This window comes from Marmota monax, unplaced genomic scaffold, assembly GCF_021218885.2.
Source record: "Marmota monax isolate L192 unplaced genomic scaffold, Marmota_monax_Labrador192_F-V1.1 WCK01_AAM20220418_F8-fsc00086, whole genome shotgun sequence".
Taxonomy (NCBI): Eukaryota; Metazoa; Chordata; class Mammalia; order Rodentia; family Sciuridae; genus Marmota; species Marmota monax.
The window spans coordinates 755,090-899,268 of record NW_026693086.1 but is presented as its reverse complement, the minus strand read 5'-3'; the positions used below and the strand labels follow the sequence as shown (position 1 = coordinate 899,268).

Sequence of the window (144,179 nt, the reverse complement as noted above, 5' to 3'; positions counted from 1 at the left end):
CTGGTTAGTATGAAGAGAGGTTACCCCTAGCATTTGCCTGTTTGCATAAGCCTGTGTGCCTTTCCCCTCTGCTTCAGCTGAAGAAGCAGGAGGCCCACACCAGTTGCAGCCACCTGATCTCAGACTTCCCAGCCTGCAGAAGCATGAGCCCAAATTAACTTCTATTCTTTATATATTACCCAGTCTCAGGTATTCTGTTATAGAAACAGAAAATAGACTAAGATGCTTCCTTTGCCTAATTTTGAGTTAAGCTTTATTTTAGGGATATGTGTACAGTATATATAGGATTTGATACTATCGGCAGTTTCAGGCATCCTCTGGGGGTATTGGAATGTATCCCTTGAGGGTAAAGGGGTGGGGGGGGCGGACTACTGTATACTACCTGCCTTGTTGAGCTCAGGCAAAGCAATGAGACTTGCTTTGGACAATGTGAAGAAGGATCACTTCTAAGCAGAGCCACTTAAAGTTAGTACTGAGTTTACTATCCCTCAACAGTATTCCAGTGTGATTAACCTGGATCCTCACATAAAGGTAACATGGAGCAGAGCCCCAATCAATCTGGGCTGAAAATGTGGAACAAGCAAGAAATAACCTTTGCTGTCTGTGTTCAGCCGCTGAGATGTGGGTGTTGTTACTTCAGCAGAACCTAACCCATTCTGACTGATACCAAGTCATTTTTCTAAAGCCAATCCACCTGGTTGCCTGTTCATATAAATATAAATTATGTGTCTCAGTTTCCCTAAGGGAACTTTTTAACTGATTTTTTTTTTACTTATCTGAAATACTTATGCCATTTTATTCTTGTGGATGTCCTTTTTTTCCTTTTCTGTCTGCTGAAGAACCTGTTTTGAAATTGTCTATTTCTTCCAATAAATATTTTTAGACCTGTAGCAGCGTTTTGAATAGGATTTACCAAATTCATCCATTTTCATTATTTTTTGTCTCCTTCTTGATTTGGGGGGCTTCTGTTCTGCACTGTGCATGCTCAAGTACCCTTCACGGGCTAAATCAAATTAATATGTTGTCAGTGTTCCCTCCTGTTGAAGAAGACATTGGCGCTTTGACAGCCGGGATGAAGGCAGGAGATAGATGGGTTTAGAATCGTATTGAATTTCACTCTATTTTATTTTCAAGATATTTAATTCATAAAGTAATTCTGGGATGATGAGACACAATGGTACGGATAATATGACTACCAAATATATTTATTACTAAATTACAGAACTGTGGAGAGAAGGTCTCTAGCAAGCTGGCAATGAGCCATCCAAGTGTTTGAACATTTATTCAGTCAATACATATTTATGCCTCAAATATAACAGGGGTACAACAAGGAATGACAGCTGTCCTTGTCGAGGGTCTATATCAGCAAACGGGAGGCAGTGGGGTAGTGAGCAGAGGCAGGCTTTGGGTCAGGAGGATGACTGAGTGATTGGCTTCATCCTCCTTCCCCGGGCCTCAGTTTTCCCATCTGTAAGACGAGGATGATCGTCATTCCCATGGTTGCTTGACAAGTGAGTGGATTCATTAATTAGGAGATCTTTATTCATTTATTAAGACACCTTCCACGGCAGAGAGGAAGTCTAGAGTGTCAGCAGGAAGATGGCCAGGAATCTGGAGGCAGAGAGAGGCGGAGGCTGAGGCTCTCAGCTGCCAGGAACCTCTTGGGAGGAGGAGGGGAGGGGGGGGGGCTTCTGGGGCAGCTTGAAACAGTTGGGAAAAAAAGTAGCAAAGTGAGGACAGTTCTAGACTGATCGCTTCCCTCCATCCTGTTCCTAGGGACAACAGCTGGTATAGACCAATGGGATGACATTGAGCAGAAACATCCTCGACGGCCCATTTCAAAGGTTGGAGGTGGAGGGAGATTGAGAACATGGAAGCCACCCATTGGTTTCTCTGGCTTTACAGCTCAGTCATTTTGGAACTTGGTTCCTCTGCGCCTGCGCGCATCCGTGCGTCTTCCTTCATGCTGTTCCATCCTCCAGGAATACATCTCTTGACTCTTCTTCTCCTGGTTAATTTCTTCAGATCTTAACACAGGTGACTCCTCCTCCAGGAAGCCCTCTTCCCTCCCCTCGGTTTTCTTGTGCTCCAATTGTCTTTTTAAATTACTGTGCCCCCTGCTAAACGGTAGGCATCACTTGCCCCCAGCCTCCAGCCCAGTTCCGTGCTCCTGGCACCCGGCAAAAAAACCCACAGATGCTCATGGAAATGAATGGATTCGGTGGCCCCAAGAAACAATGACCAACTCTTCCTGTAGGTGGCGCTGGTTGATTAGGCAGATCAGGGTGGGAAGGACCCTGTAGGCTTAAGGGGATTTCAATGTCGTGGCTGGAGGTGGCCTCCTCTCTACCCAAACGCGGGGGCTGTGGAGTCTTCCTGGGATTCCATGAAGGTCGCTGGCTTTGGAGTTGGACTGAGCTGAAATCCAGGCTTTGCTTCTTACCCGCTGTGAAACCTAGGGGGGGCGGGCTCACTTTACAAAATCCTCTGACCTTGGGTTTACCCTTCTGAGAAATGGGCGTGAGAATAAGAGAACCTGCCTCCTTCTAAAGGGCAGGGCACAGAGCAGTTCAGAGACGATCGGGAAGACGGGAAGGGTTGGTCTTGATTGCATCTTCCCGCCCCAAGCCTCCCGGGACTGCACCGAGAGCCGGCAGCAGAGGTTTCCGGGGTCTGGAGCCCGACTGGGGGCTGGGAAGCCGGTCCCGGGCTGTGGGCGCGAGGCTTCCGCTGCCTCCCTCCTCCCCCGCTGCACGCAGCGCTGCGGCTCACAAAGTGGCCCTTTAAACGGTTTTTATAGCGGTATAAAAGCGCCAGCGGGCGGCCGGGCTCCTCCGCGGTGACCTCCGAGCTGGTGGTAAATTGCATCTCTTGGCAGAGGCGGCTGAGGGAAGCGCCAGGATCAATAACTGAGCCCTTGCCCCGCCGCCGAGGGCAGCGCCCGAGCGCTGGGCGGCGCAGCTGGGGACTGATGGCTGGCTCCGCCTGGCTGTGCGCCCTGCAGGGCAGACAGGGGGCCGGGCCAAGGAACCACACGGGGGCTTGCAGGACTGAAGCTTGGCTAGGATGGGGTGTCCCTGTCCCCGAAAGGTTCCCTGGGCCTTAGAAACTCTTGTGGTTGGTGGAAGTGTTTGGGGGTTGGGATTGGCATAAATGGAACCCGGATCTTGGAACTGGCGGAATTGGGGGCTATAACCCCAGCCAGAAACAGCCCTCAATACCCACTTTCTGCCCAGGAGCCAGGGAGGAACTGATGTCACCTTAGGGGGTCTTCACCATAAAATAGTGGTTACCAGCAATGAGCCCTGAACTCTACAAACAAAACTCTTACTAAGTGAGACTTGAGGGAAATTTGCTTTTGGGGCCTCAGTTTCTTCATCTGTGAAGTGGAATTATAAATCAGCTTCCTCAAGTTGCTGCTGTTAACAGGATTTGCACAATATGGTTCATTGCCTCTTGTGCAGCCAGGCAGACATGACTAATGGATGGCAGCAGTCAATCCTGTGAAGTCTGGAGAGACTCAGCAGGGTACTCCCAACTGGCCAATCAAGAGTTGGTGCTCAGGATGAAACCCAAAGGCCATGACTGGCCTTGGGCCTTGCCAGATTCAGGGCTCCAAGCTACATGGCAATTATACCTTATTTAGCCTCATTAAGGCGGAACCTGCTATTATTGCACATAAGAATGCTCCGGTTTTCATTGCACTAGAGAAATGTGTGTGAGCCACTATATTTATAAATAAATGTACAGCCAATGCATTTATAAATAAATGTGTGTAGCCTCTCTGCCTTTTTTTTTCTTAAGAGGAAGATAATGTATCTGGGGGCATTTCATCTGCAGAATCTAATGAACTCAACATCATCCGATATTTACATAAATCTTTCCCAGCTCAAGAGACTACCTGGTTAGAAATCTAAGCTGAGTTGGCAACTAGAGAATGTGAACGCTCCTCTTTCTAGAAAGTTCCAAGGCCAGGTAATAAGAAACTGGTTCTTGGCATTTGATGGGAATTAAGTGTTTTATGAAAGTTTTTTTTTTTTGTTTTTTTTAGAGCAAAGACTGAAGAGAGGGATTATAATCATAAAGATGTGTGAGTGAAACAGATGGGCGGTTGATTTGTGTAGGGGTCAGCAGGGGTCTTTTGTGATCAGTGAATTTCTCTAGATTAGAATTAGAATTTCTCTAGATTTGCCTCTCCACCCCAACATCCTGTGATTTAGTATGACCTGCTGTCTCTACCTCTAAAATATACTCTGTGCCATAGTTTGAATGTTTGCCTCCCAGAATTCACGTGCTGGGAACTTAATCCTCAAACCATGTTGATGGCGTTTGGAAATGGTGCCTTTGGAAGGCAATTAGGATTAGATGGAGTCATGAGAGTAGGTCTACCTACCTGCAACCCCCAGGATGGCATTAGTGGCTTCATAAAAGGAAACAGGGAGACCCAAGTTGGCATGCTTGTTCTCTCTGGCCACGTGATGCCCTCCACCTTGTGATGATGTAGCAGGAAGGTCCTCACAGAGGTTGGTGCCATGATCTTGGGCTTCCCAGCCTCCAGAACTGTAAGCTAAGTGTGTTCATCAGCTTTTCATCACTGTGACCAAAACACCAGACTAGAACAACTTAGAGGAGTAAAGCTCACTTGGGGCCCACTGTTTCAGAGGTTCAGACAAAGGTTGACTGACTACATTACTCTAGGTCTGAGGTGAGGCAAACCATCATGGCGGAAGGGCATGGCGGAGGAAGCTTTCAGCTCAGGGCAGCCAGGAAGCAGAGAGAGCAAGCAAGGAGCCAGGGACAAGATATAGTCCTCAAGGGTACGCCCCCACCCCTCTGTGGCCTACTTTACTACCTCCAGCTAACTCACTTGCCTACAGTTAGCATCCAGCAGTCCCTTCAAATTATTGATCCATCAAATGAATTAAACCACTGATGAGGATACAGCTCTTATAATCTAATCATCACCTAAAAGTCCTACCTCTGAACCTGTACTGGGGACCACACCTTTACAACATGAGCTTTGGGGGAGACGTTAAAGGTCCAAGTCATAACACCAAGCAAACCTTCATTTTTTTTTCTAAATAACTTGCTGCTCTGCTTGGAACTCTGTTCTCTCCATCATCTCCATCTTCTCACCTCCACTTAGTCACCTCATCCAGAGATTCAAGATGGCGGGTTGGAGGAAGGCTGCATATCCAGTGGCTCTGTGGCATGGAGTTCAAGCCGTGGGAGTGACACTTCACAGTGAGGGCATTGATGGATCTTGGAAAATGACCATGGGATTTTTAAATACTTAATAAAATGATCATTTTTTTATATAAAAAAGGTCACCTCATCAGAGAGAGCTTCTCTGATGTGTGAAACAGGGACTCTGGCCATTCTCCATCCACCTATTCTGCTTTATTTTGTATTTTATTTACTTATTTTGGTGGTGCTGGGGATTGAACCCAGGGCCTTGTGCATGTGAGGCGAGCACTCTACCAACCAAGGTACATTCCCAGCCCCTCCGCTTTATTTATTTTTTTTTCTGCCATAAATTGATTTGCTTATTTACCATCTATGTTATATCTCCCCCCACAAATGTTTTTTTTTTTCCCCACAAGATGCTGTAACCATCTTCTTCAGTGTTGTGTCCCTTGAGCCAAGAACAGCACCTGTCATGGTCCAAGTACTCAAGAACTATCAGTTAAGTGAGTGAAGAAAAAGAATCACCATTTGGAGCTCCCCTGGGCTCTAGCACAGAGCCAGACACAAGCCAGGCAACCACTTATTTTCGGAGTGACTGAAGGGTTGGCAATGGCTTTGCGTCATCACCTCAGGGCCTGACTGTGTTTTGGGATTGGCCATGTGGTGGTTTTATTCTTCAGAGGGTCCTGGAAATCCAGAAAACATGAGAAACAAACCTCAAGACAAGGTCAACCCCGAGCGATGGTGCCTGGCATCCGCCTCTCCCCTGGACCACCTCAGAGCCTGGCACGAACAAGCTGATCCAGCAAGGAGCCCGTGGGCAGGTGAATATCTCCAAGGCTTGGCTGAAGCGATCATCAATGCTCCAAAAGTCTGGGCTTCGGTGTGTCCCTGAAAGGACACCCTGTGGGGGTGGGTGGAACGTGTAGTCATCATTTATTAAATGTTACTTGCTTCCTGGATACTATGGTGCGATGCTGATTTGTATTTCCTTCCTTTTCCTTCCATGCAGGTGGGTGGCTGGCTTGGTGTTTGACTGCCCTGGGGGAGGGATGTGTCAGGCCAAAGGCAGAAGCATCCTCTCTAAGATTTCGGTCATCATGGCCAATAACTCAAACGTGTGGAGGATCAGTTTGTGAAATTCAGCAGAATGACTTGGAAGATTCAGAGGAGAGAGACAGAGATAGGCTTCCCTCAGACCAAGAAAAAGAGAGACCCCTAACCCCCACAGGACCAGGTAGGGTAGAGGAGAGAGCCAGTAGGTTCCTAGAGCAGGGGGGAGGCAGAAAGACCCCAGGGGACAAATGGGTACATGGTGTCTCCATGGCCATGAGACCACAGAGACCCAGGTCCCCTCTCTCACCAGTGAGTCCTGTGACCCACACCAGGCGGAGCAGTAGGAAGGACCTGGGGCCAAAAGTACCACACAGAGATGGAAGAGCAAACTCTCAGGGGCAATTGGTGGCAAAGACCCTGCGCTCTGTGACCGGGCCCTGCAGAGGAGCCCGTATCCTTGGCAGGACAGCCTGGTCGAGCTGAGGGACACCCTGAGAAACCCAGGCGGGAGTTCCCGCTGGCTCTGTGAGGCTCCAGATGGGAAATTCAGCTGCTTCTTTAAAACAAGATGCAACCATTCTTGCATCCTGGCTTTTGGGAGAGAGATTCCCATCCACTCTATTTGTATTATTGGAGGACTGAGAAGTGAGCAAGAGAGGAAGTGGCGTGTGGATGGATTTCCGGTTGGCCAAGGACTGGCTGAGCCTGTTTCCTGGCACCTTGGTTTCCAGGGTGTCCTTGAGGAGATTCAGGGGAATGGCTTCCTCTGGGCTTCTGTGTTCACGGTTAGGGAAGCAGTCCGTGCCTGATGGTGCCATACACCGTCACACCTTCTTTAGTGTAAATAATACCTAATAAAGCGAGGTGTGCGCCTGCTGCTGCAGAGAACATCAGCTGTTAAACGTTTTCCTTTCCACTCCATTGACTCTCCCTATTTATAGCGACTCCAGCAGAGTGTTCCTGTCAGATTCCTTTCCTGCCAACTGCTGCCCTCCTCATCTTAATTCTGGAGGGTACATGCCCAGGACCACCTGGTCCCTATGGTGCTGGCCTCTGCTGGGGCAGGAGTGAGTAGAGAAAATGCAGAGGGCGCAGGGACCTTCTCCCTCTTGCTATCTAGGCTTGGCCCAGATGTGTCTTTGCAAATGGCGGCAGTAACAATTCTCTGACCTGGGTTTACCTGGTAGAGGTAAGGGGCATCTACCGAGAGGAGAGGATTAAAGAATCTGGATCAAGAGGAGGCTTTTCTTTTGGGGGGTGGTACTAGGGATTGAATTTAGGGCACTTGACCACTAAGCCACATCCTCAGCCCTGTTTTGTATTTTATTTAGAGACAGGGTCTCACTGAGTTGCTTAGGGCCTCGCCCTTGCTGAGGCTGGCTTTGAACCCTTGATCCTCCTGCCTCAGCCTCCCAAGCTGCTGGGATTTCAGGCATGTGCCACAGTAAGAGGAGACTTTTTGTCTTCAAAAGAGGACAACAGCTGCGGAAAGAGCCAGAAAGGTGAAGACTCCATTTAGGATGGGGATATTTTCCTCTTATTAACACTGTTATGCTTGGTAGTTAATCTTCCTGTGTGCTGATCACTGTACTGAGAACTCAAATAAATGCCTTATCACTTAACCTCATCCCAACCCGATGGGGAGAGTGGACAGTATTAATCAGAGGGGAGTTGCTCATAGGAGTAGGACCATCTTGTAGCTGGCGAGTAGAAATAAATGAATTATGCGAGCAATCGTTCGGGCAGAACCGTGGCATGTTATTTATTCCTCGATCCCAAGAGCGGATTCTAATCCAATAGGAGTCATGTCTAAGTAGAGCCTGAATCTGCACAGGCACCACTTCTGGTTTCCCTGGTAATGGGACCCTCACTTTAGGACAAGAACATTATAATTGGAAAATGCAAATGAAATCAACAGTAATAGAGAGGAGCATGGTGTGGTCTAGTTAGTGCTACCTTGGGGGACAGGAGACAGTGGGTGGGGACAGAAGGGAGGCCTCTTCTGTTGTATATGAAAGTTACCTTGAGAGGGGACGGGGCCTCTACCTGCAGCCTCTCCCAGGGGGTTTGGGGAAAGTGGGATGGATAGGAAATCATGGTTTGCCCGTCCCCTGCCACCCCTGGCACAGCCCCGCACAGAGACATTTTCCTGGGGAAAATAATGAAAGACCACCTTCATGGTCATCTGTGGCTTTGTACTTGGCTTTGGACACTGGGGTCGTGGCTGCCCTGAGATCTGAGATGGACAGCATCACCACACCGTAACGTTGACCATCTGCAACTTAGATCTTACCAACACCAGAGTGGGGCATGCCCCAAAGGACTATGGGAGTAGTTCTTACTTTTTGGGGGGGAGGGTACTAGGATTTAGCCCCCCGGGGTGCTTTACCACGGAGTCACATGCCCAGCTCTTTTTATTTTTAAATTTTGAAACAGGTTCTAAGTTGCTTAGGGCCTCACTAAGTTGCTGAGGTTGGCCTCAAACTTGTGATCCTCCTGTCTGAGCCTCCCGAGCTTCTGGGATCACAGGCATACGCCGCCACGCTTGGCCGGTTCTTGTTATCGACATCACTTTATAGAAAAGGAAACGGAGGTCCAGAAAGGCTAAGCACTCCGTGTGGGGCTCAAGACCAAATATTTGGCTGCGGTCTAAGCATGCCATTCTCTGTGGCTTCTTAGTCATCTTTACAAAACTAAGGAGGCTCAGAGGTCCGTCAAGGATGGCCCACCTTGGCAGACTGGCTTGGCCAACCCAGGAAATCGTGGCACTAATCAATGTTTATTTTAATACGCACTGAAGTTTTAGGACTGTCCATTATGACAGCACTCTGGTGGCAAGAGCTGAGCAGTCCAAAAGGCTATGGGGACTCCATCCCGGAAAGATGCACAATAGAGTCTCAGACAGCAGGAAAGCAAAGTAGATTTGGTGGATCACAAGGACTCTCAAATCTGAAACCCTCTGAGGATTGTGCATGGATAGAAGAAAGTAGATATTTTCTAATTCCGTCCTCCTCGGAGACAGTGTCCTTGGAGAAAGATAAAGGAAACCAATATTCCATGCCAAGTAGTTGAGATTCATTTTTCTGTTTTTCTCTTTTGAGCCAAGGGAGGGGAAGGCACATGCCCAAGGTCACATAGCTGAGCAGTAGCAGAATAGGGATCCTCATCCAGATCTGATGGACTCCAAGGACCAGCTTCTTCTAAACCGGCTCTGTGCCTTCCAACCTGTTACAGGGCAGGCATTTATATGCTGGACACGGTGCTGGGCTCAAGATTTCCTAGCTGAGTGGTGGAAGATAGTCTGTGTCCCCAAAGAATTGAAAGTCCGTGTGAAATAAGGTGCTTTGGGTGTCAGGAGACAAGTCCTCTTGGAGTGCGGTCCCTGCCCAGTGGAAAAGTTCTAGATGAGAAGGTTCTAGATCCAGGTCATGATTAATGGACAGCGATTTTCACATCCAATGCTTTTGACTCCCCTCATCTTGAAATAGGCTTGGGATCTGGGCCCCAAGTATGGGTTTTAGGCAAGAATGAATTCTAGGCTGGATCCCCTCTGAGTTCTCAGACAGGAGCTTGATTGTGTTCTAGGATGGTGTCCAGAGAAGGCGCTAGGGTTCTAGTTGGGTTATTCTTATTGCCCAGGGAAATGTTGGGTCCTCACCTAGATTTAGACTTGGCTAAGCTCAGGACTAAATATTTCACTCCCTCAGTGATTAGCTTTGGGTGCTGGGGTCTCGGCAGAGCTGGGACATGAGATGGATAAGGCAGGTAGACTCAAGGACACCATCCGTTGTGACGTCCTGGCCGGCTTCTCTTTGGTTGCTCTTTTGTTCAAACTGCATGTGACATTTATGTGGGAAGTCTTTCTCAGCCTCATTGGAAGAAGGCCATCGTTTCTCCTTCACCGAGGAGTGAAAATAGAAAAATTGTGTTTTGCATGGTTTCCTTAATCTATTTACCACTTCCCCCCAAAATGACACCACTTCCCTGGTTGGTATTAATCTTATGTCAAAGGACAGATGCTGACTGCAGAATGCCAAGGAAGTCCTTTCTAAAGGCTCAAGGCCACTGGGTTGAAAGATCCAGGGACTTCCAACGATCACCTTCTGAATGAACTGGGGGCCACCAGGCCATGAGCTACTGGGTTCAGTACGTGCAAAGTGAGCTGCGCAAACCTGGGGACCTGGAGGTAGTTTTGGGGGGGCTAGATTGAGGGGAGTGTGGTGAGGAGTTCCTAGTTCCCTCCCCGATTCTTGCAGAATCCAGGCCACTGACCAGCTATCTACCTTTGCCCACGGGAAAAAAATCCACAGAACCAGAAACAGGTTGATAGGAGTAAATTTGGAGATTCTGGGCCAGAGCAGACAGCAGGGACAGAGGGAGGCCACAGCTGGAAGCCACGTGGAGAGAAGATCCCGGAGCGAGGAGATGGGAAATTTAGTAATAGCATTAAAAAATCAAACAGCAGGCCTCAGTGGTTGTCACTTTCTGTCCGCTGAGATTCACAACACTTGACATCCAATTATAATTGTGGGTTCCTATAAAACAGCCCATTAACTGCGACTATAAATTATTATTGCTTATGTGGAGTAGGCTGCTGGCTTAGTACCTGATAGCGAGGATTACAGAAATTATTAACAAGCAACAGTGTCTCTCGGAGTCCTCCTGCTCTGGGGAGGATGTATAGACACCCCCCCCCCTCACCAGGAATGAAGACAGCTGTGTTGGGGGTCCTCACTGCCTGTTCTGCCCAGGATTACGGCTGCCTTTGTGTCTGATGGGGGAGGGAGGGCTTCTTTCTCAACCGCTCCTCAAATTTCCCACCTCGTCACCTTCCAGAGACAGAAAGGTCTATGCGTCCAGGCATCTGCGAGCACACTTAGGCACACGCTTTTGCACGTATGCAGTCAGGTGGTATTAATTGCTCACATCTGCTGAGTGCTTTCCACGTACCTGGCAAAAGCTGAGGGATTTCCCAGTATTTTTTTTTTCATCCTCCTTATGGTTGGGATCTGGATTGTTCGCCCCGAAAAGATCCCGGGTGGGAAGAGCATGGTCCCTAGGGCAGTCAGGTTCACAGGGGGGGGGGCTTTGAGGCAATGATTGGGTTAGAAGAGTTTGGACCCCATCCATTTGGTGGCTTAATAATTTGAAAGGACTAGTGGCTGCAATTGTAGGCAGGTCGGTGTGGCTAGCGGAAGGAGGTCACTGGGCATCTGGCTCTCCTTTCTCTCTGTTTTCTGGTAGCTCTGAGCTGAGATGTATTCCTCTGCAGGACCTTCTTCCATGAGGTTCTGTCTTGGAGCTGGCTGACCAGGGATGGCATCCTCTGAAACTATGAGCCAGAATAGATCTTTCTTCCTCTTAGTTGTTCCAGACACATCTCGGTACAAACAGACATTCAGGAATTTTTACTCCACTTTCTAAACACCCAATCCCTCCAATGCCACATTCCGTCCCCTCCCCTCTGGGGACAAGAGTGTACCAGGGATTGAATCCCGGGGCATTTAACCACTGAGCCACATCCCCAGCCCCCCCACCCCACCCCACACACACCTTTTTTAAATTTAGAGACAAGGTCTTGCTAAGCTGCTTAGAGTCTTGCTAAATTGCTGAGGAGGCTGTCTTTGAACTCATGATCCTCCTGCTTCGGCCTCCTGAGCTGCTGAGATTATAAGTGAGCACCATCATGATGGCCCAATGCCACATTCTTAGCTGTTCCTAGATTCTCATGTGGACAACCCAATGTGTACACACACACACACACACACACACGCTCACACAAGCACGCACATTGTGCAGCTCCTGGTACCTGTCCCACCTATGAAGGAAAAACCAACATTCATGTTGATATATACCGTTTCTTGAATTCCTTCAAATAAATCCTTTCATCCCTTACCAACCTTCTGAATCAGCAACTTCTGCTCTCTCCATTCCTCCTCTGTAAGCCGCACTGCTTCCTGGGAGGGGAGGGCCATCCAGGGAGCCTTGGGCAACCAGGGCTGGTCTTGCCAAGGACTCCATGTGCCTTGGGAAAGTAGGGAGGGAGCCCTGGGCCCTGTCCGCTTCACGTCTTCCCAGAATGTTCCAGAGCCTCTGGTGAGTTTATTCTGGGGTTATTGCAGGGATTTGCCTCTTATCATTCCAGTGCAATTTGGAGAGGGAATCCAGAGGTGAACACCCAGGCTAGATTCACCCCCAGAAAACAAAAGTGGTCTGTCACTTTTTAAGATTTAGTAAATTTTTTTTTTATAGCAAAAAGAGTACGTAAGCGTTATTGACCGTTTTGCTGAACACCTGGTATCTACCATCACATTTAATACTCCCTGGAATTCTGTGGGGGAGGAACTATCATTACCAACCCTTTTTACAGATGAGGAGACTGAGGCACAGGGGCGTTTTCTTGAACAAACTCGTACAGCTAAAAAAACGACGGCACACATTTGAACCTGGTTTACAGAAACCCAAAGCCTGTCCTCCTAACCCCACCCATGCCTTCTTGTGGCTGAGAACAGGATTTCTTAATTGTTCTCTTTTTATAAATGCAATGTCTACTCAAGTCTCAAAAAAAAAGTACAGACTAGGAATAATTACAAAAAGTTTTTCATTTGTCTTGGCTTATGTTTCGGAAGAATCTTTGAGTGCACTCTTTTTTTAAAGTCTGGAATCTTCTCTCAGTTTTATTTTTTTTTCTCCTATAATTTTTCTTTCCTTGGGTATTTTTACAGAGGGGGATTTTCTTATCCATTCTTGTGTGTGTGTGTGCGTGCGTGTGTGGGGTGTGTGTGTGTGTGTGTGTGTGTGTGTGAGAGAGAGAGAGAGAGAGAGAGAGAGAGAGAGAGAGAGAGAGAGAGAGAGAGATGCACTTTGTGTTACTAGGGATGGAACCTGGAAGGCTGGCCTTGAACCTGGGATCCTCCTGCCTCAGCCTTCAGAGCGGCTGGGAATCCGGGCCTGCACCACCATGCCTGGCTGGGTTTTTAAAAATGGGTTTTGCTGGAGAGCATATGGGGCCCTTGTTCCATCTTTTTTAATTTCAGACTGAGAGGAGACGGGAAAGCTTGTATTTTTGTAGTTTTCTTTTTCTGGACTAGGGTTTTGGTTGCTGTGATGAGTAGGAAGTGAATTTCCGGGGAGTCAGCATTGCCCAGGAGAAGCTTGCTGATGGGCAAAGCAATTTCCTCCCTGAGTTTATTCTGGCAGCGGAAGTTAGAAGGGCCCTGGCCTCTCCTCTAAGCTCCCTCATTAGGAGCTCCCTGCGGAAATGCCTCTGCTGGGCTTGGCTTGCTGTCCAGGGGTACCATGAGGGTCCACACCTTTGAGGGCCCACAGCTTTGAGGGATGCCTCCCATGTCACCGGTGTCCTGTGTCCTGCCCTGTGCCCACCGCTCCAAGGAGAATCCCACCCTGGCTTGTGGCTGGCTGGCTTCTCTGTCTCTCCGTCCTCTCCCATTTTTAACTCCACTTCTGTGACCATTACAGTTGGAATTTATGAAGAAAGAATTAACATCGTGAGCTTAAATGATTATAATAAAAATGCAAATTTGAAATGTCCCCTTTAATAAGGGAAAAAAAAAGGACTAAGGGGACAAATACTCCAAGGTACCTCTGGGCAGTGGAATGATGAGTGATTTTTATTCTTTGCAGTTTTTCATATCTCAGTTGGGGTCTCTATTACTTTTACCTCGTCGTTTATCTTTCCATTTCAAAATGTCAAACATGTAGAAAATACTAGAACCGACATCTGTGAACTCACCGTGAAAGTGTAGCACATGTTAACATCCGCCCTTGTTCGTTTCAGATTTTCTGCTTTTGGACATCTATGACTTCTCATCATCAATGACTTCAATACTGGATGCAAGGTAACTTGGGGACTCTCCAAAATCCTTCAGGAAACGGTTTATTTATTAATAGCATAAGAGGCGGCGAAAACTGTAAATGGGAGACTTGGTACCTGGGTCTCAGGGGGACGGAATCTGGTTTTGCAGTGGTGCTACTGTGGCCTCAGACCTTTCATAGAACTTGAGGGAGAAGTTGGGGTGCACATACAGGTTTAATGGCTAGGAAGCGTTCCCCCCCCCCAATCCTGTATCTATGGGATCTGCAGACTAGTGTCACCTGGCAGCTATTTGGAAATGCATTGGGGCCTCTTCCACCCTAATGTGCGCACGAATCACCTGAGGATTTGGTGAAAATGCAGATTCTGATGCCCACCTGGGATTGTGCATCTCCAGAAGCTCCCAGGGGATACAGATGCTGCTGGTCTACAGACCACACGTTGGGTAGTAAGGCTTTAGAGAAGTTTCCATGACTCTGAACAGAAGAAGAAAGCTACCCTGGTTGTATTCAGTTGGCCTTTAGCCTCATTGGTCAGAGCCACTGTGGTACTGAATTTATAAATTTTTTTTTTGAATATCACCCTTGTTCCTGGAGAAAATGTTCAGCCACTAGAATGCTTTAGGATTTTCCTCCCAGATTTGAGTGCCCCAATTATTGCAAATTATTGTTATTAACTCCTTGAATGGAGTACATTGGGGGTGAACTCAAAGTGTAATATATTCTAGCTAGAAAAAAAAAGGGTAAATTTCTGTAATTTCCCTATTCATTATGAAGTACAGAGTACTTCAAAGTGAGAAGAGTTGTCTTATTGTTGGTAGGTGAGAGGGTTTTAGTTACAGCACTGAAATTTTTTTTAAAAATATATGAATATTTTTTGGGATTTGAAAGAATCTCATAAGGTAAAATAAATAAAAAAATTTTCCATCTGAATTCTGAACCAATTGAGAAAAAAAAAATGTCAAAACCAGAAGGTAGATTGGGAGATGACAACCATTTCCTTATTATGATAAAGGCTAGATTGGGATCTGATTCTGTGAATTGAGGGGCCCCATAAGTCCCCTCCCCACCTCAACCCCCGCTGGGACAGTCCTCCTGAGGAAGAGGCCAAGTCTGAGGAACAGGCACACCACCCGGATAGTACCTGACCCTGGCCTGGAAAGGAAAAGGACGGTAAAGAGACAAAATCTAAACAGTGGTTGATAAATCGGCTCAATCCCATCAGGAAATTGGACCAAGGACTGAACTGGCTGTTTCATCAAGCTTTCCCGCCTGTCACTGTGACCAAAAGATTTGACAAGAACAAGTAGAGGAGGAAAAGTTGATTGGGGACTCAAGATTTCAGAGGTCTCAGTCCACGGTTGGCCAAGTCCATGGTCTGGGCACAGGTGAGGCAGAACGTGGTGGAAGAGGGGACAGAGGAAAGCAGTTCAGGACAGGGCAGCCAAGAGGCAGAGAGAGAGCTCCACTCACCAGGGACAAAATATACACCCCAAAGGCTCACCCGCCCCCCAGTGACCCACCTCCTCTGGTCACACCCTACCTACCTACCGTTACCACCCAGTTAATCCATATAAGTGGATTAATCCATATAAGTGGATTAAGCCATTGATTAGGTTGCATCTCTCATAACCCAGTCACTTCACCTCTGGATTTTCTTGTATTTTCTCACACATGTATTTTGTATTTTGAGGGCCGCCACCTATCCAAACCATAACACCCACCAACCAGCTAAATTCTGCACAGAGAGGAAGGGTAGACCAGAATCTAAGAGTGTTTTGTGAAAAAATCCTTCTCCTGGGAACCAGATGAATGGGAGCAAGACATTCCTTTATAGCAAGGGTGGTTCTTTTGTGTTTTAATTCATTCGTGGAACTGATTTTTTCCATTTATGACAGCAAACACAGAATTTCCTTTTAAAATAACTGAAGCAAATAAAAAAGAGATGCTTTAAAGACAAAGAATAAATAATAATAATACAAATAATATGCAAATATGCCAAAATTATAAAATGATGTTCAGATGTCTAAAATTCAGGAAACACTGACCCCCATCAAGAATCCCTGAAATCTCAATGTCACATTTCAGCTTCACAAACTGAGGATCGGGACTTCTTACCTAATGTTCTTCCTGAGGGATGGAGGCTGTAGTTCAGTTATCTGACCATTGGCCATGGTTTGGTTGGGTTTCACTCAGTAGAGAGTGTTTAGAACAAATAAACTCAGACCCTTGATATATGATTGGCTTTGATTTCATACGTATAAATCATTTATAGGCCAAGTCAGACTATCTTAATAGTATTGATCCAAGACTTTTAATTCTCTTTTTTTTGGTCTCTCTTATTTTTATAAATTCACTGTGAAAATTCAAGTGGGTAGGAGAGCAAATTCCATTTTTCAACAGCATAAAAGGAGACTGCAGTTTTTAGATGAACCAGAAACATGTTCCGTCACTAGAGGAGGTCTGGGGAGTTCCTGCAGAGGGGAACCCCAACTCAGTACGAGTGGGCTTCTTGGCAAATGTCACAGAAATGAATTGAAAGACGTATAGGTTAGAGGCATAGAAAGAGCCTTATTTAAAAAAGCAGAGACACATTCAAGAGAGAGCACAGGCTGGTCTTCAGAGTGAGAAATGCTTCTGGGGTCTCAGGCTCTTCTTTTAAAGGAAACCCTGTGAGGAGCAGGCATGACATCAATCTGGTGATCCCGAAGGGTGGTCTGGCAATTCTCAGGATCCTTAGGGTGACATCCTCTCCACTATCTTATCAATAGGTAATATTGGGAGAGTACCCTATATTTTAGGTTTCTGGAAAAATATATTATAGGTTTCCTATTCTTCTTTGCTCAAACTATTCTAAAAAATATAGTTATTATTGGGCTAATAAACAGTGCACAGAGAACTTTCATAAGTGGTTGAATTTCCAGTAACTTTTAAGATCATAAGTGAAAATTTGTAGGTTTACCTGAAATTTGGAAGTAACAGGCCCCAGAGAGAGATCTGGCTTGGGGAGCCAAGGTCTGTGGAACTTTCGTCAAAGTCTTTCTGATTGAAGGTATAGTTTCCTGTCCTTCCTTTTGGGTCCTCTCTACCTATCTTTTATTTCTTCTGTCCTATCTCAGTTGTACTGACGTGACAAACAGGGACACCAATATCCTTTCATCCATCGCATGTCAAGGTTATGTTCACAGGTTCCAGGAGGTAATAACAAAATGGCGCCAGGTAGAATTAGCTACATGGGATTTATGCCAAAGGAAGGAAGGAAGGAAGGGACGGAGGGAGGAAGGAATAAAACCTGTATTTGGCAGAAAAATCTTGGCATCCAAATGAGAAACATCAAATCGTTCTACACTAAGATTTCATTCACACTGTTACCTGTGGGCCATTTTGCTGATAAGTTCCCCCCCCCCCAAAGGTTATTTGCTCTAAATTTGTACTCAAAATCAAATATGCAACTGTTAGAGGTGACAGCCTCCCCCACTAAGAAACTCTCTCAGAAAAGACAGGAGTCATCTTACATTTGAGACTTTATAAAGTCTATATTACAAGAGACACCCTTTACGTTATTTTCTTTGGAATCACGATGTTCTGTGTGTGCCGCCTGAAGTGAGCTGACTCAGTGCTAATTTGGGATGTTTATATAGGTCGCTGGATGGACTTGGAGACAGAACAGGAGAAGAAATGTAATACAGAGAAGACAGAGAAGCCTGGCGCAGATTTAGTCCTCATTCTGGGCCACGTGAACCCACGGTGCAAGCGTTGGAGGTAAACAAGCTCCTGGAAGGTCCTCGTAACAAGCCCCATGTGACATGATGACATTGCTTGGATCACGACTCCATCCATTCTCAACCAAGGACCAGAAAGTTCAACTGTCTTAATGCCCTGGGAATGGGTGCATGGAACTGGGAGGAAGTTCTGCCAGGTTACCATGCCTGGGTTTGCAAAGAGGAGCTTCCCAGACAGCCTCAGCAGAGAGCTGTTGGGCAAGGCAAAAAATGAGACCCGGATGCCAAAGATTAATGAGAATTTGCATATTATAATTTCATAAAGCGTGAGTGGGAAAGCAACATTTTAAATCCATCTGTTTATGCAGATGATCTGATTTTAAATATATCCGAGTCACTAATGTAAGACATTAGGGGTAGAAGCTGACCATGTAACCTAAATTCCTAAAAACTGAGACTAGGTGGAGTCCTGGGAGTTTTCCTACAAGATCAACACAGCCAAGTCCGGGCAATTTCGTGTGATTCACTATCGTAAACTCAAGTTGGCAAAACACATTAAAAAATAATCATTGGGACTTCAGTAGATTCCCCTTGGCCGTGGCAGGCATTTGAGTGACAAGGTCACAGTGGGACTCTGGAGCCTTCTAACCTCCGAATCTTCAAGGCCAGGGCTCTGATGTTATTTTAGGGACTCGACAGAGCATTTGTTGAATTTTTTAATTAACCGAGAACCGTCTTAAGAGGCATACTCTTGGCGGACTGTGGCTTTTCCAATAATCCTCCTTTCTGTAGAATAACCAAGCTTTTAATTGTTTTCATTACAAATTATCATTTTTGTTGACTTTTTGCCCAGTTTCTTTATTAGGTAGACTGTTTTTTTCCGAACAAAGACACAGAACGCTTGTCCTTTGTGTAGTCACCAGTGTTTGTGGTGAATCTTCTGTCTACAGCTAGTAACAGAAGAAGATGGCTGAGGTTTTTTTTTTTTTTTTGGGGGGGGGGGTCAGATGATCACTACTCTCTGATTTCCACAGGTTTTATCTTTCTATCCAACTCGACTGCCCCTAATTTGTAATCCTTGTGCAATATCATCTTGATCTTCCCCAACAGAATCACCTTCATGGAACCATTATCTTATACACTTATTAATTCAGATTTACCCTTTTTTTTTAATCTAGCAAACACTAATGGGTGGATTATCCTAGGATTTCCTATGAAAGTAATTATCAAAGATACATTATATTGACCAGCATCTCTTTTATGAAGATTTCCTGTAGGAGATTGATTCTTACTCCATTGAGCTCACATATTTAGACCAGTGGAGGTGTATTTTCCATCAATTTTCTTCTTTGTCTTGACAATTAGGAAACTCAGAGCTATGTTTGAGCTCAGTCATTGCAGAACTTTTCTATTTGATAGTGTCCTTGATGGGATTCTATTTTCTTTTTAATTACTGAACTTTTAAAAAATATTTCAACAACTAAAAAAGATAAAGGATGCAATACCTTTATTTCACTTATTTATTTTTATGTGGTGCCAAGGATCGAACCCAGGGTCTTCCATGTGTGAGGCGAGCGCTCTACCGCTGAGCCACAATCCCAGCCCCTTAATTACTGAACTTTTTTTATCTAGAATTTAGTATTGACCCCTGTGGTATCAACTTCACTCCTCCCAGTCAGTTTGGTTTTGGAGGACAGGCTTGGTTCAATTCCCACTCCATACCCCTTGATACTTGTCCTTGTAGCCGTAAATGAAATATTAGAACTGTGCCCAATTTCTTCTTCTTATCTCCACTTCTCAGATAATAACATACTGGACTTAAAAACACTATCAAAGCCACTGCATATCTGTTTCCTATTCCCAGGTCTAACAAACTTCATTGGTGGCCAATTCTTCTCAGAAGACAATTTAAAATTTAGCATTGTGGCTTAAGTCTCTGCTCTATAAACATAAGGAATTTCAAGTTAGAAGTTGCCCATTTGAGTCCGGACTGTGTAACCTCAGGCAATTCCCTTTAAAAAAAAAAAAAACATCTCTGGGCTTCAATTTCTTCCCTCTGAGAAGCAGGAATAAAATTCTTAGTTATTGCAAAGAGAAAATGATTTAAAGTATGTGAAAGGACTTTATTCCCTTAAACTAGTATAGAAGTCATGATATTATTATTCAAGGACAGGAGAAAAATTGGAGTCCTGTATAAAATGCCTTTGTGTCCTGAATTCTCTTCCTCTGTCATTGAATCTTTGTTTTTTCCATCTTACCCAGAATCTCCTTCCTGGGCCTTTGTCACAGGGTTCTGAACGGCGATAGCCTTGCCAGGAGGGCAGGGGACTTTGAAAGGGGCATAAAAGACCTTTAAAGCTACGGTAAAGAGCCTTGCACGGAACTCCATTAGGATCCGATTCTGCTGGGTTTAGTGGGCTGCAGATACAGCCAACTACAGAGCACGGAAGAGCCAAGTCGGGGGGCTGAGGTACAGCCACAGTCAGGCTACAAATGCATCTGTCCCACACTAGGTCTGGAGAGGAACAGAGCCCCTTCCTAGGAGCCCGAGGACAGGATGGCCAGATGGACAGGTGGCAAGACTGCAGGGTTGAGCATATGTCAATCAGACGGGTACTCCTCAGAGAAGCTCCAGACTGCGGTGTGCTGAGACGGGCCATGTCCATAAGGCATGTGTCAGTCAGCCATGATCCAATTAGCCGTGTGCAGTCAATCATGTTCCAGTCAAACGGGCAACAGCCAGACACGTGTCAGTCACATAGACTCATCTCCAGGCCTTCGAGGCACATGGGGATAAAATAAATGCCAGTCATACACATGCCCCCGGATGCGTTTTCCCAAACACTCTGTTGAGTGAGGAAAGATGACAAATCACACCCTCTCCCCAAGCAGGAGGAAGGACCATGTAAGAATTAAGAAGTTTCTAGAAGCTCTTCCATCCTCCCCTGCTTTTCTCTTATATCTTTCCTTCATAATCTAATCCCTTTTCCTCCTGTCTGATGATTATTACTTGTGGCTCTGTACCAGTGGGGACAGATGTCCAATGGTGAGGTCAGAGAAAGTGGAGCTACATCTTACTCAGAGATGGGGTTTCAAAGTCAACAGATCAGGGACAAAGGGACATAAGCAAAAATTGCCTTGAGAAGTCCCCTCAATCCAACATTGCTGGTTTTACCATTCATGCTGTATCAGTCCATTTGTGCTGCTATAACAAAACACCCCAGGCTGCATAGTTTATAAACAATAGAAATTTATTTCCCATAGTTCTGAAGACTGGAAAGTCCAAGATCAAGGCACCAGTAGTTTCTGTGTCTGGTGAGGCCCCAGTTGCTCTTTCCAAGATGGAGCCCTGGATGCTGTGTCTTCCGATGGCAGAAGGGAATGGGAGGGCCAAAGGTGGACAGACTCATCCCCTTCAGCTTTTTTTTTAGAAGGATACCTATCCTCCATCCATGAATGAGGAGCCCTGTGGCCTAATTCCCTCTTGCTACTGTTGTGTTGGGGGGATTAGGTTTCAACATGAATTTTGCAGAGGATAAATATTCAAACCACAATTTGAATGGACCATCTTTGCAACAGATTTCTGTTTTCCAGTTGGACACCTGAGGAACTAGGTGATTTGCACTGAGGAACTGTGGGGCATAAAAAGTAATGATTAACATTAGAGTCACAGTTAGTGTGGAGGCAGAATGCTCCTACTGTGAAGGGCATCCTCGGACTTGGAGGACGAAAGATACCAGCCTCCCTTCTCATGGATATTGTGTAGTATAGGTTCATTTTATCTGCAAATTGGAGACAAAATTACTTACGCCATTGAAGTCATCTCTCCTTTTCTCCCTCTGACAGAATGGAATTGAATTTAGGTGGACTACTAGAAGTGACTCCATCGCGTCATCAGATGAAATGTCATCTGACTTAGTGTTGAAAATGTGTCTGGTCCCGTGCTCAGGGCTCAGGTGAAATCTGGGCACAGGCATACTGGTGCGTAACAAATTCTAGGGTCTCGGATTCCTCCTCTCCAGTGTTTCCTGGACTGGGAAACAGGGAGAGGAGAGATCAGGCAGTGATGTGCCAGGGCTGGTTAGTTCTGTCTCCTTATGGTTGATTGTGCACATCTCTTCCTAGCTCTGCATTCAGTGGTGCCACGACGGTAGTTTAAAACTGGTCTTGATGGGAAAAGATGGGAAGAGATATTGGAGGTCTTAAATATGGGAAATGCTGGAGCCACTTTGAAGATTGCTTGGAAAATGCTGGTACGCGAAGAGACAGCTTTTGCAAACAGCCGGGGTTGCATTGTAACAGAGACTGTTAAGTGCCTTCTCCATATCTATTCTCGCCTTCTTTCTTAGCATCAAAATCCTGGGTTGTCAGGGAGGCAATGTATTCACTCAGCAAAGAGATGACATTTTCTGGCCTTTACAACTCTAGGTGGCCAAAAGATAAACATCAGTCACTTGGTAGATTTTGGGAGAAATCTTCTCAAAGTGGGTTGACTTAGAAGGAAAGTTTCCCTCCCTCCCTCCCTCCCTTCCTTCCTCCCTTCCTTCCTTCCTTCCTTCCTTCCTTCCTTCCTTCCTTCCTTATCTTTCTAGATGGAACATAGCTATGTTGAGTGGAGCCCCAGCCGCCATCTTGGACTATGAGGATGGAAGCCAAGTGTTATGGTTTGGATATGGGGTGTCCTCCAAAGCTCCTGTGTTAAGACAGGGATGTTCAGAGGTGAATAGATTAAGTTTTAAGAGCTGGAACCTAATCAGTCTGTTCTAGTTTAAATGAACTGTGTGATATCTGTAGGCGGGGTGGGCATGGCTGGACGAGGTGGGTCACTGGGGGTCTGTCCTGGAAGGTGCATCTTACCTTTGGCCCCTTGATCCATTTTCTCTCTCTGTTTCCTGGCTCTCTTCAATGGAGCAGCTCTCTCCACCATGGCTTTCCATCTTTCCCAGAACTGTGGACTAGACCTCTGCACCATGGGCCAAAATAAACCTCCCTTCCTCCAAGTCCCTCTTGTTAGGTATTTTGGGCACAGCAACACACACAACTGTGGGCTCAGGATTGGAGTAGAAAGACAGAAAGAGCCTTAGTCCCTAATCATACAACAGCTGCTGTTCTGGCTCTGAACATTCCAACCCCAGGCTTCTTGAATTGGAGAGGCTAATTCTTTAATTCGTTTAAGTCACTATGGTGGGGGGGGGGGGTGGAAAGCCCATTAGGAATACACTTTCTATTTAAATAGGACATTGATGTTTTCATTCCACACAAGAAAAATGGAACGAGTCTTTTATACATTTGTTTTGGGATATTTATTCGGACTTCCCACCCCCAACTGATAAGAGCCACAGGCTCTCCAGACTTATCAGAAAAAAACAGTGCCAAGTTCATTGTCAGAGCGAGGAGCCCACGGGGACACCTATTTATTGGCCTAAGTTGACTGTTCATCTCTGGTGCTGAACTCTGAAAGGCGAGGGAGGAACATGAGGTTACATTTGTCTAGCCAGGAAGACAGCAGTCCGTATTCTCCTGGGAAAGGAGTGGATCTCTATTTCTGCACCTACTTCAGGTAGACAGGTGTGAGGTCCACCTTGAATTGGGGGGGGGGGGCGGGGGAAGAGTAGCCCCTAGACTGGGGTGTGGTGCAGACAGACTTAGAGACAAATCCTGTTCCAGAATTTAGCCCAGGATCCTTAATCCTTGATCTGAAAGAGCTCCCCTGAAAAATCATGCCCCCAGGGGATTTTCCAGCTCCCAGGTAGCAACTTCTCCAAAAGATGATGATCTGGAGGATGTCACTTCCTCCAGGAAGGTCCCCACCCACTTCCTGTTATCCTCATCAGGGTATATAACAGTTATTTGTTTATGTGACTCTCATTCGTGGGAGAGCTCCATGGGTGGGGACAGGATTAACGACCACACACGCTGTGCAGCCTTGGCACCTGGCCAGTCTGCTGAAGTGTTCAGTAAGTAGAGGCCGGTTGGGTGAAATCCCATCAATTCTTCATTTCTGGGATTTCACCCAGTGGGTTCTTTACCAGGGTGAGGAACAGACCATATCACGTCCCTCTGGTTCCCGGGAGATGCACTGTCATTGCACCTGTTTTATCTAATCAGCAAGTGGGACTTTGTTCACACCCTGGGGGCAACTGATATTAGTTCTATCTGGCCAGAGACTCTGGATCCCAGAGTCTAGACTGAGCCAGCTTGGACCAAGCCACTTGATCCTGGGTTGCAAGAGCGACTTAATTCAAGGCACGTTGGAAATCTCTTATCATAAGTACACTTTATGTCCCAATTTACTAATGGCAAAAATTGGCCCAGAGAAGTTAGATAATTTGTCCATAGTCAGGACATTGCAAAGGTAGGGCTTCACGTCAGTCCTTTTGGGCTCCCCAAATGGTGCTTGCCTCTGTAGCATGTTGTCTGTAGATAGAAGCACGGTGGGGACAAAGCAGGGTCGGACACAGGGTGGACACATGCTGTGAGGAGACTCACAGCCGGCATTCCCCAAGGTGTAGAGAGAAATATACACACCCACAAAATTTGCTGTGTGGATAAGGTTCTCTGATTAGGACGGTTAGGATCCCTAATATCTGTTCTCTCCTTCTACAGGAGAATCCCCTATTTTTAGCTGAACACAGTAGCACACAAATTAAGGATTACATTTCCCAGCTTCACCCACATTTCAGTGTGATCAAGGGACTGAGTTCTCTACTCAAGGCAACGTGGGTGAAAATAGTAGCACTACCTTCATCCACCCTTAGGGGGCACTATCCACAGTGTGGGAAAGTTGTGATGTTGCACCCTCAAATGGAAGAGGCATGTTCTTCCCGTGCCCCTTTTTGCTCTTGAGATACTAACTATACGAATGGACAATAGTCAGACAACTTGACAGTGGACCTCTGACCATCTGGGCCAGAACTGTTCAGGACTTGGTCAAAGATGGCTCGTTTCCCTATATCTGTCCTTGCCTCCAACTCAGGACCAACTAGAAAAAGTCAAGTGTGTCCCCAAACTACTCACAGAAGCTGTCTCACTTCTAATGAGTCTGTCTCCAGCTCCCCACCAACAGCCCCGCTAACAAACAGCCTCACTCAGGGGTGACTTGAAGACTTTCTTTGGTTCCACTATAAACCTTTCCCCCCTCTGCTGCCTTTGAGTCTCTGCCAGATGCACGGCTCCTTGCTCTAGCAAGCTCTCAATCGATAGCCCTGTTTGCTCTCTTTTGGGTGGTCCTCATTAGTGTCTCACTCCCTTCCTGCTGAGTGGAATGCACAAAGGTGAACCATCCTGAATCACAGGCACCTGGAGGCCAGTCTCTGATGTCCTGGACCTGTCACACGTTCTGGGTTCTCAGTGACAGAGAAACACACCTCAATCTCTTAAAGCACTGCCAATTTGGGATTCTGTTTCAGCAAATACACCAGCAAACACACACACATGCACACACACACACAAAGACACACACGCACACAAGAGACTTCCTTTTTGGTCTCTGATTGAATACTCAGACTTCATCTATTTAAACCTCACTAATTTGGAATGTGTGCAAGTTTGCCCCGGGGCAGCCTGGGTAAAAGGGACCATTTGCACTGGATTAAAAATTAGAGTTTGCTGAGCAGATTCATGTACTCTGAATTTCACTCATTTAAACTAGAATTTTTTTTAAGGTACTTTAGCCTCTCTCATTTGCATACAATGATTGATATGCTAATTACAATAGATTCATACCTATTCATTAAGACTGGGAGGCTACTTAGTCTGGGCAGTCTGAGAATGTTTGTAATGCCAAGGAGTTAAGCTGCATTAGTGCACATAAAATTCAGAATCTTCATCAATTCTGACTGAACTCTTCCCAATCAGGATAAACAAGCACATTTTACTGACTCTTTATCAGGTGTTTTCTTCACACCCCTGTGTGATTCTGTCCCTCTGCATACAGCTTTGGCTACTGCTTGGCTCAGGATTCCAGGACACCAAATACTTTGGGATGAGGGATATATAAGGGCAATTTATATATAATCCATCCCTTTTCTGGTCACCAGAAGCTCGGGACCTCAGGTTCCTGCTGAAAATAGCTCTTCCTTCTGCATCATTTCTCCAATTCCCTCCAACGGCATAGGGGAAGCTCAGAGGGGCGAACCCACAGCCCTGATTTCTCTGTACCATGGACCCATCACTTGATGCCCTGGGAGATACTTAGGTCAGAAAGATGAACCAAGGTACAAATCTAATGTCTTAGACTTTTGTGTCATCTGCCCTTGTGAGTTAGATTTTGATTCCAGAGTGTCCAAGCAGAGAACCGACCCAGCCAGACTTACGTTTCAGAAAGAGAACATCCCTGCGCATCCGCATATGATCCTTCTTTGCCAGACTTTGCTAGCAAGAAATCCCCCCTGCCATTTCTGCCCCCTGGCCTCTCCCCCATGCCAGGCTGTTATGGTTTGGATGTGATGTGTCCCCCACAAAAGCTCACATGTGAGACAATGCAAGAAGGTTTAGAGGAAAAATAATTGGGTTTGGGGAGTCTTAATCAGTGAATCCATCCACTGATGGAATTCACTGAGTGGTAACTGAAGGCAGGTAGGGTGTGGCTAGAAAAGGCGGGTCATTAGGGGTGTGCCCTTGGGGTATATATTTTGCATCTGGCAAGTGGATTGGCATGTGAGCTGCTTCCCTCTGCCACACTCTTCTGCCATGATGTTTTGCCTCACTTCAAGTCCCGAGGGGGCTCAGTCTATGGACTGAGACCTCTGAAACCATGGGCCCCCAAATAAATTTTCCCTCCTCTAAAATTGTTTCAGTCACAGCAGCAAAAAGCTGCAGCCCCTCCTCAGGCCCAGCTGCACCTTGTGTTGGGAGGAGCTGAATAAATGAATGGGTGTGTCGAGAAGAACTCAGCCTCAAGGACACAAGAGAGCCATATTTATTTCACATGGACAAGCATGATTCCATCGCATGCTGAACATGAACGCTCGCGTGAGGAAAGTACCCGTAACAGAAAAATCATGTGCTTTTTTGTCCACAGGGAGCAAGGAGTCACAGAGTGGTTTTCAAAGACAGTATCCTTCCAGAACAGTTGAGACCACACAGGCTTTTGAAATCACTGGCTTATTTCATCATCAAAGGGTCTATCTCCCAGGAAGGGCCAGACGGATGCTTCTGGCTTTACCATCTCTCATTGAGCTACTAAGACGGTGTCCCATCCCACCACCAAGGGATGCTCAGGGAAATTGAGCTCAGAGGGAAGATACATGCCACTTGGAATTCACAAGCCCCACTCCCGGGTAGACAGGGACGGGGACGGACAGCTGTGTTCATAGCAACAGAACCATCACCACTTATTATATCTGTTATCCTTGGGAGAGCCACGCTTCTTGATAGCAAAAATGCTCAAGGCCTCTTTCTGATGGGCGGCAGGGAGAATGATTCTGGAACTGAATGGGCCTACCAGGAGCAGTAAGAGCCAGGGGCAGGACCCTTCTTGTTGTCCTGGTTCCAAGATGGGCTGGAGCCTGTGGGTGGGAAAGAGGAGGATGGGTCTCATGGAACTTCATGGAAGAGGCCATCGGGGAAACCCTTGCCTGTGGGTGACTTATTCCCATCGGAAGTCCTGCCCGACCGTTTCATAGAATTTGATATTATAAGGTCTATAAAATTCCCGGAGCTGGTCTATCACTTCGGGATCGATCTGTACATGAGTTCTCCCTTTGGATTTGCCCAGGCATCGAGGCAGGAGGTTCGATTCGGTTTTTTTCAAGCAAGGGAACCCTTTGGTCTTGTTGAAGTAGAAGTGTCTGTCGGTGATGAAGCGCTTGATGCCCAGGAAGTCCTGCACCCGCCCCATCTCGCCCGCGGGGTCGGTGATGAGCCGCTCTCCGCTGACGAAGTGGATCTGGGCCAGCGGGAAGTAGCGCAGCCAGCTCTCCAGGTGCAGCACGTACATGCCGATGCGGATGGCGTTCCAGGACACGTCCACCAGGCCCAGGCTGCGGTTGCGGAAGGACAGGCCCTCGAAGGTGGGGATGTCGGGCTTCTTGGACAGCGTCTGGGTGTAATCCGAGATGGCGCGCGTCACGGGGTTGCGCACCACCACGATCAGCTTGGTGTCTCTGGACATGTTGAAGATCCGCCGAGGGGCCTCTTGAGTGACAAAGTAGCTGGGCGTCTTCTCCAGCGTGATCTGGGTCTCCAGGGTCCTAGGCATCAGGCTCCTGGGGGGCGGGGAGAGAAGGGGGACACGTGGTCAGACAGGGTTCCCCTGGTGGGGTGAGTGGGGGGCGCAGGCACTGCCCCATCATCTGCCTCTGCCCAGTGGTCAGTTGAGCCCTCTCCTCTCTGTTACCTTTGAAGTTTCTCGCCTAGTGAATTCTTGATTTTTTTTAAACAAAACAAAAACGTCTTTAACTGGTTTGCTTTAAGACTGGCATTAAGCCGGGCGTCGTGTGCATGTCGGTCATCCCAGAGGCTTGGGAGGCTGAGGCAGGAGGATCGCAAGTTCAAAGCCAGCCTCAGCAATTTAGCAAGGCCCTAAGCAACTCAAGGAGACCCTGTCTCTAAATAAAATGCAAAGTAGAGCTGGGGATGTGGTTCAGGGGTTGAGTGCCCCTGAGTTCAATGTGCGCACACACACATTCACAGAGGGCTGGATATGACTTAAATATACATCAGTGTGGGTTAAACAAATTATGGAATAGCCAATTAACAGAGTCAGGCAGCTCTGTATTTTGCAGGGAGAGGCACTCAGGACTGAATATGGGGCTCTGCTCATGCTGGGTGAGTGCTTTGCCATTGAGTTACAACCCCAGCTCTGCACATGCTTATAGGGAGGATTTCCAACATACAACAGAACAGCTCTCTGTAATCTGTGGGTTCTCCATCTCTGGATTCAACCAATCGAAGATAGAAAATATTACAGGGAAACTGCATCTGTACTCAAAATGCACAGGTTTCTTATCATTATTCCTTATATAATGCATAATAATAATCATTTACATAGCATTTGCACTGTATTAGGTATCATAAGCATTCTGGAGATGCTTTAAAGTATATGAGAGGATGTGTATAGGTTATAAGCAAATTCTACACCGTTTTGTATAATGAGCTTCTATGGATTTTAGTAATCCCTGGGGGTCCTGGAACTTTTTTTCCCAAGGATTGACTTGATAGTTTCTAATGATGACAGGCAGGATACAGCATGTTTATCTCTGGAAGGATACACAAGAAACTGGTAAAGATAAGTTGCTCTAAGGGAGGGAAGTTGAGGTGGGTGTAGAACTAGGAAATCAGGGATAAATATGAATTGCTTTTGATTGTATAATCTTTTACGCTGCTTGAAATTTTTAATGCATTTATTACATATTCAAAAAATACAAAGTAAGTCACTGAATGTTGTTCTGGCAAAGATTTTTTTACAAATACATTAAGAAAATCTTTTTCTGGATTAAAAAAAAAAAAAGAAAAGCTTGGTTTGCAGGGATAGCAACTGTTACAGAAATGAGGTCTGACAATTTCCTCTTTCAGAAACATCTGAAATACATCCTTCATGTGGACTAGAAGAAGCACGGAACTCCAGGTGGGTTGGGACCTCGGTCAGAGTCAGGTAATACAACCCCTCTCTCTCCCTGTTTTAATTTCCTGGCTCTGCTTGAGATGTTAGGGGCTATAGGTAGGGGATCTGAAGTCTCCTTCCCAGGTGTGCTTTCAGACCTTGACGGAGGTGGAAGGGTCTGAGGACAGGGGGACAGGTAAGCCCCCTGCATATGCTTTTCTCTGAGACTAGCAGGAGGGGTTCAGGATGGGTACAGATAGAGGTCAGGTTTAAGATTCCGGAGAGGAAGATTGAAAGAGTTGAAATGTGACAGCTTATACCTTTATAGTGTTAACAGGAGACTCGCTGGACATTAAGGGTGGTGATGGGAATAGGTTGAGGGTTAATTATGAGAATCTGGAACATGTACTATGAAGGATGATTGGGTGGCGAGGGGCGGGGGAGTCCTATAAAGACAAATTTAAGATTATTTGGCAGTGCCGAAGATTCAGTTAAAGCTAGAATTGATAAACATACACAGGATGTGCTTGTAAGGGTCAGCAATCTTGTCCACACTGGTTGGCAACCCAGGGACAAAAAATGGGAAGGATGAGAGATTGCACTGGTGCATTGTTAAGGGACTGGGACAGCAAGTCACACAAGGAATTAATGGTGGTGATGATGCTATTGAAATGATTGTTCATTGAATCCAGGGCAGGGATGGAGGAAGGTGAAATAGAAAGGGTCATAGATGAATTTGAGGATAAGACATTTAATGAGTTTGAGACTGTGGTAAACATGGAAAGAATCAAGGTTGTGATGTGTGGTTTTGTGCAGCTGCCGTAAGAAATAACCGTAAACTGGGCAACAGAACGCAACGTAAGTTGATTCCTTAGCAATTCTGGAGGCCAGAGGTCTGCAGCCAAGTTGTTAGCAGGGGCTGGTTCTTCTAGAAGCTCTGAAGGAGAGATAGCTTTAATGCTCCTAACTTTAATGCATTTGTTAAAACTAGCTTCTGGTGGCTGCTAGTGGCAATCTTTATTGTTTCTGGCTCATGGATAAATTACTCCACACTCTGTTTTTGTCCAGGTGGCCCTCATCCCTGTGTATCTCCTCTCCTCTCCCCCACTTTCTTCTCTTATGAGGACGCTCATGGTTGGATTTGAGTCTCACCCTATTCCCTGACGATCTCATCTGCAGGTCCTTAACTTAATTACATCTGCATAGACCCTTTTCCTAAGTAAGTTCATCCTCACTGGTCTATCTCAGTGGACATATTCTTTCGGAGGGTCATCATGCAACCTATAACATAACCCTATGAAATTCCAGAGCTAACCACTCCAGAGTCATGAACATTTCAATGACAAGATCCAGGTGTAGCCATTAATAAGCATTGCTAAAGGGAAGAGAAAGTGGAGACATTTGGTGTAGAGGTGTCCAAGAACTGGGAGGCCAGGCGCAGATGATCATAGAAACTAGGAAACAGAAGACCAGGAGCCAGGGACCTCTATGCCCAAGGAGTGGAAAGATGGACGTCCTGGGTGTTGGGAAACCACAGCGTTAGGAGTGAGAGGAGGAGGATTGCGGAAGGTGTTTTTCCGTCTGCCTTCACTTTGGATCATCTGAGTTAAAAAAAAAAAAAAAAACGTACTGATGCCCAAGTATTTTGAATCAATTTGTCTAAGACAGAGCCCAGTCAATTTTATTGGGAAAAAAGACAAAACTCCTCATGCAGTTGTAATGTGCAGCCAGGATGATTAAAATCTTAGTTTGAGGGCAAAACACAACCTTGGGAAATAAGTAGCCATTGTGAACCCACCCATTAGTCCCTTGAGCCTTCAAATTCACCATGCAAGGCTGATGCAAGTGATGCTTTGCTTCTAGGCCCAAGGTCGATATAGACCCTTGTGGGCTGAAAGTTTTAATAGTGCTATTAAAGTGAAGCAGGCACATTTCTTTTTAAAATGTATTTATGAGAAAACAATCACAAATGAACTTGATTGGAATTCTTTGGATTTTTTAAGGATTCTGGCTGTATTACTTGATGGCCTTGGTACACTTTATAAATACATATGTTTATATCAATATATTTTATACATTTATTTATATATTTAAATATGTAAATATATATACATATATATATATTTACACACAGAGATAGATTAGATAGATAGCAGGCATTTAAATTCTAAGAACTTTCTAAATCCTACGGGGGAGATAGAACGGTCTCCCCAACACAAAGTTGCTGACTTCACAGGTCGTTAAACAGATTTATTTGCAATATCCTCAAATACACACACACACACACACACACAAAATCCAAGAAAAGACTCGTGGGTGCAGCACTTCCTGAGCTTATTCGACCACAGAGCTATGAATGTTTGCCAGGAGCATCAGCGAACATCTTTCTTTGTCGCCAGTTTGGAAAATTCAGATCCATTCCCATGATCTCCAGAGTAGCACGTCATTCCGTCCAAAGCCGGCCACCAAAGTGAAGTTCCATGGTTCTGATTCCTAAGGGGCACCTCAGTAGCAAAACCACATGACAAATACTAAAGTGTAAGAACAGGACTGCAAACAGATTTGTAGTGGACACGCAAGAGCCAAAGGTCTCCTGTGTGCAGCAAAGAACCATGCCATCAAGAACCCTTGAATATTCAGTTCTCCATAGGTCATCGGAATAGCACACTGAGGCCTGTTGGTGACAGTTGTGCCAGAAGACTCTGTGTGCACATCCCTGCTCCGTGCACACTGAGGTGTGTGTGTGGGGGGGTGATTAACTCTGCCTGGAGGTTCATTCTTCTTATATTGCAGATTAAATTTTACTTCCTAGTTCCTCGCACCTGGTGAGCAGCTGAACCTTTCTCTCACCCCAATCCTCTTAAGTTTCTGCCTCTTTTCTTTTCTCTGAATTACTGGAAGAATAGTTTAGCGCCCACTGTTTGGACTTACCTCCCATCTGTTGTTTTAACTTGCTCAGCCACAATTTTCCCTACATCTGGTCACAGCCCCCAGAGTTTTCTTGGAGGAACCCCCACTCCTACTTTGGACAAACTCTTGGTGGGCTGAAGAGTGGGTGCACCATGGAAGTGAGGCCAAGAAATGCCAGTTGTGTCATAGAGACTAAAAATGTGTCCTAGACTGAAAAAATGGAGCTCTTTCAGCCAGACGCGGGGCCCTGGGAGAGGTTCCCCCTCAGTGTCTGATGCTGAATCCCTACTGCTCTTTGGGTTCCTGCCCTTTCCTCCAGACTTTGTGAGATGCTACACAAGCTTCCAATGTCTTCTTATTACTTTAAGTCGGAGTTGGTTTCTGTTGCTTGTACCCTTCTCTTTTACAATCTGCCTTCTTCTCCTCTGAGGAAACTATACTCACTCCTCTCGATTATAACCTCCATGAAGACAGGGCAGGCTGTATCTTATTTGCAGCTTTATCTCTAGAGTGAACCACAACGGCTACACAAGGCGGAGTCCTCAAATCTATAGTCCTAACAATCTTCCTCCATGATTCTGGTGTTCAGAGGTCTCTGTCTCTATATATACATTTATTTATTTATTTATTTATTGGTACCGGGGTTTGAACCCAGGTGCATCTAACAACTGAGTCACATCATCCCCAGTCCTTTTTAAAAATATTTTATTTAGAGACAACGTCTTGCTGAGTTGCTCAAGGCCTCGCTGAATTGCCGAGGTTGGCTTTGAACTTGCAATCCTCCTGCCTCCGCCTCCCTAGCTGTTGGGTCTACAGGCGTGTGCTGCTGCACTTGATTTATGCCTCTTTTTCTATCAACAGATCATTACCAACTTAGATCTATTGCTCATTCATGTTTGCCTTCCTAGGACATTTGCCCAGCATTTGCCCAGGTGCTCAATGAATGGATCCAAGATCCAGTGTCAGATTAGGTACTTGCTGAGTAGTGGCCTGTGTTACTCAGATTTTCATTACTGTAACAAATACCTGAAATAATTAACTTATAAAGAAAAAAAGTTTATCTTGGCTCCCGGTTTTGCAGGTTCCAGTCCATGACTGACTGGCTCCATTGCTTCTGCGCCTGTGGCGAGGCAGGAGCACACAGAGGAGCAAAGCTTCTCACGTCATGGCTTAACAGAGAGGAAGAGGAAGGATCTGGGGTCCCAATGCCCCCTTCCAGGGCATACTCCCAGTGACCAGAAGACCTCCCACTAGGCTCCCCTCTGAAAGTTCCTACCTTCCCATAACACCATGGCCTGGGAGCCAAGCCTAAACACATGTGCCTTTAGGGGACACCCATCCAAATGACAGCATGGTTCTGAGTGCTCAGAGCTGAGTGCTGGTCTATGACACCCAGCTCTTGCTTAGCTTTCTGGCCTTGGGCAAAGGAAGGTTTGGCAGGTGGTCCTGAGGGAGTCACTTTCGTTACTTTAAAGGTTTTATCGTGGCTACAGTTTCTCTGATTCACAGAGAGGAATCCAAGCTCTGGCTTCCACAACAACCTCCAAATGAGGAGGTCGGAGCACATCTCCTTCCACTCCTGTTTCACCGTCTGCACGCTGTCCCTAGCCCGAGGCTCTGCCCTGTGGCTAGGACCACTTGAGGAGCTTTTGGAGAAATGCAAATGTCTGGGTCCCAAGCCAGACTAATTAAATCAGAAACTCTGGGCACAGGGCCCGGAACCTATGATTTGAAAGCTCCCCAGATGATTCTGGTGGGCTAAGAACCGCTGGTGTGGACCGTGTGTACCTTTAGCCACTCGTTCTTTAAGATGCTTTGCACAGTGATCATCTCAGGTGAGCCTCAGGGGAAAAAGTAATCCACAGGCTTCTCCCCTGTACCTTCCTGTTCTGTGGGTTGGGGGCGGAGTCCTTAAATCTATAGTCCTAACAATCTTCCTCCATGATTCTGATGATCAGAGGAGTTTGGGAAGTACGACCTTAATCATAATAAAAAAAATGAACTCATAAGTAATATAATCACACCCATCACTGAAATACTATATATTTGTATGTTTAGGGGCCCTGCCACCCTCCACCAGAGATTATAAATCAGGGTCCTTGTCGGTCTTGTTCACTGCTGTATTCTCAGTACCCAGAAGGGAGCTGGCACTTAGTAGGGGTTCAGAAAATATTGTTTGAAGGGAAAGAACTAAAGCCAAGGGTTTTAATCTGGAAAATGAGGCAGTCTTGTTGTGTGTATTAGCAGAGATAACTGCTCTTCCCCTGCCTCAGAACTCCATGCTTTATCTTCTAAAGGGGAAAAAAAATCAGACTTCCTGGGGTATCTACTAGAAAAAGACCCAAATACTCTCCTCATTCTGAGGCTCTCTGGAAACTCTATTTTTTTTTTAAACCAGCCAGTAGAGCAGAGACAACTCCCTCGGCCCCTGCTGTCCACACAAGGGATGTCCTGTGCGTGTGTGGAAACTGTCTGAGCAGGCCATTGTCAGAAACTTCCAGAACTGGCATGCCTCTGATGACTACTGATGGGATTCTCTGGAAGATTTCATTTCCTGCTCAACGTGTGAAAGTCCCAGCCGCCTGGGGGACTTGGGTGATTTATTAGCTCCTAACTGGGCGACCAGTCTCCTTGAAAATCATTGTGGTCTCTAGAGGGATAATTAGGAGGAGGAGAAGAAGAGGGGAAAGTCTGTATTGCGAGGAAGTGGATCTTAAATGTAAACCCGCTAGACTCCCAGGAGCCGAGCTGAGAGCCAGGCAGGCACCTGTGACCATTTATTCTTATCTAGTTAAGCATAGACCTGAGTCCCCTATCACAAAACCGCTTCCTTCCAGGTCCACAGCCCCAAATCCTTACTCTTATATAACCCAGGAGTAAAACACTAAATCCAGGTTAAACGCCACCAATCATTTGTCTTTGCTCACATGATGTTGCCCTTGATGGAGATTTCTGTGGTCCTTTTGATCCTGCCCATGGCTACCGTGGTTCAGCCTGAACTTACCCCCAAAGACTATTTTTTTTTTCATACTAAGGGACCTTTGACATGTTGTCCCATTTGCTTAAAGTCCTCCTTAATGCCCAGCAAAAGTTTTTCTCTCTGGCTCATCACATTCAACCAGGAAGCCTTCTCAGACTGTGCCCTTATAATCGCTGCCCCCCACCCCAGCCCAGGAGAGTTGGGCATCACCCCTTTGCAATTCCACGGTACCCACTGTAGATTTAACCCCTTTGGCACATTCAATGAGTCTGTCAGCCCCCTAGACTGTAAGGTCCCTGAGGGCAGGGATCACGGCTGTCACACCTCTACATCAGCAATGCCTCGTCCTGGGTTTGATATGCATTCGTGGATTCTTTCATCAGAAAAGCAAGTGTTTAGCACCTACTATATGCCAGGGATACACAGATAAGTGAAGTGCGGTCTCTTTGCTCACGGGGATAGCAGCTTTGTGGACCAACTGCAACGGGAAGAGATGAGGTCCCCTTCTTCCATGGGAGGGGCTGCACCTGCACTCAGCTCCCACAGTTACCCACTGCTTCCTCCCCCTGGCAGGAGAGTCTGTCTGAGCCTGGTTTCCTATAGGTCCCCAACGTCCCCAGGGGCTGGGCAGCTAACTCTTGTAAACCGCTGGTGCCTGAACCCAATCAATAAGCAAGTGACCATTTGCTTATCCCCTGCTGATAAGGATACTCTTATCCTTGTCCTGTAGGAAAGGGTATTGATGGAGGTTTGGGGGCAGATTTTCTTCCCCGGGCCATAAAACCACAGCTGATTGCGGCCCTTGTTGGGCTTCTCTGTGTAATTGTGAAAAGACAGGATGACCTGTCTCCCTGACTCTCCTGTTGTGACTCTTGGCTTGCAAAGGTCCCCAGTCGACACCATACCTTTGGCATCGTGGAATTTGAGGCCTGCTGTGTGACAGGTAGACACTGCGTGATACATCCGGACAGAGGACGGTGGAATATCTTAATGGACAGTTATGCACTTAGGATTTAGAATCAAAGATGCCTTTCTGCTGAAGTCCTGTCACTTGCTAGCCATAAGAAATGGGATTGGAGCAGACATCGGCCATACACATGGTCAGGTGCCATAAACCCAGGACATAAAGAAGCTAATAGCAAATAGCGTTCCTTGTGCAATGACGAGGCCATATGCTGTGCTAAGCTCTGGGTATGAATCATCTCCCTCCAACTTCACAATAACCCTACCAAGCAAGCTCTCTCACTGTTCCTGTTTTGGGGCTCAGGAAACTGGGACACAGAGAGCTACAGTAAATCACCAAAGCAGCACAGTCGGTTGCAGAAACCGGATTCAAGTGTGACTCTGGCACTTGAAGAAAACGTGAGAGTATAAAAAATTAATCTTGGCACAAGGACGGCCTTTCGAGGCATGAGACAAAAACATGAAGGAAAAAATTGAAAAGTGAGGCTACATTAAAAAAAAAAAAGTAAGTCTCTGGAATGGAAAATTACCATAAATCAAATAAAAGGAAGACAACTAATTGGAAAAATATTTGTAGCGTTTACACTAGAGATGCAGAGGGACGATTTCTTATTTTTATCTATATATGTGTATATTTATTTATATTTTTCAGACTTCTTGCAAATCAATAAATAAAAGAGAACCAGCCAGTGGAGAATAGGAACACGGGATACAAGGAAAGAATTGGTAGAACAAGCCACAAATGGAAAATAAACATATGAGAAAATTTTAACATTGTACTTCATGTCTTTTGACAATTTTCAATATGTCTGAAAATTTAAAGAAATGCAAACTAAAAGCACGATGAGAACATATCTTTCACCTCTAAGGCTGGAAAATATATTTAAAAAAAAAACTTTAACAGTTCTAATTTTAGCAAGAGTGTAAAGAACCAACACTCTCCTAATATCTGTAGGAGTGTGAGTCGATGCAGGTCTAGGAGGGTGGGGAGAGTGTCCATCAATATGCACCGTGAACACACCCCTTGGTCCAGCAAGCCCACCTCGAGAAGTTCATCTGTACCAGTGCAAAAATGTCCACATACAAGGATGTTTGGTGCAGCATCTGCTGAAGAGATGGAGGCAGCAACCAAAGATTTCTGTTCCTCCCTTCACAGTGTGGTTCCAGAGATGGCTGCCAGCCCAAGGCTAGGTTCCTCAAGTTCCCCTGCACCAGAGTGGGGGCCCTGGCTTGCTCCTCCCACCTCCTAATACTGAGGATTGAACCCAGAGGCGCTCTACCGCTGAGCTACATCCTTAGCCCTTTTTGCTTTTTATTTTGAGACAGAGTCTCATTAAGTTGCCCAGGATGGTCTTGAACTCGCGATCCTCCTGCCTCAGCCTCCTGAATCTTTGGGTTTACAGGTGTGCACCACCATGCCTGGCCTGGGACAGGATCTTGACAGGGACAGTGAGTAGAATTGCAGTGTACTAAAACCAGGCCAAGGTGGTGACCAAATAGGTGTGTCCTCTTGGTTGTGTTTTCTGATCCACTGAGTCCAGAGGACTCTATAGCCCTAGAATGGGACACATCCGAAAAGAAGCAAGGGAACGGGAGACTACAACTTAGGAAACAGACTCCCTGGACTATGTTGAGCAAGACAAAAACTGTTCCTTGAGAGTTTGTTGTTGTTGTTGTTGTTATAGCAGCTAGCATGAACCTGACTCTCAAAATATTGTTCATAATTTTAAAAAAAGATTTAAAATTACCCCATGTGGCATTAGTAAGAGTCTGGTGAGGTTATATAGTACTTTATTATGTGGCTGTTATAAAATGAGGTGGGTCTACATAAATATGGACACAGAAAGGAGTCCAGGATGCATTCTAAAGTGAATAAAGCAAGTTGTGCTTGGGTTACTATGTCCTTATTTGCATACAAAATATACACACAGATGCGGATGTGTATAGGCATAAGCCTCTCTAACAGAATACACAATAAATCCTTAACAGTGAACGACCTTGGGGGATCTGAGATGGAGTGCAGTGTAAAATGGGACTTCATCTTTAGCTTTCTGAGCTCATTGGATTCCCCCCCCCCCCACTCTTTGTGGTGAACATGCATTCTTTGTCATTCAAAACACACTAGCTAATGGAAAGCTATTTTAAAACAATTCCATTGGTACTATTTAGGAAGAAGAGGGCCTATGGCGTGGAGTGAGGAGAGGAAACGTCTTTGGCATGGCCCAGGTGTGAGTGGGCAGCAAGGACAGACAGGCTGAGGGTGCATAGCTCCTTTCTCTAGAACCTGGCTCAGAAGGGAGGCCGGTGATTGTGGGTGTGGAATGAATGTCTTTGCAGCTGCCTGTATAGCTCTGCTAAGTTTCCAGGCAACTGGACCTCAATTTCTCGGGCTCCATCTACGACTGACCATAGAGATACTAGATGCAAGTCTTTATTCCCCCCCCCCCCTTTCTTTGTCTGGCCTGAACAGCTTCTCCTATCTGCCTCCCTTCCCTGGGAGTGGATTCCTTAAGCCAAGCGCTTATCACACTTTAAAGGTGCACTTGAATCATTGGGGGCAGGAGGTCTGATCCTGTAGGTCTTAGGGAGGAGCCCGAGGTCCTGCATTCCTCCACGGTAGGGCTGACCTGCTGGTCCTTGCTGTTGGAGCAGCAAGGTACTAAGGCAGCTCTGGCGCTACAAGCACGGATTCTGTATTGGATGCATATTTATTGTATGCCTTGGAAATGGCTCATGGATGATGGGCAAGGGATTGTGGATGCTTTGAATTCATAAAACCTGGATTCCAGTTGCTTCCTTTCCACTTCCTGGCCTCGTGAGGTCCCTTCAGCTTCCTTACCTGCAACCCCTGGGGTGAGGTAATGCCGAGGTCCCTGTCTGTTGTAGGTCTAAGCTGAATAAGCAGGCGAGAGTCCCTTGTAAACCCAGGAAGCACGGTCCCCTCCACAAATGGGGCTCCCCTTTCTCTCCTTGATTTCCCGGCTTTGGCTCAAGTCTTTTCATTTTCAAGAAGCCCATGGTCCGACCTCCACCACGCCTTACTACAGACCGATGTATCTCCTGTTCTGCCAGCCAATGTCCTTGACCCAAAGCTCGGCGGCTCTGCTTCCTCCCTCACATTCATTCTCAACTGACACTCAGATTCCTGTCCTGTCCTGCTCTGAGGTGGCTCTCAATGAACACACCCCTAAATGCCAATTCCACCTTTGGTTGGTCTCATTTGGCTTTTCTGTGGCATCTGGGATGTTTGCCCACTCCATACTCCTTCTGTTTCTGGTACAGGGGTTCGAACTCAGGGGCACTCGACCACGGAGCCACATCCCCACCCCTTTTTATATTTTATTTACCGACAGGCTCTGTCTGCATTGCTGAGCGCCTCAGTAAGTTGCTGAGGCTGGCTTTGAACTAGATCCTCCTGCCTCAGCCTCCCAAGCCACTGGGATTACAGGCATGTGCCATGGAGCCCAGCCACTTTATACTTTTGAAACTTATTATTTAATTTGGCTTCAAGAACACATGCTCTTGGTCTCCATACATATTTCTTTTTTTTTTTCTTTCTCCCTCTTTTTTTAGGAGGGAGGAGGCAGGGGATTGAACCTGCACACATATTCCATATACATATTTTTCCTTGACCTACCAAACTGTCTCTCTTGTCTCCATGAACAGTTCCATCATCCAGCAGTTGCTGTAGCAACACCCACATCTGATGTGTAACCAAATCCAACTCATAACCTCTCACTCTTCTCCCTCGCTGTCTTCCGGTCGGTGTCCTTTCCAGCCAGCTCAGGATCATCCCAGTTCTTAGTACTGTCAGAGCCGCAGGGAGCAGCTCCTCACCTTTCACTAGTGGGGCTCTGCTTTCTAGCATCTATTCTGAACCAGCTTGCTCTTGCGTGACATTGGCATCCAGGAAACAAGAGGGTACCTGGGGGCAGCGATGATGCCAAGTGGTGGTTGAGGGGATCTTTATCCCCCTTATCGTCTCGGTGTCAATCTAAGTGAAACTGCACCCATAGAAACTCCAACACAAGCTTTCTATCCTTCCTCCAATGGAAGGAGTGGCTGGCCCCTCCTTCCCTTCACCCCTACAGAAATTTTGGAGCCGCTACTTCCAGAGAATGACAGATCATCCCCAAAGACCTGCAGGGGGCTTTCAGAAAGGCCAAGGACCTGTATAAGGAGCTTCCCAAGTGGTACTGGGGGCCTGGGTGCCCTTTCTCTAGCCTGGTACTCCAAGGAGAAGAGCGTTGCCAGGGAACATCTTACATTGGCAGGTTGCTCCCACTGCAGACACCCGATTGCCAACACAGAGGGTACCTTTACCCCCAGCTGGCAATCCCACCGTGTTCAGCTAGCCAACTGGCTCTCCTCCTCTGCACAACCACAATTTCAGAACTTTCTTTCTTTTTTTTCTGAAAATGGCCAAACCTTTATGGACACTCTCAGCAAGTGAGCTTGCACCATACTCCATAGAGAATTTTTTAAAAAAAAAGGAGAAAAAAAAAATAGAAAGGAGCGCCCTATCTACCCTGCTCCCAGGCTTACGAAGTTTCCCACACTGACCAGCACTCGGCTGAAGGTGGAGCTGATCCGCCTGGCAGACGTCTGGTGCCAGTCTCCCTGGTCTGAGCATCTTCATCCTCATTGCCTGGTGTCTCCTGCCTGTATTGTGCATAGAGCTCCAGGCCCCCGTCGGCACTCAGATCTGCTTGGAGGACCAGTCCGTCCCCACAAGTTCTGGGTACTTCCCAGGCACTTGCAAACCCCCCCAGCCAATGATTGGATGAATCCACGAGTTTACTTCACTTTTTTTAACACCAAGCTTTGCAACCTCACACTCCGGAATCCCCAGGGGTGTGAAGGGTTTTGCAGGGATGAGTTCCACAAGCCAGTCCCACTTCCTGCAGCGTAAGGGTGCCCCCTAGTGGGAGGTAATCCAACTACAGCTGATGAAGCGAACACCTGCGGGTCCCTCTGCAAATACTTACCTGTTGCTTGCTTGGGAGACATGACCCATGGATAAGGGTCTCTTCCATTTTGTTTCTTGAACATTGTAGGTGACTCAGAAGAGATTAAGTTCTATAGTTGCAAAGGGTCAGCAGGAGTTGTCTAACGCTTCCTGCACCATCAAGAATCAGTGTCCAGTGCTGATGGACAACGCACCAGGAATCCAGCTGTTTCAGTATCACCCGGGCCTCAGATGTGGCCTTGAAGCTGCATGTGTGCTGGTTGGGTCACCAATACTTTTTCCAGATCCAAGAGCTGTCTAAACTGTACAAATCTGGATTCTTGTCTAGGCTTTGGTGTAGAGTGGTCCCGATCTGCATTTCGGTTTTGGAAGGCATTCAGGAAAACTGCAAGATGAACTAGCAGCGCTCTTGAACCCTACAGTCCTATTTTTCTTGTTTCAAGGACTTTGCTGTCCTTTCTGCCTGGAATACTTGGCCCTGGCTCTTCCCCTGGCCCAAGCAAAGGGTCTCAGTTTGAATGTCTCCTCTTTCCAGTGACCCTCTCTAAATCCCATGGTTTGCTTTCCTCGTGGCTCTAAGCACACGCTGTAATTGTCTTGCATATCTGTTTCTCTATTGCCTCCCCCCCCCCTCCAGTGAGCCTGTCAACCTCATCAGGGAGGGACGGCGTCTGCCTTGTGGGCTGTAGAGTCTTTAAACCTTGTCACTGTGCCATCCCATCCGAAGCAGGTGAAAGGGAATGAATCATATCCACCAAATATTTTTACTTGTCAAATGAATAAGATGGGAAGGAACCAAAGCTTAAATCAAGAAGACATGGGCTCTTTGAGGAAAGGCAGCCTCCTAAGATCTCCAGAAAGGATTTCTCAAAGTGTGTCTACCTGTTATCTGTGGCTCAAAACTGACTCATGGATAAAAATGTACATTTTCACAGTTATGAGTTTATCTTAATATGTTTTAGGAGACTGGAAGTGGGACATCACCTTTTTTTTCGACAGATTTTATCACTCAGGATGAGGCTTACAGAGGTAGTGAGTGTAGAAAATGTGAGTTGATCTAAAAATAAAGATTCAATCAGTCATAGTACAGATGGCATAGAGATGTGGTAAAAGGTGGCTGTTTGATAATTAAAGTAAACAGCATGGGTACCACCACCCAAGGGAGTCTGAACCAAATTAATGTGAACAGAATGCCCATTCAATAAATACTTATTGAGTACCTACTGTTTGCAAGCTATCTTGCTAAGTCCCGAGGTCATGGCTATACACAGAATTAATGTAGTAACTGTTCTCATGGAGTTTCGGACTTGGTAGAAGAGAAAATGAGCAAATAAAAAATATCTCAACACAACTTGTAATAAAGGAAAAGAAGGAAAACAAGTATCGTGAGAGAATTAAGTGGTCAGGGAAACCCCGCAGGGGTCATTTGAGCTTATGGTCAAGTGGTGATCCCAGGCTTGGACCGGAAAATATGGCGGATGCAAGATGGCGCCACAAAAAAGTAAAGAATGAATAATGGAGAAAATAGAGGTCAGAACAAACTTGAGCCGGATCCTCAGGTGCAAAAGTCAAGGGCTACAAGAGAACCCCTGAGAGGGAAGTGGGCCTGGGAGATGAGTGGTGGTAGGCCATGTGTGGTTGGCTGCTATTATCCAAGAAGAATCCTGAAACAAAATGGATAGAACTAGAGGTAAAGATCTCATGAAAGAGACGTTTCTAGACAGAGAAGATGACTATGTGGGTAGACTCAAAGGCCTGCTGAGTCCCAGTGAAATAAAACCCACAACCATGAATCCATCCATCCATCCATCCATCATCCATCCATCATTTATCTGTACAGAAATGAATCAGAGCAAACAGTGCAAATTAGAGGTAAAATGCAGAGGTTTCGCAAGCATTATAGGTACCCAGGGCAGGTAAAGCAAGCAAAGTAGTTTTTATAAACACTTAAGCCTGATAAAGACATTTTAGCAGCATTAAATGCGAGAGAAACCGACTATTATCCAGAGTTTTGGGGGAAAATGTGACTCCTAATATTTATTAGTCACTCGGCTTGTGAAGGCAAAAGAACAGCTTTGTAAGACATTCAAGTGCTTGAAAAATATTAATCTTGCCTTCCAAAAATTCCCCTGAAAATTAAAGCAGCTGCCTGAGTAACTGCGCGAGAGGGCTCAGGATTGGGAAATCTGTGCATTAATGGACAATAATTGAGGTTCAGCAGAGCACCGAGCCCCAGTAAGTAATGCTTTTAACTTCCAGTATCAAGACCATTCCCCTAGCAAATGCCACACCCCCTCACTTATATGCAGAGCTAAGAAAGTTGATCTCATAGAAGGATAGAGTAGTTACCAGAGGCTGGGGAAAGGACGGGATGGGGAGAGGACTGTGAGTGGGCACAGGGTGGGGGATGGATCAGATATATATATATATATATATATATATATATATATATATATATATATATATATTTTTTTTTTTAAACCATAGTAGCAAGGATTTTAAATATTCCAAGCACCAAGAAATGATAAATATTGGAGGCAATGCATTTGCTAAATACTTGATCTGATCATTACACACTGTGTACATACAGGTATTGAACTGTATGTATCACACCAGGCCCCGTACATGTGTATGATTATTATATGCCAATTAAATATAATATAAAATGAACATATTCTTACCAAAAGATATAAACATTGATAATTTGGTAAATTAAACCCCTAATCCCAGGTTAAATTAACAAAGACCAAAAAAAAAAAAATGAAAGAAATGGAATAAAGGTATCCAAGACTCTTTGGTAAAAGACACTGTCTACTCGTTGATCAGAAAATGTACAATGAAGAGTTAAAACCAGGATAGATACTTTCCAAAGCACTGAAAAAATATAAAAGTGAGAAAATGCCGCTCATATAACAAAAGAAACAGTATCATGGAAAAACAAGCAGCTGGGCACGGTGAATCCGAGCGACTTGGGAGGCTGAGCAAGGAGGATGGTGAGTTCAAAGCCAGCCTCATCAATTTAGTGAGGCCCTGCCTCAAAATAAAACATAAAAAGGGCTGGAGATGTGGCTGAGTGGTTAAGCACCCTGAGTTCAATCCCTAGTGACCCCCCAAAAAGAAAAAAAATTCGAGCCACTTGATGGACGTATAACAGGCAGATAATATCATCAATGATCAGAAGTAGACCAAACACCATGATTTTTTAAAATGACAACAATAACGATTTCTCATTCTAAAATCAAACGCAGTCATATTCACAAGACTACCCCAAGACACAAGGACAGACACGTTTTATGTGAAAATGGAGAGGTTAAGAGACATCAGGAAAATGCTATTCTAAAGAAAGCTTGAGTCAGGGTATCAGTTCCAGGAAAAGTGGGATCCGAGGCAGAAGACTAAATCAGACAAAAGGAAGGGTTTAATATTGATAAAAGGCCCAGTTCATAGTTAGAAAGCGTGTCCCGTGTGGGAGCCAAGCTCTGTGTTTATCCCTACTCCCCCTCAATCCCACTACATTGGTAAGAACTGGGTAAAAAGTTATGACCTCAAAATATCAAAGAGAAATGATGGGGGGTTGGTGATAAATACATATAGACACATTTTGGAAGGAGGGAGCTGCCTTACCAAGGGTATCAGACTTAGGAGAGCACTGAAACTTGAGTGTCAATCATGGGGGGAAATAGATTCTCAACACAGACTCAAACTGGTCAGTTGGAGGATCTGGGTATAGTGACACTGGACACAGTGAATGGTGGGGTGACACTGAGCCAGGAGGCTGGCAGGCAGGGAGACAAGTGGATCTACGCCTGGATCACAAGTGGAGGGTCCCCCTTCAAGTCAAACCTGCTGAGAGCCACAGCCGAGTTGGGACGGCAGCTGGCATTTTGCCAATAGTATTGGTTGAGAGGCAAGCCATTAAGATGATGCTGGATTGATTCGGTTGTATATTAGAACTTTACTGTCCTACTAGGTCTGCTACTTTGGAAATATCGTGCTACTTTGGAGTTCTCGTGGGGATTCCCGGAGAGTTCCCATTGGTTGGGGAAGTGCGGGAGGAGGGATTTCCGGAAGAGGGATTTCCAGTTGTTGGTTCCTGGAGGAGCCGCCTGGCTTTCGGGAGAGTTCCCAGGGAGCGTGTGTGGAGTGTACTGGTGGAGTTCAGAAATAAAGTTTGTTCCTGCTTCAGTGGCTCGTGATTTGTGCCCAGCCAGACTGTGGCACAAACCTACCAATCAGGATGGCAAGACCCATCTGCCAAGGCACGATTTATTAAAAGAAAAGCTGCCAATTCCCATTGAGATCAATAGCATTGCATGGGATGCAGTTATAACTCAGAAGTAGGTCAAAAGAGAAAAGAGATCGTCTCAAGAGGTTCTGGAAAAATACTTAGTAAATGCAACATTCATTACTAATTAAGAAAAAAATAACCTGAAGAAGTCAGGCTTGGTGCATCTTCAACAGGAAATGGAACTTCCTCTCAGCGCCGCTGGATGCTAGCTTAGGAAGGATGCTGAGATAGCATCAATCGTCAAGGGCTGACTCTGTGTGTACATGATGGTGTGTCTGTGTGCTCTCTTCACATGTATTATCTCATTAAAACCTCACAGCAGCACCAGGTAGAGGTACCACTGTTAGCTTTATAGATTTATATTTGACTGAAGGGAATTAGGCCTAGAAAAGGTACCTACCCAAGGTCCTAAGGTATCGAGAAGTGAAGTCAGGATTATTTAAACCCCAGTATGATGATTCCAGTCTATTCTCCTAACCGCCAGGCTGCAAGCCTCATTAAAGTTAGGCAGGACAAGATGACTGTGAACACAATTAATATTTAATAATGCTCTCAATTAAAACTTTAATAAATGGAGAGATGGGAAATCGTAATATTAGAAGGACACCAATTCTTCTCAAATTAATCTATAAATCAAGTATAATTCCAATCCAAATCCCAAAAGGATTTTTTTTTAAAAAATTGAATTTGGCAAAATAATTATAAAGTTTCTATTAGATCCGTAAAGTCATGAATAGGGTCAAAGCATTTTATTTTTGTTATAAGGAAGGAGGGGATTGAAATATTCCATATTAATATGATGTATAGTAATGTTCATAGTGAAGCTGAAGTAATTAAACAGTGTGGTTTTGGCTCAGTAATAGGCACATAGATTTTGATAGAATATAATACAGAATCAGAAGTAAGCAGCCGTGTGAGGGAAAAAATAGGATAAAAGTGGCATTTCAAATTAGTTGGGAAATTGTGGATTATTTGCTGATCATTTCAGAAAAAGTGGAGTTAGGGTTCCTCATTCACAAATTCCTCCAATATTAAGTCAAGATGAATGAAATTGCTCAATGTCAATAAGCAAACAATGACAGGAAGAATTAGAGTATTAATAAATAGGAATATATTCTTGAGAATGGAGGAGGTCTATCACCAGGCTGCCTTAGGAAGAAAGTGAAGAAAGGGAAATCTTCAGCCGTGACTGTATAGACATTTTAAAGTTTTGGAAAACAAAATTTCACTGTAAAGTGAAAGAAAATGCAAAAGACAGACTTATTCCATATACAATAGACACATATTTAATACCTTTAATATATTATGTTTTAATAAATTCCTGAAGAAAAAAATCTCAATGGAAAATGGAGAAAAACTCATAATTCCTGAAAGAAGATATAAAATTGTCAAAATACTCCAATTCACTAGATATTAAAGAAACAGGTATTAAATCCAAATAAGGTAACAATGTTAGGATATTATTTAGTGTCACCTTTGGCACACAGAAATACACACTCAGACGATCCCAGGATTTCAAACAAGTTGAAATTTTATGGAAGACACCTTCTAGAATTTATCCCATCAACATATTAAAATAGTTCTACAAAGATGCATATTACAAGGATTTTTAAAATAATAGAAATAACCTAAGTGTACACAACACTAATATTGATTAAATGGAAGACCAACATTTATTTAAAGACATGTTATGCTTGGTATAAATAACACTTCAGCAGGTGTTTGAGACAGAGGGAAAATGCTGATATTAAATTGGCAGGTTAAAAAAATAAGTGAGTATGTATTTGTCCCCACGATAATCAGTCTCTGAGTGTGTGTGTACTTGGGTATCAAAAGGAAGGGCAAAACTCTGCCTGACAGCACCCACCTATAATCCCAGTGGCACAGGAGGCTGAGGCAGGAGGATTTCAAGTTCAAAGCCAGCCTCAGCAGTGAGGCTCTAAGTAACTTAGTGAGACCCTGTCTCAAAATAAAAAAATAAAATGGGGGCTGGGGTTGTAGCTGAGTGGCAGAGAGCTTGCCCAGCACGTGTGAGGCATTGGGTTCGATTCTCAGCGTCACATATAAATAAATAAAGTAGAGGTCCATCAACAACTAAAATAAAAAATTAAAAATAAAATAAAACCAGCTGGGATATGGCTCAGTGGTTAATTAAGCCCTCCTGGATTCAATCTCCAGTACCCATACAAAGGAAGGACACAATTTACTTCATGATATTCTGGTATCTTCTTCCTCTGCTAACATATATTTAGACATATTATTTGCTGTTCTCGACGGTCCCTGAAAGACTATAGTTTGTTTGATATGCATGCAACACTCTTGGCTGCTTTGCTCCCAAAACACTTATAAATTCTACATCAGAACACGATCATTGTCCATTTCTGCCAAACAACTTACAACAGCAACTTCAAAGAGAAATTAGGGTGAGATGCATAGAACATATCGAATGAGGAAAAGGACACAGGCGGGCAGACTCTGGGAAGGGAACTTGGAGACCAAGGGGCTGTCAGGAAACTCTTTCTCCTTAAGCGGCATAATTCCTGAAAGAAGATGCAAAATTCACAAAATATCAAAATTCATTAGCTATAAATAAACACAGGTCAAATCCTTTGCAATTTTAATTTTATAGTTAAATTTAAACTAATTAAAGTAAAATTTAATTTGAAATTGGTCCTTTGTCATTTTAATCCTTTGAAGTACAAATTGTATCCTTTTTCTATCATTTTCTTTTCTTTTTTTTTTTTTTGGTCAAATGCATTTTTTTTTTTTCAAACGATGAATGAAGAAGGAGAAAGTTTGAATCCCTGTTTGGTAGAACTGTGTAGCTTCAGGTGAGTCACTCATTCTGAGCCTCGGTTTCCCCATTAAAGGGAAGACAATCAAATTTATTCTTTGGGAGTGTGGAAAGTTCTGGAGTTGTTGCTTGGAAATTTCCCAGTATGTTTCAGTGCATAGTAGGCGCTTGTTGGCTGTAGTTATTATTATTAATCGTGTCCCTGCCTGGGACAGTCGGGAGAACTGGAGCAGAATGTAATTATCCACGTTGGCACCGAGCCAGGATACCTGAGTCTTGCAGAACATGCAGCTGAATGTTCCATCGAGATGTGTAAGAACTCAGAGCCGCAGAACATAGCCAGCGCTTTCCCCCAGGGTTCGGGAAGTAAAATGCATCTCACCATTGCACATCTGCTCATTTTTTAAAATTCCACAACTAATTAACCAGAATCCTCATCAGCCATCTCTAAGTGGATTAACTAAACATGTCAGCAAACCCTAGCCCTTTTCTGTTCAACACGGGCAAATTCTTTTACCAGTGCCTCCAGCAAGAGGCTAGATGCTGGAGGAATTAGACAGTTCAGCCCAACTTTTACTAAACCCACGGGAAGATATTTCTAGTGCACTTGGTCAGTTTGATGGCTCTTTTAAATCAGGAAGGTACAAAATATTGCCAGTTAGAGCTACGGATTCTGGAGTCTGTCTGACTTGGCTTCTAATTCTGTTTGCTCATCTCCTAAGACCCTGGGGGGGAGTTATTTAACCTCCTTAAGCCTCAGTTTTCTCATCTGTTAAATGAGACCCATTGTGGAGCCTGCCTCATAGGATTATAATGAAGCGCAAAGGTGGATGAGAATGAAATCATCAAATGTGCTTCGTACAGTGCCTGGTGCGAGTAAATTCTCAAAAGATGTCAACAACACAAAACAAAGATGTATGAGCTTTTGCATTAGCAGATCCAGAGGGAGAGAAAATGTCCTCATGAAGACCATCAGAGAAAGAAACCTGCTGCCTAAAGATGAAGGTACCTGAGATTCTTTTTTTAAGCAATCTTCTAACAACCAGGAAAAAAATAAAAAGATATCAGTCTCAAAGAACATTCCTGTTGTCCTCTGTGTTAAGCATATAAATAACTTGTTTATTAGATATCCCTTAAAGGGAAATGTAAGAGAAACTATTTAAAACTACAATTCTGCTAAGGTCAGAAACATTTCAGTGATTTCAAAGAAGAAAAACAACAATGTTCTTTTGAAAAGAATATTTCTTTAGAAAACCCCCACATTCGAGTATTATTGTGATTATCAAAAGGAATCTCTCATCACTTTTTTTTTTGTCCAAGGGTAGGTAGGCTGTTATATAAATGTAACTAATTATTATTTAATTCTCAGCTCTTTGTGAAAAGTAATTTCCTGATTAGCCAGGAGGTCAAAGGAGAGATGTCCACTTTTGTTTTTCTGATTGTACAAGGTTTGCCATGGAGGATACACAAATTCTTCCTTGTTCTAGCAAAAACCCTGACGAGCTAACATAGTCACGATTTAATTGTTATATCTGGAGGTCAATCCTGAGGACCATCATTGCTCCAAAAGTAACAATGTTGTATTGTTACATTATTTTTAGGTAAATATTTTTATCTAAAGACCATTATTTCCCAGAAATTATTAGGCAATCCCCAAACCCCAGGACTCCTCTCATCTCCTAGTTAAGGTAAAAACCTGTTGAATGTGCAAAGCACAATTCCCACCAGAAACTATGTTTGTGTAGCGAAAAACACAGATCTAAGTTGTAAGCTCCATCACTTAAAAATTGGGGGATTCTCAGCAAGTCACACAGACTCCCCCGAGTCTCAGTTTCCACACGTATGAAACAGAGAAAGTCATTTATTTCCTACAAACCTTCATGAGGAGTCAATCAAATGCATTTAAGGTGTTTGCACGGTGCCTTGCACACGAAGGAATGGAATGATGCTCTACATAGCACCCCTGCCCCCACCACCATTTATTGTCATGACAGCTAGGTTTGATTTTGATTTTTAAATTTATTACCCAAGTTTGCGAGTTGGAAGCCTTGGAAGTGTTCTCCGTGCTTACTCTTTTATTTTCAGGAAGTGTGCACATGTATTTGTTTTTGCATTTGACTTTCCACCTAGACGCATCTATGTGTGACCAGAGCACAAAACAACACGGGTTGACATTGATTTTTCACGATGCAATGGCGTCTGGATGGTTCTGTTAACTGGTTCAATTAGCGTGGATCCAGGAGCTAACTTGTTTGTGGTGTGCACTGTCCTTGGTTCTGAAAGCTGGTTTTTTTTTTTTTTAAACCTTAGTCAAGGAGCTCATAATGTAGCCCATGAAACAAACAGAAGCGCTAAAGGTGAGAATGTGTTCAAGATGCGTGGAGAGCAGGCCAGGAGGCGGGGTGAGCCTTAAGTCACCATCAAGTTGCTTAAATCCATTCCCTAATTAGTGAGCGCTCTGATGGAGGAGAAACCAAGGGGTAGGGGTTTCCAGAAGGAGCAAATGATCAGCGGTGCCTAGTGCTGCAGGCAAGTCAAAAATGTCCTTGAGAGATCATAGGAAGCCTTAGCCGGAAGTGAGTGTCAGAGTACAGATCAGTTAACCAGCCTCGAGAGAAAGCCCATTGGAGCATTTGGGTAGTGCCTTGGTGTGTCCCTTCCCTGGAAGGAGATACGGAGACAAAGATTTTAGTTGGCAGGTGATCTTAGGAAACACCAGAGAGAGGGAACAGCAAGCAAGGAAACCAATAAAAACTATGCTATGACCGGGTGCAGTGGCACAGGCCTGCAGTCCCAGAGACTCGGGAGGCTGAGACAGGAGGATCACGAGTTCAAAACCAGCCTCAGCAACTGTGAAGCCCTAAGCAACTCGGGGAGATCCTGTCTCTAAATAAAGTACAAAATAGGGCTGGGGCTTGGGCTCAGTGGTTGAGTGTCTCTAAGTTCAATCCCCAGCACCCTCTCCAATCCCCTGTCAAAAAATAAAAAATAAATAAATAAAGCTATGATATCAAGCCAGTTACCACTGTGGGCAAAGTAGAGGCCCATCCCAAGGGGCATTCTGGGAGATGAGTGGAATACAGCTGAGAGTTGTCCCCCCAAAAGATGCTGGATCATCTATCCACCAAGTCTTTGTTATTGGTCGAGGGTTGTTTCCAGGGATATGAAGTTTCCAGACATTGGTTTGCCCTTGACAGACAAGAATGCTACTTGAGCTGCAGCCTTCACTGTGAAAGGGTGAAGACCTACACAGACCTAGCAGAGCATGAACATTGTCTGCAGTAAGTGCATGTAAATGAGTAACTAGATGAGAGTGGTGCTAGACACTGGTGTTTATATTGCCCCTCAAATGCATGCGTCGAAACCTGATCCTCAAGGTGATGGGATTGGGAGGGGTGGTCTCAGAAGGGCTCTGCCCTTGTGAATGGAATTATTCTCTTTGTAAAAGAGACCTCACGGAGCTTTGCTTGTCTTTTGTACCATGTAAGGATCCAGTGTGAAAAGACGGCCACCTGTGAACCAGGAACCAAGCCCTCACCAGATACTGCAGCTGTTTGGCCTCTAGAACCGAGAGCAATAAAGGTTTATTAGCACCCAGTCTGTGGGACTGTGTTACAGTGGGAATGGTCTACAACAGTGGCGACGGGAAGATTTGCAGGAGCAAGTCACCTGTTGAAGGGCGGGCAGGGATGGCACTGGAGACCCAAGGTGGAATGAAAGGTTTGCGATAGCCCTTGGGGAATGGAAGGGAGAGGTTACCAGGTGCACACAACCAAGTCACTCAGATATGTTAGGGACTTGGATGACTTGTGACTCCTTATTCAAAAGTGGAAATCAATGCTGCACAAACACTTCCAAACTGTGAAGTCAAAACCAGCAAGGAAGAGTGGATCCAAGGTCTTCCTTCTTGGGCCCTTGAGTTTGTTCTCCATCTCTATGCCACAGAGGTCACTGTCTGGGTAGTACCTTTACACCCTCCAGGGGGCATCAGACTGTGTACTCAAAGTTACGCAAGGCATTTCCCGACCAAGGGAGAAATGGAGGCTAAACCCAGTCTCCCTGGGGCTGTCTCTCCTGCAGTTGGGCTTACTGGGAAGCACTTCTGCCTATTCTGCAGGAAGTGGTAGTGGTCTTGGGCTTCGTACAAGGAATGACTTTCACTGGGGCTTGGGACAATGCAGATCTTCAAAAGTGGGCCATCCCGGCTCCTGAACACACTGTGATCTTATTGCACCCCGTCTCCAAGTTGTACTTCCCAAGAAAGGTTTCCTGCCTATTAGCATCAGAGAGAAAGAAAGAAACAAAAAGCTCTAAATCAATTTGTTTATTGCACTAAAGCATCTGTTACTTTGCTATGTTTTTTCAGGGAAACTTGGCATCTCCTATTCATAAATGGATTGCTTTGGGTTTAATTGTGCAGCTAACTCGAGCCATAAAGTGGAATCCCTGGCTGCCCGGAGGGGATTTTGAGGGAAAAGTGAATGAGCCCTGAGGGCTACTTTGCTTAGAAGATAATGCATGTGTAAGTGATGTATATTTAACTCTCAGGCTTGGGAGGTAAGGAACTGGGAAAGAAAAGCTGATTTCTCGTGGCCGGACCCTCAGGGAGTAGCTGAGAGGGTTGGGCCAGATGGTCTACTGAAATCTCTGACTCCCAGACTTTACAACCAATGACCATAGAGGGTGGACCAGAACTTCCACACAGTGCTGTATCCAGGATCCACCATGAAGGTGTTCTTTGGGGGAAGGATCCTCACCTTCTCCCCATAGAGGGGGCCTATCTGGAAAAATCTAGGGCAAAATGGAATCTATAGGGACACACAGTGAGGCCACTCTAGGAAGGAATGAGATTTGAGGGCTAGAGCCCCAAGGTCAAGTTTTCTAGTCTTCCTGGGGTTTTCACTGATTTCAACTTCACCTCCAAAGACCGTGGACTGGATTAGAAGCTGAGCGTCCTCTTATATTGGAGGCTCAAGGAAACAAAGATAGGAAAGGGTTTTTCCTTTCCAGCCTCCTCTCATAAAGCCTTAAGCTACAGAAGCCAAAACAAAGAGGTGAGGAGGTGATAACGTGTTATCTGGGAGTGAAAAAGACCGTGCTTTAGAGCTGAAGACCTATCTGGCCCTAAGGAGTGATGGTCATAGAGAGGAACAGAATCCACCCAACAGGCAGGTTTTCATAGGGGATAAAAGCGACAGTGGGTACATTTCATCTCCATTACGAAGGTGAAACAATTAAAAGTCAGGGAAGTTATCCAAGGTCATCCAACTCAAAAGAGGCAAAGCAGAGGGTGTGAATGAACTCGGGTGCCCATGGGTTTCCATAGAACATGCTGGAACGTGATACTCCAGACGGGTTCCCAGGCCCAGGGAGAAGACGCGGGATGTGAAGCTCCTTCTATTATGAAATTCTGTGGCAACAGGCTAAGGAGACTTTACATCCCCGTGAACACTCCACATCCCCTCAGGAAACTATTGTGAGGGAAGTTTTTGATTTTCCTTCTGCCTTGTCAGAGGCTCCAATTCAAAGTCAGAGGAATCTGGGTTTGAAGATCAGCCCAGCCTCTTAACTAGTGTGTTCTTGGGCAAATTGGTAAAACTTCTCTGTTCCTCATCGGTAAAATGGGGGATAATAATAGTGACACTTCACGGGCTGTTAAACAGATAAATGAGAAGGTATAAAGCCCTTAGAATAGTCCTGACACAGAATTAGCACTCTGAGTGTTAGATGCCAGAATTAACATTTATAGGGTAGAATTTGGGTCAAGCTACGTGAGCGTCTTTCGTGACCCTATTTTTTCTTCTCTCTTGTGACTTGCCCATCATAGAGAAATGACAAAGCCCTTATCCCACCTGGAATATCCTTAGCCCTTAGCTCTTACCCTGCCCTGGAACAGGTCTGGGGTACCACATTGCAGCATATTCTATGGAAACCCATGGGAACCTGAGTTCCTTCAAACCTCTGCTTTGCCATTCTGATTTCTGAGGCAGGTCTGATGTTCCTCTACTAGACCTAAAAGAGGGTCCAGATCCCCTGTGTGGCTGGCGGGGCAGATGCCCTACTTTGTCCCAAAGGCAGATCCCAAAGGTAGGTTTCAGGGTAGCATTTGGATCTTGAGTCAAAGATACATTCTTCAATCTATCCTGCCCAGAAATAGGAGTAGAAATTACATTTTAACTTTACGTGTGAAGAGCTAAAATTAATATCTAACCTCAACAGAAGGAAGGGATATATACAGTTCAACTGACATCTAATATTTTATCCTCAAGTCAGAAAAAAAAAAGAAAAAGAAAAAACACCCCAAAACTTCACTTGGTTATTCTAGACACTCTAGTGACTGCCCAAGATAGCTCACTTTCTTTTTTTTTTTTTTGATAGTGTTAATTGTTACTCCCTGAGCTTCCCCTCTAACATACAGAGTATAGGCCCAATTTCTCCTTCATGTAATAGCTTTTCAAATATCCCTTAGACAACTTTTGTGTCCTGGCAAAATATCCCCTATGCCTTTAACTCTTGGCTCATTGAGCTCATTAGTTTTCTTGCCTTTTGGTCTCTTTAATTTGTCTGACTCTCTTACAGGGTGTCGCACCCTCAGATTGAGTTGCTGGGCTGATGTTCTGGGCAGCAGTTACTTGACGCAGCTGGGCTGGTGGGGGGGGCCCCCGCCGCAGTGAACTTCTTTGCTCTCATTTGCTTTCATCCTGTGACTCTCAGAGGCACGAATGGTCAATGTGCTCCGGAATTGGCATCTGCTGGCAGTTTAGGATATTCTGCAAGCACCGTAAAGTGACATGCATTTTCCCCAAATGGAGCATATGGATATCAGGACTATCACCGTGGTCTGGGAATCTCAGGGCAGCTAAGTTCACCTCCCTCGCTGCTCCCTAAGACTCTCCTTGGAAATCCCACATATGTGAGATATATATATATATATATATATATATATATATATATATATATATATATATATATGCAAAGTCAGAAAAAAAGATTTCCATGTGAAATTTCTCAGTTGTAAGATATTGGCAAATGTTTTTTAAACAACATCAATAGCTACCAAGGGAAAAAATATAACATGATAAGCAGCAAATAAATTGTGTGTCCTGATGCTACAGTCTACTGGCTGCATTTGTGGCTGCTGTGCCTAAGCAATCAGCACTTTTTTCCTTTCTTTCACTGATTCTTATTAAGGACTGTGAAATGCCAGGTACTTGAGAAGATGCTGGGAGAAGAGACGAACGTGAAGGACCCATAGTTCTCGCCCTTGCAGATCCTGCAAACAATTACATTAAGAACCATTGGCAGAAATTTATTAAATGTCATGAAGAATCTTCTCCAGGGGGCTGGGGATGTGGCTCAAGCGGTAGCGTGCTCGCCTGGCATGCGTGCGGCCCGGGTTCGATCCTCAGCACCACATACCAACAAAGATGTTGTGTCCGCCAAAAACTAAAAAAATAAATATTAAAATTCTCTCTCTCTCTCTCTCTCTCTCTCTCTCTCTCTCTCTCCCCCCCTCTCTCTCACTCTCTCTTTAAAAAAAAAAAAGAATCTGCTCCAGCTTCTCAAGGCCACTGGAAACTTCTGTGTCCCATTTTGCTAAGACGTTAGGATTCTGTCATGGAAGTCGCCTCTCTTTGTGTTCCTTGGCGCCTACTCCTTGTGGGCTTACTTTGACTCTTATTATTCCAACATGGTGGGACATGTATTCAGTTGCCCTTTTTAGAGAATAGAGGAGCCAGTGACTGAGGGTGGTAGGGAAACAGATAAAAGGGGGGCAGACAGTGTGGGAGGCAAGGTCTGAGAGTAGCCCTGGGGCTCGGTATGTTCATGTGGGTTCTACCATATCTTCTCCCGACAGAGCCAATGTCCTCGCCACGTAGCATGTGGTACCGTGTTCACTCCAGACTTCTTCTGCGCCAGGTTAGGAAGGGGACTAGCCTTTTGCTGAGCACCTGCTCATGTCAAGAAATGAACAGGTGCATTCACGGTGTTGTTAACCCTCCCGAGAGCCCTACAAGACACATGCAATTGTTTATATTTTTTAGATAAGAAAAGTGACTTTAGACAAAATAAGTTCTTTCCCAAGAACATATAGAACTAGTATCCAGAAGAGCTAGAGTTTGAGCTGAATTCTGCCATTTGCTTGCAAGTGAAAAAAAAACTAAGCTCAGACAACAAAGGAATTTATTACCTGATATGTTTTGGAACTCCCCTGATTTATTCAGCTTCAGGAGCAATTGGATGTAGGGGGCCAAATAGTGTCCTTAAAGCTCTCTGTCCTTATCACTTGGTTCTGATGTCCTCTATATGTTGGACTTACTTTGTAGACCACTTCTTTCATGTATTTGGCAAAGATGTCTATGGCACTTGGGTTACATAAGACAGCTTGAGGTCTCAGAGGAAGCGACTTATTTCTACCAGAGTCTGTATTTCAAATCTTAGGGAGTTCGGGATTCATTCACTTTGAGTCACATGCCATTGTCAAACAGGTCATAATGACCAAGGAGCATGGGATTCCCTTATTGGTCATCCCAGGTCCATCCCAGGTGTGTGGTCCTCAATCAGGACTACGTGGCTCTAAAGAGACTTTCCAATGGAAAATCAAATTCTGGTACCAGCCAAAGAGAATAGGTGCTTGGCAGGCAAAATCCATAGCTGTGATCTATACTTTGTGACATCAAAGTCTTTTTTTTCCCCACATCTTTACTGGAAGGAAGACAAATGAAGATATGAGATTAGCAAATGTGAGCCTTTCCTCATATCACCTGATCACTCTCTCATACCTACCATAAAGTCTTTAAATAGTCCCAGAGGCCGGACTCTCTGCATCCTGCAGCTTTGTGGATCAGCAGAGGCTTCTTATTCTTTGTCACTGTGATTCACCCAGTCCCTGGTTGGCAGTCAAGTTCTCCTTCCCAGACCAATGGCCCCGGAGCCTTGTCTGGGGTTCATGGTCATGGAAAATCCCCATGTTTTGATGGCAGAAGGTGGAATTGACTGCCGTGTCCTCTCTGGGAGCCCAGGGAGAGATTTTTAGACACAAACACATTTGGAGGAAGAATTCAGCAGTGGAGTTGCTACCTCCAGATTAATTTACACTCCGGCAACCCCAGAGAGGCTGACAGACTGATGGATGGCCAGCCTGCTGGGTGTGCAGCTGTATTAATGCTGCCATGAACTCAGCTCATTAGCTCTGCGTTCCTTTCCTTCCCTCACCACACCTAGGACACAGCTCATCTCATGTAAAATGGGGCCAGCTCGCTTGGGCCACGTGTACTCAAGGTCAGATCCCTGGGGTAGATTCCCAACTGGGCTGCCAACCCAGCAGAGAGGGCTCAGCTCCCCACCCCTCCTCACCATCTGCCTTTGCCATTCCAAGGGCATGTTGCAGGACACTGGCCAAGAACAGCGTCCACAGAGGAGCTCAATTTCCTTCCCCTGGGGAGCTCAGTAACAGTCCCAAAGATAGGACAGCTCACACAACAGCAGCAGGCCTGCCTGCGGGGCAGGAGGTGTGTGAACGCACTGGCGGTGTCCTACCAGCCACCGAAACACATGGTGGATTCCACAGGAATCCAAGGAAATAATCTTTCAAGCTGGTTCTTTGCTCAGAAAACAAAGCCTGAGTGTGGGGCTGTCTAGACAGAGATGTCGGGTTGGCAGTGACACAGCACTGATGTTGACCTTGTAGCCAGAACCTAGGCAGACCCACCTCTCATGGCCACCTGACTTTCCCCATCTTTGGCACCCTGGTGTCATCATTAAGGCCCTTAATGTCATGAGCCGTAGAGTCCGACAGAGACACTAAGGCTTGATCATTCTCCTTGATTTAACCTCTGGCTGAGCCGGCACATGAGTGATTCCCATGTCTCAATTTCCTTTTGCAAAATAATAATAATAGTAATAATAATAATAATAATAGTAATAATAATAATAATAGTAATAATGGTAGGATTTGGTGCTCAACATGGTGCTATGTCAATGGTGGCTGCTCTTGGGATTGTCCCATGCTTCTGTAGCCTTGGCCCCTAATACCCTCTCTTGAACTTGATATTGGCCCCAGACTCCACACCCACTGTAAGCCCCAGGTCAGCATCTTGCCCACTCCACTGGCCCAGTCCTCGTTCCATTCCACAGGGTACAAGGATCAGGCATGTCTTACATTCCGGACTCTGGCCAAGTCTTAGGGTTTAAACCCCGATGGGTTTCATCCGAGGACCTTGGCAGCTCAGAACCTTACAATCACTGGAACCAGGGGCCTAGGGACACGGGATCCAGAAATCTGAGCAGAACCAGGAGGTCTGTCATTGGTTCAGGTGGCTCAGCTTCCTGGGGCCTGGAGGTACACCAGGTCCCAGCACTTGTCTTGACTGTGACAGGTTCCAGCCCCAGCAGATGCTCTGCTGGTTCTCGGCAACGATGCTCACTGTAAATAATGCCTTTGCCCAGGCAGCATATGGCGCTGGCAGATTTGGGCATTCCAGAGACTCAGGCTTACAGACATATGGGCCCACTGCCTAAGCTACTCTCTGGTCAGGCCGGGCCCTGTAGGGAGGGATGGGCGGGGGAGACTTGAACGGGGATCACAACGAACCGGGCTTGAGGAGAGCTGGAACAAATTCCCCGCCAGTTCAAGAACCTGCAGATGGGAGGTAAGAGGAGGACAATCTGCCTTTTGAGTTTTCCACTCACTTGATGGAAGGAGGGAGCCACCCCCCAGCCATGGTCACAATGAGGCTCATGATTGGCTTCAGTGACTCCCCTTCCTGGATGGATCCCCTTTGGGGGTACCCTCTCACACTGACTCAAAACTTGGTTTGGCCACAGGACAATAACAAATGTGACCCACGCGGACACTTGGAAGGCTCTCGGATCCTGGGTCCCTAGGCACCTAGTTCCAATGATTGTAAGGTGCTTACCCTCCTGCTGCTGGGGTCCTGTGGCTGCCAATGAGCATCCGCAGAGGAGGGGCAGCCATGTGAAGATGGGGGTCCCTATCACCTCAGGCATTCTGCACCAGACCACTGCACATCAGCCAGCCCTAAGTAGGCTCCAGATGCAGGAACAAACCCAGCCAGGAGCAGCCCAGCTTGGTCCAGACCAGAAGAAACTGCCCAGGTGAACTTGGGCCAAGTTAACAACCTGTGGAGTCACTGGGCTCAATAAATGGCTATTGCTTCAAGCTACTAAGTTTTGGGGGTGGTTTGTTAGACCGAAAACTGTAACACGTAGTGTGTTGATAGAGACTGGACTTACAGCAGCTAGACCAGGGTATCTGTTCACAAGACTCCAGAGTGGTCATCATTAGCAACGTTTACACCGCAAAGAGAGTAACTATGTCTTCCAGGGGTAAAGAGCCATCTCCCTTTGCTGCCTCTTTCAGTCTAGTTTACCCTGCCACCCAACAGCTGGGGTTGGATATAAGTAAACGTCAAGAGAAAAGCGTTCAGGAAACTCACCATTCAAGTGAGATGAGGTGGATTGTTTAAATGCCTGCCGTCTTCCGGGCTTTGAACTGGATGTTTTAGAAATCCTTGGCTCTGTTTGCCTCCAGAATTCCTAGGAGCTAGACTCTCCGAGGCTCAGAGTGGTGTGGTTTTTCCCAAGGAGTGGTAGAGCGAAGCCTGGATTCCACTCTCTTAGCTCCAAGTTCAACTTCCTTCTTGACACCCCAGGTCCCCTATGCCAGCAAATACTGCTGCGATGGCTGCCATATGTCCCCTGCTTCTATAGCCAGGTCCTTTCCTGAATGCTACACACGAGTAAGTCAATCCACTGCTCTAACCCTGTTATCATTGCTTTACAGATGAGGAAACCGAGACGTGGAAAGGTCAAGCAATTTGTCCAGGGTCACGCATGTGGTGAGTGGTTGAGGCAGGATTTGGCACTGGGGTTTCTGTCTAGAGAGCCCACACTTGCAGCCAGAGGGCTCAGTATTGGAAGCTGAAAAATCTTGAGATGTTTCTTCTAACTGACTTGAGGCTCCAGGCAGGGAAGCAAGCCTTTGGTTCCTTAGGATGAAGTTTGGAAGAAACTTGCAATCTGGGACCCAAGTCCCATCCTCAAAGGGAAGCTCACCCCTCAGTAGAAGAAGCGAGGGTTCAATATTTACCTGGTTGTGACAGTGACTGTCTAACGGGGAAACTGCTCCTTCCCAGCTGGCTGTTAATAAGCAGGCATATGGATCTAATGTTGCCCGAGTTCCCCATTTTTCAAGATAATCCAGAAATGTAATTTTTTGAGTAGGTTTTGATTTTTGAGTTGGCACGCAACAATTTTTTGTTTTCCTCAAAATACCACATGAGCCAAACCAAACTTCTCTGGACCAACTATTACCCAAGAGCAGCCTTTGCTGAATGTGGTATGGGAGATAAAACTCAGGGTAAATGATCATAAAAATCAGAATGCGTTTAAGGGCGGGGGGAACTTATCTCCTGGAAAATAAGTCTGGAATAATCATCTTTAGGGTCGATATGAGAAGTGAAGAGTCGATTATTAAATAGTCTTCTTTTGCTTGGTTTTTTCTTGAGGGCTGCCATTTGACATCCTAATGCTCAGTTGACAAATCACAAGAATGTCCTGCTTCTGTGTAGAAAGCAGATTCACAAGCCAAGTTCTGAAATTTTCATCTCAGAGTGGCTGCCGTGCAACTGGCTCTCTGGGTATCGAGAGGAGACAGATCTCATTTCCATCAACAAGAAACAGGCTTGCCCAGAGAACAGACTCCATCTGTAATCATTACACTGTCACCCAGAGAAATGTTTGTACGCCTGGTCACTTCCCCACAGGGCAATTCTAGAACTGTTCCCCCACCTTCCAGGTGCGCCATCCCTGTCCCTGCCAAGATTGGAGTCTGAGTCACACACGCATTTCTAGCCAAGGAGGCGTGGCTTCTAACGGTAGCTATCCATGAAGGAGGCTTGCTGGCTTCCCTGAGATTTTTGCTTCCCTGGTCCCAGACCCCTGTGGCTAACAGGGCAATGGACCAGGTTCGTTCATTCATCAAATATTTATTGAGCATCTACTATGTGCTAGCCCTGTGCCAAAGCCCAGCGATGCACTGATCAAAAGAGACAAAATTTTCTGCCCTCGTGGAGATTGTGTTTTTGTGGAGAGATGGACAATAAGCAAGATGGATATGCAAAATATTTAAGAGTTAAAGCATATTAGATGCTTTTCAGGGATATTCATTAACTGTAGCTACCTTTTAAGTTCAATGTGAGGATTTAGGATTATGGTTATATAATACTTCATAGTAAATGTTCAATAAACATGAACTATTTTTTAGCCAATTTTCTCAAAGATCGAGTGACTCAAATAAAATGGATGTTCTGAGGCAATGCGTTCTACCGTGGCTAGACCACAGGTTATGTGAAAGGGTTCCTTTTGCTCCCTAGGTCTAAATTAGGAGGTCAAAGACCTTGGAGTTTTATCGGGGGGGCCTGCTCTCTAATACTGAATTATGAAACCAACTCCTGGGCTAGCGAAGTCATTCACAAAACCCTGCTCAAGATTACGGAACTAAAAAGTGGCAAGGCTGGATTTGAACTCACTGATGTCTGATGCTAAATCTGAGCCTTTAACTGCGATGCCACTGGGCCTCCCACGTGCGATTCAGGAGGACCTGCTCAAGAGGTGTCCGGCAGGCCAGGTGAAGGAGGCCCCATATCAGAGCAAAGTCTGGGCTCTGTCTCTGAGGGTTTAGATGACACAGACCTCCTCTTGATTCACTGGGCTTTGGTTGGTTCTTGCAACAACAAACATCCCATGTGCAGTTCTTGTTGCTTCATACTTTGTTAGGAAAATGCTAATTTCATTGTAAGTTCCAGTGCTGTTCAGATGTTCCCAAGCAGGTCCATCATAAATCCACAAGGGACAGCATTTCTAAGTGATTCCCCCATAGACTCACCAGTGGAGCCTCCTAAAACTGCTGCTTCATTAATGGACCATCTCCGAACTTGTTAATGTCTAATTACTGACACTAATGGGGCCATGCATTTTAAAAATGAAATTATGAGTATTATTTAATTAGGAAAAGCGCTTGATAAACCGCTGAATAAATCTGGCAAGGGACGCATAGGAGCAGGATTTAAGCAGGCATCCTCAGCTGAGAGAGACCTCAGAGTGCTGCAGAAGCCAAGTGGATTCCCCCAAAGAATCCCATCAATGCCTGGAACAGTCAGATGGAGCGATTGTGAAAGGGCTCCTTTGGCTCCCTAGGTCTTGAGATGAGCCACAGTCAGGCAGGACCCAGGCACAGAAATGGAGCTAAAATTGAATCACCACCGACTTTTAAAATCTCTCCTGACTTTGCGATGTCTGGCTGATATTCACGAATATAACACATCACAAAAGTAAAACAAAACAAAACAAAAAAGCTCAAAGATCTTGCATACTTTCACCTGCAGAGGTCAACATTAGGAACAGTTTGGTGTATATCCTTCCGGACACTCATGTTTCCACTGGCGTCCAATTGTGTGCACGTGTAATATTTTTGAAAGCATAAACACAATCACACTCAAGAAATGTATCGGTTTGTGAATTTTTTACCCTCGGTCATATACCATGGATAATATCTCATTTAGTAGTTTACCAACACTTACTTCATCTTTCAAAACAGTTGTATAGTATTCCAAACCCATCTCCAATTATCAGTATTTGTTTGCGTTTTTAATATGCAAACAAAACTATACTAAATATTCCTGGTTAAATATGCATATGCTATGTATGTCCTTTGAATGATTTTCTGAAAGCAGATTCTGCGGGTAATTGAATTATAGGTTTTGAAGGAAAAAAAAAAAAACAGCTAAATTTCTTTCCAGAAGGTTGTTGTTGCAATTGACATTCATCATAGCACCGGAAGATCTTTTCAATATTTTCCAAATTCATAGGCAAAAAAATAAGGTGCTTATTATTTTTTACTTCATTTTCCCTTGACAACTGAGCTGAGGATTTTTTTCTTTTACTTGTTGATCTTCCACTTGAACTTCTGCCTTCCTACATACCTTGCTAATGTGCTGTGCCCAACTTGCGTACTGGGGTCTGTCTCTTCTTTATAGGTAATAAATCTTCTTACAGAAAGCCTTGACTTTATGTGTTCAATATCCCATTATCCACTTTTCTTTCTGCTTTACCATTATGATCTTTACATGTAAAAATGTTTTATGTTTTTATATCTTGTATAGTTTTACATTTTTTAATCTAGTCCAATTTCTCCATCTTTTCCTTGATGTTTTCTATCCTGGGTGCCATACTTGGGCAATCTTCACCACACCATACGAATAAAGTGGTTTTATTTTTAACCTGTGAATCTGCAATCATTTTGAGACTTATTTTGGAATCCGTGAGGGAAGGATTCTTTTCCAAATGGCTAGCCAGTTGTCCCAACACTATTGGTTGAACAAGTCTTTTCCACGGATTCAAATGCCACCATATTGCATATTAAGTTCTAAATATTTTTATGGATTTTTCTCTCCTATTTCACTGTTTTTTTCCCCTAGTAGCCGCACTGTCCTTTTAATTATTACACACTTATGCTTTACTATAATAATCTGTGTTGAAAACCTTCTCCGCTGTTCTCGCCAACCTGCTGATGAACTTCACAAGTTTTCTTTTAACTGGACTTTTATTTGACTGAATCAATAGAATACATTAATTTGAATCTAGGTACATACCAGATCCTCTGCTTATTTAGGTCTTTTGTTTAAATCATCTAGCAGTGTTCTGTAGTTGGATGATTTTTTTTATTTTTTTGGTACAGATTCTTTCTGAACCAAATGTTTAGCATTTTAAATTATGTTGTAAAGAACATTTTTCCCAGCTCCCCTACACACACAGAATTGTGCCACTGGTTAGGTGTGTGTGTGTGTGTGTGTGTGTGTGTGTGATTCCTCTCTGCCAGATGCTCTTGATTAGTTCTTTTTTGGTACCAGGGATTGAACTCAGGGGCACTCAGCCACTGAGCCACGTCTCCAGCCCCATTTTGTATTTTATTTAGAGACAGGGTCTCACTGAGTTGCGTAGTGCCTCACTTTTGCTGAGGCTGGCTTTGAACTCGAGATCCTCCTGCCTCAGCCTCTGAGCTGCTGGGATTACAGGCGTGTGCCACTGCGCTCAGCTCTCTTGACTAGTTCTAATAGGTTGCCAGTTCACTTTCTTGGGCTTTGTATGCAGACAATATAGTGTCTACTAGTCATGAAAAACTCTGACCTCTTTCTAGGATTTTGTGTTCGTTTTCTCTCTTTCCCTACCCTCTTATATTGCCTGCACCTTCCAGAACAATCCTAAGTAGTCAAAGTCACATTTTTCTAGGCTTTAAAGGTTGCCAGAAGCAAAATAAAGGACATAGTTACATAAATATTATTTATCACATAAAAAGAGTATCCCATAGTCCTAATTTAGTATTTTGTTTTTTAGAATAAAGTCATCCAACTGATTATGTGTTTTCCTTCTGCAGTGTTTTAATTATATTATTGGGCACCCAAATAGCAACACATCCTGGTGTTCCTGGAAGAAACCCTACTGGGTTATAATACATCCCCCCATATTCCCCAGACACCGGTTTCTCTTGACTCATTTAGCTGGGTACTATCTGCTCTTTAGTTACTCAGATTTTTTTTTTTTTTTTTTTGCATCTGTATTCAGAGTTTGTTTTCAAGGTAATCCAGTTTCTTGCTAGTAAAATAAATAAAGAAGTATTTTTTTTTCCCCACATCTGGAAGAGCCTAAATAGCCTTGAAGATTTGATTGAATTTATACATAAAAATCTTTTTGGTCTAGCAGCTTTAAAATAGTATTTAAATAATACTATTTGAAAATACTTCTACGCTTGTTGGGATATTATCAGTTTTCTACCTTTTCGGGAGGGCAAAATTTTTTTCTAGAAAACCATTTTCTTAAATGAGGTGTTATCTATTTTTTTGTATGGATGTATGTGTGTGTACACACAGACACACAGACACACAGACACAGACACACACACAAATACAAACACACAGACACAGACAGACAGACAGACAGACACACACACACACACATGAAACAGGGTCTCCCTACATTGCCCAAACCAAGCTTAGGATCCTCTTACCTCCACTGTGCCTGGCTTAATTAAATTATTTTTTAAAATCTGCTGTTTTGTTTAATACTGGGCATTTGAGTTCTCCTTTCTTCTTTTCTTCCTTCCTAGATTTTTGATTTTCCTGCCAGAGATCTGTTTGGTCTTTTGAGAGCAGCAGCCCTTGGGCGTTTGGGTTGGTTTGTTAACCACAGTGTCTTGAGGGCCAAGCTCCTAGAAGCACAGCAAGGGATTTGTGGGAACTCGACCACCAGGACGAATCTGCTGTGGGCTGCCTGCTCAGCCTCCCTGTCCCTCCCCCAGCCGCCTGTCACCAGCACCCCAGCAGCCCCCTTTGAACTGAATAACTCACACCTTCCAACTTGGGCTGTGGGCACTTGGCTCCAGCTACACCAGCCAAACAATCTCTCCTGGAACTTGGAACTGAGACATGCCAATGCCTGCCATTTGTTCAGCCGGAAGATCCCTGTGTTGGTTCCTGGCTCCCGCCCTTCCTGAAGTCCTGTATCTTCTCTACCTGATTCCCCCAAATATCCTTCTGACTTCATGATAAACCCCCTCTTTCTGCTTTGCCTGATTTGGACATGTTCATGCTCCTTACAACTGGATGTCACTTAAGGCCACCACTGGGGGGTCTGGCTTCCACGGTACCAGCACCCCAGTAGGAGAAATCACATGCCATCTTGGTGTGGACTTGACTGAAGGAACCGGGTGGATTGTGTGAGTGCCGGTCCCTCTATATTTTTGGTTTTTAAGTTTACGTGTATCTGGAACCCAGTTCCCAGCTACTTGCTAAGGGGTTTGCCTGGCCCTGGTCCTTGGAGGTGACCCTGATCACACAGGCTCCAGGCTGGAGGCTTTCAGAAAGAGCGAGGAGCCGGAGTTGCCCCTAAACTCAGCACAGGGAGGAACGGTGAGCCCCGAGGGTGAAGGAAAGGGCGGCGGGCATTTCCCATTGAGGCTTGGGTCCAGGAGAAGTGTGGATTGTGCCGAGTGTCTGATGGCTGTGTCATCTCTGGGACATCTAGGCACTTGTGTTGGGAACCCCGTGAACAGAGGTGGCTCTCTGACTCTGAGTTGCAGAAGCAAAAGACATCAAGGGCATCCATGAGACAGATCCTAGCTAGGGGCAGGACGGAGGTTTTGAGGGCTTCTTGGAGGAGGAAGAAGGGTGTTGAGTCGGAAGCTGTGAGGGGGTAACTGCACTGGGATGACTGTTCTCTGAGCACATCTGTGAGATAAGAGCCCCTCAGAGCCCAAGGGGACAGACTGGCAGTGATATCTCTGCACACGATGTCCCCGAGAGCAAGGTCCAGGGGCATATCATTCTCAAACACCGACTATGAGCTGCTCGTTTGGAGGCACCAGTCGGGCTACTAGGAATCCAAGAAGGTCTTTGGAAGGTCCCTGGCCATTTCTAGTGCCTCACTGCTGCCCGGAACAACAGGGGTGACCATACGAATTGGACTGAGTAATGGCCCCAAGATCCCAGATCCTGTCTGCTCTCGAGGGCTCCCTTCTGCATCCCATCCCCTTAGCTGATGTTTCAAACCTTTGCTCTCTGCCCCACTCCCGTTCGTCCTGGCGATCAAGTTCTCGGGAAAGGCCAAGGCCATCCATCAGCCCCATCTCACCGGCCCCTGAGCCCAGGAATGTGGTAGCCAGGCCTGAGGCTGAGTGGTGGGGGGGAACTCTGCTTCCCCAGCCAGGTTCTTGGGAAGGGACTCTGACCCATGAGGGCAGCAGCAGAAGCCACAGAAGGTTGGTCAGGGGCTGGCAGGCTCCCCCCGCTGCAGGGGTCCCGTGGGAAACAGCAACGTGCCAAACAGCCAGAGGCAGGCGTAACCGGTGCCTGGTGAGTTCCCCTTTAGAACACCACGGGAGGCCAATCAAGCCTCCTCAACAAATCCACAGGCTCCCTGTAGCCCCCAGCCTACCAGTTTACAACGGGTGCTGCTGAGTCTCTTCAAAGCCTGCCTCCTGAATGAGACGCACATCCCCACGGTGAGTGTTTTTTTAGATCCCAACCCAGGAATGCCTAATTGGCCTGTGGTGCGTTCAGCCATTGCACAGATGTGCATGGAGCACTGTGGAGTGCAGGGCTCTGTATGGGGTGGCATCGGGGCTACGGTGATAAGTGAACTGGAGAACAGGTGCCCACACCCACAGCACTCACCTTCCTGAGGTCAGGGGGAGGGATGAGCCACTGGAATTTAACAAGTGAATTGGCTTTTTTTTTTCCCCCTATGGAGAAAGTAAGCAGGATGTTGTCCATTATTTTAGAAAGAAAAGTCTCCCCCCTGGGATGCACTGAGCTGAGGTTTGAATGATGAGGGGAAGCCAAGACTGGGGAACAGAGCATACTCTAGGAGATAAGTGCAAAGGCCCTGAGGCAGGTTAGGGAGGGTCGCCCGACACTGAAGCAGAGATCTGTGCAAAATAGGGGGGGCAGGCCCCGTGGCCAACAGGGGGAAAGGATTCTGGTGGGATGAGGAAGGGCAAAGGCTTTGCAGAGGTGCTGAGGAAGGGCCAGGTGGCAGGACACGGGGCCCAGCAGGTCCGACGGAGCCTCGGTGCCCATTGTCAGGACTCTCAGCCCTGCGTCTGCTCACTGCTGCCCCCATCTAGCTCCTCGGCCAGCTCTCAGGGCATCCATCCACCTCGTCCCCTGAGAAGCCTTCTGCAACCAGACCAGGTGGAAGTGACTCGTCTCTCCCCTTGGAAATACGACATTTATTGCTTAAGCCCTCACTTGAAGCTGCAGATTAATGTTTGCGTGTTTCATTTAGTTATACATCACAGGTTCCAGACTGCTGGAATGTTCCATTGAGCCTAGCAGTGGGAATTTTGAAAACAGAACTAGAGACTTCCTCTAGGACAGGCTGAGAAACCACCTCGGGCAGGAGAGAACCCGTCTGGCTCACCTGAGTCCTCACCTGTGTCCTCTGGGACACGGGGAGGGGGACATGGAGGATTCTTAATGCCAGGCCCATAAAAGATGTAAGGAGCCCTGGCAGTTGTCATGCTGAAAATGAAAATGAGTAATAAATTATTGATTCGATTACATTTTCAGAAAATAATAACAGAACATGTACTACATTCAAGTTATCTCGCCTTCTGCCGATTGGTGAATCCCCAATATCCTTCCCCAAGTTTCCCCTTTGTGCTAAGAATTATTAGATGCAGTGTTCATTGTTTGCAGATAAGAATAACTTGTACTTTGAATACTGCAAAATTCTTAATACTCGTCTCCAGTGTGAAGGCTTTGATCTCTCTGGACGATGGATAATATTTTTGAGGGGTAGAATTGGGCAGAGAGGATCAGGAAAAGAAGAGGTTTTATTCTGTTTCTGGTCAGCAAGACTTTGAATTTTGTTGACTGATACAATACTTGATGAGCCATATAGCTAGTTCATGCACATTATCTCAGACCAGCCCAGCAAGAGAAATGAGGAAAATGTCTTAGAGAGGTTAAGGGACTTGTTTGAGGTCACACAGCACAAAGCCAGGACTCGAACCCCAGCTGTCTAAGATCGGCTCTTTCTATCCTAACCTCCTGACTAAATAGACTACCTCCCCAGAAGAACATGCTTCCTCTTAAACAAAAGCCACTTGGTTCCAAAATAGGCCATCTAGAATTATATTTGTAATAATATAGTGATCTAATTATCCTGTACTTCATCATTTAGGAATGTAAAACATTTCTTCTTGGTGTCTCAGTCGCTGAATTTTCCAAGTTAACAAATAAGCAAAATCCACACCACAAACATGTATATGTGTATCCAAGTCTGTAGCCCAGGAGCTCTGGGTGAGAGCAGGAGAATGGGTTATCATCCTTCTACCTTCGGGTCTAGTGTGGCACCTGGCTCATTGTAGATACCAGTGAAGGTTTGTAAAATGAATGAGCGAACAACACCCGAAAAAACGCGTCTGTCTCCTTCAGCTTCTCCCCAATGCACCAAGCGGCTTATTAATTATGGATGGAAATGGAAGTTCTGAAACAGAAACTGATGTGGCTATAATCACACCCTGTGTTTGCATGATCATAAGAAGATTATTAAAAATGGATAAGGCAGCCATAATTGGGCTCCAGCCTACCAGAAATCTTAGAGGAAGCAGATGGAGCATTTGGGCATTTTCTGTGCTTTAATCTAAACCAGCAGGAAAAAAAAATTGATTAGAAGATTGTCTTTCACATTCCATTATTGATGTCCGGGCTATCATTAGCAAATGGGTCACCCTAAGAGCCGTCCCCAGCCTGGCATCAGAGACATGGGGGATTTGATTTAGAGAGAAGTTGAACTTGGTTCTGTTTGTCAGGCAGTTTGGGCATTTGGCCAAACTTTGTAAGTGAATTTTTCCCCAAACACGTTTCCCTTTCATTTTGAAACAGGGCTGGAAAGGAAATTATATTAACACATTTTTTCCCCCACTGTTTATGCTTTAAAACCGTCTCAAATACTCATCAAGAGGCTATGGAGAAAATAACGAGGAGGGGTTTTCCTAGCAGAAAATCATCCCAGGGCCTCTAGTTTGGTAACAGGTGTACAGAAAGATACAAGAAGCATCTTGTGAGACAATCAGCGTTCCTGCTTTCCAGTAGAAAACATTATCACTGTGGGAATTAACTTGGATTTCATCACTAAGCACCAAGAAGTCACATATGAAGTCAGGAGAATGAGACCTAACTGATTTTTTTTTTTAATTACCAAGGTGTCACTAAGCCCTTCTGAGACCCACTCATCTCTCTCTTTATATAGTGACACATCCCTGCGGGGGTGATGTGAGGACCTAATAGCATTGTGTACACGGGTCCTGACTTAACGGTGGTTTGACTTACAATGGTGTGAAAGGGACACACATTCATGGACATTGTGGGGTGGGATCTTGTCTCAGGCTACATTTGGGTGGGACCATCTTCTCTCGCAATGCCTGGGAGTGACAGAAGTTGCAGCTCTTCACCAGCCACACAGTCATGAGGGTGAGGGACAGACACCTCCACAGGGTACTCATTTAGTATGCTGGGTAGATGAGATGGATGACATGCATATTTGGCTTCTAATATTTTCGACTTATGATGGGCTTATTGGGATATAACACCGGTAGCTACACACTAGGGCAGCACCTCATGTGAATCTATGTAGTAGTGAATAAAAAGGATTATTTTTTCTTTCTTTCTTTTATTATTATTTTTTTTTGGTACCAGGGATTGAACCCAGGGGTGCTTAACCATGGAGCCACATTCCCAGCCCCCTGGCTTAAAATATATATATATATATATATATATATATATATATATATATATATATATATACACTTAGAGACAGGGTCTTGCTGAGTTGCTTAGGGCCTCACTAAGTTGCCGAGGCTGGCTTTGAACTCACGAAGTTGCCTCAGCCTCCTGAACCCCTGGGATTACAGATGTGTGCCACCACACCCAACCTGAATAAAGGGATTTTACTGAGACTATCTAGCGTCCCGTGAAAAATGTTTTTATTCTTACCATCACACACAAGCAGGCATCAGATCTACAAGTGACCAAGTCTTCAGACATGGCCCAACTCTTCTTTCCCATAGAAGGACCAGAGAAGTGACGAGACCCACCCAAGCCAGAGAAAAATCAGCTTTAGAATCCAGGTGACTCCTAGCCTGGACTCTTGCTGGCACAGGCCTGCTCCTTGGGGCACTTTGAGGTCACTTCCAAGTTGATGACACATCAGAAACCAAAAAGCACTGGAAATGCTCAGAACCAAAGAGTAAAGGACAGAAAAGAAACCCCGACTGGGTTTCTCAGTGGAGTCATGTTTGGGGGGTATGTATGGGGGGGGCAGGATGCATGTCTAAGTTTTGTTTTGACTGATCTTATATTTGCAATGGGATTTCTATTCCTGGGAAAAGACAGAAGATTGAGCACTTACGAGCTCAAATATGCACAAAATAATCTGGGGAAACAGCGTCGGGACTGGCAGCTCAGGGAGAAGAACTGCAGCTTGCAGAAACACGGAGTAAAGACATCTTGAGAGGACTGCCAGTGATCAGCAGTCTGTATGACAGACACCTGTATACAATTAGCCAGAGGTGCCCCTTCCACGAAATATTACTTCCATCTGTTGGAAAATTATAAAGGTTATGCAAATCCCTGGTGTCTGTGAGGTGACTGGGAAGCCCTTAGATGTGCCTGGTGGCGCAGTGGGCACAACCCTGCCCAAATTTACATGACAGTCCTGCTAAGCCAGTTCACAGCCCACCATGCTCAGGAAGCTGAATGCTTTGGCAGAATTAAGTGGAGAAATCTTGTATGAAGAATATCTCTTCTTTGTGCCACTCATCCTTCTTACAGCAATAGTACCCCGATATCTCTTTTTAGGGTTTGGAGGCAGATCCAAATCCCTGCTTATGAAGTGAGCAGATGACCCATGCTGAACTCAGTGGAATATCCCACCGCCTGGATGTGACGAATAAGTCAAAGATGACAGGTGACCCGATCAGATCCAACAAGTCGCAACTACACGGGGGATGCTGGGAGAAAAGAAAATGTTTTTTTCTGTTACACTTGGATTTGTGAAGATATGAGGGCTGAAGCTACAGCAGATAGCGTGCTACGTAAGGCGTAAGGCATCTGGGAATGACGTCAACCCAGGAAGTGGGAAGAGAGAAGGGGAGAGAGAGAGAGACAGACAGGGGAGATATTTCTCTTGATAGATCAGAGGCCAGGGTCACCCCTGCACTTTTCAGATATGTGAAACCAAATACATTATCTTTTTGCTTAAGCCAGTCTGGGTTTGCATCTCAGAGTCCCAAGCTGCACAAAAGCCCCCTAATTTTGAGGGTAAGGCCCAGAGGTGGCAGAGGAGCAAAGACCGAGACAGATTCCCTTGCAAGAGACACTTCTGCAAGATCTCTAGGAAGCAGCAGGGTCCTGGCCGTTGTAGCTGAGAAGTCCTCCAAGGTGGCAGGGCTTCATGCAGAGGTATAGAAAGCTGTCACACAGATGCAATGTGGACACTTGGGGTGTTTGGAACCTGCCATGGTGACCTTGTTGAATGTGGAGAAGTCACAGCCCAGGGCTGGGACAGTCTGTGGCCTCACTGACCTTGTGAGCCAGAATGTTAAAAAAAAAAAAAAATTTAAAAAGCAATGCCTACAAAAATTATCTGTGTCATAAAATGAGCAGAGGGGGGGAAACTGATTTAGTATAGAAAACAGAAGTAAATTGCAAGAGTATTTCCCTTGTACTTTCAAAAATTGTTTTAAAAATGCAAACCCTATGAAGCTAAAATATTGATGAGATGAAAAGACAAAGAGATGAGAATAATTATGGTTTAGAGGCGGAAAGAAATTAAATAATTTAAAAATGCATTTGATACAGTAGCAGCTAAATTAATGTTGCAGAAAAACACAACTCAGTGATGTTGAGGATGAGTGCAAGAAAGTGTCGCAGGATAGAGGGGAAAAAGAGTGAAATGTTGAAAGGCAGGAGACACCCAAGTCAGCCAGCAATGAAGATACAGCACACAGGAAATGTGTACCTGAGCCCAAGGTACCAAAATAACTGTGACAGAAATAATAGTCAAAACGAGAAAAAAGTTCTCACTAAATCTGTGTTTCAGTGAAGTACAAATCATATCAGGAAAAAAAAATCATGCACAGATACCAAAACCTAGACATGCAGCCTGGTAAGGTTCCAACTTCAAGGAAAAAAAAATGCTATGCGTACTTAAGGAAAACTTATAACGGAAGACGTCAGCCTCACCTCACACTTAACCTTTGTGGCTTTAGACCTCAAAGACAAGGTCAGGTTTGGAAGGTTCTGGAAGCCTGCATCCTCAAGACTCAGCTTGGGCAGCCACATGGCTGTTGTCCCATGCACAGCAACAGGAAGATCTTCCCCAATATTCAAGGGCTCAGAAAGTTCAATACCCACATTCTGTTGAAACAGTACTCCGGCCAGCCATCAGCCGATTCGGAAGGCAATTGTGAGACCACATGTGCAAACTTATAAATTGAAAAGTTGGATGAAACAGATGCTTTCCTAGGGAAAAAAAATTAATAAATCATCAAAATTGACTAAAGAGTCCACCTGCTTAGACCAATAGATGTGCTGGGCTTCTTGCTTGACCAGACCACCAACCTCAGAGGAGCGTGTCTCAGTGGGTTTTTATTTGTTTTAGCTGCTGGTGCTGGGGAGATGCCTTTTGTGGAGTTTTGGGGGCTTGTGGCCACGTGCCAGTGTCAGAGGAAGCCCAACCACTATGCTGGCTCGGCTTTGGTTTCTCTGCCCATCCTAGGGCCGTCTCTGCTCCCTCTCCAGATGGGGACAGTGAGGCTGCCCCCCCCCCCCATGGCCCATGGACCCGTCTCATCTATAATGGTCTCACAGAAATTCCTTGAAGTTTCTATTACACAGGTGAAACCACTCCTGGTACAGATCAAATTTCCCTTATCCAAAATGCTTGGGCCCAGAAGTCTTTCCAATTTGGATTTTTTTTCTGACTTTAGAATATCTGGATACACATAATGAGATCTCTTGGGGATGGGACCCAAGTTTGAACACGAAATTTATTTATGTTCTACAGAAACCTCACATAATAGCCTGAAGGTAGTTTCCTATGATATTTTCAGTGTGCCTGCGCTTTGGCTGTCTTCCATTGCCCAAGGTCAAGTGTGGGCTTTTCCATTTGTGGCATCATGTCTGTGCTCAAAAGGTTTTGGATTTCCGAGCATTTTGGATATGGGATTTTTTTGATTCGGGATATTCAGCTTATGTGTAAACGCCAATGCAGATTTCCCCTGCTGTTGTGTTGTGTTGATCATTGACAGGGAGTGAGGGGAGGCAGAGGGGGGGGAGTGTTAGATGTGTGTGTTCAAATGTCCATTAGTCCTAAATTCTCTTCTACCCATTCCTGGACTCATGAAATAACAGCGGTCGAAATTTTACCAAATCCTTCATCTTTGTGGAAGAAGGCATTTAGAAGTCTCTAACAGGTACACCCAACAATGTGGATGAGTTTCAAAACACAATGACTCAAAGAAGCCACATCTTGTAAGACACACTGCATGATTCCTCCTATGTGAAGTTCAAGAGCAGGCAAAATCAATCTTTGGTGACAGAAGACAGAATAGGTGTTTCCTTTTGGGGGAGAAGCGAATGCCTGGGAAGGGCCACAAGGTACCTTTGGCGGTGATGGAATGTTCTAGATCTTGACCTGAGAAGCGGTTACACAGGTGTCTCCCGATGGGAAATTTTATTGAGGTGTACTCCTCCTGCTTGGGCATTTTACCCTATGCAAAATGATATCTCCATTTTTGAAAAAAAATCTTCCAACATGAGTGAAAAGGTGAGGGGTATAACCTAAGATCACTTGTTCAGTAGATGAAAGATGTTTCTCTAATTTGTTTGGTGTGTAAGGTACGTGGAACACAAAATGCATCTTCAGGGAGGAATGTTTTGGTCTGAGGTGATACCTTCCTCTGCCAGGAGGGCTAAGAACTAGTAAGAATCTAAGCTTATCTTCAGAGCCAGCCCCCTCCCCCACCCTTTGCCAGAGGGATTGATCAGGGACTGGTGCCAGCAACGAGACTGCAAAGTTTAGCTGGGAGAAACCATTTATGAAACTTGCCCCATAAAACAGGGTGCTCGCAATTGCCATTACAGTTGCCATTTATGGCCACAGTAATGCTGCATTTTAAAACTCCCACAAAACTCAGAGGTTTCAAAGAACAATCACTTGTTTTTGCCTGTGAGCCCACAGGTAGGCTGGAATTTGTTGATCTAGACCAGCGTTTCTTAACCTCAGCACTAGAATCATTTTGGGCGAGGCGGTGATTGATTACGGGCCTGTCCTGCACACTGTAGGCTGCTTAGCAGCAGGCCTGACTTCCACCCGTTACATGCCTTAGCAGCCTGCTTCTAGTTGCGACCACAAAAATCTCTCTAGACATTGCCATGTGTTTCCTAAGAGGCAAGATCACTTTTGGTTGAGAAACACTGGTCTAGGCTGAGTCTGAGCTGAGCTCACCTGGGCGTGGGTCGAAGCTTCAAGTTGGGTCCAGGGCTGTTCCAAGTGCCTGATGTCCTTTCTAAACCAGCTGGCTACCTGGACTTGCTCTTCTCATAGGCAACGGCAGAAGCACAAGAGAGCAAATCCAACTACACCACACACTTCGAACCTTTGATCGTGTTCCATCAGCTCACATGCCACATGGTCAAGCCCAATGTTGATGGACGAAGGAAGTACCCTGTGCATACCTCCACTCATTCAGTTAGATCCCACCTCCTACAGCTTCCAATAATGCCTTCAAACTATTAATCCACTGAGGAGGACAGAATCTTCATAATCCAAATGCTTCCTAAAAGCCCCCACCTCTGGACATGGCTACAATAGAGACCAAGCCTTCAACATAGGAGACTGGGAGACATTCCAGATGCCAATCACAACACTACCACCATCATCGGCTTAAAATTATAGGGATCCAGGAAGTTTCTTAACTTTTATCTTCAGTCATTCTAGAGGGGACCCAGGAAGTATGATCAAGTAGAGTGAGGATCTCCCACAAATCAAGAGAATATAGAGTTTAGCTTGTTCCTTCAGGAGGATAGATCTCCAATCCTTTGTTCTTAAACCCACGCTCAATACTTAAATAGTCAGCCCTCAGTATCCCCAGGGTCCGTGTCCATGGACTCCACAAACCATGGATCAAAAATTTTGGAAAACATTGCATCCATACTGAATACACACAGACTTTTTTCTCGTCCTTTTTTTCCCCCCTAAACAATACATTATAACAACCATTTAGATAGCACTGACATTGTATTGGGTATTACAAGTAATCTAGAGATGATTTAAAGTATACGGGAGGCTGTGCATACTTTATATGCAATTACTATGCCAATTTATTATAAGAGCACCTATGGACTCAGGTATCTGCAATGGCCCGTGGATATCAAGGGAATAATGTACCACTCCAAAGAGGAGACAGCTGGTGCAATGCAGAGAAAAGAATAACGACTTGGAATAGAGCACTTGAATTCTATTCCTTGCTTTGTCACTTGTTAGCTGATGAATTTGGGGCAAGTGCCCTGATTTCACTAAGATTTGGTTTTCCTCATCTGTAAAATGAGTCTGAATCAGTTTCTACCCAATAGAATTAATGTGAGAGTTAAACTACATTATGCATAAAATGCATGTGGTTCATGGTATTCAAGATGGCGCCATCAGTTCCTTCTCTCCCTGTATACACATGCTACTCCTCATGTAGGAGAGGGACCTAATTCCCCTTCCCCGGAATATAGACTGGCCTCAATGACTTGCTTAATTGAAGAGGCCAAAGTGATTGTCCAGGACTTTTGAGACTAAGTCATGAGAAGTCCCGCTGCTCTGCAAGGACCTCTTGGAACACCTGTTCTCAAAATACTTCTCAGAACCCAGTTGCCATGCACTGAGAAGACCAAACCGCATGGAGAGGTCATGTGTAGTGACTCTGACAGCCCCAGCTAAGCTCACAGTTGAGAGACAACATCAACAGTCAGTCACATAAGTGAGACACCTTGGACATTCATCCCAGTAGAACCTCCAGGTGATGACAACCCCAGGTGACATTTGAATGTAACTATACAAGAGACTCTGACCCCAAATTTCCCAGCTTAGCCCAGTCACCCCATGGAACCTTGAGAGATGATGAATTCCTGGATTAATTAATTAAGTTTGGGGGTGATTCATTATATAGCAGTAGATTACTGGAACAAGTCATGCCATTGCAAGGGATTATTTTAGGGCTACATCACACATATACACCTAGGGGGAGCACTGAGTCCTGTCAGCCCCAGCATAGTTACTAGTTACTGGCTGATGCCAATCAGTAGCCACTGCCCCTCATTCTGATACAACAGCGTCCCAAATTTGCTTTGGAGAAACTGTCCTTTCCCTAAATGTGATTCGGGAATGAATGGGCTTCTATATGGGGCTGCTGATTTTAGCCAACAAAAATATTAAGATACCCAGTTACATTTGAATTTCAGATCAACAACTAATAAATTTTTTGGTGTAAGTATGTTCCAGACAATATTTTGGACTTATATTTTTTTATACTAAAAAAAAATGTTGCTTCTGTGAAACAGAAATTTACTGGAGTGTCCTCATTTTTATTGTGTAGGAATAACCCTACTCCCAGGAGCAGCTCCAGGAGTGGGACCGTCCTATGCCAAGCCAATCGTGGTGTTCTCCCTGTCACAGTTATCAGGTCATGACGGCTAGGTCACCCATCCAGGGCAATGAGAGGCAATCCCAGGGGTTGTCTGACAAGGATTTGAGGGGACCCTGCCTCTCCTGTTGAGGTCATAAATGAGAATCTGAGAATGGAGATACGCCAGGGGAAGCAGATTTGCATGATGGAACATAATGACGCTGTTTGTGCCCTGAATCAAGCCTTCCCTGAAGTGGTTCCAGGCAGAAATGTTCAAAGCCAAGGCATGATTGACCACTTTCCCTTTTCACTTCTAGGATGACCCAGGAAGCAGATGGCAGGATGAAGCCTCCATGAACTGGGTTCCTGAGTGACCAACAGTGACCTGTTGACCTCCAAGGACAAGTAGCATGAACAAGAAATAAGCCTTTCCTTGTTAAGCCATGGTGATGTTGGGGGATGTTTGTTACTGCAGCACATCCTAGTCTATTCTGTCTCTAAATAGAGTGAGAGCTAGACAATAAAATAGGTGGTGTTCCCACTTAGAGAAGATGAGCTACAATATACCTGTGCTACAAACATTTTAATAGCATTTGTTTCCCCCTAATTTAATACTCTCAGTTGCAGGTGGCCTCGTTATTTTAAAGAGACAGAGGACGGGATGCTATTACACAGGTAGGAGCTTCTATTGGCAGGCATGGGTGAGATCACATGGCCGGCTCTCTGTAGAGGTTTGGGAAGGCCATAATCACCACAGGGTGTGATCACATCCACTAACCCTGCCATTTAGACCACATTACATGCTTTCCATCCCTCTGGGTGTTTCGATACACTGTGCCCAAGATCATTCCCGTTTCCTAGATGAGAGAAACAAGGCATCGAGAGGTAAAAACATCAGCTCGGCGAGTCGGTCACATTGTCCAAAATCTGCTGGATTCAAAATGTTCAAAATGTGGAAGCTTTTAAAGACTCTCAGGTTGAATGCAAGATTTTAAGAAAGCAGCTGGATAATTTTATAGCGTGTATAACCCGCTGCTAAGATGAATGCAATCAATCTAAAGGCCTCAGAAAAGTACCACGGTCCGCAGGAGCGTGTCAGGATTTCTTTTCTCGGCAGCAGGCGTGGGGATAATCGGGCAGCCTCACGTTCAGTGGCGGCCTCTCTAAGGGACAGCAGAGAACAAAGCGAGAGAGGAGTCAAGTTGAATACTGAGAGTACTTCTCCATGAGACCAGCGGGGGAAGGTGAGTGAGAAGTCACAGAGTCCTCAGGACTGAAGGCAGAGAAATAGAGTTAGGGAGTGGGAGGGAGGAGGCGGGCGGGAAAGGAAAGAATTCCTTTCTGAAGGTATTCAAAGGGGAATATTTCACAACCACACTCAGAAGCAGCCCTGATGCTTTTTTTTTTCCCTTTTTAATGCTGTATGGAAGTTCTTTTTAAATTGGAACCCAAAGCCGCGATCTTTTGCTCCCATCTACGGTGAACGTCAATTAATTTCTGTTCCAAAAATCTTGACAGAACACCTCTGATGTGTTGGGGACCATAGGAAATGCAATTGAGGAGTGGATACTAGCTAGCGTTTATTGAGCAGCTATTTAGGCACTGTACCGGAAATAGATCTATTTTCTCATTTAGACTCTGTAACCAACCCTCAAGAAGGTCTTAGGAGTCTCTACATGAGGAAACCCAGGCTCAGATGATAAAGTGATCTGCTCAATGTCAAATAGACAAGAAGTGGAGGAGGCTCATTTTGGCTCCCAAATCCATGCTCTTTCAGCTACATCTTGCTGCAACTGGGTACCAACGAATGAGATGCAAATCCTGCAATTAAAGAGCTTTCTAAAAGGTTGTAGGGAAAGGACACAGATTAAAATAAGAATTACAGGATTCCAGAAAACACACAAAGATAACCCAAACAGGCAAGAATTCAAGGAGACAGTGAGTCTCAATATAGAAAATGTTTCTTTCCTCTTATTATTATCATTTTAACATTGGGTGTTGAGAGTTAGTCCCACCCCTAACCTATAGCTTAACATCATCGTTGGTCTGAGCATGGCCCCTTTCTGTGCATTTATGATTTAATGTATCCATTTGCATCCTCATTCCCTTCTTCCACAGGCAATCCGTTCTCATATTTAATGTGTATCTTTTGGCTGGAGTCCGTTCTTGCAAAATGTTATCTTGTATTGTATGTGGGTTTTAAAAAATTTACACAAATGCTATGGTGCTAAATACCTCTCTTCCTGTCTTGAGTTTTTCACTTGCCTTACACTTTCAAGGTCTATCCACGTTGTCTTGTGCCCTTCTGATCTGCTGATTCTAAGTGCTGAGGAGAACCCCACCTTTGCCCACCCCCTGTTTGCTGGAGCTGAGTATCAAGACGATCTTCGATCCCCCACCATCATAACTACTCCTCAGTTATTTTCCTTGTGCATGTTTTTTTCATGAAGCTTGGTGAGAATGTCTTTGGGCTATATGCCCGGGAGTGGGCCTCCGGGGCTTGATATGTTTAATTTGACAGCAATGTTGAGTTGCTCTTCAGAATTACCCTGGTCCTCCTTCCTATCAGCAGTGCATGACAGTTCTTCAAGTCTCAGCACTCCAAGTTGTGGCATTCAAAAAAGAAAAAAAATATATATTGGTAATCTAATCAGTGTGAAATAACATCTCAAACTGAGTTAATTTTACTATATCGGGTTACAAATGAGTTCCCAGAACACATATAGTTTTTCCAACACCTGCTATGTGCTTGGCACCATGGGTGATGTGGAACAGGTATATGACTTGGCCAAAGCTCTCATTAAGTTTACACCAGGGTACAAAGTCGGACCAGAATACACCAGGGGAGGTGTTAAAGGGCAGGGCACAGAAAGGGTCTACAGTGAGGTGCATCAGGGACACCACTATCCAAAGCTGATGATAATGTGTTAACAGGTGTGGACTGGCTGTACTTTTGCAATCCATCTAAAGGGCCAACTCATGATGACTATCCAACCTAAAATGACAACAGACCACAAGGGTCTTGGTTGATGAAAAGAAAACTCAATTTGCAAAGAGTAGAACTTTAACCAAATGTTAGATTTGCCTTAACACAAAAGTCTTAATTTTCAAACCCCTAAATTGCTAAATTGTTTATCATGTTGCTAAACAGATGTTGCCATGATTGAAGAGACATCATGGCCCCCTTACCAAAGTAACCTGGGCTGACATGGATTTTCCTATCCATCGAAATGACTGATGAAATCTATGGTAAAAAAAAATGACACAGAGGAAAAGAAAGGGAAATTCCTAAATACCCACAATGATAAGAACATTGATAGCTTGCATAATGCCATAATAACTACAGAGACAACCTTATACAGACTGTCTTAGTCCATCTTCTGTTGCTATTACAGATTACCTGAGATTGGGTAATTTATAAAGGAAAGATGTTTATCTAGCTCACATCTCTGAAGGCTGAAACTCTGAGATATAGCAACTGTACCTGATGAGGGAGAGCCACAGGCTGCATCACAGCATGGCAGAAAGGAAGAAAGAAGTCCAGAAGGAAAATGCAAGGGACAGCCTTGCTTTGTAACCACCCACTCTCACAATAACTAATCCAGTCCCTGAGAAGGGCATTAATCCACCTCAAGGACCCAATCAATCACCTCTTAAAGACCCCTCCTTCCAACACCCACCACAATGGCCATCCAATTTCAACATGAGTTTTGGAGGGGACAAACCATATTCAAGCCATTGCATAGACCTTAGTGGATGGAGCTGTCATGTCCCCAGGACTGAAGGTGTGGCCCTAAGTTTATGTGAGATGGGGACCTGGAACTGAGATCTTGCACAAAGCTGGGAACCTTAGAAAGGTTGCTGTTTTTGAGAAGGAAAAATAAAAGAAGCTCTTCCATTGCTCCAGGGGAACTGTAAGGAACTTTTTCTCTACTTAGGGGTCCAGGAAGAAAAACCAAGTCTTGAGAGATTAAAACCCAGAGCTTATGTCTATCCTGGTGCAGGAATCTCTAAGCAAGAAATTAACACAAAAAATTTGTCCCAGTGTAGCAGAAACAAGTACAAAGGCATTCAATGACTCCCACACCCAGGACACAGTGACAGATGACAGAAAGAACCTCAGCTAAGATGCGCTGGAAATTTAAAAACTATATAACACACCAGGAATAATGGACAAGATATGATGTGACTAAAAGGAAATGAGTCTACCCCCAAAAAACTTGAGATGATAAACCAATTTAAGAGAAACTGTAAAATCAGTATATTTAACAAAATTGAAGAGATTGAAAAAATAGAAACACTAATGAAAGAATAGAACATCATGTTGGGGGAGGCAAATCCAAGTCTTGGCACAGGTTCTCGTCTTTCCAAATTGAGCCTTTTTCTTGTTAAAAATACTCTCGAGCAAACGAGTAAGTACAGAAGAAAATTTCTATAGTTCATCGAAGAGAGATTAAAGGAAAGAAAATTGAGAGAGCTAAATGTTCAGAGATGGGGGAAACACACTAGAAGGTGCAGGCTGTGTCCAACAGGGGGTTCTCTAAGGAGGAGATAGAATGGAAAGCAAAATATTCCAGGAGATGATCATTTTCAAGAATTGGTAAATGCATTAATATTCAGGATCTGGAAGCAAAATGTGTTCTGATTAAAAAAAAAAAAAGTAGAACTGTGGTTACCAGAGACTAAAGCAGGAGTAGAGTTGGGTGGGGAATAGGAGGTTGGTCAAAGGATATAAAGTTTCAGTTCAGTTCTCAGCAATAAGGTCAAGAGATCCACAGTGAAACGATAGCTAATAACAATGTATTGTATTAATGAAAAATGAAAAAAAATACCCCAAATCTATGTTTAGGGAGGTCATCTTGAAATTACAGGACACCAAAGATACAGTACAAAGTAGCCAGAGAGAACAGATGGACAGGTGTGTATTCCAGAGCAGATTTCTCAGAAACAATTAGAAAGTTCTTGCAACACTGGAGTTGGAATTTCCAGAATGTGGGGGAAAATAACTCCACATGGAATTCTGTCTTGAACTAAACTATTCATTGAAAGTAAAGGCCAAAATATATTACCAGATATAGAACCTCCATAGATTGTCATCATCTGCTCCAGAATCACGGACATGTCTCCTCAGGGTGCGAGGCAGGTCACGGAGAAAATCATCAGGACACCACTCCCCCCAGACTGTAGCTGGACAACATTGCTACTCTCTTTCCATTCACCCAGTAAGTAGCCTGTTTTCATTTCTTGTATGCTCCCTGACACCATCAAAGAATTCCCATTCTGTGAGCTCCTTTTGGTAAATTGCAAAAGCAGACGACATCTCTGAAATAATGAAGTTTCTTTGCCAAGCAAAGAATATGCAGACCGGGCTTGAGGTGACCTTCTGGACACAAGTCCAGAGGATACGATACAGCCTGAATTCCACAGGAGGCATCTTGGAGAATCGTGGGCTCTTTGACCCAAGGCCACCCTGGTCGGGCAAAGCTACTCGTGGAAACTTTGATTCCATTTGCTTCTGTTTATCTTTGTAAATAAGTGTCCATCATCATCAAAACCAAAAGTCAGAATCGATTGGATGTCAAGAATGGTGCGTGTAGTGCAGCACAATTTCAGCTTCTGGTGCAAGCTGAAATACGGCAGCCCTGGCGTTGACATTGCTTTTGAAGGAAATGTAAAGGCTACTTTTTGTCTTACTCTGCCACAACTCTGAGTTCGTATTTGTCCCCCAGAAAACGGCCACTTGCTTTTACATTAAAAAGCTGGGGCAAAAAGTCCTAGATAACTCTATGCAAAGATTACTCTCATATTGCAAGGATTTGAAGGCAGATCGACTTCCAGTGCAATAAGATGGATTCTTTGCAAAATGTTGTATGTATATAGGTATAAATTTGAGAGGAGCAGAGTGGGAGTATAGCTTTCATCAGAGTCTCAGGGAAATTTATGAACAAAAGAAAGGCGAGAGGCATCCAATGCATTAATTCTAGCCAGCAAGAGGAGCAGGTAGGGGGCATATCTAAAGCTTTGCGAGAAAGGGGGGGAAATTGTGTGTCATCTCAAGGAAAAAAAATATATAATATCCTGCCTTGAATTGAAGAAAAAGGAGTGAAATTACTGCTACTCAGGAAAGGAAATTTCGCAGAGCTCACAGAAGTTACCTATGCAGCAGCTTTTGTACCAGGCAGAAAATAATATTGAGAAATGCTGCTCTAAGGTATGATTTAATTTATCAAATGTGATTGACAGATCACTCAAAATTACAACTATTCCAAAGCCATAGGCAGGAAGGAACGTTGTTATACTCCTCCCTCGCTACTTATACTTTCCTCAAGAGCTCCTGCCAGGTTTCCTGAGCAGTTTTTTATTGTCTCGTGCTTTTGCAACTGTGATTCAACAGTCCGTCGAGGTGCGGTGGGGGCCTGTGAATTTTTCTGAGTCCTGATCTGCTCTTGGGGTGCAAACCTGAGTTCATTCATTCAACAAATATTTATTCATCTTCTTATATGCCAGACCCTTTTCTAGGGTCTGGGAGATACAGGCACAGACAAAGCATCCTCTGACCCTCCCTGTTCCAGTCTGCAACAGGTAGTGAGGCACAGCCTTCCAGAAACACCCAGTCAATGTGCCCTACTATGTGGGATGCGGAAGAACTGGCTCCAGGGGCCCCGCCTGCCTTCATACACCATTGTCCTTTAAACAAATTGCCTCCTCACTCTGTCACATCCGTGCCCTTCTCCACGACCCCTGCCCTTTCATAAATGCAGCTGCAAGATCTTCTGCAGCTGAGCTTCGGCAGCTGGAGACACCTAATCGATAGCTCTTCATAATGATTTTCTCCCCAGCCAGGACTCCTGCCCAACTATCCAGCTACATCACACCTGGATTGAACTAAACAAGGACATCAAAGCAGCCAAAGAAGCAATTTGTCGTTTATGATATTTAAGGACTCATTCTGCAGCTGCTGCAGGAGAGAGGCCTCCACCAACTGTCAAAAAGAACTCTTGGATCCACTGTGCCAGACACGTGTGGCCCAGGAGGGGTGACGCTCGGTGTGTCAGCCATGGACATCTTCCAGAGGACTTCGAAAGGGACCCTTTGAGATCCCCGGCCATGGAGTGCCGCATCTGCCATCCCCAACTGCACACACAGATTTTTTTTGTTGTTCAAAGAGAGTTTCTATAGTTTGATAAAGGATCTTTAAATTCCTTTTCTCCCAAATCAGTCACTCCCACACAACTCTTGCCATATTCTTGTTATTATTTACATTGCTCTTTGAAATACACTGACTTTTGAAATTTACATTACCTTTAGTTCATTTTTTTTTTAGTTTTTGCTCCTAAAACTTTGTTAGACGCATAACAGGAAATGCAGTCAGCTCTTGCCATCCAACAGTAAGCCAATGTAAAAATAACTGCAGGGAACATTTTTAAAGATTAAATCCTAACGAGTGTGTTACTTACAGGTGTTAGTGTTCAAGAGCTATGAACACCAAACCGAGACCTTCTCCTGGACTCCGTTAGAAGGAGGCCATGAAAAACAGAAAAGGAATGTGCCCACCATGCACGTGCTCTTGGTGTGTAACGTGAGTGTCTCATCCCCTATCCCCTCAGGTCTCAGCTGAAACCACTCAGCTATGATGTGTTCTTCACTCAGGATACACAAATCTAGTTGAATTCTCTAATTTTATAAATTAAAAAAAACAAAACAAAACAAAAAACCTGACACTGAAAGTCTGCAAGACATCAACTCAAGGTCAAAGTCAAGAACACCATTGAACTAAAATAGTGGTTTTTGACTAAGGGCCAAAGCTTTCCTTCCATTGTGATGCAGGGCCCCTGAGCATCATTTAGTTCCCCTGGGAGAACCAGGCTGATGTTATCAGTCCAGCAAGGCTTAGCTGTCTCCCACACATCTGAGGCAGCTCTGATGGGACACCCTGGGGTGCTAGAGCCATAGAAATGCCTGGCTGCTCCGGCCTGGGCCTGCAGGAACTCTGCTCTGGAGGAGAAGGTCTGGTCTGCAGGACCCAGAGCCATATCAGGCCTTGATAGGCTCCTCTGAGCTAAGGCACCTAGAATGGGACTGAACCTGGTCTTGGGATTCCTCATCCAGACCAAGATCAACTGAAAAACCGGGAAACTTGAAATTCGCGGCTGAGTTAGCAATACTGAGCAGCAAACCCGATCCCTGATGGGATGGTCTTTGGGAGTTCTCCAGATCTGCTTCCAGAAAAAGAACTCTGGATGAGAAGGACGTCTTTTTGAGTTTGTGGGTGAGAGGGCTCTGACACATCATGTAGGAGACACGGTCTGGGCCCCAACTCCATTGCAGCTGTGGTGGTCAGAGGAACCAGGGAGTCTCTTGGCTCTGCCCAGGGCTTTATCCAAAGTATAGGGGCTTGCTGTTCCCCAACACAGGGCAGACGAGAAGCACAGAGAAGGAAATGCCCCGTGCAGAAATTCTCCACCTATGGTTCCTTTGGAGGGAGAGTTATGAGGCACTTTCTCCATGATTCCTGGGGTTCCCCAGCAGAATCCAGTCCCAATCACCACAGGGACAAGCAGTTATTCCTACCTGACTTCTCTCTCATTCTGGTATTTCTCTCTCCATTCCAACATTCCCACTTTCAGGAATTACCTCCTTAAAAAACTACTACACTCTCGGTTCTTATCTTCAGCTGTTTTTAGGAAAATCAAGCATGCCAATACCTCATGCAATCTAGATGTGGCCCAGGTGTGTGTCAGGCTTCAGGGAGGTTACAATCTCAGGATATCCTGATAGAGGAGATCAGCTCTCATCCCTCTCATCAGAGGGCACTCTTCCCTGGAGAGAGACTATTAAATGCCTGCCAGTGTGACAGAAGGAGGAAGAGAGGCTGTCTTTAAGCAAGAAGACTATTTATTTATTATTTTGTTTTTGGGAGACAAGATCTTGCTAAGTTGCCCAGGCTGGTCTCGAACTTGCGATCCTCCTGCCTCAGCCTCTCAATTAGCTGTTATTATAGGCATACGCCATTACACCTGGCTCAGAATCCTAGATTTAAAATCCAGGTCCCACTACAAAGAAACCCAGTAGTCCCGGGAGGGGACAGATGATGCTACAGCTAGCTTCAGTTTAAAAGGGCTCCTTGCAGCTTCCACTTCCTCCACCCAATCTCCCTGGTCCCTTTTGGTCAGGACAAACAGGAGAAATCTGTCTGTGTCAGCCCTGAGACCTGGAGATGAGATGTATTTAACTTACATGCCAGGATTTTCTGGATTTTTTTTTTTACAAGATACAATAAAGATGAGATCACACTGAGGGGAAGACCCCACCAACCTGCGATTTGCCGCATGGGGTGTAACAGCTTGCCTGAGATATAAGTGGAAAGACTTCAGCAGGATCTGGGAAGCATACCTGAATTCCAAAGAGAGTCGTGGAGGAAGGGCTGGCTTGTGTCACTTGGTGGTGGAGACGGGTGGGGGTGGAAATCTCAATCTTCCTAATGTCTTGGGGGTTTTCTCAGACATTGGAGGCCTTGGAGAGCAAAGACCCTACACACTTATCTTTTTTGCTCTCTAAATCATCTGTATATATGATTTATTTGACTGACACAAACCAGAAGCTGGCTAGAGCCACAGTGGCCATCTGCAGGCTGGGGAGCTGGTGGAACCAATACCCATGAAATTCAAGATGCCTAGAACAAGAGGGATCAACGATGCTACCCCAGTCCAGGACCCAAGGCCTGGGAACTCCCTGGAGAATCACTGGCAGAGTCAACTTTGGGGAAAAAGTGAAGGAGAAAGAGTCTGAGGTTCTCAGAGGATCCCAGCAGCAATCAAGAATCTGTTCAAGAAGAATCTTGTTCTTCCAGCTTTTATTCCATCCCTGCAGCTGGATGGTCCTGCCCACACTTAGGGAGGGTCTCCACTTTAGTTGGCTCTTCAACATGCCAATCATTCCTAGACACACCCACACTTAGGGAGGGCCTCCACTTTAGTTGGCTCTTCATCATGCCAATCATTCCTAGACACACCCTCACTGACCCACCCAGAAGTCTCTTAATCTTGGGCATCTCTTCATCCAATAAAGTTGACAATTCAGATTGATTATTACAGAAGCCAATTTGGCCAATAGGGTTACAACTCTCAGGATGATAGGTGACCCTTTGGAAACACCCCCCCCCACCCCCCCCCACCCCCCCCCCCCGCTTACAGGGTGCTGAAACCCTCACAACCTTTAGGAACAAGTTCATAGCAAGATAAGGCTGAAATATTTAACAGTAGTGACAATAATAAGTTAATATCAAAGTGGAAAATTCCTATAAAGTCCTTGCTGTGGGCTAGGTCTTCTTCTAACCACTCTGCACATGATAATTCATGTCCATCCTCACGTTATCCCTTTGTGACCAGTATTGTTATCACGGCTGCTCCTAAGGGACGTGAAGAACAGTTAAGTATATCACTCAAGAAAGTAGAGGAGCTCAGGTCCACCCAGGGAAGTCTGTCTTCAAGCCTCTATTTTTAATTTAAATAATAAAGAAAATTTAAATAATAAGCATCTGTGCCTAGAGAACAGAGCAAAACAAAACAGTGTTCCCTGTTGAGAGCCACAGCTGTAGGGGCCACAGCAAACTTCCAGCTGCCGGCTGATGATTGGCTCACAGCAGCCCCAGCAACATCTAGCTGATTGGCTCCTCTGCGGTGATGCTCATTGGGCTGTTTCCCTGCCCTTTCAGACCAGGGAGCTGCTCATTGGGGGACTTTTTTGGCTCCGCCCACACGACCCAGCCAATCGGCCTCAAGAGCAGGAGGATGGGGGGAGGTGGTGAGGCTTGTGGTTGAGGGAGAGGCTTGTGGCAAGCCGGTGGTGGCAGTTGGGGCTCTGAGGGTTTTTCCTGAGGAGCTGTTTTGTTTGGCGTGTGTGGTTCTAAAAATAAAGTTCGTTTCTTTTGACAAGTGGCTCCTGATGGTGCCCAGCCAGACTGCGGCAGTTCCCAAGAGGGGAAGATGACCTCCAGGACCTCCTCTGCCACACACCCACAGAGATGCCTCATGACAATCAGATCATGTTTTCAGAGGTGCTTTTTAAAAGATTCTGTTTTATAAAGAAATGGGGGGGGGAAATCAGATTTTGTTCTAAATTTCAAATCCACCCAATTATCACTCAAGTAGGAGAAAAACAGAAAAGATAATCTTTAACCTGCAAAGGGCTCAAATTAAATCCGTAAGTGAAAAAAAGAAAAAAAAAAGCAATTCATAAAAGTCCGTCATCGGAGAGATAAATAAAAAAAACCGAACAACTAAAAAATGCTATGAATTAAAAGAGAAAGAAAGCCGACTTAAGTTGTTAATGTGGTTATGGAACTTAAGTTCAATATCAGATGGAGTATTTAAAACAGAAGATAAACTATGTAAGATTATCTAACAATTAGACATAGAAGTAAACTCCTCAGCAATCGGTGCTCCCACCGGCCACTCGAGTCCTCTCTGTGACTTTTGAGAACTTGCGATCCCCATGCCTTAATTTCCCAAGTTTCTGGTATCACAGGCTAAATGTTAAGATTTTATTCAATTCTTTACCAGTGGAGCTATCTGAGCCCTTTGCATAGTTTAAAAAAAAAATCTTGCAGTTATATCCTCTTTTTTTAAACTCCTAATTTCATCTATCTTTGTTATCTTTTTGTGATTAGATACTATAGCTGTTGGCTGATGTTTCAAAGAATTGGTCCTTGGATTTATTTCCTAGAAAAATCAATGTTAGTGTTTTCCTTGAGTCATTAATTTCTGTTTTCATCTTTCCAATCGACTTCCTTGTTTCCTGATGTCGGTCTTACTCCTCTAACACTTGGGGTCGGATCCTTAGTCAATTCATTTTCTTCATTTAATAAAGGAGCTAACTGGCTGCTGGGTATCATTCTGGTCACCTCTGACAAGTTTCCGTAAGTATTGTACACATTATCATTATTTTCTACATCTTGAACAATTGTGGTTTTGAAATTCTTCTTTTACTGGAATGATTGGCATGTATAACTCCTAAGGTTATCCTTTTTTGTATGTGATTTATAAGATGTAGCAATATCAACATGTTCTTTTGGAATATGGAGGAGCACAGAGGTAGATAGAATCAAAAGAATCGAACATTGGTTGCTTCCATTTAAGAGGGAATCAGAATGCCCAGAAGTCAGGTCGTGGGCTGCTGTGTTCTGCTCAGCCTTCTGATATTATTTAACTGTTCAAACCATGTAGACACACTGTTTTGATAAATGTTAATACTGCAAAAAAATGATGAAGATCAAATGCCTGGCAGCCTTTCCACGGACAGTGTTGGAGGAGAGGGAAGCTCAGAATCACTGTTTTCTGTGACATTTTATTAAATCTTTGATTAGATATAGAGGCACCTATCGAAAGCACAGAAATAGCTAATATAACTTCCTTTCTAGCTAAGGAAAGAAAAAAAAAGGGAATAAGAAAATCTGCACCAACCCTATAGCAGAGTCAAGAGAGAAGGGAAGAAGAAATAATTACAATGGTCAAAACTGATGACGAAAATATCCAAATATATTGGTCATCTGAACATACTTTATAATCTAGACTTTCTTACTGACAGATGAGAATTATCTGGCTGGATAAAAACAAAATCCAGCCAAATTCAACTCACCAGAAACAACAGAAAAAATAAACTAAAAGATGAAGCCAACCCAGCGTAAGAAACACTCATTTGTAAGCATTTTCTTTTTTTTTTTTTTAATTTTTTATTGTTGGCTGTTCAAAACATTACATAGTTCTTGATATATCATATTTCACACTTTGATTCAAGTGGGTTATGAGCTCCCATTTTTACCCCATATACAGATTGCAGAATCACATCAGTTACACATCCATTGATTTACATATTGCCATACTAGTGTCTGTTGTGTTCTGCTGCCTTTCCTATCCTCTACTATCCCCCCTCCCCTCCCCTCCCCTCCCCTCGTCTCTCTCTGCCCCCTCTACTGACATTCATTTGTCCCCCTTGTATTATTTTTCCCTTTCCCCTCACTTCCTCTTGTATGTACTTTTGTATAGCTCTGAGGGTCTCCTTCCATTTCCATGCAATTTCCCTTCTCTCTCCCTTTCCCTCCCACCTCTCATCCCTGTTTAATATTAATCTTCTTCTCATGCTCTTCGACCCTACTCTGTTCTTAGTTACTCTCCTTATATCAAAGAAGACATTTGGCATTTGTTTTTTAGGGATTGGCTAGCTTCACTTAGCATAATCTGCTCTAATGCCATCCATTTCCCTGTAAATTCTATGATTTTGTCATTTTTTAATGCAGAGTAATACTCCATTGTGTATAAATGCCACATTTTTTTTATCCATTCATCTATTGAAGGGCATCTAGGTTGGTTCCACAGTCTTGCTATTGTGAATTGTGCTGCTATGAACATCGATGTAGCAGTGTCCCTGTAGCATGCTCTTTTTAGGTCTTTAGGGAATAGACCGAGAAGGGGAATAGCTGGGTCAAATGGTGGCTCCATTCCCAGCTTTCCAAGAAATCTCCATACTGCTTTCCAAATTGGCTGCACCAATTTGCAGTCCCACCAGCAATGTACAAGTGTACCCTTTTCCCCACATCCTCGCCAGCACTTGTTGTTGTTTGACTTCCTAATGGCTGCCAATCTAACTGGAGTGAGATGGTGTCTTAGGGTGGTTTTGATTTGCATTTCTCTGACTGCTAGAGAAGCATTTTCTTATGAAAATAGAAAAAAAAATCTCCAACAGAAAAAAAATTGAGGGAAATAAGTGTAAGTGGGTGATATACATTTCTAAATAGCTAGCAAAAGTTTTTCAACTGAAAAGAGAATTTTCATGCATTGGAATGGCAAAAATCAAATAGATGGTTAATAGTATCAACAAGGTTGAAACCAGCCCCCTGACAAGGGAAAAATACTCTTTTAGATTCTAATAGTGAAATATAATGCCACAGCCTCAGTCTTTTTTTTTTTTTTTTTTTTTTTTTTTTGGTTACCAGGGATTGAACTCATGGGCACTCGACCAACTGAGCCACATCCCTAGCTCTTTTTGTGTTCTATTTAGAAACAGGTTCTCACTGAGTTGCTTAGCATCTTGCTGTTGCTGAGGCTGGCTTTGAACTCGCGATCCTCCTGCCTCAGTCTCCTGAACCACTGAGATTATAGGCGCTTGCCACCGCGCCAGGCTAGCATGCTTATTCTTAGAGCGTGAAGTGTCTTCAAAAGAGACTTTTCCCCCTTAGGAAAGAAATTGGTTAAATAATGATGTATCTCTACAACTAAATGCTGTGCAAGCATTTTAAATAAATCTGTAGATCTATACTTAGTGGCATAGAAAGATATCCATGCGATATTGTTAAATGGAATCTCCAGTTATAAAATGGCACACAAAGCACAAAATATATACTACATACACTGATATATACAGCAGTATGAAATGGTTTGTAAAGTATACAGTGATTTGTCTGGAATGGTAAAGAGCAAAGTTTGAACAATGGTTACAATGAGGAGTATAATTTTGGCTAACTTAAATTCTATTATCAGTTTCTTATTTTATCCACAATGCACAATTTCCATTTTAACTTCTCAAAGAATACATTCACATAGCACAAAAAAATATATAGATTGCAGCCAGGCACAGTGGCACACACCTGTAATTCCAGAGACTTGGGAGGCTGAGGCAGGAGGGTTGTAAGTTCAAAGCCAGCCTCAACAACTTAGTGAGGCCCTAAGCAACTTAGTGAAAGCCCATCTCAAAATTAAAAAAAAATAATAAGGGCTGGGGATGTAGCTCAGTGGTAAAGCGCCCCTGGGTTCAATCCCCAGTACCAAAAAAAAAATTAAAATTAAAAAAGCACATAGTGAACAGTTTCTGCTCCTTGTTCCTTATCCACCCAATCCTACCACTAGAAAACTGCTGTTATTTGTTTCTCATAATCATTCAGAATGTACTGATGTATAAATGAGAAAATGGGAATATATATGATTCCTTTCCCTCCTTTTATATGAAAGATAAGACGTTTTTCATTTTGCTATTCCTCTTAAGTGAGCAATGCATTTGGAGAACTTTTCATGTGAGTGTATTTTTTCTTTTACCCGATTTCCAGATGGATGTGTCTTTATTTCCTTGTTTGTTTATTTGTTTCCTTATAGATCAATGACTATTATAATCAGAACAAATAAAAGTATTTATGCATTGGGGACAATATTTTTTGAAACAGGTAAACAGAAATAAACAAAGGTGGTCAATAACCACAAAGAAATGGCAGAGTTAGAAAATGCATGCCTTTCCCTTAGAGAATAGCAAAGAATCAGAGTAGCAGGAGGTGTGGACGAGACCAGCATGCCCCGGCACCTGTCCTCAGCTCCACTGTGGCTTAGGAAGTGACACGATCCTCTGCCCTTCCTCATCCCTCTGCAGGGTACTTCCTGGTGACCTCCCACCTCGTGGCCTCCTTCTCCATGCAGGGTCCTAGGTGACCGCAGTCACTTCCAGGAATTTAATTGTCATTTACAGGCTGGGTAATATCCACGTCTAGGCTGCCAGTCCAGGTGGCTTCAGTACAACCACCCCCAAGTGAGGGGATTGACAACCATCCAAGCATGACTTAGTCATTTAAAGAAAATAAAATTATTTAAACTAACCCAGGTTCTTAAAAAGTAGGATTTGGGGAAGAATGCAGGGATATCTTGTGGATATAAAGTGCAAGCAATTCAGCCAGGCTTTAATGGCTGGTGTGTGTGTGTGTGTGTGTGTGTTATCTGTGCATGTGTTCTTAGTGTCTAGGTCTAGAAGCCATAGAAAGAGAGAATATAATTGGTGGCCCCTCTTTACTGGGGTCCTGTGGCACATAGGGTTCTGGGAAGCACAGGTTCTCTACAAAGTACTGGGCGGAAGGACATGTGGGCATCTGTAGTCAAAAGTGATTGTACTTCCTGGGCCCATGCCCTTGACTACAAAAGTAACCTGAGGGAAATGTATAAGACCTAGAAAAACTGGAACAAAACTGTGTAACTCGGCCCTGCCCCCACCTCTAGTCCAGCCCCTAGCAACTGTCCCTCTATAGATATAAACCAAGGGGCTGCTGGAGATGGCCAGCATTCTCCACTGAAGGTATATTCCTTGCTTTACCCCAAAAGGTGTCTCTTTCCTGAGAGAGCCCGCGTTCTCCCTTAAACATGCATCTGCTTTCCTAAATAAACCTCTGTCTTTGCCTCTGGATGGCACAGGCTAAGTTATTTTGCACCATGTGTGCCAAAGACCCAACCTGTCCTGAGTTGAGGTCCCCTCTCTGTGACTCCTTGGACCTCTAGTGGGAAGCCCAATCTACATAGTCACCAACAGTGACTCTGACAGTGAAATGCCCTCCCCCCAGCTGCCTGCCACGGTGTTGACCTCATGCCTGATGGAGGCAGAAGCTGGGCTGGACCTCTGGGCTGGCCCCTCTGCCCCCAGCCCTTGCTTCAGACTCTAGCATCGTTCAGGAGTGTGGAGGTGGAATGGAGGTGATTTCAATGCCACCTACATACTTGACTCTAACTCGTAATAAAGATGGATGATACGGAAGCTTGTAAACTCCAAAAACTTTGAGCGCTGGGACTCTGAAAATTAGCAATCACTACTGAGAGCCATGAGATAGATGTCTATCACTCCCCAGTTCTACTGTCATGGATGCTTTTTTTTTAAACATAACATGGATCTTTATTTAATTGATTGATATGCAGGGCTGAGAATTGAACCCAGGGCCTTGCACATGCTAGGCAAGTGTTCTACCACTGAGCCACAACTCCAGCCTTCATGGATGGTTTTTAAATAAAGTACATTTTTTAAAAAAAACTTTATATTCAGAATTACTATACTATTGGGGGTGTTCTGCTTCTACTCCTGGTGTGTGTACGTGCTTGGTGCTGGGGATGGAGCCTAGGGCCTCATGCATGGTAGGAAAATGCTCTACCACTGAGCTACCTCACCACTCAAGAAATTTGAACATGTGTATAGATTCATGTGACCACCACCACCATCAGCATACAGAGCAGGTCCTGAAGGGTGTCCCTACTGAACCCCCCCACACACAAATTCTCGTCTGCCTCTTCATACCCCCACTTCCTTGCTACCCTAAGCCCTGACAACCACTAATTTTCTCTCCAGCACTCTGGTTCTGCCTGAGAGTCTCATACAAATGGGAACATACAGTACATAACTTTCTTTCACTTGGCATAAGGCCTTCGCCATGAGATTCATCCCAGTTACAGTGTTTTCAAGGAGCCTTAAACAAAGGTTTTACATAGGCGATTTCGATGGGAATTGTAAAGAAACTTTGGGTGAGGCCGCAGGCAATATGTTAGAGAGCAGATATTGGAACTTATCAAACCCAAAGTCCAGATACAGATTATGCAAAACCTACCCGGAGGGGGGGGGAATAAAAAGATCTAAAAATACTGCAGAGCTGGATCTTTTCCTTCCCATTTTTCACGTCTGCATTTGCTTTCCCATGATGCCCCATCCATTTGCAATTTAAATTGGAATCACAGCTTTTTAAACCACTCAGACTTTGTAATGTCAGCCAGTCCCTCCCAAGCTGTTGATGGACTGTGACAACCAAATATGATAAAATAATACAGTGACATCAAAGCAAGAGGGACTTCAGTGGATAGGTGAGCATTTCCCAAAGGGTAGGATATGTTCCACCCGTGATTAAGGAAAATTAGGAGGTCCATAGGGTCACTTTAAATGCCACCTAACCACATCCTTAGGGAATAATTACCTTTCTTTTTTCACTCTGTTCAAGTCGCCCATTACATCAGGAAGAAAGTCTTGGTGAGGTTCTAGAATGCTGTTAACACCTCTCTAATTGTTTCTGATCTCCCTCTTTAACAAGAGAAAGAGGCTGCTTTGGGCTGAACAGAGAAGAGCCAATGAGGATGGAATTGCATTGTTTGGTTATAACTGAATTTTTTTTTTTTTACTACTTTCTATTTCTGGCAGGAGTTATGAGGAGTCTCAGATAGGGTCATGATATAAGGTTTTGTTTGGAAGCAAATGTCTTTGAGTAGAAGTTACCAGCGGACTTTACGATGAAGTAAAGTAAATGAGGATTTTTATAGCTATGTCCAAAACCCAGCCGTGATGAACACACACAAATGTCTGAAGGTTGGGAAACAATCTGTTAGGTTTGGGGAAGAACAACCTCATGATTGGGGGAGCTTGCAGACAGATTGTTCCAGAGGCAAGACGCAGCTGGGATGATCTCCCAGCTCCTCCCTCTGTGGCTCACCCAGACCCTCCATCGTGACCACACAACCAAGTCCACGGGACCTTGCTTCGCATAAGGCTTTGCTTGACTTTAAAGAGAACCAGGTCGTTTCTGATGAGATCTGGTGAAGATTTGTTCTCCTAAGAGGTGGTCACTTTCTCTGCTCAGTCACACTCATCCCTCCAGCCTTCTTTGTCTCATCTGCCCCTCCAGCTCCGCCACCATGAGCCCAGTGTGGCTCTATCTGCAGGTGCTCAGTCCTGATCAAAGCCCGTCCCTCCTCGTCCATGAGCCTCTCCTTGTTGGCTAGATCTCCCTCCCTTGGGTGGACTCCACACCTCCAGAATCAGAAAGTCATTCCCCTTCTGTGCAAACAGGGTCATCTCTAAAACACGACTCTATGGGCACTTCTAAACCATCCAGGTGGCTGACACCAAGAGAAGCGTACAGAGGGATGGGGACACTCTGAGCCCTGGTGCCTAAGGCACTGGGAGCTGGGAGCAGTGACTGAGCTTCCCATGGAGAAGCAGCCCGGAGCAGTGACAGCTTCACACACTCAACATCCTGCGGGGATTCTGTGGGCACAAACGTTGTGGGATGATGAACAGTGGTGGAGACTGTTGGCTCCCTCCTGGGGTCCAGTCCTGCAACCAAATGGGTTTCTCCAACCGTAAGACACTCTGGCTCCAGGTTGTTCTCCTCATTGGTCAAAGTGATAAGACCTTCCTTGACAAAGGTCCAAAGTATGGCAGGGACTGTCTCTGGTCTCCTAGGCACAGCCATCAGCTTAGAGATGGTCAAACCTGCATCAAACACAATGCTAGAAGGGACACCCAAAGCAATAAAAATAAAATTGAATGCTTTATTATATCCAATCACTACAGCAACCCATGAGGTAGGAACACTGGATAGCCTTACATTATACAGGAAAAAAACCAAAGCCTAAACAGACGAATCAACATATCCCAGGGCATATACGTGGCAGAAGCAATATTAGAAACCAGTAGTGTCTGTTTCGAAGGCCCAACCTGTCAGATTCAAGAAATGGCAGATGACGGGTAACACCTGGCCCCCAAACTAGTTCTATAAAAGTCGAGAATCCATGAGACACAATTATAAACGGAGAGTTCACAGTTTTTTAAAGGCCATATTTTAAGCTTTTTCTGGAAAGAAAAAAAAAATAGTTGGGTGATCTGGCAATAGGGGGATGGCCAAATATTTCATTTGGAACTGACTAGTGGTTGCTGTCGCTAAGTGGGACAAGTCCCCTCTCTCAATGGGACTTGTGTCATTGATTGAGACAAGTCCCCACTTAGTCTTATTGTCCCCAAGCCAATATCATTCATTCCTTTACATGTCCACGGGGTCCCTGAGGATACCGAGTGTTTGATGCCGTCGCTGCTCCACAGGATAGATGCTCGGTGAAGTTCGGTCACTGTCCCTAGCTGGCAGTGCCATATGCAAACAGCTCGGAACCTCTCTATTGTTCCACATGCTCCTCTTTGGCATCAGCCACCTTGATGGAGCAGAGGTGCTGGAGGCTCATGTTTTAGAGATGACCTCGTTTGCACAGTTGTCATCGGAATGATGCCAAAGTGCCAGAACCTACAAATGGCTTTGACAGAAGTACCTCTCAGAGTTGTTTATGCCTGCTTCCTCCTCTTCCTCTCCCACAGGAAGACAGAGAGAGAGAGAGAGAGAGAGAGAGAGAAACCAATTGAATGAAGTCGAGTTCTTTCCCTCCTGGCGAAAAGACTGACAGACAGAGATCTGGCCAAGTTACCCTGGAACATCCGGGTAATGGAGATGCTTGTGCTAGAGAAAATACCAGAAAGGGCGTCTGAAGCAGGGAGGGTGCCCCCACCGAGCTTTGCAATGACTTAACTCATTTTTCAAGGAATTAATAATTCAGATCCCACACTGTTGCAGTGAGAAGTGGCTATAAACTGCACAGAGTTTAACCAACCACTTCTGAAAATGGGGATTGATCCTGGAAAACGCTACCTCCACTTTAAGCCATCTCGCCCGAGCAAAATGAAAGCTGAGAGATGATTTCATATCTTCATTAAAACCATCAAAGCAGAAACACGGGGCGAAGAGTCTGCCAAAGCAGAGAACATTTCCCTATGCTTGAGCAGCTTTGGGGAAGTCGGGGAGAGTCGGATCCCGATTATCCTGGAGGAAGGACCGCAGTGTTCAATTCTGTTTGAAGGAAACCACACACAAAAGCCCCCTAAATCTGTTAATGTCATCAGGGCCGCTACCTTGCCGTGCATACTGATGAGGCTGGGACATGAGGGGGAAGCTGAGTGGCACAGACAGAGACCCACACGACTTTTCAGGGTTGGAGCAAAACTAATTCAACATTCAAAGGGTCCCAAGAGTTTACCTAAGAACTCTGCATTTATAAAAAGGGTCCCCAAGACACCTAGAAAGAGGGACTCCACCGTCTTCCACCTATTTGGGAATGAAGACTCCAGCCTGCAGTTAAATGTAACGCTCTTGTCTTCCTTTAGTTCGGGGACACCTACAGATGCTTGCTGGACCAGTCAGGTCCAGGGCTGTAGCCAGCAGAGTGCTGGGTTCAAATCTCAGCCTGTCTGTTGCAAGGGCCTGAGAGCTTGCATGTCCTTAATAGATGGAGATATTCAAGGCAAACACGCTAAAGCTCAGGTACCAGCCCCAGCAACACCATCACCAGCTCCGTCTCCCTGGACTCCTCACTTTTACACCTCGCCCCTGTGCAACCCACTGCAAATCCCACAACTGCACTTCAAGCTGCTGAAATGACCTCTCCCTCCCCTCCCCCACTGCTGCGGCAGCCTCCTCCTCGCCACTCTTCCTGCTTCTGTCCTTGCCCCCTACATAGCAGCTCCTTAGACCCTTTTAAAATGTCATTCAGTCCATCCACTCTTTCCCCATTAGTCAGAGGGGAATGCAAAGTTCTCGGGAGGCCCTGCTTCCTACAGCTCCTGGTCCCTCTTCTCTTTGCCTACCTCCCTCTACTCCCCTGGCCCCAGGGCTTTCCTCCATCACCCCAGCTACTCTGCTGACCCCAGGGCCTTTGCATTTGTTTTCCCTTCTAAAATGCTCTTCCAGCCAGATCACAACACACTTCACCCCTTTACCTCCTTTGGGTCTTTGTTCAAATATCACCTTCTTGGTGAGGCCTTTCCTGAACACCCTGTTCAGAAGTGCAACTCCCCCGACCCCGACCAAACCCTCTCTCCCCTCCTTTCCCATAATCCTTACCACTAGCTGACACAGATGTTTTGCTTATCCATTGACCATCTCTTCCCCGCCCCTATAGAAAGTAACCAGCATGAGGAGAGGTATTTTTTTCGGGGGTTGGGGGGGGGCACCAAGGGCACTTGACCACTAAGCCACATCCCCAGCCTATTTTGTATTTTATTTAGAGACAGGGACTCACTGAGATGCTTAGCACCTTGCTTTTTCTGAGGCTGGCTTTGAACTCGAGATCCTCCTGCCTCAGCCTCCCGAGCTGCTGGGATTATAGGCATGTGCCACCGTGCCCAGCAAAGACAGGGATTTTGACCAAGTGTTTCCCTTCTCCCTCCCCAGTGACCACTACAGTGCCTGGCACACTGTAGATGCACAATAGATATCTGCTGGTGGATGACCGAGTCACCAACATCCAAATCCTCTCATCCCATCAGAACCAGTGTCACCAGCCAAATAAAGAGATGGGACAATGGGTGACCCGAGGACCCACTCGCTGATTTTCAGTCATCCCTAAGTGAAGTCACTCAACACACATTTATTGAGCACCTACTGGGTGCCAGGCACCACTCTGAGCTTTGACAATACAGTCATAAAGAAGACAGACAAGATCTCTGCTTTCAGCCTATTGGGGAGACATAAGTAAAAAGAAAACTGAACAAGAGAATTTTGAGTTGTGATAAAATGTATGAAGTCAATAAAACAAGTGGAGGTGGAAGAGAGAGAGGACTGGGGAAGGACAGCCAGCTTAGACCAGGTGGAGGAGGAGGACTTCTTCAGAGACGTGACACATGGACTGGATGCTGCATGACAAGAAGCAGTCAGATCTGGAATGTTCTGAGGAAAGAGGGAACTCAGTGGAGAAAACTGCAACTCAGACACCCTAATGTATAGGCATCAGCTCTTCCCAAAGCCTCTCTGACCTTCTCTGAGTGGGGTCCCCTCTTCAGCGACCCCACAAAAGCCAGAGACTTCTCTCTCTCAGCAATCCCTCCTGTCTGACTTGGTTTCCCCTCTGGCTCTTTAAGAGAGATCCTCTTTCCCTTATCATTTTCCCAGGGCTCAGCACAGTGCCTGGCACACAGCAGGTGGTCAATAGATGCCTGCAGAACTGAAGTGACCTGAAATGACTGTTTTGTGATCTGATGGTAACCAGACGAGAAACAGTGGAGTGGATGCATTTAGGAACAGCATCCCTACAGGGCCACATCTTCATCAGCCGTATGCCTGACTTCTCTTGTCTAGAGAAATCCTGACTACCCACTGAGGCCCAGACCACAGACTGCCTCCTTCAGGAAGCCTTCCCAACTTCCTCCCACTGGATCTCATCTCCTTTCTGAGCCATGGTAGCTTTCCTAGTATCTCTGTATGGTACCAAGCCCCATCTGACGTGTATGCAAACGTTCCATGAGTATCTCAAAATCCCACCACACGGTGAACAGCTCGGAGGCAGAACCTGTGTTCTATTCATCTCCGTGTCCCTCTGGATTGAAATCTGTAAAGGTTTGAAGAAATCAATGGCTAATAAAGACAAAGAATGCTTGTTGGACACTGTGAGCCAGAAATGTTTGGATCATTTTTTTGTGGCAATTGCTCAGTGAATACTCACAGTGACCTTACCTGAAAGTTAATATGATTAGTTCCAGTGTGCAGATGGGAAAACTGAGTCACAGAGAAGCAACTGGTGGGTGGATACACTCCAAGCAGGTGGTGGAGCTGAGGTTCCAACACACTCCTCCTGATCCTAGAATCCAAGCTTTTCATCACTGTACTGAAACTGCCTCTCCTACTAAATGTCTCCCTTATATAGTTTTTACCTTCTGCAGTTTCAGTTACCCATGGTCCACCATGGTCCAGAAATATGAAACAGAAAATTCCAGAAACAAACAATCCAAAGTTTTAAGTTACGCACTGTTCTGAAGAGTGTGATAAGACCTCATGCCTTCCCATTCCACCCTGCCCCATCCCTCCTCCTGGGAATCATCCCTTTGTCCAGCGTATCCACATTGTATATGCTACCTGCCAGTTAGTCACTTCACAGCTGTCTCAGTTATCAGATTGACTGTCACAATATCTCAGTGCTTATGTTCATGCAACCCTTATTTTACATTACAATGGCTCCAAAGTTCAAACTGAAATTTGAAATATGCCAAAGAGACGGGTGGCAAATGCTTCCTTGAAGTGGAGAGGGTGAAGGTACAATAAAATATTTTGAGAAAGAGAGACCAGGTGTCTTCTACTACAATACATTGTTGCAATTGTTCTATTTCATTGTTGCTGTTGATCTTTTGGGCATGCTTCATTTATAAATCAAACTTCATCATATATGTACACACACACACACACACACACACACACCAAAAATGTAGTAGATACAGGGGGTCTGGTGCTCTTCATGGTTTCAGACATCCACTGGGGGTCTTGGTACACATGCTCTGCTGATAACAGGACACCACTGTAATCTCTGTTTATTTCTTTCCATTTTGATTCATTTCCTCCATGACTTTTGAATTTGGACTGCTCTCTCTCTCTCTCTCTCTCTCTCTCTCTCTCTCTCTCTCTCTCTCTCTTTCTCTCTTCGAAAAGATCCATCTTCTTACTGGGGCTCCCCCTGGGGCATTGCTCCAATACCTGATCATTCCTCCACCAACTTCAGGTAGATCTTGGTTCCTTAACCAGCAGTTGCTTAACCAGATCCTGGTTCTACCCAGCCTAGGGGAACTCTGACCTGGCAAGAAGCCACCTGCCCATCGGTGTCGATGACTGTCCAACTCAAGGCAGGCCTGGGGAGCCCCGCTGTCCCAGACACCCCCTAAATTGCCTCTGTTAACCACATACGGGAAGTTCCAGGAACCCTTTTCCCAGGTGGGGCCCCTTTGACACAGCGAAACAGGTGTGTGAAGAACTGCATTGTCTTCTGCTCTCAATTCAGCCTTTAAACAGAAAGCAGAACTAACATCCTACCCTGCACTGCGGCTGAGCCTCATGGCAAGTGTCACAGAAGAGAAGAAATGAAACTCTGCACCCAAAGATTTTTTTTAAAGGATATCGTGACTCACACACACTTCAGAATTAAAAGAAAAATACCCCCGAGCCCAGTTCCCGCAAGTTGCTAATTGCCTAGTGGAAACAAATTTCTCTCTGACTTTTGGGGCACTGATGCCTGCAGATGTGAATTTGGTCATCGTGGGGGGACCGTGGATTTCCACTAGTGAGGACAATGAAGAAACCCACGGTAACCTTGTGGCTTATTTTTTTCCCCTTTAAGTACCCACTATACCCTTTCTTCAGGAAGCTGGGGTTCTTCCAAAGGTTAGATGCCCTTGTAAATATTCCAAGTGGAAACACTTCTCCTAATGCTCCTATTTGTCCTGAGTTTTCCTCTGGCCTGTCTCTCCCGATCATTAACACATCAAAGGACCCTGAGAAAACTAGAACCTTCATTGGAATGACTTAAGGGATCTTCTGCAAACTCCATCAATGTTTCCCATGATGATGATGGTGCCCCTCATATCCCATGCTACCCAGACTTTCCAAACACCACCAAATCACACAGGGAGAAAATGTATTATCTTCTCCACTTTCATTCCTCTGATTCCATTAAGGAGAAAAGTCTCACAGTGATATTACTATTGCTTTAACTGCCTAATCTTGTATCCTAACAGACCCCGTTAAATAAAGATAGAGAACGCTGCAGGCTTGGAACATTCCAGTCAAGCTATTTAGCAAAAAATTCAATAACCACTGTTTTGTTTTCAATCCATCTACATTTGGGGTTATTTTCTAATTATGGCAAATGAGGTTGGTTTTCCATTGAGGGTGGTTTTTTAAAATAAAGTTGCTTTGTAAAAGTATTTATTTTAACCCTATTTGCATAGGATGCGTTAGGTTTACAAACACATAGCATATCTTCAAAAGGATACCCCCCAAAACAGGTACCTATTATTGCTTTTGGAAAGAGGGACTTCATGGCTACAAGATGGAACAGGAAGGAGGGGAAATTTTTTTCTCAGAATATCCTTTGTCACTTTTGAACTGCATTATATGAATATATCAGAATATATTAGCTATACTAAAATATACAAACCAAAAGAAAAATAAACCTGGCTTCTTATGAAAAATTACATTTTTAAAAAAAATTAAATTTATTTTTAAATGGAATACATAGGAATATGTAGATCGTACATATTAATGGTGCTATAATTTGGATCTGGAAAAATTATAGAAAGACCCTTATGTTAAAGGCTTGGTCCCCTGCTTGGTGCTATTGGGAAGTGGTGGGACCTTCAAGAGATGGTGTTTGGTGGAAGGTCTTAGGTCATTTGGACACCAGACCCTTCCTATCTCTCTCTTTTATTTCCAGACATGAGGTGAGGACCTCCTCTGTCATCTACTCTCACCAACTGACCATGGACTGAAACCTCCCAAACTGAGTCATGATAAATCTTTCCTCTTTTTAAATTGATTATCTCAGGTATTTTGTTACAGTAACATAAAGCTGACAGGGTACACTAATGTGGTGCTATGTGATATTTCAATACATGTATATACTGTGGAATGTTTAAATGCATATATGTTAAATGTATATATGTCCTCCAAAATGTCATTTCTGTATGGTGAAAGCATTCCAAATCCTTCCTTCTAGTTTTTTGAAGTACACAGTACATTATTGCTATTTAGAGTCACCCTACTGTGCAATAGCACATCAGAACTTCTTGCTCCTATCTAACTGGTCAACACTTCCCCAACCCTTTGTCCCCTGGACTCTCCCCAGCCTCTAATAACCACCATTATAATTTTTGAATGGGTTAAACAAAAATATTAAGATAAAAACAAAAGTTGTGCCAGGCTTTGACTATATGAAGGTGGCAGGAGAATGACCCAAGTCTAGAAAACTCTGCCTCCAAATTGGTGGGAGCTCTGTCAGCAGTTGGAAGATGACAGTGGGAGGTCCCCAGGCTTCTATTCAGAGCAGACATCCCTCATTTTCCTCCTCGGGGAGCAAAGATGGGCACTGGTGGCTCTGGGCACTGAGATGGAACTACTACTCTTCCCCAAGTCAAAACAACTTGGGAAGAAGCACCCAATAGATTTGTGCCCAGGAAATCCATGTGATGCTAAAACCCCAAATCATCCAATCGGCACCTCGGGGTCCATGTCTCATGGAAGAACATGCTCAGTAATAACCCCCTGTCCCTCATCCTGTCACATCCTCCTCCTGAGAAAACTCTTGGGAGTGCAGCTTTGGACCAACAGCCCAGCTGTGTAGCTTGACAAGCAGCAATTACCTCTGAAACGTTGAGTTATTTCCACTCACTGATGGCTTTTACCCACCTTGTCAAGCTGCTCGTGGGCTACAAAGCACTTCAGCCCATCAGTACGGCCCATTAGGAGGGGAAAAAGTGGCAGCAGAGCCAGCCTGCAGCAGCCTGGCACGGAGCCTGGCAATGGTAGGCGTTTGACAAATAAATGGATTAACCCGCCTCACAGTCAGCATTGGGGGAGTTGGGGAGTCTCCCAGGTTGAGGTTGGCTGTGTGACCTTTCAGACCCCCATTCACAGCCCATGAATCTACATACCTACTCCCATCCCCAGCTGCTGAGGCCTCACGCATGGGAACGGCCTCCCCTCCAAGTCTCCCAGCAGATCTGATCAATAGGGAGCTGTGTGCTGCCGCCCCCTCCACACCCACTCTGTCAATCACTCAAAAATGATTCACCGAGACCTAACCAAAGGCAAGAACACTCTTCTACAGTCCTGCGTATCAGATGCGAGGAACACTGACAGGTAAGAGCACCTACTGGCATTAACCCTGCGCCCAAACCATTAGGGACTGTTGGCCTGTGTCCCCAAACATGAGAAGTACAGGGAGGGCCTCTTGACAGCAGCCCATGGAGAACATACCTACCATAGCATCTTATCTCCTGGGCATCAGCCCACACCTTCTCTGATTTTAAGGATAGATGCTTCCAGGGAGATGGCATGGGTGACATTCAAAAATCCCAAATGGGTACTGTTCCTCGACCAATCAGAAGAGACCCCTGTTGGCTACAGAGAGGAAGCAGGGTCTGGGAGGGCATTCTCTGGGCAGTCACTTTCATTTGTTCTTTGGAAGGTCCAGAGAAGTTTCCAGGTTAGCTGGGTAACTCAGATCTCCAAAGCAGAAGGAGTCTTGGTGTGGGGAGAAGGGCTCCCCAATATGGAAGCACCACGAGTCACTGAATCCAGGATATCCATCACCAATGGTGAGACCCATCCTTATCTCAGAGGTGATAGGTTCTCGGATAAGTGATATTTTCACATGTTAACACCCCAAACAGCTCAACGGTGATGAAAAGCTTGGTGGCTGTCTGGGTCTTCTCTACCTCAATATCCACATCCCAGAGATCTGGGGGAAATCTCGTTCATCATTCCACGTTCTCCTCCTGTCCCTCTCAGCTCCAGTGTGTGTGTGTGTGTGTGTGTGTGTATGGACAGGGAGTGGAACCAGCCTCCTTGAGCAGTGACAGCCCTGCTGGCCCATTCTGCATGCTCCTTGGTGCCTGACAAGAACTGAACATGTGCTGGAACTAACTATTATATCTCCAGCGTGCTGTGAGGCTGACAGAGAGATGCAAGATGGATGGGGGATTTAGGGACTCAGTGGTTTCATTTAATCAGAGTGTGTGACACTCCCCTGGACCAAGGCAGAAAATGCCTTACAAAGATGTAAGTCTGCAGAGACGCTGTATCCGTGTGAGTGCACGCATGGGGCACGTGTACACGTAGGCATCTGTGCACACCCAAGTGAGCAGAGCTGACCAGTCCGTCTCACATGGGACCAGTTTGCTCTGAGAGGGGGAAGGCTTCTGTTGTATTGGCTGCTGCAGGAAGAAGCCCCCTGCCCACAAACACCTTCTGCCTCTGGGTTTATGTCGTCCTAATGTTGGCTTCTCCAGTTTGGTTTTCCTGTTAGAATACGATTCCTTGATTGAAATGAGCTTGATAATGTGATCGATTTCCCTCTATGCCTTTTATTCTCTATCACTTAGATTATTGCCTCTGGGGCAAATGCTGTGTCTTTATTTTTTATTTTTTTTCTCTCTCTCTTTTTTTTTCCCCCTTACATAAGTCCCCCAAGCACCATGGGCGCTGAGCAAGTAAATAACCAGAGTTGTGAAATGGAGTCTAAAATGTACAAAACAGTCTCATCTGTCAAAATTTGGACACCAGAGCACAGAGTCAATTATCACATATTAGCTTGCTCTTGTTGGCATTTTAATGCATTTAGAAAAGATTCACTTGCTTTACACACACACACACACACACACACACACACACACAGCCAACTCAGAACACAAGCAAAATTGAGGCTGTTTTAGACAAAACTCAGCTTCCCCCTCAGAGTCGAAAGATTACCAGACACAATCAAGCTAAAATTCTTTTGCTTAAACAAAAAAGATGAAGACCCTGAATAGTCCCTCTCCCAAGCAAACTTCAATCAAACAGTGGCATCCCAAATATAATCTTAGATTTTTAGAAGCATTTTTTCAGACTGTCTTGTGTGATCTTTCCTAAGATGGTAAAGCAGGGCAGACATATCACATGCCCATTTTAAAGGTGAGGAAACTGATACCCAAAAGGGTGAAGAGACTTTTTATCGATGCACAGGGAAGAAGGAAGTGGGGGGGTGTGCGGACAGTGGAGGAGAAGGCAAAAAAGAAGGAAGACACAGAAAGGAAGAAGAGAGGAAGAGAGGGAAGGGGGAGAAGTGGGGAAGAAAGTAGAGAGAAAGGAAAAGTAAAGTATGAAACCATTTTTTAGCAACTAACTCCTCAGCCCCATTTTGATAACATCTGTAGAGACAGAAATGAATAGTTTTAATATGAATCGTGCTAATGGTGATAACAGGAGTGTGGTAGCAAAGCAGTAGTCATAGTAGCAACCAGGGGCAACATTATTGCCTTATCTTTATCTACCAAGTAATTTTCCAGGGCACTTGCAGTGTTTCCTTCATCCTACAAAACCAGCTTCCATCCTACAAAACCATCTCCAGGCACCCACAGAACGGTTACTACAGGTCCCATTCTATGATAAAGAAGCTGAGATGCAAGAAGACCCCCTTTCCTCCAATTGCACAGCATCTGGGGACCACCTTGCATCTTCTCGCTCGGGTGATCCTGTTTTGATTCCCTCATTAGCCGGTGTCACTATGCATAACTAGCAGCTAGTGGATCCCACCCTGTAGGTTCAGCTGCTGTCTTAGGGAGGAAATTTGGATCGGGGGAACCCCAGGTCGGACACAGGTGAGGTAAGCATCAAAGATGAGATCACAGAAAGATGTGTGACATGGGAGGGATCCCACCATAGCGGGCTGGGCTCTCTAAGGGTGGCCCGGCGGAGCCAACTCCCAAGAAAGGGCTCAGTCTAGGAGCAAGGAAGGTGCAGGCTGAGTCTTCTGTTCTGGCTGATGATGAGGTCTCTCCAGTTACGTCTCTCTGCCTCCAGCATCGTATCTCCATGCATCCACAGAAAGAAGTCTCACATTTGGTTTGAGGATGGTGATTTTGATTTTTTGACTGTCTAGATGGATTTAGGTCCCCTGACCCAGAAGAGTATCACCAGGGGCTTCAGTGTGAGCACAGCATGGTAAGACCCACTACCTGCAATGTGATTTGGCAACTCTGCCTTTGGAAAACACAGTCTGCCATTATGGGATGAGGACCCCTTGATCATATCCACCCAGGTAGGCAGTGTGGCTTTATTGATGGCAAGATGTGTCATGAGCAAGGTGGTGGCAGAGAGAAGAACATCCTGTCACCCTCCATGCTTAATTGATGGCATTCAGAAAGAAAAGCAGGACATGGATTTTTAAAGAATCCCAGAGATCCCCATCCTTTCTGCCATTAAGGCATGTTACTTGAGTGATACTAAAGGATAAGGCACATTCTGAGAAATGTTCTGGAGATGATGGAAACAGAATCCAAATGGGCAGTATCACCTTCTGCACAAATGGTGATCCCCATGGAAACCCTTGACTCTGGGGGTGTCAATTAGCAACTGAAAGAAACACCGAACACACATCCCTTTCCTGATTGCTGGAGGCTCCCCAGCCTTCCTGGGTAAGAGATGAGCACAGCAGTTATGACCAGACCTCTGGGCTAATTATTCTTTTAGAAATATGGAGGAATAAAGGGTGGTGGGGCAGGGGGGGAGTAGAGAGAGAAGCGGAGCTGTCAGTGTGCTTGGTGTTAAATAAAACCTACCAAGACTCAGCTGAGAATTTTAGCAGAATCCAAATGTGCTAGGGGAAGAAGGAAACAAAAAAAGGCATGGCTCCCATCTCTAAGGTTCACAGCTAAGCTGGCTTAGAATCACACATGCCAAGGTTAAAAATAAAAAGCAGCCATCCCTGAATGACACAGGCTCTGAGAAGGAAGCCTCAAGTATGTTTGGAGGTGGAGGAAAGAAAGGGGGAGGAGAACCTGGGTTCAGAATTGAGGTGCTTTTTGGAGGACACATCACCTAAAAGTCAGATGCTCAAAATGTTGCTGTTTTATTCTTAAAAGGTACTACACATGGGCAAAAGATTTCATCATAATCTTCAGATTGTCCATCGAGGAAACCCTGGCGTGCATTTGAATGTAGCCGTGGCTGACCCACTCGGGCTGGGTGCTGCTGTCTGGGCATTTGCCAGGGTGGACTGGCTCAGACAGTGTCCTCATACACCTAGATGGGACACACCAGTGGTCTGGTCCCAGCTCAAAAAGCACAATGGGCCATCAGCAGGGGGCCCTACCTGCCACTCATTCCACAAACCAGATAAAATGGTGCTGGGGCCACCCACAGGCCAGCAGTCCTCTGTGTGGCTCCACTGCAGGCAGACTGTGTGTCTGCTTCCTGAGGATAGCATGTGACCCATCCCTAGCCCCTACATCCACAACCACCATAGGCAGAGGCTACTTGGTAAAGGTGACACATTGACCCTTAGTTCCCTCTTCTTGCAAATCCAGGTCTTCCTATGATGAGTCCCATGAGTCTAGTGAAATTGCCCCCTGTCCAATATGCCTATAACCTCCACTGCCTAATGGGCTTACTTCTATAAGAATAAAAGAATCAGCCTCAGCTACTCTTTCAGCTACCAGATGACCCCTCCACACTATGCAGGTGTCTCCAGAATGTCTTCAAGAGGTCAGTAAATGTGAGAATTCTGCAACCATATGTCACGGGGAGTCCATACATTATACCAGCCCCAGGGACGCCCTGACTTAGCCTATGTGTGCTGATCCTACACTTCTGCACCACACAGGGTTTGGGACGGGGGGGGGGGGGGCTGTTACCTTATAGAAGACTCATTGTATGCTCAGACACCCCCAGGCCTGGGTAACTCTGGATCCTGACAGTGCATCAGAGGAGAGGACAATCTACTGTCTGTCCACCCTCTAGGAGACTCCAGTCAGCCTTCATTTGAGGTGCCCTCCTGTATTACGAATTCCACATCCTGAATGCTAAGCGGAATTTCTACACCTTTAAAGCACATTAGCAAAGCATTTGGAAGCAGACAAGGCAAAACCCGGCTTCTCTGCCCACTGGGGTAGACCGGAACGAGGCTGGGAGACTTGAGGGAACTTGCTCAAGCTAAAGACTTGAGTCCAGGCTTCTTTCCATTCCTCCAAAACCACGGACCCAGGTCAGACCTACTGCAGGGGGGTCAGCAAATACCTGGGGCTGCAAACGAGACTCCCTAAGGGTCTTTCTCATTCTTGAGACCTCGGCAGATGCCCTCTCATTCTGACTGAACCCTGGGGACCTCTCCGAAGCAGAGCCCCTACGGAAAGGGGTCTCTGCTTGACTTCTTCACAGAGTCATAGTACAGGGACCAGAAAAGATCCACCTAGGGTCAGGGGATAGGACTGGGGTCAGGCAGCACGTGGCCTGCCCTGCCCTGCCCCTTCCCTGGGATCCCTGCTCCATCCACTCTAAAGGCTGAACCCTGAGCCAGCCCTCCAGTTGCCATTGAGGCTCGCCTGGAAATCTCCCTTTCCTTACGCGGACAAGAGGGAACGCCCTTTGCAGTAATCCTGGGAAGTTCAGGATAAATCCTGCTAGAGCCCCTGACCCGCCACGCCACGTGTTGTCTGAACCCATCCATCAAACTGGGTGAAGGGGAAGAGAAAACTCAGAGATGACTCCAAGGATGGAGGAGATGACTGGAGACCTGGCACAGAGAGAGGGGCTCCCCCTCCTTACCTGTACCAGTCCAGCCCGCGGCCGTAGTTCCTGTCGAAGAAATGGGGCTCCGTACCCAAGGCCCGCACGTCCGGGTGCACGCGGATAAACTCCAGCACGGCCCGGGTGCCCCCCTTCTTCACACCCACAATGAGTGCTTGGGGCAGCCGTTTGGTACCCAGTTTCGGTGAACCAGAGTGGTTGGAAGCGGAGAGTCGAGGGGCGGGCACGGCGGCCGCGGGCGCGCTGGGAGCGCTGGGCTCGCTGGGCGTCGGCCCGTGGGGATCACAGGGGAGGGACTTCTGGAGAAGTTTCTGGCCGCTCGGGCTGGGACCGCGGAGGCAGCGAGGCGCGCCTAGGAGCCGGCTCCGGCCGAGATCGTCGCAGCAGCACAAGAAGCTGTAACACAGGTAAGTGCAGGAGAGCGAGAGCGTGAAGGCGAAGAGCAGCCTGCGCGCCCTCCGCGGCTGAGGTGGCCCCGCACGGCCCAGGACCCTATAGGCCATGGCTCCATGGGCCCGCGCCGGGGGTCATGGTTTCCGAGGGGGCACCTGCGGCGGAGCTGCTGTGGCCCTGCGTCGCCTAGAGGGCTCGCGTGGCTCTGCCCCGGCAGCGTGGGTCGGGTGTAGGGGGCGCCGTCTTCTCCGGGCGCTGCTGGCTGGGGCGCGCACCGTGCCCCGGGATCCCGGGGGCTGCGGCTCCTCGGGAAACAGGCGGCTGCATTCCCAACATCGCCTGGTCCTAGGCGATGGGGCTCCGGGCAGCAGGGCGGCTCCTGGCGCTCCTCGGCTCCTCTGTGCGCTGGGTACAGAGCGCACCCAGCGCCCGAAGCCCCATTCCCGACGCTCGGAGCGCGGCGCACGGAACGCTCGGCGGCCGCGCGATTGTACCGGCTGGAGGGCGGACCGGACGGTGGCGCTGGCGCCGGCCGCGATCCGGCTCCTCGGGAAATGCCGAGCGGAGCGCGCTGCCGGCTCTATTTAAGGAGTCGCCTGACGTCAGCCGCGCGGGTCCCCCGAGCCCGCACCGCGCCCGGGGACCTGGCCCGCCCCCTGCTCCTCCACGGTCTCACTCCTCTCGGGGACACACTACCCCAGGCCCTCTCCATGCAGGCCGCTCCGTGAGGAGCCTGACCAGCGTGGGGGCGGTGATGGAAGGGTGTCTTAGGTTCATCGTGTACTCCGCCGGAAGGCTGGACATCCCTACCACACTGACCTCCCGACACCGAGGGGTAGAACGCAGACTGCGCCAACATCCAGTCCAGACAGAACTGGGAGCAGACGAAAGCACCCCTACCGACCCCGATGCGTGGTTCCACACACGCACCACATACGCAGGAGCTCTTTGACCCGGACACACCCCCACATCACCCTAGGGGATGGGATGGAGAAGAACCCTAATTGTGGCTTAGAAATACACGGGGACACACCCCCTCCCCCGCCATCTCGCCACGCAGACACTCAGAGCCGGGAATCGGACATCGTGCAGTGCGCGCACACACACGCCTGGGACCCGGAGGCACGCTGTAAATGGGATGGGTGGAGGAGCGGAGAGAGAGTGAGATTCCGTGACTACTCATGGAGCTCCTTAGCCCCCCGCGCGCTGACTCACACCCAGGCGGCTCGCTCTGTCTCACACCCGCGAAGCACGCACCTCCACCCCAGTCTCACTCCACCTCTCCCAGTGCCTGGAGGCAGAGCAAGCCCCCAGAGCCGCGGATTCCGCGCCAGGCAGATTCCTCTCTTAGCGGTCGCCCCCTAGCGGCAGACTGCTCCCCGGGGAGTTGTCCAGGTCCTTAAGGGGTAGGTAGGGTGTTCTGGGCTGCTTCGTGCAGTGGATCTGAGAGAGGAGGGAACAAAGGACAGAAAGGACTTATTCAGGTCCAATTCTACTTTGAATGATTCCTAAGCGACAACCGCAGAACCACTGTCAGTGACCATGCCCAGAACAGGCTTGAGTGATTAGCCCAGTGCTGGGAACCACACATATCGCAGAATTGGAACCCTGCGGAAGAACAGATCTGAAATGGCCACCACTCGAAATGTTGCTGAGCTGTCTCTCAACGAAGCCAAAAGACCGTGTAGGGTGTTTCCAAAGTGGTGACCACTGCCACTCCCATGCTCCGTTCAGGCTGTGACTGACTTCAGGGCATAACCTGATCTTAAGGACATGTGGATTTTAACTCAAAACCCAGGAAATATTTTGTCCCCAAACCAGGCATGTCCATAGGGACCTTAGATCATTCCCTCTACTGTAGATAGTAATCATGGTTACCAACTTTATACAGAGCACGTGGCACATGTTAACTGGTTCAATATTTACTACTACCTATGAGTCTGTTACCTTTGCTCTCCCTTCATTTTGCTTGCTTAGTTCTAATAATAGCTAACATTTATCAAGTGCTTGTGTTGTGTCTTTAATGTACCAATCACTTGACATGCTCTCTACATCATTCATCTTTGGAGATAGGTGCAATTCCTAATCCACGGTGAAAAGGAGGTTTAATGAACACATTCTCAGTAAATTGGCAGAGCTGAGATAAAACCAGGGCAGTCTGACTCCAAGATTCAAGCTCTTAATTACAGTGTTCGAAAGCCCCCTTATCTTCCTTTGACCCTTATTCACATAATTCCATCCAAAGCTCCTGACCTGGATGTGAATGAACTTGTCTTTCATAATCAGACACCTGGGCCTGAATGAGGAATTCCAGGTGTACACTGAAAAGTTCAACAGGACCCTCACCTCCTTTCTGCAAACTCTATTTCTAGTAATACCACCTAAGACCCCATTATCTTTTTCTGGTGGATCCATCACATCATGAACATCTCAAGCTTGTAGCCAAGTAACCTCTCTCTCAGTTCTTCCTTCAAGTGCTGCTGATTAAGGCACATCGACCCCATACTGTTTTTTTGTACAGTGGGGCTTTTTTGGATCCAACACGTAGGTCCTTACACATTTGACCTGATTAAATTTTATCTTGTCTCATCAGTTAACTGCTCCAGTTTTTAAAAGGAAAAAAAAAAGTCTACTTGAATCTCAGGACATGATGTAGCCTTCACATATTCAAAAAGAAAAAGCAGAAAGATCACATCTCACTTTTACCCTTGATTCCAGGGATACTTTGCCCTCTTTTGAGCCTCAGTTTCCCTGGCTACAAAATAGGGACTTAGGAAAACCCTCCAAAATCTTATGGGGTTCTGGTAGTGTAATTCTCTGCTCCTGTGATTCCATTACCCAAAGCATGAACCAGTCTTCTGACATGTCCTCTCCACATTTGATTACAATTTAATTAATTCTTCACTCAAATTGTTAATAAAAATGTCAAAACAAATATGTTGAAAGGAGTTCTAATATCTACTTTCAACAATTTTTCACATCATGAACCTGTTATTTCCGCACTCCATTGTTAAAATTGCAAGGTTAAACATAGAGTAATCCACTCTGACAAGTGCTTTTTTTTTTCTAGAGAAAAACACGGATATGGTTATTTCTCACGATTTTGTGCTCAACTGAATTTTAAAATTATTTTAATCCTTGAACCCATAAAGTCTGAAATTCCCAGATACACCAAAACCAGGCAGGTTTTTTCTTCCTCAAATTTTCAACCATGACAATTAGATAATTGGTATACCCAAATCCCTCCACTACCACCACCACATAACACCTGGATCATTTTATAGGAGCACCATGATTCTCCTTTGGGAGTATCAGGTAGGATTATGTTGAGTTGTGGGGTTTGTCAAATAACGGTCATTAAACAAAATATATGTTTATTTTTCTATCCCATGAAAATGATCGACAAAGGTGATTCAGGAATGGTATAGAAACTAGCTCCACAATGTTAGAAAACAAGTCTCCTCCTATCTTGCCGTTCCACTGTGTGCTTTTTTCTTCCAAAGTCACTGGTATGCTAAGATGCCATCCTGTTCACATTCTGACCATCAGTAAGGAAGAAAGGGGTACAGAAAGCCGTATTTAAGAGCCTTCCTTGGGAAAAAATCTGTGTTATTTTCACCCATCTTCAAATGATCACAATGCTTTTGCATTTCTATCTTCAAGATATCCTTCAGAATGTAGTCTTGATTTGGGGTCTCGCCATGCCTGGCTAAATCTTGGAGCTTTTTGTTACCAAGGAAGAATTTATGAATGATTATAGAAGGCAACTAGTAATCTCTGTCATTCTTTGGAAAAAAAGCTTCCCCCTGATTTTTTTCCCCACGTGGGTTGTGTGGCTTGAGCCTACTTCAAAGAGAGCCTATGATCAAACCAGGTGCCCTCATTTTATAATCATATTTCAATGATTGACAGTAACTCAGATTTTTCCAGTGAGAATCAATCACAGAACTTTGGTTGATGCCCTTTTTTTTCTTCGTAGACCATGACCTAGTCTAAGGTCAGCCTGGCCCTTCCAGGGATCATCTCTGCCATTGAGAGGGGAGATCCTGAGAATGCAAAGAGGAAAGTGAGATCCCTGAATATCCTGTGAACTTTAGAATCTAGCTATGCCAAAAGCACATCCCTGGACTTTCTTGCTCCCGTTGATTATTAGTTCCCTGTTAGTCTCCACTAAAAAAATAACAAACAGATAAAAATAAGGTTTTTCCCCCCTTCAAAAATGCAATAAGGAACATTTTAATAAAAAGTGGTGGAGGTAAGTTGGGGGCTTATTCTGAAGTATATGCACAGAACAGGACTGGAACCCTTCCAAATTCGAGATCCCTGTAAGATCAAGCTACTTTTTCATTTTCTTTGCTTCTCCTTGTGTTTTATTTTTCTTTTCACTCTTAACTGTCATTTTCTCTCTGTTTTTGAATCAGTAAGGGTTCCTGATTTGTGAGCAACAGAAACTGACTTTGGCTATTATGAGCAAAAAGGAATTTTTGGATAGCTCACATGGGAAAAGAACTTTGAGTAGATCACAGAATTAAGAAGAAGTCTGGAGCACTGGACTCAGAAACCATAGCAGTCTCAGAACACATGTCTTTCTCTTGTTTTTCTCGGAGTCTCCATTTCTCTTTTGTACCCAGTGTTATCTTGAATCTTCCTTCCCACTCTTGTATGGAAGACCTTGAATTTGAAATCATGAAACACAGACGTTGTCTTCCCCTTAATGCTTTGGACCTAATCAAGCCTTATTAATCAGTTTTATTTCAATGTAATTTTGAATCTTTTCTTGAGAGCAGAGTTTTATAAAATGTGAGAAAATGTCCCAAAGAAGGTGACTCTTATAGGGCAAAGAGCAATGAAGTGGAGTCACGTGATCTGATCCATGAGGTGCCAAGTTCATTCTGAGCCACGAAGGTGTGCACGAACATTCCACATTTAGATGAGAAATACTTTGGCTCATGCTCCATTCTCTGGACCAAATCATCCGAGGGCAAAATTTCAAGGGGCTTCCCAGTACTGCCAGAGAAAACAGGCAAATATAGAAGACGACAGACCATGGACCATCTTAAGGACTTTGTAAGATTGAAAAAATCCTTTGTCTTTCTCTGTGTTGTTGCTGTTGTTATTGGTAACAATCATCATCGTGGTCATGGTCATCAACAGCACCGTTTATTGCAATACTTGCTCCACACCAGGGACTGGGCTCAGCATCGAGATGCATTGCCTACTTTAATCCTCTCAATAAATCTATAATGCCTACCATATTGATTTATTGAGAAGATTTATTGAACCTATATTATCGTATCACACCTGTTTAACGATCTGGCCTTCCTAGACTCTCAACTCCTTGAGGGAAAGGGCTTAGCAGCTGTTTCTAACTCAGCCTGCTGCCGAGTTTGGACTGCATGTTCATGTTGGAATTCCCTTGGTTTCTTTATCTCTCTATCTTTGATGGACCGCCGAATATTACCCCCACAGAGGCTTCCAAGGAAGAACTAATATTTCATTTCAAAGTGTATCCAAGACGGATTATTTGTAAAGTCAGGAAAGATTTTAAGTCTGTTCTGTTGCATAATGATATAGCACCCCTGACCTAAGTAATGCTTCTTTGCCTCTCATTTTCTTTAACCAAAGAGAAGCAGATAAGAGTGATACCACGGGTATGTCACTCCCAATTCATCAAATTCCCCCAATACAAATCTTTGTGGCCTAGTAGGAGATGAATGGAAGAGTATATAGCTACAGAGGAAAGTAGAGGAAGATAAATTTGTCGGTTTGTACTGACTTTTAAAAAGTCCTTTTAACATTTTTATTATACAGGTAATATATCCTTGATGTAGAAGCAAATGAAAATACCGAGAACCCAAAAATAAAAATCCCAAATCGTCACACCCAGAATTTTGTGAATATTCATATATTATTAATATAGCTAATATTTACTTCTAAGCCTTCCAATTATAAATATATTCATTGTTTATGGATCAGCTCATGCCTACTGTTTTGTGAAGTGTTTTTTTTTTCAGTTCACAATATCATTAAATACAGACTTACAGAATAAGTTTGTTTTTTTTTTTTTTCAGAAAGAGAAAAATGACTTTCTATCCAAAATGTTAGACATAAAGATGGTAAGCCAGGAGCTACAACAAATGGAGAAAATCCTAACCTTCTTGTGACTCCATTCAACACAGGAGTCAGCAGAGTGATGGTGAAAAAATGAGTCCTGATAATTATGTTTGAACCCCTGGATCCAGCTTTGCCTAAAGCTGTGTTTTCAAAAGGCCGTAAAACATGGTGGTTAGATGTGCCATTTGCCAGGTTCAAATCCTGGGCTCTGCTTCTAGGATGAAACAGGATAATAGATTCAGTGCAACTTAAAAAACAGCCTGGTTATCCATAAGTCCTCAATGAACATCGGTCCTTATTATGCTGGAAACTTTTCAATTATATCTGTCGATAAGTTTTCTTTTTGGCTTAAGTCATTTTGATTGATACAGACAGACACTTTCAACTGTCTCATCCAACTTGAAAACTGTATTGACAACCAAATAAAATGGATCCTATTCTCAGAAATCACCAAAGACCCCTCCTGTTTTGAATCCAGCGGATCTCCCTGATACTTTCAATGTTGCTAGGGAAGTAAACAAGTACCCTATTTAGACACGGTTTATGACAGGTGTCCAATAATTTCTTACTGGGTCAATAGATAGATCAGACTCTCAGACACCCCCTTTGCCTGGAAGACAACTTGGTGTAACTGATCTTAAAGGACTGAATTGTTTGTTTATTGATCACTCTTCCTTGTCTTCTGTCTCCTCCCGATTCAGTCTGAATTCCATGAATAAATAGGATAATCACTTTTTGCTGAGATCGTCAACTCCCTTGACCCTCTCTCACCACTGTATTTCCTGGTTACAATCAACTCCCTTCCTACTCTGTGCTTGCACCCACGCAGCTGAGCTCAGCGAATGCAGAAGCATGATGACTACTCTCACTTCAAATTCATCATTTCTAATCTCAAGTGGACCCTTCACACTTCCTAGCAATCACACTACATTTTCTAGTCCATTCACTCCCCAGTCTTCCTTTGTGAGTGTTTAGTACCGCCCATCTGTTCTCGAACCTCTTATCCTCCCTTCCCTAACCCATCCGCTGAGGACCTTGCTACCTACTTCAGTGGTAAACGGAAGCAATCAGAAGAGAGTTTTCCCCAGGGCCTTCCCACCTACCTGCATCTACGTACATGTGCTTTATTTCTTTTTCTCCTATTAATACGGTATTATCATCTGTGTTTTCAGAAAAGACCAACCCCTCTACGGTGCATGTATCCAGTCTGTCCTTCTCTAGACCGGACTCTAGCAGTCCTTCCCTTTGTCTCCGCCATCATGAGTTTTCCTCCTCTCCACTGGATCATCCCCATCAGCATTCAAGTATGGTTTTATTCATTTCTTTTTAGAAAGAAAAGAAACTACCTTGTCTTGATCTCACCTTTGCCTCCAATGACTGCACCATTTAGATTCCTTCCTTTACAGCTCAATTCTTCAAAAAAGACCTTGATCCGTTGACTCTGCCCATTGGCCCTTGAGACAGTCTCAGTCCTGCCTTGGTTCCACCTCACCTCCAGAGGTCACATGTCCTAAGGTCACATGACTCCCATGTTGCAACTCAAATTTTTTTGTTTGTTTGCAATGCTGGGGATGGAACCCCAGGCTAGGCAAGTGTTCTCCCACTGAGCTACACCCTCCCCCTCGACTTTTTCTTTCTTTCTTTGGATCTGAGAGCAAATTCTGTTCACTCGTCCCTTAAAATACACACTAAATTTGGCCGACTCTCACCATCTCCTTTGCATCATGTGGTCCAAGTCGCCATCCTTTTTCATCTAAATCACCCAGGAGCCCCTGTCAATAATTCTTTTTCTCTCTGTTCTTTTCTCTCTCTCCCACACTCTCTTTTGGATTGGATGTTGCCAGATAGCTGAAAACTACATTTCCCAGAATCCTTTGCAATTGGCTTCTGGTTAGGTTCACCCAAGGAGAGGTCCTGGAAGGAAACTAGAAAACAGAAGGGAAATATTAGGTCCTGCTTCTAGAAGTGTCTCAGATGACATTAGCAGCAACAGCAGGGATATGGGTTTCTAGTTCCTGTTCATACACAGCATGGTGGTTGAAGTGAGCTTTCCTATTGTCTTAGCAGCACAGAACTAATAGGCGTTGGCTCTGGTGGTGTTAAATAAGAGACCTTCAACTTCTCAGAGAGTTTTGGGGCCCAGGAACCTGCCGTGATAGTGGGAGTGTGACCTCCTATTCTCTGTAGGCAGGATGTGGCTGTGGCTCCAAAGGCAGCTGTAAGTAGCACATGCTCCATGTGATAGAGTGGTCGGGGGCTCTGATAGCTTCATGTTCCCTCCTGGTTCCTGTGGTTATTAATTTTTCAAGTAACTTTGTCCTTCCCTTTTTGTTCCTCCAACACTTCCATCGCTTTGGGAACCAGTTCCCTCTATTAAATTCTTTTTGTTTGAAATACCTGGAGTGGTTGGTTCTGTTTTCCAGAGTAGACCTTGATTATTAGAGCTCCCTAATAGGTCCTCCTAAATACACTTTCAACAAGAGGGATCCTTATATTCAAAGTCCTCTGTGGCTTTTAATCTCATTTAGAAGATCCATCATGGGGTCCAAAGCCGTGTTAATCTGGTAAGAAGTCTTCTGAGAAAATAAGCCAAAATAATACCACTAACTATCCAGATCATTCCCCTCCACCTTCCCCAACCCATACCCACTCTTCTCAATCAACTAGCAGGCTCAGAATGAGACATAAACCATAAATGAGACATAACCAGAAAGATCTGGCAGGGAACCCATGAATAAATACTGTGCAAGAGGATTATTCTTTTTTCTAAAGGAGAAGCCAAATTTATTGATACTCATAGATCTAATTACACATGAAAAACACTCAGAGCTACTTTTATTTCAGATTATTTAAACAAAACATGTCCTAATGAGTTAGAATTAATAAAGCATTATACAATTTGAAAGAAGAGAGATACACCAAATTTCAGTGAATTTGCTTTTAAAAATCATTGATTAATCCTTTGTAAAGAGGTTTAAAGGATAAATCCAATCATTTATTTTAAAGAAAACCAAATAATATCATGATTACAAGGTTTTCTAAATGTGCTTCAAACTTGCTGCATTTGGAAATTTTTAAGTTCATACCGAGGATGATTTTAACCTCATTTCCCTCAGTTCATATCTACATTCTATCCCTTCCCACCACTCTGTTTGAGGTCCCCCAGTGTGGAGTTCATCTTAATTTCCTATAAGAAACAGTGAGTAGAGAGTCCATTCTTGGGAGTCCAATTGCTCAGCCTTTTACCTCTTTCCTACTTTCCACAGTACCCGATACTTCCAAGGACTGAGCCTTTTGGGAATTTTCTGGGGTAAGATTTCCTGTTTTAGGCATGAAGTTGCAAATTTTCTTGGGTCTGCTGTGTCAGTTCCTGCTTCCAATTTTTTTATAACTTTTTAAAATCTCATATTTCCCACTGTGTTCTCTTACTTTTTAGTTCTTGTGGATGAATCCCTGCATTTCATTCCTTTAGACATAGTGGGGTTGTGGAAATACAGTGTATGTGACAGAGAGGTTCTGAAAGGACCTTGAACGTCGCCAACAGAAAGCACTCAGGTGGTGGCTCTTGAGCTAATCCCTCATTGCCAAAGAAGCTGCTCCTGTGTCTCTGAGTCTCTAGCTCTGGGCATTTTCAGATGTGGACAATTTTCAGGAAGCAGCCAGCAAATGATCAGTTTAAGAAGGTCAGCTGCTGGGTAAGTGGGAAGCCCAATTAATGTATACTATATGAACGGTACATGAATAGTTCCTTTTATTAAAATGTAGAATATTGCATCCAAAGAGAATGTGCCTCTGACCATTCCCCAGCATTTTTTTATGCTGGCTTCCTCTCCCCCCAAGTTCCTAACATTAGCACGATTTCATAGTATAATTGCACTCTTTTTAAGAAGCACTTTCATGTATAGAAAACCCAAAGGACACAGTCTGGGTCTATATGGCAACTCCATGCAGATATCAGGCACCTGAGCTTCCAGCTCTCTGCAGCTTTGAATGTGTCCCATCTCTTTGTGATTGAGCATGGCTGTTCAAGTTCCCGCAATCACATCCCCCGCCCAGGTGACTGCTGGGAGGGAGGGGAATAGGTTACTCCACTTCCTTCTCAGGAAAATTTCCCAGAAGTCTACACTGTTCGCTTCTCATTGGGTAGAATTTAATTACATGGTCACACCTGGCTGCAAGGAATGCTGGGATACGCTCTGTTTGGATGAACAATAATGTTAATAGGTTCTATTGTTCTGAAAGAGAATGTGGATGTTTGAAGGCAGTTAGCAATTTCTGCCTCGCTGTTGTTTAAGCTCTCGTTCTTACAACAAGTCGAAACAAACCTCTTTTAATACAGGGATCAGCCAAAATATCCTCAGTCATTTAGAGCGGATTCTCGCCCTAGGGCTAGGTGAAACTCCCAGGAAGTCCTTCTGTACCTATAGCTAACTCGGTAGTTGCTGGATCACAAGAGAGGATGGGGCTAGGAAAGGATGGCCCAGAGAAAAAGAAGTCAAGGGCATTTTCTGGACATTGGGGGGAGGGCTACCAAGATTTTACCAGCCTTAGAGTCCTGCTTATACTTATCCTGACCGTGCGTACCTTGGAGTATTTCACTGAAGTAGATTCACTGGGGCACAGGGTATGATGTGGATTTTTTTTAATGTTATTTCTTTATTACTTTTTTATATATGACTGCAGGATGCATTACAATTCATATTACATATATAGAGCACAATTTTTCATATCTCTGGTTGTATACAAAGTATATTCACTCCAATTCGTGTCTTCATGTACTTTGGGATAATGATGTCCATCACATTCCACCATTGTTTCTAACCCCCTGCCTCCTCCCTTCCCCTTTGCCCTATCTAGAGTTTGTCTATTCCTCCCATGCTCCCCCCTCCCCACCCCACTATGAATCAGCCTTCTTATATCAGATAAAACATTTGGCATTTGTTTTTTGGGGGATTGGCTAACTTCACTTAGCATTATCTTCTCCAATGCCATTCATTTACCTGCAAATGCCATGATTTTATTCCCTTTTAGTGCTGAGTAATATTCTACCATGTATATATGCCACATTTTTTAATCCATTCATCTACTGAAGGGTATCTAGGTTGGTTCCACAGTTTAGCTATTGTGAATTGTGCTGCTATAAACATTGATGTGGCTGTGTCCCTGTAGTATGCTGTTTTTAAGTCCTTTGGTAGATGGCATCACTATACCAGACCTTAAATTATAGTACAGAGCAATAAGTAACAAAAATAGCATGGTATTGGCACCCAAAACAGACTGGTAAACCAATGGTACAGAATAGAGGACACAGAGACTAACCCACAAATTTACAATTATCTTATATTAGACAAAGGTGCCAAAACATACATACATTGGAGAAAAGATAGCCTCTTCAACAAATGGCGCTGGGAAAACTGGAAATCCATATGTAACAAAGTGAAATTAAACCCGTATCTCTCACCTGCACAAAACTCAACTCAAAGTGGATCAAGGACCTAGGAATTAAACCAGAGACTCTGCATCTATTAGAAGAAAAAGTATGTCCTAATCTTCATCATGTTGGATTAGGCCCCAACTTCCTTAATAAGACTCCTATAGTGCAAGAATTAAAATCAAGAATCAATAAATGGGATGGATTCAAACTAAAAAGTTTCTTCTCAGCAAAAGAAAAAATCTGTGAGGTGAATAGAGAGCCTATATCTTGGGGGCAAATTTTTACCCCTCACACATCAAATAGAGCACTAATCTCTAGGGTATATAAAGAACTCAAAAAGCTAAACACCAAAAAAAAAAAAATAAATAAATAACCCAATCAAAAAATGGGCCAAGGACCAAGACACTTCTCAGAAGAGGACATACAATCAACCAACAAATGTATGAAAAAATGATGTGGAAGTTTTAAATTTAAATAGAGTCTCCCAATGGTTATGTTAGTTCACAATCCCCCAGCAGTTCCTCATTAACTCTATATATCATATTTTAAAATAATTTTGCCATTCACATGGAAGAAAAATGATATCTAATTGGGTTTGTTTGCTTTTCCCTATTGCTGAAGGTGAGAAAGTCTTTACATGTTTCTTGGCCATTCAGATTTCTTTTTTTATAAATTGATCATTCACCAACTTTGTTCATTTTCCTGATTTTTTTTTTCAAATATGATTTAAGGTAGTGCTCCAATTTTTTTTTCAATTTGCTAAGTCATATCCAAAATCAGTTACTGAATAATTCTCTTTTCTCGCTGATATAAAAATGCCATATTCCTCATCTCTGATTCTGATTTCATAAATTTATCCATCAATATTTATAAATAATATGGTCTTCGGATGCCTTGACTAGTAATATTTTTATAAGATTCCTTTCAAAAATAACATTCAAGTTAGAAGAGTCATAACAAACAGACAGAATGATTCTGAATGGTGTACTTCTTGCCAGATCTTAAAATAAATTACAAAGTTAGTGTAATTAAAACAGTATGGTGGGCTGGCTGGGGCTGGGGCTGGGGCTCAGTGGTAGAGAGCTTGCCTGGCGTGTGTGAGGCACTGGGTTCGATTCTTAGCACCACACACAAATAAATAAATAAAGGTCCATCGACCACTAAATATATGAAAACAAAACAAAACAGTATGGTGTTGGCCCAAGAAGAAACAGATAGATGGATCAAAAGGACAAAAGAGAATAGGATTTTATGTTCAGGTTGTGATAAAAGAAGCATTTGGGTGTTGGATGCAATGTGTTTGCCAAAACACATTCCACATAAATCACAGCAGTTAATGTTAAAAATTAAGCCCATAAAATAATTACAAGAACATTGTAGGATCGAGAGAGACTTTGAAACATGAAAGCAGAGAAGATACCATAAAGTTTGAAACTGGTAAACTTGGGATACACAACCAACAGTGCACCCCATCAAATTAAAAGTCAACGGCACCAACAAAAATATCAGCCATAAAGATACAACAAAGTGGAAAGCCTTCGATGTATAAAAAGTCTTTTAAAAAAATCAAGAGTGGAAAATGGGCAAACCATATTTCAGAAAAGAAGCCATGACCAACGAAGGAGTGGAAAACTTGAACGCCAGGGAAGTGCACCATCAAAAAATACTGAATAGAATCTATGACCTACCAGGTTGGCCAACAGTTCTTAAATGAGGAGCTTCGGGCTGTCGAGCCTACAGAAAAAGTGTTTAAATACTTCAGGGTTGAAATGAGAGCCAGAGTTCCGGAAGATAATTTGGCCATGTGTGCACTACAAACTTTTGAAAGTATTCATACCTTTTCATTTTAACCCAGGCTAGGAATTTATCATAAGGAAAGAGACTCACAGATAGGTACCGAGACTTTTTCATCACTTTTTATATACACATATATAATTTGAAGGTCAACTTGGAAGCGATCTTAAAGTTTCACTGATTGGTTTTTTTTTTCTTAAATAAATGATGGTCTTTTGCTCTCTCAATGCCAATCTCTTATCCCAATTCAGAGCTGACTGGGAAATGGTAGATCGTGGATTAGGGAAGGGACAGAGAGCATGTGTCCCCTTAGTGATTTAACCTAGTGGTTGTCAGCCCCGGCTGCACATTAAGATCACCTGGGGAGCTGTTAAAAGGCGCTGGTATCTGAAGCCCCTCCAATCCCGATTCCATTGGTCCTAGGTGAGACCTGGGCGTTGGTATTATTTTTAAAGCTCCCTTGGTGATTCTAATGTGCAGCCGGGGGTCAAGATCCATTGCTAACCAGAACTCCCTTTAAGTTGATTAATTACCTAAGCTATTGACCAAAGCTGAAAACTAACAGCCCTCGGAGAAACCCCAGGGAGGCTTGAGTCTGGCTGATCACAAATGGGCAGCGGCCAACCCTATACCCCAAGAGACTGTCCTCCCTGGCCATACTAAAGCCAGGCCGGCCAAGGGTCTATTAGATTTAATACCAAAGAGGTCACGCGTGACCTTGACAAGCACACTCACTGGTGAGGGCTTCTTGACTGCTCTGTGACAAACTGCCACAACAAAGCCTCACACCCGTCTGTCTGCGCTTCCATTTTTAGCCTCTTTATTACCTCCATCTGTTGATGGAGATGGTGGCGGCAGACAGGGAGTGAGTTGTGTTGGATAAATAAAGACAGACAGACCGCTACAGAGCCTCCCACTGGCAGGGGGGCTAATGCTCCCTAAGTGGGTCCCTCCTTCTGTCCACACATTTTATTGCCACCCCGTTAGACTCCCCCATTCCCTTCTCCTCCACCTCAATAACAAGTCTGCAATTTCCACTCCATTTCACACAAACAACTTCCTCGCACTTCCTAGCTCACACGACGGCTGCGGTGGCGGCGATGGCTGGAGGCTTAGCTGCAGACCTTGAGAAGGCCTCTTCATTTTCATCAGTGACTGTCCCTTCCCTAATCCCCCAACCCTCCCCGTGCCATCTAACAACAAGATGCAAGGACAATAGCACATTCTAGACGATTTATTAAAAGACCACAGGAGGGGATGCACTCATGTCTAGAATCTCCCTTCTCAGCATAAAAACGAAATAAAAGAGAAGGGGGGAAAGATGTGGACAGGATTTGTTAGGGAACTTTAATTTTCTATGCCCATTTCACCCCCAACAAGATATCCGGGAGAGAGAGAGGGAACAGAGACTGGGGAATGTGTCAGGAGAGTATTTCCCAAACTTCATTCATTCATTCATTCATTCACATTGCACCTTCGTGATTTCTGCCCTGCCCACGTACCAATAATCAGATTATTCTTGGAACATTTCTTTATATCATTTCATCCTTTATACTTAAATATGTGTAGTGTTTTTTTTTAATAAACTTGATCATAACTCAAAATTAGAAACTAATATCACCTCCCAAAATTGAAGGTGAGCTTAAAAATATAGGGTCATGACAAAAGAGTATTATGACACTTTTTAGATGCTGTTGCCTGCTCAGGTGGAGACTTGCTCTCTTTGTTTAAAAGGTGAATAAACAAGAGAGGTGTTAAAGTTTTTTATTCCTTTTTTTTTTTTAAGCACCAGGCGGATGCTTCATGATGTAATCAGAAGGACTGAAAGATATTTGTGCAAGAATAACGTCCTCTGAGTTGATGCAGTGTGTGTGACAGCTGGCATTATCTCAGGGCTCATAAACCCTTGGAGAAGCGTGCGCTACACAGTGATTACTTTTCTTTCTAGTAAGAATCTCTCTCTGCCTCGTTTCCTATTTTAGCTGGACACAGAAGTAAGCTTAAATATGATTTTGGATACTTTTTTTTTTTTTTTTTTGCCTTTAAACCAGGCTAACCCATAAATCTCCTGAGAGATTCTAATTCGGCAGATCAAGATCATAGCTCCACGTAGTATTTCTAAAAAGTGCATCAGATGATTCTGATGGGAAGACATGTCAGGGAAATCCTCACCTGGGAGCTCCTGTTCAGCAAGAAGGTGCTGCCGGCATCCCCAGAAGCACCTGGGTGAGCCCACCCTGCCTTCCAGTCACTTAGCACAGAAGCCCCCCACGACACTTCTCCAAAATACTACAGCCAGGTCCTCCCATCTCTTACCACCTCCCTGCAAAACTGAAAAGCAGCCGGGCCTGATGGGGCGTACACCTGTCATCCCAGCAGCTAGGGAGGCTGAGGCAGGAGGATCTCGAGTTCAAAGCCAGCCTCAGCAAAAGCAAGACACTAAGCAGCTCAGGGAGACTCTGTCTCTAAATAAAATACAAAACAGGGCTGGGGATGGGGCTCGATGTGGTCGAGCGCCCCTGAGTTCAATCCCTGGTACCAAACAACAACAACAACAAAAACCTGCAAACCATTTCCTTTATTAATGATCCCTCAAAACATCCCACCCTCAGCTACACCCAGGTATGCAGAAGGGAAGAAGGGGAAGCCGTGGAGGATGCCCACCTCCTCTGCACCGTGATGGGGCCATAGCCTTCCCATTCCAGCTGCTCACCATCTACTCTCCATTTCTGCTGGAGTCCATAGTCCTCTCTCTGCAGCTTCAACCGCTGTAAAGGCCCGGTCCTGCAGAAGGCGGACGACCTGGCCCGAGGAACACATCACACAGTGAACTCACCCTAATGGGCGTCCTGGTTCAGGATCTGATATTCACAAGGAACGGCAGTCAGGTCTTTTACGGTCAAGGCTGACAGCTGCTAACACACATCGTTTGTTGTTGTTGTTGTTCTAATTAGTTGTACATGCTAGTAGAATGCATTTTGACCTATTGTACGTATTGTATACAACTTCTCATTCCTCTGGCTGTACATGGTGCCGAGTCACACCCATAGTGTGATCAAACATGTGTATAGGTATATATAGGGTGATGATGTCTGTCTCATTCTGCCACCCTTCTCATCCCCACAGCCCCGCCCCTCCCCTCACTACCCTGTACACAAACCAAAGTTCCTTCATTCTTCCCACTCCTCTCCACCCTCCCTCTGGATCTCCTTTACTCCACTGATCTTGCCTATCACTTTATGATATCGGATCCACCCCTGTCCCCCCTTTATTTTGCTCTAGCTCCTATTAGAGAAAACATTCAAGTCTCGATTCTCGGTGTCGGGCTTATTTCACTTAGCACGATGTCCTCCGTGTCTGTCCATTTACCGGTAAATGCCATAATTTCCTGCTTTCTTATGGCTGGGCAAAACTCCCTTGCGTATGTAGAGACCACATTTTCTTAATCCATTCACCTACTGATGTCCATCTGGGCTGACTCCATAGGTTGGCTTTTGTGAATTGTGCTGCTATAAACATTGCTGTGGCCGTGTCCCTGTGGTATTTTGGTTTTAGTTCTTTTGGATAAATATCAAGGAGTTCCACTCTTAGTATTTTTTTGGTTTTTGTTTTTCTTCTAAAATCAGGAACAAGACAAGGATGTCCACTCCTTACCACTTATGTTCAATGTATTTCTTGAAATTCTAGCCAGGGCCATCAGACAAGAGAAGGATATTAAAGGGATAAAAATAGGAAAAAAAGAAAGAAGAAGTCAAATTATCTGTTTGCTGATGACATGATCCTATATCTAGAAAAAAATTTTCTCACCAGAAGACTTTTGGAGCTGATGAATGAATCCAGCAAAGTTGTTAACATACATTTTGAAATATAGGTTCAAAATCATCTTCTCTAGTCTACCCTCCCAGAGATCACCCAGTCTAGCAGTAAGAACGGGGAGATCCAGGAGCCAGGCCAACTTAAGTTCAAAGCAGTGACTGTGACTAAGTTATCTAAGTTCTTAGCATCTCAGGTTTCTTATCTTGGAGGTGGAAGGAACAACAGGGCTTCCATATTTAGAGTTGTCACGAGGGTTAAAGAGGTTTGCACAGTGCACGACAGAAGTAGATGTTCAGTGAGGGCTTGACTGCATTCTGCCGTTGTCTTTGCCATCATCATCATCATTTATTCATCTGAGTGGAGCTAAGAGCTAAAGCATCCTAGTGGATATCTGTTCTTCTTTTAGGCTGCCCATGTTTGAGACCCTTCCTGTGGTTTCTGGAACTCCCCGTACTATGAATCGGATGGCAGGGAAGACCTACTGTGTACTAAGAAGCTGAAAGTGTTCTATCTCATTTTGTGGACTCTCTTGCAGCTGAGAAGACCCAGACTCTGCCTGGGTACCATCCCAGGGGTGAGGAGTCTATTCCTTGTCCCTCCTAGGACCTCTCCTTAGAGACCACATTCCAAGAATCCTGGATCCTGGAATACCTGGGCCGAACAGCTTCAATCCATTTCCAAGCCTTCTCAGTTCCCAAGATTCACCCTTCTCAAGGTGGACCGCACGGCCAGGGTGCACACCTGAGACCCCAAGGGAGGCTGAGCAATGGCTGCACACGTGTGTTCAAGGCAGCTGGAAGATGAGTCGGGAGTGGAAAGAGGAAGGGGCTGGTCCCAAGCCACAGGGCTGTCTCTCCCGGTCCCACCACTGTCATTTGAAGTCAGCCTTTCAGGGTGTCCTCAAGGTGGATCCCTCAGGATGGGATCTTATCTAACCGTCTGTAGGTTGGGTTTATAACATTCAAATGCTTAGACAGAGGGTATGTCGACCTCCGTCTGGGCTCTTGCTGCAACCCCTGAAAAATGTTAGGAATTGTTTGTCAACCTCGTTGAGGCTTCGGGGTGGGAGCAAAAGACACAAGGTAGCAAGGGGCACAGGGGGTCCGTCTCCCCACCCCAGCCGTCCCCTCTCCACACACACACGCACACACGCACACACGCACACACACACACTTGGCAGCAGCTCTAAGACTGAAGCTCTACACCCAAGGATGGCAGCAAAAGTCCGTCACCCATGATGCTGACGGGGACATTGAGGCTGATCACCTGCTGAGGGGCAGCAGCTGTGGTATTGCAGCCAGACCCCCTGGAGGGGACCTGGCCAGAGACTCCTGCTGCCTAGGTGCTCCTCTGTCCTTTCTCTAGGCGCCTGCGCGGTCCTATGAATTACCCAACAGGCTTTTGTTCTTTGTTTTATAACGTTCGCTTATTTCCCACCCATCCATCCCCGTGTCCAGCAGGAAAAATTAGAACATGCGCAAGAAATAAAAGAAAGTTACAATTAAAGTTATCCATAATTCGTTCCCCGCAGACGAATTCACTGTTACCACTTTGGCATAAAACCTTCCAGGTTTTTTTTTATGCTGGTATAAATACACAAGATCATAAAAACGAATCATATCTTATCTGACATTCTCTCTCTCTCTCTCTTTTTTTTTTTTTGCAATCTAAATTTCTCAGAAAACCTTATACTGTGGACGCCATTCCATGCCAATGTATTTTTTCTTTGTTGTAATTAAACCTTTTGTTTTGAGATATTTGTAGATCTTACAAAACTACTGTCCTGCGTCACAATCAGGATATTGACATTAACAATCAACTGATTTTATTCAGATCTCCCCATGACTTGTGCTCACTTGTATGTGAATCTAGAACAGTGTTAAGATATGTTCACGTCTCCGTCATCACAAGGCTCCTTCATGTTGCCCTTTAAGACTCTCACCTACCTCTCCCACCCTCCCCATCCCTAACCACCAATCTGTTATTCGTTTCTAAAATTTCACCACTGGTTCATAAATGGGTATATAATATTTTGGAATTGGCTTTTTCTTTTTCATTCGGCTTCATTCCCCAGAGATCTATGCACATTGTTACAAGTATCCATAGTTCATTTCTATTTATTCCAATATCACAATTTTTTAAATCACTCTGGGCTCTTTTCAGTTTTTGCCTATTACCAAGAAATCTGCTACGCCCATTCGGGTCTAGGTGTTCATGTGGACATAAGTTTTCACTTCTTTGGGTAAGTAAACACCCAACAGCTCAATTGCTGGATCAAACAATAATTGAATTTTAGTATAAAAGCAACGGCCAAACTGTTTTCCAGAGTAGCTGTGCCATCTTACAATGAGTGATCCAATTTTGGCATATCCTTGATGGTACTTGGTATTGTCACTAGTTTTTATTTTAACTACTCTGATAGATGCATGATGATACTTCACAGCAATTTTAACATGTTTTTATGATGACTAATGATGTTGAACATCTTTTCTTGTGCTTATATTCTGATGTATGTATGCCCTTTTTGGTGAAATGCCTTTTATACTTGTTCATTTTCTAATCCGATTTTTAAAAAATTGTTGAATATTGAAGGTTCTTTATATATTCTAGCTTCTGGTCCTTTGTTGGATATAGGGTTTGCAAGTATTTTCTCTCAGTCTAAAGCTTGTCTTGTTATTCTTTTCATGTTTTTTTTTTTTCTGTAGAGCAAAAGTTTTTTATTTTGATGAAATCAAACTTGTCAACTCTTCCTTTTTCAGATTATGCTTTCAGTGTTAAGTCTAAGAACTCAAATCTTTTAAGATGTTCTTATTCTTCCTAAAAGTTTTATACTTAAATATACTTTTCATATTTAAGACCATGATTTATTCTCAGTTAATCTTTTTAATGAGTTTAGCTCAAAGATTAGAGATTCCCCCCCCCCCGGATTCTGTATATAACTAGTTGCACAAATTAATATAAATATATGCTATTATAAAAATAAGTTACAATATATCTTGCATCCTGTTGTATACGCTAGTTTTTCCTGCAAAGCCCTATATTGTGGACATCTTTATACATCAATACTGTTTAATCGGTTTCCTAGTTTCTTATGGCTGTATAATAAATCATTGCACTTGGTGTATCATAAGGCAGGCATGTTTTAAAACCTGTTTACCCTGTCCCACTATCCATTAAATAGAATTCTTTTTAGCTTACAGCAGGCAGCATCAGTATCTGTTGCTTGCAGCTAAGAACTCTCGCACACGCACATAAGCTGCTTTCCAAGAGGTTATTTAAGCAAACATCACATGTTAAGTTTGTCAAAAAAAGAAGTCAGAACCTCGAAAACAGTTTTTCTCTCCCCCTTGAATCCTTCAGACTTCAATGTTAGACCAAATCAGAGACACTTGCTGCTTCAAGTGTAACCTCATCTTGTGAGATAAAATCCCTCCCAACCACGGTGGTCGGGTTAGGTACGTTTCTATTTCAGTGACCATTTGAAGATTTACATAGATTTCTTTTTAAGGATCCTAGTGAGTCATTGCCAAGGTCGAGGTTGGGGCTGGTGGAGGTCGTCCATCTCTCTCTCTGTGGCTCTTCCTGAGAATCACTAATCAGCATCGTCTGGGGAAATATTCAATGTGTGCTTGCCTAGCCCCCACCTGACTTTACTAGACTGTCTTCCAGGATGGGACCTGGACTGTGGACAAGGAAACTCCCCCCAAAGTGGCTCACATCCGCATTCAGGGTCATGAACCCCTGCCTTGGTCTGATCTCTCTCTCTGTTTCCAATCTTCCAAGGTCAGGATTTTTTCTGAAGCAGCTCACTGGGTTATTTACCTTCTTGGACTACTAGAAAATTCTATCTGCTGGGTATGCCTTTGCTTGCCTTAGCGCATCTTCCTGCTGGCGAAGGTTCCATTTTCTATGAAGCTGTGGTCCTTACCCTTGGCTACACCCTGGAACCACCTTGGAGAACTGTGAAAACATAGATGCCTTGTCCCTTCCTCCCACCCACCGAATCTGATGTACTTGACCTTGGGTATGACCTTCACACTGAGATTGCTAAAAGCTCCCCAGGTGATTTGGATACACAGACCAAGTTGAAAACCGCTGGATTCAAAGCACACAGGGTCCCACAACCCAATGCCTCTGTGTGAAATAGTCACTCAGGTCCCCGTGATAAACTAGAGTTCCTGATTCATCCAAAATAAATCGGCTACTCAGCTCCAGGTAATCGTTACCTTGCAGGAAGGTGGATCTGGTATTGCCAAATAGGGGAACTAACTAACTTACTTTCTTTCTTTTCTTTATTTCTTTCTTTCTTTTCTGGAAGGCTGGAAATACAGATCTTTATGTGAATGAAGCCTCAATATTCTTAAGTGTTGGCAGGTGATATAAAAAGAAAAAAAAAAACTGTCGGCCGATCTGGTCCTTTGCTCTAAAACATTTTGGTATACAATTCCTTCTATATAAGGTTTCCTGAGCTCAACATTATGATCATTTCTCACAGGCCACTTTGCTCCGGGGGCGTCCTGTATATTATAGGGTTCTTAGCAGCATCCTTGATCTCTACCTCCTTCAAGTCAGAGGCAAACTCTCCTCCCCCAGTTTTGATGATCAGCAATATCTGTAGACGTTGGTGAATATCACCTGGGGGCAAAATTGTCCCTAAGGGCCACCTTTCTAAAGTGGCTACTAATTGCCTCCAGCAATAAGGAACTTAATCCCAAAGCAGCCCTCTCCAGTGCTTGATGTTCCAACTCAGAGGAAGTTCTTTATTTTTATAAGTAGCCATTTCCCTTCCTGTAACTTCCATTACGGCATCGCAATTCCAAAGTCTCAGGCCACCCGAGAACAGGTCTCCAGGTCTTTCGAAGTCACCTCCTCTCTTGCCCCCCAGTTGCTAAGTTTCCTGATTCACTTCCGGCTCCTCCTGGGGCACGTTTTTCCAGGTCATTCACCCTCTGCCACCTGGCCTCCACTTTTCTGATGTCCCTCACAAACTTGGGCAACTGAGTCCAACACCACATTCCAGGCGCAGCCCAAGCCTCAAGGTCTGCAGAGGAGCAATTTCCTGTCCCTCTATTCATGCCCCTGGGGATCACATTCATTGTTTGTCTGGTAACCACTTCCCCTGTTGACTCAGACTAGACTTATAGTCCATTAAAACCCACAACTCTCAAGTCATGCTGCTCTTCCTGTGCGTGTGTGTGTATGTGTGTGTGTGTGTGTCTCACATCCTCACGCACTTAGCCTAACGTTAGCATATTACATTTATTGTTGTGAAGTTTCATCTCCCTGGTTTCAGGATATCATTTTAGTACACTACAGTTATTCTGAATCTGTATTCATCATTCAACAGCGGAGCCATTATGCCCAATTTTGTGTGATTCACAAGTTATTAGCTTGCCAGTCCCTCTTGCATCCTCATCTGAGTTCATGTTAGAAACGATGTCCAGAGCCCAGCCTGGACAAGAGTGTTATGGAACTTCCCGCGACAACTGGCCTCGGATGATGGAGTTCGAGCGGCGATCGGGTGAACGGATTTGGTGATGTTTCCACCTCCCATCCCTCACTCGGCCTTCCTGTTAAAATGGAGATCATTATTGGCCTTAGAGAGGAAGGTGATCCTGACATGTGCTACCATATGGAGGGACGTGGAAAGACATTCTGCCAAGTGAAATAAGCCAGTCACACAGGACAAGTGTGTGTTTCCTTTTAGAGGCGGGTTCTAGTCACATTCACAGAGACAGAAAGAAAAATGTTGGTTAGGGGCTGGGGGAAGGGGGAAGGGGAGTCTCTGGGTAAGTTTCAATGTGGGAAGATGAATACGGTCTGGAAATGAATGGCGGTGACGGTTGTACATGTGCGTGTCTTAGTGTCACTGAGATGTACACTTAAAAGTGGTTAAAACAGTAAATTTTATCATAATAAAAATAGGTACATTATATAGCAAAAAAAAAAATCAAGATACACAAATTCTGCATCCCTTACCTGAGACGATTCCCCTCAGAGTCAAGAGGTCAGGTCATTTCCATGTGACTTATTTGGTGACAATATCATTCTTTGCTCACAAAGCAAAAAGGTAAGGGTTCATTTAGGGTCTTGCCACTTAACACACTAGCTTCTTGGAATTTGTCTTTTTTTTTTTTTTAAGAAACAAAGATCAGCATCTTTTCCCAGTCTCCTGAAGTTTTTCCTAATAAATATTGTGGATGCTCCCTTTCCCAGGTTGTGAAGATGAATGAGAGTCAGTATTGGCCCTGAAGAAGTCAAATCGTTACTAGCAGTGATTTTTGGAATCCCATTTTCATATATTTTAAAACTATTGTGGTTCAAAGTGAGTCAGGAAGGACAGGAGAATTCATAGCAAGATTATGGAGGTAAGGGAGACAGACGTGAGCTGGACTGGATTCTCTTTCTAGAAGGTTCTATCAGCAAAGTATTGCTTCCAGGGGTATAGCCATCCGTTAAGTAAATGGTGGGTTGTCACAGTGGCTGCTGGGAAGAGTGGCAAGGGAGAGGTCCCCGTGCTCAGAAGCCCAGGCAGTGTCTGAGCAGTCTCCTTGTGGGTAGCAGGTCCCAAACCACAGCTGGAGTTGGAATGGTATTCTCATGGGAAATGGGGGGGGGAGGCAAACAAATGCTTAAGAAAAAAATAGCAAAGAATGGAAACCAAGAAGGGAGCCCATTCCTAAGAACTGGAAAAAAATGGGTGTATCTTAGGAGACAGTGCTGGATCCCAGTAGTCAGATGACCTCATGGAAACCAGTGTCCAGTCCCAAGAACAACACAAGGTCAGTCTATCCGAGAAAGAATACGAGACCATTGAGTTTATCTATGAAAAAGAGAGATCAAGAAGGGCATGCTAAAGACAGGCAGGAGAAAGGAGCAACAGATTCCGGAAGAAGGAATTTCTAAGATGATTAAAGCATGTTAACCTGGGCGTGCGTCATTCCCAAATAGTTTCATGGAATCACATTCAAACGATGATCCAATTTTGAAAAATAGTCTCCACCAGCAGCCATCTAAAGAATGAGAGAAGGGGACATTTGGAGGTTTTGAGGAAGGACGAGAATGTTAGCTCTCCATTACTGTAACGCATACCCGAGATAAAACTTAGAAAGAAAAAAGGTTCATTTTGGCCCATAGGGGTTTCAATCCATGGTCATTTGGCCCCTTGCTTTGGGGCCTATGAGGAAGCAGCACATTATGAAGAGTGGCACTTCATGGCTGGGTGTGAAGGAGAGGAGGAAGAAGGGGTTGAACTACTGCTGTCACCTTCAAGGTCATGCCCAGTGACTAGCAGACTTCCCAGGAAGCCCAGTTTCTTAAAGGCACCACCTCTGGATATCACAAGTGAGGGACTAAACCCTCAACACACAGGCCTTCGGGGGATCATTTCTGACCCAAACCATAGCACCTGGTAAAGGCTAACGCTGCTGTGTTGTGTTCAGTCAGAACTATGATAGGAGATGGTCAATATCACTCTCCAACCACAATGATCAGGGCATCCTGTTGGTGAATAAAATTAGCGACTATTACTTAAGACATCTCTTCAGGGCTTCCCAGGGTTTTCTGCCTCTCGGAAACATTCTTCGGAGCTCCCAGAAGAGAAGGCAAGTCTTTGTCATCTGTTCTTGGTATATTTAACGGGAAACCGGAGAAACCAAAGTCTGTCCATGTTGTACTTCTTAGCGGTGGGAGAACAAGAGCCCTTCTGCTCCCCAGACTCTCCTACCTTGGTGAAGGACATGTGTGGCAACAGGAAGGCCTGGTTCACTGTCACCCATTGTCACCGGAAGATACCCAGCTTGACCACCCTTGCTTTTTGTTTTTAATGCCCTTGTGCACATACATTTCACACAACCAAGCATACTACCTGCTCATTCCTCTGGAAGTATGATCGTGGATAAATAGACACTCCTGTACAGAAGAGCCTTCTTTTCTTCCCCTTCCCCCCACCCCCCTCCTCCTCCTCCTCCTCCTCCTCCTCTCAGTACCTGGGATGGAACTCAAGGCCACTCTACCACTGAACTACATTCCCAGCCCTTTTCATTATTATTATTTTTAATTTTGGGACAGGGTCTCACTAAGTTGCAGAAGCTGTCCTTGAACTTGGAATCCCCCTGCCTCAGCCTCCCGAATCACTGGGATTACAGGTGTGCACCGCCCACACCTGGAAAGAGTTATTATTATTTCTCTAATGTGGCCCCTTAATCATTTCTTTCATCAGACTGAGCTGAGAACTAGATGGGGACATGTCCACAACTAGATGGTAGCCTGGATACCAAGCTTGAGGCAGAAGAAAAAAGAGCTAAGAAATGAAGTGTGTGTCGGGGAGGGGGGAGGCAGGACGGGGGTTGGATTGACAATTTCACGGGGTCTAGGGAACTCCACCTCAATTTATGAAGTAGAATTCCATCTATCTCTTTGGATCTCTCTTGATGTTTAAATTTCATTTTTTAAGGAATTTCTTATTTCAAATCTGAAGACCATTTTCTCTGTTGGAAACAAACTTAAAATCCGAGTTCTGCTTTTAATCTGTCATCTGTTGGCACAATCCTGTCATTTATCTTCGTGCTGCAGATGTGCCCCCAAATCAATTTTTCTTTGTCCTTAACATTTTTGCAAGACTTAGCTCTTTTCTTGCCACAGCCGCCCTGAAATCATTCTTGTCCATGCTTACCACTGTTTGGTATGCACCTCTGATTTTGTGCCTGCCTTACCATCTTTTACGGACGGATCATTTTAAGATCAGAACTCACTGATCTGGGGGTCTTGTCCACCCCTTTTCCCAAGGGAATTATAGAGAAAATGATCAACTCTCCCTTTATTGAGTTGCACACATTCTGATTTGCATTTTGGGGCATGTGATCATGACCTGTGAAATTGTCCAAACCTGTCTTGACTCTAACAGGTAAGCCATGGGGCACGGTGACTCATTTGATTTCCACAGCTCCCCCATAAACTAGCCAGGGCACATATGAATGTCCCTAACTCACAGCTAAGAAAGATAAACCTCAGAGGGGTCAAATGAGGTTCTAATTGAGATTAAAATTCCGGATGATTTGACTTCTGGCCACCAGCAACAACACACAGCCACGATATTGATTGGGCATCTCCCATGGCTGAGCGTTGCTCCAGACAGTGGGGATACATCAGCCAACGAAACAAAGACAGTGGTCTCATGGGACTTGCATGGAAGGAGAGACAGACAAGTAAACAAATAATATAGAAAGTATGCCAGATGGTGATCAGGAGGGGAAGGATGCTGCTTTGGATTGGATTGGAGCGTGTCTCACTAATGAGGTGATGCTTGAAGGACATGAAAGAAATAAAGGAGGCGCATAAATAAATGGGGGAAAATAGTCTTTCTGATAGAAGGGAGAGCTAATGTAAAGGCCCCGATGTGGGACGATTGTCTTCAATGATCAGCAAAGAGTTTGGACCAAAGAGAATGGAAGAGAGGATAGTGAGAGGTAAGGTCAAGGTAGCAGATCAGACAGGACTTTGGGGTTATGGCAAGATATTTGAATTTTACTCAGACATATGGCAAGCCACTGGGTATCTTGGAGAGTTGGATGTAGGGCATTAAGGGGGGAAAAGGTCAGTGGTAACTTTTAAGGTTTTTTGGATCTCAGATTGGAGGCACCATCGCGGAGGAACCAAGTTTGGGTGGCAGTCAGAAGTCACGCGCAGGGTTGGGAGTAGCAGAGGTTGAGGGTAGAGGGGCGGATAACTGATCATGGTAGGGGAGTTCCAGAGGGTGAATGGACAGGTTTTGGAGGATGGTGAGTGACCAGGAGTCTGGTAGGGGATGCACAGAGAAGCAGGAGGCTGAGAACATGTTTCCCAGTTCCAGACATGCATATCCCACCAATTTCTTGGCCTCACTGTTTGGAAGCTTTAGCGTCTCAAACAACAGATTCAAAACCAGTCTGTCGATCTTGAACCCTACATTGGCTTGCCCCAGTCTTTCTCACGACAATAAATTGCAACACCTTCTTCCTAGAAATCTGAAACCTTCTCCGAGTCCCCCACCACACTGTCTGGCCAACTCCCAAGGCAATGTGTCTGCAAATTCTGTCGTGTTGTCCTCCCACAAAGGCCACCTCGAGCCCACCCACTCACTGCACCATCCCTGTGCTGGTTCTGGCCTTCATCACTTTGACGTCACCTGGGGTGTGCAGAAACCTCCTCATTGCTGTGCCCATTCCCACTCTCGGCCTCCAAGTCTGTTCTTCACCCTGAAAGCTGCATGAATATACTTTAAAAAAACACCCATTGAGTGACATCAAGTCTATGCTTAAAAGCCATGGGAAAAAAAATATTCCAGACTCTTTCTGCAGGTTTCAAAGTTCTGCATGCCAAGGTCTTTTCATTCAGGGATCTCTGCAATCCTCTTCCCTCTGCCAGGATCTCTGACATGCTTTTCCATTTTCCTCACACCTGAATACTGACTTGGATGCGTATTGAGTTACGATCTTTTCTCAAAGTTGAACAGGTGTCTCTCAAATCTGTTAAGAGTGCCTATTGTTGAAGCTGAAAGATCTAAGCCCATCAGATCCTAAATATATATATATATATATATATATATATATATATTGTGTGTGTGTTCCTTGTGTTTGAAGGTAACTATTGTCTTGCACGAATGCTTGCAGCATAATTTCTTTGCTGATTTATTTATTTATGTATTTTACTGGAAATTAAATACAAAGCCTTTTGCATGCAAGGCAAATGCTCTACCACTGAGCTATATCCTCAGCCCTTTTTGTTTTTTAAATTTTTGAGACAGGGTCTCTCTATGTTATCCAGGCTGGCCCCAATTTGGTATCCTTCTACCTCGGTTTCTCCTGAGTTGCTGGGATTATAGGCATGCACTGCCGTGCCTGGCTTGCAGCATAATTTCTTTGTCTTAAAAACATATATATTCTCTGGGCGCGATGGCGCACCCCTGTCATCCCAGCGGCTCGGGAGGCTGAGGCAGGAGGATCGCCAGTTCAAAGCCAGCCTCAGCAAAAGCAAGGCACTGAGCAACTCTGTGAGACCCTGTCTCTAAATAAAATATAAAAATAGGGCTGGGGATGGGGCTCAGGGGTCGAGCGCCTCTGAGTTCAATCCCGTGTTCCTCCCCAAAAGTATATATATGGTTAGATTGTGTCTAATGGCAGGTCCCCTCTCATTAATTTTTCTTTTCAGAGAAGACAATGAGTCTTTATTTAAGTACAGGAAAGTTTTTTGTTGTAATTCTATATTCACTGGACTGAGTTCCTTGCCTTTTTTTCCCCACAACGAGGGAGATCATTTCAATATTGTGACTCAAACAGAGCCACAACCAGCCCAGGCAGATTGTCCTGCCTGCTTTCATGACAATCACGGAACTTCTTGTGAGCGCTCAGCAGGACGTCCCTTCTGGGACAGTTGGCGCAGAAGCATAAAATGTCCATTCAGAGATACACACAGCCCTGTCCTCAAGAACAGAGGATCCAAGGGATACAGTCTGGAAATAACAAATAAGATTAGAAGCAATATTCTAGCCTTGATGTTTTGTCAGGTTCTGAGTAGAATAGATCAAAGTTTGTCTTTATTTCCACAGTCCAAAAAAAAAAAAAAAAAATAGGACCTCAGGCCAAAAAATGTCACTGCTAATTCACTTTTCTTTTTCTAACGTGTATGTCACTCAACACCTTTTGATTTTTGTAGCCATTGCTTGCTGCTGTATTTTTTTAATCCTGAACTTGGTGGCCAGTTGCTTCTGTCTTGCAAAAGTACAAATGACACCCAGGGGACCTCCCTCTACCCAGCAGATGGATTCCATTATGGGAATCCGTGTGGCTTTGCATTATGAACTTTGGAATTACCGGGCTCCTAGCAGCCTAGGGAAAAAAAACCAGCCCATTGTTGAAGTCTTTCCCAAACTCCACCTTTTCCCTTGCCCCCTTGTCTTCTGAATGGCATGAGCAGCTCAGGGGTGAGAGAAGTGACGTTTCAAGCTTTTTCTTCATCACCTAAGTTGATTCCGTGGGGCCAAATCGGAGTGAATTCAGCAGTGCCCAGATTGGAGGCATGGTCACAGTGGAAATAGTACAGAGCCCTTTAAGGTGAGTGAAAAAAAAAATCATTAAACATATAAAGCTTCCAGAATTTGTAATCCAAATCTATAAACAGATTTCCACACACTGATGTGGAGAAAACGTAATTATCATTCATCATGGGTCTGTTATTGTCAGAGCATCTGAGCCGAGGCCAATCCGGCAGCTGAATTCATGCTTCTCTCCTGCGCCCCAACTGAAGCCCAAAGTGATGGGGACACGAGACACACACTGAATAATTCAGGCTCTCCACGGCCCCGGAGCTCCCTCTCGATGCCTCTAGTTCTCTGCAGATCTGGAGGGTTCTGTGCACATCTCTAGGTTTGAATCAGGAAATTACCTCTATTGATTTCATGCGAGCGTGTGATATAAATTTGCATTCTATCTTCCTGGCCTCGATCTTAAATGCCACTGGCCGTGGCCTTCCAAAGAGCCAGGTACGCCCTGGACAGTCGGCTGACTGAGTGGCGTGGGAGCCTCTGATGAGCCCAGGATGCCCTGAAGATATTTTTATTGTCGTAATTTTAATATTTAGACTTTTATTTATTGATTTCAAATATGCAGTAAATAAATTAACAGCCAATAGTGCCCGTGTGCTCATTCCCCCAGTTTGCCTAAGATTTGTTTATGTATAGAATGATGCAGGTCAAGTAAAAGACACCTTCCCGGGTACACGCTCTAACCTGGTCTCCCCTTCTGCTCCTGAAACACACCCCTGGAATTGACATAAATCTTTCCCAGGAATTTTTCGGGAATTTTACTACCTATGTACGCATCTTTAAAATGTAGAAAAATGCTACATATGACCCAAACCCTTAACATGGTGATTTTAAAATTTCTCAATGTTGCTCCTTTGTACATCTAGGTTATTTAATTTATTTTTATTGTCTATTCCACCGAGTGGACAAATATAACTTTTGTTTTTTTCCTTGACACTATAAATAGACATTTAGACTTTTCAGTTTTCATTATTATAAGCAACATGGCCATGAACACCCTTAACTTCTATTCCTTTGTGTGAGACTTTCTTCAGGGCAGTGCCTGTTAAATTCTTTTTTTTTTTTTTAACTGCACATATCAGAAAAAACACATTTACAGTGACATCCATTCTGACACAAACAACATGCACAACTTTAAAAAAAACTAACCTTGCTAGGTGTGATGTACCTTGATATTTTTCATTCTCTTCTCTCTCTCTCTCTCTTTTGGTACTGGGCATTGAACTCAGGGGCACTTGACCACTGAGCCATATTCCCAGCCCTGTTTTGTAGTTTTTTAGAGACAGGGTCTCACTGAGCTGCCTAGTGCCTTGCTTTTGCTGTAGCTGGCTTTGAACTCACGATCCTCCTGCCTCAGCCTCCCTAGCTGCTGGGATTACAGATATGCGCCACTGCACTCAGCTCTCTTCTTTTGCTTTTAAGGGACCCTTTTTGGTTTCACAACCACTATTGAGGGGTGACTGAGTCCATAGCACGCGCCTGGAGGTTACTCCCTGAGTCAAAGGTCCGCGTGTACTCAGCCTCTCTGGATGCTGAGAAGCCACTCTGCATCACCATTCTGTGTACTCACCAGCAGCAGCAGTGTTGGGGTTCGGTGACTGTCGTGGTCAGACTTACGAATTTTTTGCCACGCTGGCAGATGTATAAGAAACTCAATATTATTTCAATGTACATTTCCACCATCTGCACTGAATTTGACCCTTTGCTCCTCCATAGGAACTTGTAGAATCAGTACCCACATGTTAAATAGGTAGCGTTTTTGTTTATGTCTACATATTTTCTAATCCCCATTAAATTTCTTCTTTGGAATAGGAATTGTTTAGAAGTTATCATTTCCAAGTGTTGTGGGGCGAGGGTCTGGCTGCCTTTCTTTCCTTCTTCTGCTGAGCTTTTGCTTTCAACCCCCTTACTTTCAAAAAATTAACCTTTTAGGTATATTTCTAATAAGTAGTATATAGATACATTTTGATGTTTAAAAATCCAATTCAAAATTCTCTGTGTATTAATTGATGACATGGTGCATTTACATTCATTGTGATTGCTAGAAGATTTGGATTTAGTTTGACCATCTTATTGTTTGATTTTTATTTTACATTATATGTTCTATATAGTTTATATTTCCTCCCTTTTTAAATTTAATTTTTCCCCACATTTTTTTTAAATTATATATTCCATTTCTATTCTTTTAGTAGTTCCCCATAAGTTCTGAGCGTGCATACTCCAACTCTAAGGTTAGTCTTTTTCTACTAACCTCCAGGACAACACAAGGGTTTTAGAAAGTGTCAACACTCATCATTTTTTTCCCATCTGATTTATTTTTATTGTCTATTTATTTTATTTCTACCTTGTTTTTATTATCCCACATTACTTATTTTTGAGAGAAGTGTTTCCTTAGAATTACCTGCAACTGTCACCAGTTCTCTTGTTCAATAATGCTCCAGGCTCCCTACTACTTCATTCTGTGTTCCATTTTCTTTCTTTTTTGGGGAGTTGGGGGGAAGGGGCATCGGGGACTGAACTCAGGGGCACTTGACCACTGAGCCACATCCCCAGCCCTGTTTTGTATTTTATTTAGAGACAGGGTCTCACTGAGCTGCTTAGTGCCTTGCGTTTGCTGAGGCTGGCTTTGAACTCACGATCCTCCTGTCTCAGCCTCCCCAGCCTCTGGGATGACAGGTGTATGCCACTGTGCCCAGCTCCATTTTTTCTTTTTACTGAAATACTACCTTGGGATTATTAAACTCTCTCCATCTCTCCCATCTGGATATGTCTTTTTATTACCTTAGTTCTTGATGCTTAAACTCGGTAAAGGATTCTAGATTGACAGTATTCTTTTTCAGAACTTGGAAGGGATGATTGCATTGTTTTGAGCTTCTATTGTGGCTATCAATCTGTTTTTCCTTTGTAGGTAATTTCCCTGTCTTTTATCTCTGGTTGCTTTTAAAATTTACCTTGTCTTTGTTATTTTTCACTTTCACCTTGATGTATTCAGATGTGGATTTACTTTTATTTATCCTGTGCAGAACTCAGTGTGCATCCTGAATTCTAAGAATTCTGATTGAATACTGCCTATTTCTCATTCTCTCTCTTCTTTCCTCCTAGAACTCTCCTCATATTCTGTTCTCCATATCTTTTATTCATCTTGTCCCCTACTTCTTCTCTACAAATTTGATTCTTGGTAATATTCTCAGCTCTGCCTCATATTTCAACAATTCTCTTTTTAGCTGTGTTTAATCTGCTGTCCAACACATTTATTGAGGTTTTTATTTTCTGCGACGATATATATTTTTATTGAAAGACATTCTATTCGACCCTCAAATCTGCTTGTTAATATTTTTATGTTATCCTCTTTTTAAGGATTCATTCGTTTTTCTTTTATTTCTTTAAAAAATTTTTTAATAATTTTTTTTTAAAGAGAGAGAGAGACAGAGGATTTTTTTTTCGATATTTATTTGTTTAGTTTTCAGCCGACACGACATCTGTGTTTGTATGTGATGCTGAGGATCGAACCCGGGCCGCACGCATGCCAGGTGAGCGCACCACCGCTTGAGCCACATCCCCAGCCCTCTTTAAAATTTTTAAATAGACTATTTATAGTCTCTTTTCCAGATTGAGTTTGAGATTTCTATTACCAGATTTCCTGGGATTACTAATCTGACTATCTGCTGACTCTTCCTCATGGTTGGTAATTTCTTCCTATAGTTTGTGGGGTTTTTAAAAATACTTTTTTAGTTGTAGTTGGACACAATGCCTTTATTTTATTTATTGTTATGTGGTGCTGAGGATTGAATCCAGCGCCTCCCACGTGAAGGGCTGAGCCATAACCCCAGCCCCAGTTTGTGGTTTTTGAATGATTGCTTAATCCTGTAGGGAATTGTTAATGCCAAACTGTCTCAAGGATACTAGGTTTAGGATGAGGGGAAGGGAAAACTGGGGGAAGAAATATGAGACTAATATCTCATCGTGCTTCTCCTAGAGTTGTGGTTATGATTCTTCGATCACTGAGTCTGATATCCCTGACTTACAATCCTGGCCAAGACACTGCTAATGCTAGCGGTGATTTGGGGCTACTTAAGTCACCACTCCCAGTGTTTGTTTCCTCATTTGAATTGATGGAATAATAAGATTATGCATGCAGTACGTTTATTATGTGCCCTAAATGAGAGAGTACCTGTGAAGAATTTGCAGAGAGTCCTTGCCTTAGGATGGTTGGACTTCACAATATTTTTTGTTGTTGTTGTTTTTTCCATGGTGTGAGAGCAATATGCATTAATAGAAACCCTCCTTCGAATCTTGAACTTGATCTTTTCCTGGGTTAGCAATATATACTATGAGCTCCAGTCCCAGTTA

General features: G+C 44.6%; 1 protein-coding gene across 1 annotated transcript; it reads right to left on the bottom strand.

Annotated features, from left to right (window-relative positions):
• Window positions 1–26,700: 26,700 nt before the first annotated feature.
• Hs3st2 (heparan sulfate-glucosamine 3-sulfotransferase 2) lies at window positions 26,701–111,130 on the bottom strand. Its single transcript, XM_046454619.1, has 2 exons — window positions 110,218–111,130; window positions 26,701–28,006 (listed from the first exon to the last, which is right to left on the bottom strand). The coding sequence occupies exons 1-2, from the start codon at window positions 110,700–110,702 to the stop codon at window positions 27,388–27,390; spliced, it is 1,104 nt and encodes a 367-aa protein (XP_046310575.1). The 5' UTR covers window positions 110,703–111,130; the 3' UTR covers window positions 26,701–27,387.
• Between the last annotated feature and the right edge of the window lie 33,049 nt (window positions 111,131–144,179).

Excerpts from the sequence above, each read along its gene's own strand:
- Hs3st2 (XM_046454619.1), bottom strand. The coding sequence starts at position 110,702 with ATGGCCTATAGGGTCCTGGGCCGTGCGGGGCCACCTCAGCCGCGGAGG. Across the intron at positions 28,007-110,217 it reads CGCGGGCTGGACTGGTACAG|GAGCCTGATGCCTAGGACCC; the intron begins GTAAGGAGGGGG and ends CCCGCCCCCCAG.